At 37.3% G+C, this 144,179-nt stretch overlaps 1 protein-coding gene and 1 long non-coding RNA gene across 2 annotated transcripts; both read right to left on the reverse strand.

The window, feature by feature from the left end:
- Positions 1-18,166: 18,166 nt before the first annotated feature.
- LOC131973703 (uncharacterized) lies at positions 18,167-23,739 on the reverse strand. Its single transcript, XR_009394583.1, has 3 exons — positions 23,531-23,739; positions 20,424-20,713; positions 18,167-18,845 (listed from the first exon to the last, which is right to left on the reverse strand). It is a non-coding gene; the product is annotated as an uncharacterized LOC131973703 (long non-coding RNA).
- Positions 23,740-43,046: 19,307 nt separating this feature from the next.
- LOC131973824 (chemokine-like protein TAFA-5) lies at positions 43,047-112,708 on the reverse strand. Its single transcript, XM_059335917.1, has 4 exons — positions 112,097-112,708; positions 88,832-88,981; positions 69,499-69,626; positions 43,047-44,529 (listed from the first exon to the last, which is right to left on the reverse strand). The coding sequence occupies exons 1-4, from the start codon at positions 112,185-112,187 to the stop codon at positions 44,521-44,523; spliced, it is 378 nt and encodes a 125-aa protein (XP_059191900.1). The 5' UTR covers positions 112,188-112,708; the 3' UTR covers positions 43,047-44,520.
- Positions 112,709-144,179: the final 31,471 nt, after the last annotated feature.

Here is a 144,179-nt window from a genome sequence, read left to right on the forward strand (position 1 = left end):
CAGTTTTGGCAAGATAGGGCATATTTTGAAAGTAGGTCCAGTTTTGGGGGAATGTGGGGATAGTTTTGTCGAAATGGAAACATTTTTGGAAAGATGGGACACATTTTGGGAAAGTGAGACATTTTTTTGGAGAAATGGAAACATTTTTGGAAATATGGGATATTTGTCAAAAGTTGGTTAATTTTTGGAAAGTAGGGATTCTCCCCTCAATTTTATAGTTGATATACATCTATATCTGTCTATCTATTAGAGATATAGCCAAATCCATTATTAAGGAAAGTATGATAATGTGAAGGAGACAGATATCTAATTACTGAAAGGAAAAAAAGGGCATTATATTTATTGTAAATATGAGGTAAAGTAAAGCGCGAAAGACATGCAATAAAGAGTGAAAGTCAATAATTTTATATATAAATATATATTCACTTCAGAGGTCTGCACAAGCAGAAAATCGAGACCTCAAACTTCCTGATTTCTGCCAATTTTGAGACCTAAATTAAGACATTTTTGTTTTCTTCTTCAAAAGACCTGCCTTGTAATGTCTCTCTTTCACTAATGAATAAATACATGAATTCAAAATACCAACACAGAACAAATCACAGCAGCACAAAACATACACAGCTCCTGTCAGCCAATAAGCTTTAGCGGCAATTCAAAACTGCAGCCAACAATCAGCATGCATCTTAAATGAATAAATGATCTGCCTTACTGTTTAGTGGATCAGATGGAAACTCAAAGCAGAGGAGAGGAGGAGTTGTGTTGGGAATTGTCATCATAATGTTTCCCCAACGCAGTGTTCCTCCCAGATCATTGGGGATTTCAAAAACCTCCCCAGTTTCTATGTTTTTTGCTTTATTTTATCCTTGACAGACCGCCTACTCACCGCTCGCCAGCCTGTCAAAACCATGCCGATGGTAACAGGGTCAGGGAGACAAAAGAGATGCTAAAAATAAAATAAAAATCAAGTTATATTTGAAGATAATCAAGTCCAAAGCTTTACACCATAACAACATGTCAGGTTCTTCATCTACATTTAATGGTATATTGAAAAGTACAACAGTAAGATCACTTTAAATCATTTTTGAAAGCAAAATGTGAATTAAGTTCTGAGAGTGGACTAAAACAGTGATAAGATAAGATAATATATATATATATATATATATATATATATATATGCAATGCAATGCAATAAATATGCAGAGATATACAGAGTATAGTACAGAGTATAGTATAAGTGGTAAAAGACATAAATAATAATATAGAAAATATACTGAATATACTTTTCTGTGGTCGGATGTAAACATAGATAGTGCAGATAAACCAGTAAAGTGGTATGAACAGTGCTGCATTACGTGGTGCTGACAGTCTGATTTAAATTTGATTTAAAGTCCAAATTGAATTATAATTAATTTTTGCTGAGAAGTCAGTTTATACCTCCTTGTTTGTTTTGTACAGAGCATCCCTGGGGTCAACAGATTTAAATAAAAGAGAAAATAATTAAATCCTTGTTTAAATTTTTACAAATCCCCTTGTACAGGGGGAGACTGAAGGGGCACGACGGTCAAACTTAATGTTTTAAAGGCATCGCAAAGGTTTCAAAATAATTATAAGACATGTCAAACTCCCAAAAAGAGGAGCAGACTAGATGTTTTTAGTCCCCCTATGGTCCTGTCTTTACTCTGTTGTAAGTAAGAACTAAAAAAGAAAGAAGAAAACGTATTTAAAAATCAAAAAGAAAGACATTGTAAGACAAAAGCAGGGAAGAAAAGAAGGAAGGGAAGTAGTGAATCGGTGTTTATGGTCTGATGTGTCCGTCAGGCCGTAAACCATCACAGTCAGCACAGATGAGACATGTTTTTATTCAGCTGCTAATGATTTTTCCTCCTCCCTCTCTCTCTTTTTTCCCTGTATCCCGGTGATTAGAGCTCTGTGATGGCGCTGCTCATTAAATGCTGCTATGCTAATAAGGACGCGGCTGCATTCGTCTTAACAAACACTAATTACAGCTACTCGTTAAGCTCTCGGCTCTCGTGACATTAAAATTCACAAAGACCTTTTGAAGCTCAGACCCCAGAACTGAGGAGGAGGAGCCGAACGCTGTCGTCTTCACTAAGAGACAGTCGGAGGAGGTCGGAAAAATCTCTACAAACAACCCTGTAGGATAAACCGAGACTTCTTTTTTTATATTCTATTTTTTACAGTTTTATTTCTAGGTTTTTTGGCCTCAGTAAAGATCAGAGTCACTTCTGAAATGCTTCACATCAGCGACATGACATTCTCCACGAGAAGTCACATTTGATCAAAGTTTTACTTGTGACCAACATGTAGTCACAACCAAAACATCCTCAACAAAATGTCCTTTCAACTAAGATGTCTTGGCACCCAAAATGTCTTCACAAGCAACATGTCCTCATATTTACCTCCCATCGAAAAATGAGCGCTGGACTCATTGAAATACTTGCAAATTCCAAATTTCAACCCTAGAGAATATTGGAGGATATTACATACTGCCAGAATGTGTAAAAAAAACATATGGACCCGGGGGAGGGGGGTCATATTTTGAGATTTTTTTTTTTACGAGATTAAAGTGGCAAATCTACGAGAAAAAAATACACAGATTTATGAGATTTAAAGTGGTGAATCTGCGAGAAAAATATTGCCTTTTTCCCCACTTTTTTTCTCGTGAATCTGTGACTTTTTCCGTGCAGATTTGCCACATTAAATCTCTTAAATTTGCAACTTTTTTCTCGAAATATTACCTCCTCCCACTGAAGTTACCAAATATGGTTCTTCGCCCGATAAAGGGTTAATTCACAGTTTTCTTCTGTGTGTGGGACCCACTCCGACAGTAGGTTGGGCTTTGTCGCAATTGGTCAATTTTGGATGGTGACGCAGCAGCCAACCAATACTGGACACCTTGTGATATTTAATTTCAAACTAGACACCTTCCCTTTCTTAGTTCCCTTTTTTTAGGCCTGTGGTGTCTTGCATGTATGTTTTTAACTGAGATAGCTGAACCCTGATCTAGTTCTAACCGGTTTTCAGGAAAGGTTCAGTATGAGGGCACAATGTGGTCTCTTAATCTATAGCCAAATAGAAGACATGCTCCTTCTAATCTATAGCCAAATAGAAGAAATGCTCCTTCTAATCTATAGCCAAATAGAAGAAATGCTCTTTCTAATCTATAGCCAAATAGAAGAAATGCTCTTTCTAATCTATAGCCAAATAGAAGAAATGCTCTTTCTAATCTATAGCCAAATAGAAGTGAGCCTTGCTGAGGAGGAGGGCAGGACACCCTTCTGCAAAGTCACTGAATTAAAAAAAAAACAAATAATAGTTTTAACACTTCAGTTACAGCTAAGCTAAGCTAAATGTCCCTATCCTTCAACAAGCACTTGCATGGACCGTGTCCTCATAAACACCAAGTCCTAACAACCAAGAAGATCCATAAAACACAACATTGCATCAAAATCTCCTCATAATCAGTATGTTCTCAGAAGCATCACATCTTTGCAAACAAGATGTCTTCAGGCAGTTTCTACATGGCCGCTTCACCAAAATGTCCTTGCAATGCAACATGCAAACATCAAGTCCTCATAATCAACATGTCCTGGAAAACAACATCCTGGCAAACATGTCCTCACAACCAGCATTGGGGGTAAGTTTAAGTTGATATTTTTCAGTTGTCACAAGTAATGTAACGCATTAGTTCTGCAATTAAGTAATCAGCTATTTAGTTAAATTTACAGACTAAAGAGAGTATAAAAGGGATAAACGGTTCTGCACTGCAATGCATGGACACACTGCAGATGATGAATCTACACCAAACATAACAAGAGCTGAAATGATTCCTCAATAAACTGGAGTTACTGGATTACTAAAAAAATCATTGTTTCAACCATATGAGTGTGTCGAGGCAACGCCCAGAAAAATAGAATAAGTAGAATAATTAACACACTTTTCACCTTTTTTGATCAATGAAAGTCCAAATGATCTTTCCAATGAAACCATTGGTTGCATTTATTTCTTTCAATACTTCTTTGTTTCTCCAGACAAAATTGTGGCTTGTTCATGACTAGGAAATGGTGTGGTGTGTGTGTGTGTGCAAGTCAAAAACTGTATGTGCTTCTGGGTAGCACCAGAGGCACCAAAGATTTGTTCCTGTTTATGCCAAGAGTGCTAATTGGCTCTAACAGAGTGTATACACCACAGTGTGTTTATGCACAGACGTTTATGACTGTCACACAACAGACTTAGCTGTGGAAACACACCGTGAAGAAGACGTGGTATGATGGACAGAGAAAATAGTGAGAAGAGAAGAGACCGGACAGAAAAAGCATCAGAAAGTCTTCAAAATTTCAGGCTGAAACGAAACAAAAACACTGTAAAGCAGGAATGTGAAACTGATCTATGAAAGGGACCAGTTTTACAAAAGGGGGACCTGCAGAAAAGGTTTGGGAAGCATTGCATTAACAGCATGACCCTACAACCAAAATGTCCTTACAAACCAAAAAGTCCTCACAAATATCATTTTATACAAGCCAAATGTCCCCATAAACAACTTGTCCTCACAGCCAATAAGGCAAAAAAAAAAAAAAAAAAAAAAGATGACAACTGAAGTGTCCTCAAAACCAAAATATAATCCCAACCAACATGTCCCCTGGCAATCCATAAGCAGCTTTTCCAAACATGTCTTTTTACTAGGGATGGGAATAATACTTATACTTATACTTATATATAATACATACTTATATATATAATATAATATAATACTTATACTTATAATACTTTACTAGGGAGGGAATAATTAATCAATGATTGATTAATGGTTGTTAAGAATTTGGTCGATCACGTGGAATTTTTAATCGATCTGTGAATTTTTTTATTTTATCTATGACTGCGTATCATTACTCACTGAACTGAAACATGTGAATAAGCCAATGAGATGATAATTAAATTGGATAAAGCTACAGTTTGCAAACTGAAAGCTGCAATAACAATTATAAAACACACAGAAATACAAGAGGATTAGTTTGAGCAAAACTAGCTTACTGTATCAAACCTTGCTAGCATAATTTACTGAGTTTAATTTATCCAAAACTTATTTAAACACAAACACATTTATATATGCAACATTACTGTGAAAACTAACCTCATGCCTCTTCAGCATCTCCTCACAGACAAGTTATACCTGCATTTATTTCCTGTGGTGATAAAATGCCACTGATTCTGTAGGGTCCACTATGAGTTAAATGTGTTAACCTGATGAAATGATTTTCACACATCAGTTCACAGCTTCTGGTTGAGTCAAAAAACAAGAATAAAAAAATAAATAAGAGTGTAGAAAAAGCTGAAAAAATACTCAAACTAATATGTCCTAACAGAGATAAATGCAGCTGAAACCATCTCGTTGGCTTTAGTTTCACTCTGAATTAAAAAGAAAACAACTGCTTCGGTTGCACTTTCTCTCTCTCTCACACACACACACACACACACACAAAACACACAAAACACATTTTTCACAGAGTATAGTATACAAGAAATCTTTCTGTGAGCCTCATCGTGGTTCTTTAAGTGGTCTGGATTCTGGCTCCTGCTAGGAGAAAAACCCTGACGGAGTAAAAACAGCCTCCATTAGTCTCATCATTACCTTTTAAGTAACACTGAGAATCCATTTAATCTGCCTGATAACTGACGGAGCAGCACAGCGGGGTGTGAGTGAAGGAGAGAGGCGAAGAAGTACTCAGATCTTTTACTTTATAGAAATAAAGCTGAAATACTGTGTTAGAAGTTAAACTTCTGCATCCCAACCATTACTCAGTAGGTCGTCTATATTCTTGCATTTAATTTGCAGAGCTTGCGTCTGTGAATCAGCCAGGCTGTTCCCACGAATATTTGGTATAATTTCCCACAAAAAGTAATGCACTTGAATGCGTAGGCATCCTATGAGATTTTGTCTGCTGATGAGGCAAAGTAAAGTTAAAAGCCACACAGGTGGGTGGGTTCCAAAAGTGTTTTTTTAAAGCCTAACCCAGTTTTTTCACCTAACTTTAGGATAATAACTGTTTAACAGTATTAACAATAGGTTCAAAATTGCAAGCATGGCGTCAAAAACAGCAGTCGTGATGTACTGTAAAACTGCAGTAGTGAGATGACAGCAAGTTCTCCAATATAAACAACAGAATAGGTCGTTTTTCAATACCACCCATACGACACAATGAGTATTTTGCGGTACAGAGTGGAGAGGAGCGTTCTCACAATAGTGATGGAATTTTACCTACATGTTCGTTTCTGTTGTAAAAAACAGAAAAAAGGCTGCAGTTTCTGTGAATTTAGGCTACGAAAAACATCCTGGTAAGGTTCTATTAAAGACAGTTTTAACAGTAAATAAAAGTACAGTCATGGAAAAAATGATTAGATCACCCTTTTTCTTCAATTTGTTGTTCATTTTAATGCCTGGTACAACTAAAGGTACATTTGTTTGAACAAATATAATGATAACAACAAAAATAGATCATAAGAGTTTAATTGAAGAGCTGAAATCTATCCATTTTCCATGTTTTTTTTTATAATAACCAAAATAATTATCAAGAAAACCATGGAAAATGGTTAGATATCAGCTTTGAATCAAGTTGCAAAAAAATGTCAAAGCAAGTCACACACAGCTTTTCATGAGAATATGTTGCTTCTGCAGAATAATGTGCATCAAAATATACAGTATCTCTCTGACAGTCTGTAACAGGCTAACCAATAATGTCCTCCACACTGAGCACAACTCTGTCAGAACTACTGTTGTGTTAAACTTTAACCCTTTGGAGTTTGGGGCTCTTTTGTCGGTTTTTGACTCCTTTTCACTCAGCCTGTATAAACCACTTAAAAATCTTTACCATGACGTGTTGGTATCATTGTTTTCAGCACAACCTCACCTATATGACCTGATTATTATTGTTTTCATTTTGACTTACTGGATCAACATTTTGAACACAAAAAAACATGCATAAAAACACATAAAAAATTACAAAAAACACGCATGAAAACACACAAAACATTTTTTTAAAAACAAAAAACACATAAAACACACCAACAACAAACATAAAATTACAAAAAACACATGAAAACACACAAAAAATTACAAAAAAACTAAAAATTACAAAAATTACAAAAAACACATGAAAACACAAAAAAACACACAAACAAAAAACATAGATAAAAACATAAAGAATACCAAAAACACAAACAAAAAAACTGTAAACACAAAAGATTGCATTAAAAATGCTGAATGCATACAGCAAAAATCTCTGCAAAAAAAGTAAAATCGTGTTACTACACTTGGTCAAGGTGTTTTTTTGTGTTTATTTTTTTTTACCTTTGCTGAAAAAGGGTTGATGCATTAAATTGGACATGGAAACTTCTAGAAAAGCCAAAACTTTAGAGTTCAGCTGACAGCAGGGCTCCATGCTGCTTCGTTTTTACATTGTGACGTCATGAAGAAGTCGTGCTCCGGCGCTTTTGTGGACTCCAGAGGGTTAATCTTCTGTTATATCTGCAGTCAAACAGCAGCTGGACTCGTATGCATTTTTCATTTTATCAAACTGAAGTCTCTTGTAGTTTTTTCCACATCCTACTACATCACTGTCACATTAAATGACGATGTTAGATGCTGAAAGAACAGATACTGCAGCTGCAAACTCAGCATCCTCAGTCAGTGCAGCACGCATTGAGGAACTTATTGCTTCAAATCGACTACAGTTACGTGCATATCGTCATAAAATATGGCAAATTTCTATTTTAAGCAACAAGCTGCACCTGTTTGTGTTGGAAAGCAGTGACTTCATGTCTTATATATTTTAGAATAAACATATTCGGGCTCCAGGGGACTGGACGTCTGGCTTCCTGCAGGAACACTTGACCTTCTTCTTATTTATAAAGTTGTTTTATTTTCTGTTAGTCCGAGCTGTCTGGCTATGAACAGATTCATATTTTCCTGTCAGGACAAATCTTTACTTCATCATTTGTTCCTGTTAGCGGACTCACAGCTCTGCTTCCAGCCAGTCATTTACACTCTCATTTGTCTTTTTTTTTCGTGTGAATTATTATCAGAGATGGCTGCATTTATTATAAACAGGCGGATATGTTTCCTGGAAGCCGTTTCTAGGGGAGTGGTTAGTTCCCGTTGATGAATGTTGGCTAATCGCAGGTGTCAGACGCAGTGTTCTCGATCATTTATCACATCTTTAAAGGACGTCCCTCTGGGAATATTAACCAGCCCGATGCCGACCGATCCACTCTTTAAGAAAGTCTTTAGTGATATTACAGCAGCTCTGTGCTGACATCACATCACGTGAAGGAGGGAGAGGACTCCGGGTTAGAGGACGAGCCAGGCTCTCAAAATGATTTCAACTGAGTCAGAGTTTACACAAACTACAGCTGCCAGAGCACCAAACTCCTGTTTTAGCTTCCCTTCATTGGCTTCTAGTCAATTTTTACAATTGATTAAGATATAATGAGATCTTTTAATGCAATTTCTTTGTTTTGTGTCTAAAAAAGGGCAACAAATCCAAGTTTATATCCTCTTAAGTGATTCTACCAGTCCTGATTGTGCACAGGGGTGATGTGAAAATCTTGCTGTCACAAGCCGTGTTTCCAGCAGAGCCAAAGTGAATGTTGCAATGAAAGAAAATGTGCATTAGAAACAAGTGAAACAAAGCTCCAGCTTGCGCAATAAAGGGACCTTCCACACACAACACGATAAAGTGCCATTCATATAAAACTCACATTAAACTTTCATATCAAGGTAAGGGCCACAAAATATCGTCACAAGGGCCGCAATTGGCCCGCGGGACGCAAGTTTTAGACCCATGCTCTAATACCAACTACTTTCACACCTTGACACAGCTGGTTAATCTCTGTGTAAAGTAACTTGTTGGATTCTGAAAAGTTACTGATATTACTGCCATCTCAAAGATCTCATATGCTTGTAGATAACTCCAACAGGCACATTGCTTGATGCAGCAGCAGCTTTGCACAGATAAGAACATTATTACATTTCATCATACTGCAGTCCATTCATTCACCCGTACTTCCAATACCAACAGAACCCAGTTTGTGCAATTTCAAGACTGTTAAGGGAGCCCATTATCTTATATATTATTTTATTATTTTATTTATTTTATTATTTATTATCTTATCTTCAAAAATTTTACGAATGAAAAAAGCCAAAATGGAGCCTCACTTTGGAGCATTATTTAACCTCTTCCTGACAAGATATCATGACATGGTTTGTACCAATGAATGCCTTAGGTCGTCTGGTTTTATATCTTTTCGTGTTCTCTCTGTACCAGCTTTTCTTTTCTTTGTTGAGGCATTTTGACTCTCTGGAGTCTCCAAAAGCTCCAAAGCATGACTTCTTCATGACATCCAGACTAGAAAACAAAGCAGCGTGGAGCCCTACTGTAAATTTACCTCTAAAGTTCTGGCTGTAAACTCCATGAGGCCAGTTTCAGTTTGATGATGATATACCAAGTAAAACTGGAGACAAGCTCAAATATATTTAGTATAAAATGATAGAACTGGATGTCACCCTCTTATATGTTAGATTTGCAACATTTGTTCACATTTGCAACATTTAAAATTCTTTATTGAGCATGATAGTGTTTTGAAAGTAAAAAAAGATTCAAAATCACATTTTATGTTGGATTTATGGCAACATAAAAAAGACAAGACATGAAAATGATTAAAAAATTGACAAAATAGCCCAAGACTCCATAGAGTTAACTGGTCTGGTTGCAGTTTTTTTTAGATCTTTGCATCAGCAACCTGTGTGTATTCTGCATATTTAACAGCAGGAGGTGAAGAGATAGCTGATTATAAAGGGTGAAATTAGTTTTAATTATAACAATAAATGATCATGTAAATAAAAACAACTTTGTCAGTGATTTAAGTCAGTTGGTAAATAGTTGTTATGCATCCAGAGGGTCAAGCATAGATCTTAGCATGGGTCCACTGCATGCAAAATTTCATATTTTCCTGAAATAGTATTACAACGCTTAAAAAGGCCATACTGTAAAATTATTGTGTGTATTATTTTAAAAATAAAGTTCTGGTGTGCAGAGAAAAAAGATTTACAAGATGTGAAACCTCACAACAGGTGAGAACTGACTGTCAGGTTACCAGATTTATCTCTGTCATTAAGCAAACTATAGAGATTTAAAAAAAGAATAAAATAAAAAATAAACCAGTTATGTTAGGATGACTTTATTCTAATAAAATATACACTTTTTTCTCAGAACATGACAACCCAGGCACTCTTGCAGAAAAATAAGAGATAATTGGGAAATAAGTCATTCAAATGAAGAAAAGTGAAACAGAGATTGATCTGTTCTGGAATAAATCAGACATGCTGAACTCTGCAGCTGCAGCTTCATCAATCTCTGATCTCTGCGGAGAAACAAACCTTCCAGATTTTTGGATCTCTCTGTTCTCGTGCAAATCTCCAACCTGGTTACATCAGATCTGCAACATTGAACTCACGCTGCTTTTAAAACCGTTAAAGATTTTATCGTCCTTTCATTTCCCCGTGCAATCAAACACTTTTAGCAACATTTGAATTTTCCATCAGTGCATTAACTACCAGACAAAAATAAATAAAAGGAATTGGGTGATTAAGTGAAGCTTTCTTAATTAAACAAACTGCTATTAGCAAGCTGCTGAGGTCGTTCACAAAGCAGATTTCTGAATCAGACAGATCAGGAGAATCTCTCCTCTTTAAAACCTGAGAGCTCCCTGTCTTGGCCCGGCCCGGCCTGGCTCGGCTCTCCTTGTCAGCTCATGATTTGTGGGTCTCACAGGAGAGGAACGGGAGGAACTCCTCTAGGTTAAAATCTGCAAACAATGGGTCTTCTGTGGGTGTGATGGATGGTGCACATCCCGGCCCATTTGTCTGTGCTTTGCGCTCGCTGGTATCAATTGTTAAAGAAACTTTGCTTAACATGCAGTCCTGAATGTTGGCCGGTCACAGCAGAGCAGAGAGGGAGAAGAAGAAGAAGAAGACGAAGAAGGAGAAAAAGAGAGAGAAGATGGATGTTCGCTCGGGTCGGGGAGATGTTAAGAAGGCTAGTTTCTAGGATTTTTAATTCAAAGTCTCTTTGATCTGCACCAAAGCAGTTTTTTTTCTCCAAAGAAACTTCTAATCACACAAAAATTAGGTGATGTGATGTGACTACAGATCATAGCAGGAATCCATCCTGATTAGATAGAAATCAGGCAAGTTTGACAGCTGTAAGTGATATATTTACAATAATTAAGTATCAAATGACAGTATTTTAAAGGGTAAAAGCTGTTGTTTGGAGTGATGAAGCTGTCCTCGCTTAACACATACAATTTTGTCGACTAATCAAATGGTTTATTTAATCGGCAGATCTGTAAAACGTAGTTTTTTCGAGAGGAATCACACCACTTTAGCCTTTTAAAACCCACCTGTCCCACTAGGGTTAGAGCAAAACTTAATTATCAACGTCAACTGTTGGGCCAAAATGGAAGTACAATGCTTCATTTATAAGGTACGATCTTCTAGTTTTTGCAAATGTGGCTGATTAGCATGTGATCAGTTAAAAAAAAAAAAAAATTTTTCAAATGTTTAACCATACCTTTACTTGCTGGCCGGTGGATCTTAAGAGGTTAAATCGAATATGGTCTTGGAAATAAGTCATTCAGCATGAATAAAACAACTTAAGAATGACTAACTGACTAAATAAATCTTAGTGGACCACTCGATTAATCAATTAAGAAGGGGCAGCACTAGAATTATTACCTGAATCTGCAACTCCTCTCACTTGAGCTTCAGCTCATTGTTTATCTGCACTGGAAAAAATGCTGCTTCAAAAATGAACAATGAATGGCTAATTATTCACAACATCTCCGCTGATCATAAACAGTGATTGTGAATTAACCGGCATCGCTAACTGTGCACACAGTGTCCGGTGCTTGTTGTAAACAAACAGAGATCGCTAAGTGAACACCTCCTGCAGCAGCAGCACATACACACTGTACTGCTACAGAGCTAACTGTTAGCCTGTTAGCAATTTGCAGACTGGACGCTAAGGGGTTAACATCCCCTCTGGCTCTGCAGCTTGGATATACTGCTGTAGGAGGACTGCGCCGCTTTCATTCGTTCTTACTCTTCTTAACAAGAAAAATCGTCTAGTTTAATCTCGCGAGATCTCGTGCCACGAGATCTCGTCACTCCCCTAGTAATAAGAGTAAATGATGGACTCATCAGTGGCACCACTCCCAATGAGTAACGATGTTGCTTTGTGACTGCTGGACGAGTAAATGAATGGTTCACTACATCAACTATAAAGCTGATGATTTGTCAGTGTTTTTGCAAAATTACAATGCTAATCAACATTTTTTTGTTTGTTCAGATTTTACTTTTGTTCTGCTTTGTTTGACAGTGATAGGTGAGAAGTTAATGAATTAATTCGTCTAGAAGAACTAGACGGACACTCAGAAATTGGAAACCTTTGCCAAAGCAAGACAATATCTCGCAGTGTTAACAAAAGTGAAAAAACTATTAGTGTATCTGCTCAGTGATTCAGATCCACTCAAAAATGTAATGAGTTCGTCCTCGGACCATGCTACACCCTTCCACCAAGTTTAATAAAAACCAGCCCATTGGTTTTTTCTATAATCCTGCTGACAAACAGCCAACCAAAATTTAAAAAGGCTGAAAACATCACCTCCTTGGCAGAGGTAATCAATACCATATGGCACCACATATGGTCTTTGGGTATGCAAATCACTCCACTACGTTAAAGAGTAACTTATTAACAGGCTGAACAAACAGCGTGTCGCTGCCCTTCAATCTGTTTTACCCGCCAACAGTGATGTCACAGTGTCCACTTTTACATCACTGCAGCACAGTGAGAAGTTAAACCACTAGAGGTCAGCAAAGACAAGATTCTCAGCTGCTCTTAAGTTATTCTCTTGCTTTTCTTCTCTGTATTTCTATTTGATTTTCAGGCAAATATGAAGAGAATAATTTGAGCTTTACAGAAACAATAACATTGCATTTTAGTGCACATTGTACGCCGTTTACTTCAAAATGTTTTAGTGCCATTTGTTTTTTCTTTACCCCATTGTATTGAAGTCCGAATACTGAATATTCACACCTTACACTGTATTTTATCTCTGAAGCTCACCCAGTTTATGAAAGTATCATTTTAGTGCCATTTAGATCAACGTTTGCACCTTTTTTGGAAACTTTCGGTTAGCTTACATGTCCAACATGCGGTTGGACTCGTGCATTACATAACTTTATTAAACTGTATTAGGAATGATCTGCCATATGTTTGTTGTCCAGCCGTCTGTGTGAAATGACAGAACTGCATTCAGTCATTTAAAACAACACGCTGTGTTTTAGCATGTGGTCCCATTTTTTTTTTTTTGGTCCCTTCAAAGAATCGTCAAATCCGTTTGCCACCATTATTATTAAAAGTTAACCAAGAGAAAATAAAAACTTTTACTCTTGATTTAACCATACACTTGGCTCTGAATTTGCATTGAGGAATATAAAACAGTGTATTTTTAGCATCTTTTGTACCCAGTACAGACAGCCAATCCGCCGGCTCCTCGCTGAACCAGCGATGTGCTTCATGTCCAGCCACCGGCGGGCTAATTGGACCTCTAGAGGAATAATTAGGTGACTCGATGAAAGCGCCGGGGCTTTTTGGCTTCACCAACAAACGTCACTTTATTCCCTTTTGTACTGCAGATCATGGCACTTTGCCGTCGCCGCAGGAGAACCCGCCTGCACATGGGACGGCTGACGAAAGTCCACTCTTTGGTGACACCAAATTGGTCCAACCACTTTATGTTTTTAAACTTTTTTTTCATACAAAGTTGAGGCTGAACATTCGGCAGTGTTGCATTCACCACAAAAACAATTGTTAGCCAGTTGTCCAGTTTCAGGAGACATTTCTCACGTAACCTTAAAAATCAAAACTTTCCAAGTCAGTTTGCTTCAATAAACTTTGGAGAATTTTAAATCTTTTATGGACTTACCAGTTTTTCTGCCAAAATTTGCTTATCTCGCCCTTATTCCCATTCACCGACAAACTACTGTAACACTTCTCCAAGTTCAATCATTCATAAATTATAAAAAATTGTTTTATTTCGATGCATCCAGTTCTGAGATGAGTCAAAGTTGGCATAAACGCAAAAAAATACTACACATCTTACGCTTACAAATTCAAAGAACAATTCTCTTTAGCACCTAAAAAAAACAGTTTGGCGGTAAAATGAGGAAATAATTCAGTTTAACAGATATAGCTGTTCAGGTTACCAGCGGAATCATGTAGCCAACAGTTTGAAAATTCAGAAATTCAGTTTGATGCAATTTACAGTTCATTCAAGAGTCAAAAGAACACAAACGGCGAGGCTTTGAGCAATAAAATGATCATTAAATATAGCTCAAGGGTGTATTGTGTAACAATAGTTCGGCTGACAAGAATAAAACTGATGCTAACTGTCAAAGATGCAAAAGAAACAGTCAAGTACCCAATGTAGACCCCATCCCAACTCCGCTGGTGGAAATTTTGAAAGTTGGGTGTACTCTAACTAACATATAATTAACTGCATAGTAAAAAAACTGTATGGGATTAGCATAAAGTGGGCATATCCGCTAACGGGAGACTTGCGGGTACCAGAACCCATTTACATTCAGATATCTTTAAGTCAGATGTCAAGGGAGCCTTTTGAAAATTGCCATGTCAGTTTTTCTCTCGCTAAGATTTGGTTGTTATTTAGGCCCCTTTCCAATAAGACGTTAAAGTGCCAATGTATTCATGAGGTCTTCTTGTTTCATATGATACCAGTATGTTGACTGTAGCGGTAAAGCTGATCCTGTTAAAGTGGCTGAAAGACTGTCTAGTTCGGGGGTTCAGGTTTAATATTACTGGGGCACGATATGGAAGCACCAAAGCCTGCAGTTCCTTGAATGGCCACTTGAGGCTGGCTCTAAAAGGAAGTCAATCGCAAAGACACATGGCTTTACTTGTATTGAAGTATTATGTGATCGGGAGTATCTGTACTTTCACTCAAGTAATGGAGTTGTGTCACTGTGCAAAAGACAAAAATGTTTTCCCTTTAAAATAATAAAAAATTACTCAGGAACTGTAATACATTATAAACCAAAAGAATCAAACTCACAAGATGTAGAACTGAGAACAGATAGTCCAGTTTAAGTTGATCTCCAGTCTTTTGTTTAATAATTGAAGTCCTTAAATCCCACAGAAGTCTTTAATTCTTCACATGGACATGTAAGGCAGCTAAGATCCTTCAAAACTCCTGTCTCCGACTAAAAAACATGTTTCCTTTCTGTTCCCAAACAATCCTCTTCCCTTTGTCATGCAGGCCACGCCCCCTAACACCTGTGGCCCTGCAGCAGGCCACGCCCCCTAGCACCTGTGGTAGCAAATCATCTGATGCCAAAATCATGTCAGAGAAGAGATGAGAATTTTTGTTTTGAAACAAAATTTTGAACTGAGCCATGTTGGTTTTGAAAAAGCTGACTCTTCAGAATGAAACAGATCACTGCAGCAGGCCACGCCCCCTCACACCTGTGACCCTGCAGCACATGGTGAGCTGAACACGGGCATGTTCAATCCCAAAAAAAGTGTGCACCGTTCTGCTTTGGTTTCTTCTTGTTTGTTGGTTTTGTTAGAGGTGTTCCCAAATCAGCAGCAAACCTTAGTACTTTGCAAACTAAATGTATTTGCCAGCTTAATGTCTGATGCCTAAAATATAGAGCTGATAAAAAGAGAAAGATTCAATTTCTCCTAAGACTTTAAAACATATGGAGGTAACAAAACTGTGAAAATTCTTGAAAAAAGTAATTAAAATGAAAGAAAATGAACCCTTAATCAATTATTAAATATATATTTATGGGAATTAACGTAAAAGTGGCGCATTGGGTTGTGACAAGGTTTATTCCACTTAATTTCAGACACCTGCACTGTTTGATAACTTGTTTGCAGACATGTGTGTCCATGAAAGCAGATTTATTTTGTGCTGGAGACACAACTGCCTGTGGTGTTATTACAGTATATATATATATATATATATATATATATCTGTGTGTGTGTGTGTCGGCCCCCGCTGATGATCTACTAATGACAAATGGATGGAACGAGCCGGAGGAGCCCTCGATGGGGAGCCAGCCGTGTGAAGTCAAGTGCAAAATTGATATTTGAGGACAGCTGATGCATTGTGGGAGCCAGGTCTGCTCGGTGTCATTGGCTCAGTGTCACCGCGATGCTACACTGACTCTGTTTCTATCACGGCTTCATCCAGAGAGCGCTCTCACCCCCCGTCCTCGCCGCCACACGAAGGTGTCTTTAGAAAATACTCCCACAGCCGCAGGGAGGATGTTCACAGCATGGCGGGGAGTTTAGACCTGTGTAAAATTACTCTGAATTACTGAAGCGGCCCAAATTAATGTTAGCATATATAGACGACCTGGAAAGTACCGGAGTTATAGAAGCTTTTCATCCAGTGGATTAAATCTGAAGAAAGCCATCATAAGAGGAATTTACAGGTGACATATTATGCTCATTTTATGCATACTTAAACATATTTACATGCTTTAATGTTCAAAAACATATTATTTTGTCATACTGTCTGTATAAACATATATCTATGTTCACCCTCTGTCTGTTTTAGCGCCTGTCTCTTTAAATCCCCTGCCCCAAAAAACCCAGCCTTTTCTGATTAGTCAGTGTTTACTGTGCTTTTATTGTCTCTGCGCGGTCATTGCAGCTGGGGAATGACCGTAACAGCACTGTAGCTGCACTTTCTCTCTAAATATATAGTATAATTGGGAAATCACAACCTTGCAGAAGTCCTGACACCTTGTTTAACCCTTTATCAGGCGAAGAACTATATTTGGTAACTTCAGCGGATATCTAAAATCAGTAATAAATGAGTAATAAATAAAATCATATTTCGAGAAAAAAGTTGCAAATTTACTAGATTAAAGTGGCAAAAAGCAACTTTTTGCTCGCAGATTTACCACTTTAATCTCATAAACTTTTTTTCTCAAAATATTACCCTCCTCCCCCCGGGTCCGTATGTTTTTTTTTTTTTTTTTTACACATTCTGACAGTATGTAATATCCTCCAATATTCTCTAAGGTTGAAATTTGGAATTTGCAAGTATTTCAATGAGTGCCCTATTAAGGGTTAAAGGCTCAGTTTATTGAAAACAGGCTGTGTTCACTTTTTTATTTTAAGAGAAATACACTGAGGTCTCACTTTTCACCATATGACAGCTTTAAAACGGTAAAACTGAGAAAACAACGGCAGGATTTTAGTTAAATTGGACACCTTTGTTGCCCCAAGAGAAGAACAGAAGCATATTCCTGACTGCTTTAGTTTTTAGTCATCATTTGAAGATCATTTTCAGGTTGTTTTTGTGTTATTTGAAGATGCACTTTTTCAATAAAACAGAATATCCTTGATGTCTGCTGCATCACTTTACAGAAATATTCCCCCAAATATGGGACATGTTTTGACCAACATGAAGCAACATTATGCCACAATTTTGTGCCATTTATTTGGTTCCTAAAGTCTTCAACAATTATCTATTAAGTCATACTTAATGCCACCTATTTTTCTTTAATTTGGGCACATTGGAACATTATGTTAAGATGTAAGCCTGTGCAAGTTGTTAAAAAAATGTTTAATGCATATAAATAACTGGTTGTATACATACATTAGGTTTCCATCTATGTAAAAGAGAATCGAATGGGGAAAAAAAATGTAAATAAAATATATAATTCTTCCTTTTAGTTTCAGACTTTTTCACTCAGAGTAGAAAACATGAAGTGATTTACAGAACAGACCAAAACCCATTTAATTTAGTTTAATTTAGTTGGACTTAAATTTAATTAGCAGAAACTTGTTTATATTTTGTTACGCCCTGTAGATCCCTAAAAAAAATCACAAATTTCACAAATTAAATGAAAGATAATGACAAAAGCAGCTGCAGAGTTTTGGGTGCACTACAGTAAAATTCATGTTGGAAATAATTTTTAATGATAATACTAATCATAAAATAATGACATGATTCATAATTAGTAATCTTTTAAAAATATATATTTTTAAGTCTTTTTTCTTTTCCCAAATTTCAAGAATTACAGCAGCAAAGTGGATAGCAAAAAAATAAACAAAAAAAAACAACAAATAGTAAACAGCAGTATAAACTAGAAATATAAGAGGCAGTAACAAACAAACAAGTAAAAACATATAAAGTATTAACAATTGACAGTAGAAACAAGTAGAAATATAAAAAGTATTAACAATTAAGACAAAAATAAATTAAAAAATGTATGAACATTATATACAACATATTAAAGTCCGTAGTGGGAATGTTCTCCCATATATGGAAATATGTTTGCTTGAATAAACAAAAAACAAGTAAAAGTGAACTATTTCTCCTCTGAGATGATTGATGGCACTAAATTAAAGCTGGTTTTGGTGTTTCTCCGGCTGATAGAATAAGAACGTGTTCGCCGTCTGGATGCTTCGTGTTGCTGCGACACTGAACGATGAAACACAAAACGTTTTATTTATCGCAGGAGCTCATGTCCTTCTGCTCCGTGTGGATTTAAAACAGAAACCTGCAGCGCCGGAAGCTTTCCTCCCGGGACCCAACAACAACCTGCCGCCTCCCTCGGGCGGCCATGATGGATGAGGCAGGAGAGGAACGGGACACGTTTCCCAGGAGGCCGAGCGTCTCACTGCAGGTTAAACAGCACTCAATACAGAGCGGCTTCACAGGCGTCACTCCTGACAGATTAGAGCAAAGTTTGATACTGTTTGGACAACAACACAGCATGAAATATTACATATAATGATGAAAAAGTAAGGGTTTAAAAAGTATAAAAAGTTTTGTAGTGATTAAACTCTTTATTTCTGTTGAGAACATAATGCATAAAATGGCTGAAAACATTTTAAAAAGGTAAAATAATAATAATAAGTATGAAAAAAGTATGAAATAATAATAATAATAATACAGGCCCGGGGGAGGAGGGGGTAATATTTTGAGAAAAAAGCAGTTTCATCATATCTGCGGTACCCTGTGGTAGTGTCCATGAAAAATTGTGGCCCCCTCCAGCATTTAAGTTGCCCATCCCTGCACTAGATTATCACAGGGCTGAGACATAAAGACAGACAACCATTCACGCTCTCATTCACTCCTACGGGCAATTTAGAGTCACCAATTAAGCCTAAACTGCATGCCTGATTCAAACCCGTGACCCTCTTGCTGTGAGACAAAAAGTTCTTACCACTATACCACTGTGTTCCCCCTCTAAATGTCAATTAATATAAAGAAAGACAGTATTAATAAGTATTCTCTCTGGAAGGGTGAAGCATAGGCCGAAGAAGATCCCATTACATTTTGGTAGCGAGTCGAAATCACAGGGCGGTTAAACAAATGATTGCACATTTTCCTTTCCTTTTCTTTGGCAGAATAAATGTTATAAAGTCATGGAAAAAATGATTAGACCACCCTTGATTTCTCTAATTTCTTGTTCATTTTAATGCCTGGTACAACTAAAGGTACATTTGTTTGGACAAATATAATGATAACAACAAAAATAGGTTGTAAGAGTTTAATTTAATAGCTGATATCTAGACATTTTTCATGGTTTTCTTGATAATAACCAAAATCATTTAATAAAACAAAAACATGGAAAATGGCTGATTGTATAAGATGACTGATGTCCTGCAACCTCATGAAACTCAGATCAAACTGTCAAAGTAGGCAGCACTGATCAAATATGACTCAAGATTCTGTTATTTGGCTGCCTATTTCTCTTCTCAAATGTTTCAGAAACACATTTTAGTCACTTTTTTAGATGTAATTTAGAAAGTTTGTGACCTGGCCGCCATGTTTCTCCTTGAAAACAGCCCATGTACCAAACCATTTTTTTTTTTTGTTGATTGATTGGTTGTAGGTCGATTCATGGAAATCATTCAAGATGATGCCAGGCTGGGAGACTACACATGTAGCTGCTCAAGAACAGTCTTTTTCTGTCTAAAGTAAGAACTGGTATTATTTTAATACTGTCATATTTTTAACAATCCTTTTTTACCCTCAAACTAAAGTGTGGCTCTGAAAAGTTGTACCAGGCATTAAAATTAACAAGATATAGAAGAAAAAAAAGGGTGGTCTAATATATTTTCCATGACTGTATATTCCCATGAATAATTATTGTTAAACAAACAAGTTGTAAATAAAACATATATTTTCCCCTAGAGAAATAAAAAGTAGAAATGATGCAGAATAAACTGCAGTGAATGTAAACATCTGACAGAGCAGCTGTTTGAATACATATAATAAAAATAAATAAATGAACTCACCGTGTTCAGTTTTGTTTGACTTCATCATTCCCTGATTGTGATTGGACGACCAGCAGCTCACCCACTCTTTACTTATTGATGTGGATTATTTCCATATGTGATGTGACATCAGTTCACATTACCATATGGTCCGATGAAAAAAACATATTTTCCCTTTTAGCAGCCGACCGCTCGCCGTTCACGGCCGGACGCCGCCGAGCTCGGCTCCTCGCTGACCTCCCTCTGAAGACGGGAAAGTGAATCATTTATGTTTATTTCACGTCCATCTGCACATTTTCACCATGATGACCCTGAAAAGAGGGAGAGAGGGAGGAAGAAACCTGCTGTTAAAGGACAGAAACACCACAGAGTTAAATGTTATCGCTTAATTATTTTCTCTTTTACAGAAAATCTTCATTCTTCTAACTTTTCCTTTTTTCCTTCATCCCCCCTTTCCTTCCTTATCTTACAGTCCATCCTTCTTTCTTTTCTCTCTTCCATTCCTTGCATTATTTCTTCCCTTTTTCTTTGTTTGCATGCTTTTCTTCCTGCCTTTCCCTTTCTTTCATCTTTGGTTTTCCCCTCCTTCCCTCCTTTCTTTATCTGCATTTCTTCCTTTCTTACTTAGTAATTTCTTCCTGCCTTCATCTGCACTTGCTGATAACAATTTGATTTACTTCTTTCATTGGCTTTTAAAAGCAGCATGTATGCAATTCAATGGCCATTTTCAAAGATTTTGGCATTCCATAATTCCAAATTGGTTCAGTAAAGAGGCATGAATTTCATGTCATGAACACATGGGGCAGCCTGTCCTCCTGTCAAAACGTCAGTATAGATTGTGTGTACAGGCAGCAGAAAAAACGAGCTATATTTACGAATTTCATCTTGCTGACGTAATAGTGACTGACCAAGCAAAGTTTAACCCTCTGGAGTCTCCAAAAGCACCAAATCCAGACTTCTTCATGACATCCAGACTAGAAAACAAAGCAGCGTGGAGCCCTACTGTAAATTTACCTCTAAAGTTCTGGCTGTAAACTCCATGAGGCCAGTTTCAGTTTGATGATGATATACCAAGTAAAACTGGAGACAAGCTCAAATATATTTAGTTTAAAATTATAGAACTGGATGTAACCCTCTAATATGTTATATTTGCTTATATTTTATGTTGGACTAAAGGACTAAAAAAGTCACAAAATGACAAAAAAAGACACAAAATGACAAAAAAAAGGCACAAAATGACCAAAAAAGACACAAAATGACAAAAAAGACACAAAATGATTAAAAAAAGGCACAAAATGACCAAAGAAGACGCAAAATGACAAAAAAAAGATAAAAAGACATGAAAAATGAACAAAATAGCCCAAGACTCCATAGAGTTAAAAGGGTGGTTGTTGGGTCTTTCTCAGTTTTTGAATGAGCAGTTTCATTTCTTTCCTCCTCTTTTCTTTTTTTTCATCCTTCGCTTTTCTGTTTCTTTCTGCCTTCATTTCATTTCTTTCCTCCTTCTGCTTCCTTCCTTACCCTCTTCTATTTCTTCCTGCCTCCCTTATTTCCAGTCCGGATTTTTTTTTCCATTCCTTGCATTATTTTATGTCCTCCTTTTCCTTCATATCTTATTCACCTGTTCTCTTTCTTCTTTTCCTCACCCTCTTTCTTTTTTTAATGCATTTTGATTCTCTTTTCTTAACTTTCTTTTCTTTTTTTCTTTGTTGCATTCCTTTCCTCTATTCTTCTTTTCATTTATTCTCCCTTTTTCTCTTCCTTCCATTTCTTGCATTGTCTCCTTTCTTCCTTTCCTCCCTTACAGTCCCTTTCTTTTCTTCCTTCTTCCCCTGCTTTTTCTTCTCAGAAATAAAAACCTACAGAAGGACAAAACAGAAGAAAATCTCGCTGTGTTGTGATGAGACATGATTATAAAAAATGCATCCATTCATCACATATTTATAGCAGTTATAGAGAATATATGTTTTCCTGGAAACAGAATAAATTCTTGTTACAACAGTCTAAAAACGCTCTTTAGATTTCCTCTCCCCATGATATTTATTAAATATTTAGTCAGACTGTTCAGATCAGCAAGCAGCTTTGTTAAAGGTTAAAGACATTTTAGTGGAACGAGCTAAAGAGTTTCAGTTTCAACCACTTCAGGGAAAAAAGGAGACGGATTGATGTGACTCTCATAGTTAAACTGTCTATAAAACATAACAATACTATTTTTACACTTGAGTGATCATATATAACATATTTCAGCGAGTTTTTAAAGGTGTGACTTGGTGGAATTTGTTACTTTAAGACAGAGCGAGGCTTGTTTCCAGTCTTTATGCTAAGCTAGGCTAACTGTGTATGTAGTTACCTTGTAGAGATGACATCAGTATCAACTTTCTCATCAAACTGTACAAAAAGTAGGCCTATATAAGTGTATTTTCCAAAAATGCAAAACTGTTTGAGTTAAGGTAAGGAAAGAGCACATTTTTATTCTTAACCCTTTATCAGGCAAAGAACCATATTTGGTAACTTGAGCGGACATCTATAACAGGTCTCCTCGCTCTCTGTGAGCTCATAGAACCACATGGATTTCTACATCACTGACCAATCAGTAAATGATACAAGCTTTCCTTTATTGTCATTGTATTAAAATTGTATACAACTAAATTTATGTGTGCTTCTCATATATAAGGTGCTTTAAAAAGACATTCGGACATTACGCATATGTAATAAGTAGTCTAAAAAGATAATAAATAGTTTAAAGGTAAAAGATAAAGTGGTGATGGATGCAAATTATGTGTTATTGTCTATTTAAGGTTGCTATAGGAAAGAGACTATAATAAATTTTATAATAATGATGACTCAATTGACCTCGATTTGCAATATAAAATGAAACATTTTGCAAAAAGTCTTGTAATATCCTCTAATAACACTTCAGGGTTGACAATCACGTTTTCAATTTCCAGGAGTGCCCTATAAAGGGTTAAAGACTTTTAAGTTAATGTGTAAATATGAATTACAAATATGGAAAATCTGCAAAAAATATACATTTCTGCAAATTATGAAAAATCAGTGAGCAGATTGTAAAACTTAATGGCTGCACTGTTCTTCAGAAAACTTCTGCATCAATATAGTAAAAAATTTACCCCAAACTCTGCTGTTAGTTTGAGAAACTTGAAAGCATTGTCCACATGTATAGGGGCAGTGTTGGAAAGTGTGGGAATGGGGTCCGGGCTCCAGAGCTCTCGGTCTGATGGGTAGAACTGGGTCCAGGCTGAGGGTGAGACGGTCTGAGGTGAAAACAGGAAAAAAAAGAGTTAGACACAGGTATTCACTTAGGACTTAGATTCAAGATTTGGCTGGCGTGTCTCATAAGAGCCGACTTGACGATTCGGCGGGGACTGGAAGGTCGGTCTGGTCTTTATAGGTGAGTTGATTGTGGGATGAGGAACTGGAGTGCAGGAGTGGTGAGATGAGTTGCAGGTGTGTTGGCTGGAGTTGCAGTGACCACGCCCACCAGCGGTTTCTAGAGCATGTGAGACACACAGACGGACACCAAAACAAAAACACACCAAGCACACTAAAAAGAGCAACAGAACGCTAAAAACTGACTTCTCTTCCCTTCGTGCACACGAGGGCGAGATTTCCACGACCACAAGAGCAGCTAACTGATATTACTATTAGCAACAAGCAGCTATTAGGCTCAGTGAAGTCCGCTGCGTCATCCATCTCACCTTCTCTACCTCTGTGCTACAGTTATATCTCTTGTGCAATAATTAACATGTGCATTACCATGAACAAGCTAGTCTGTTACTTGGATTATCTTCTACACTGCACTTTAAGTGCTTACTGGATTTACACCGAAAATCCACCGGGCCCGTCCGCGGCGCATTGCGTGAGCGTTGCAAATCTGTCCATCCTCCATATGGCGCCAACACCCACTGGGAGCGTTTAAAAAGCGGCGTGTTTACCTTTCGTACGATGGTGTTTACCTTTTGTCAAAAGTGTTTACTTGCTGATTTGATCGTTTTAATCGATATTTGCTCTTCTACCATGGGTAAGTAGGCTTCGTAGTTCGGCCTTCTCCTTCGCTGTATTGTCCTTGTAAAAAGGATTGGTGATGTCATATAAGACATTATACTTTTCCACTTGCGTAATGAATCTCTCATTGTCCATCTCTCCTTGTGAACTGCCTCCAACTGACTTCTGGCCTGGTGCCACAGGTTGTGACGTAATGTTGATCTAGCGACTTGAAATACGACCCGGAGTCTGCTCACGGTGTTTTATTTTGAAGAACGACCGGATTCACTCCGGTCAATCCGCTCTCTGTCCAGCTCGATGCATGCTACTCGCGTTAAGCGTCAAAAATAGAACAGACGCGCAATTCACGCATCTGAAATGAAGCTGGTGGAGGTTGATACATTGACTATAATGGCCGCGTAATACTCGCGATGGCACAACACTCACGCGCCACCGACGGGCCCAATGGATTTTGGGGGTTACCCTTTTTCTTTGTTATGTTTATATTTTACGTCTTTTTATGTACATTTTATGAACCCACAATTTTGTTGTACTCTGTGCAATGACAATACAGGTTATTCTATTCTTGTAAAGATGCCTCTGTTCCGAACTAAAGTAGAAGAGTAGCCATCCATTTATGAGTGAAGGTGTAAAAGAAAATCTCACTTGACACACTGACATTATTAGCCTATTTTGTTGTTTACATGACAGTGAAATAGGAGTTTTACAAAATCTTCATCCTGGATAGTGTTTTCAAAAAATGCAAGTGACCTAAAATGCTGTTACCATGTGTACAAAAGGCCAAAACTGATCACAAAAGCGATGTTTTAAAATATTCTTGTGTATATGTGATTAAGGCCGAAGATCCTCTCTAGAATCCCCCTAAAAGTTCTGAAAGTTTGATAAAGTTTGGACAAACGACACAACTTTAAAGTGAAACTATCTGATTTTTTTCAGCCAGTTAAACAAGAAAAGTCTTGTCACTGCAGCAGCTCCACATTTCCCCTAATTTTTTTCCGCCTTTGTGATGTTCCCGAGTCCTCCAGGGGCAAAGAATCTGCTTGAAACCTTGAGCGATAACTGGAGCTCCATTAGCAGCAGCAGCCCGTTCACACAGTCTGAGAGGACAAAATCATTCCAGCTGTTTAACGATGTCATGTTAAAATCTGCAGGACACTGCGTTTTATAATAATCCAGTGATGTCAAAGAAGGTTTAATTAAGAAAACGAGACATTTTGTATTTTCAGATGATGAATGTTTCTGGGAGGAGAAACGGAGGCAGAGGGAGGCTCAGGGGAGGAGAGCGGAGCTTCATCTGCAGCCTGCTGGGAGTCCTCGCGGTGAATCGCCGCCGCGTACCTGTCCGTAGGTGTCATGGCGGCAAGCTGGGACCGCCGCCTCAGTCCTCACCTGCCTCGTCTAACCTTCAACAAACCGCTCTGACCCGGACATTAATCATCTGCAGGCAGCGGCGTCTCTCCGCTCCCCGACGTGTCTCAGAGGGACCGACATGTCGTACCCGTCTTACCTCTTGTGCCTGTCGTACTTCCCCCGCTCCTCCCGGGAGCTCGCCTCATTTGCCCGTTAACGCCGACCCTCCTCGTCCTTCAGGACTCCTTGATGTCTCACAGTCCTCGTGACCTCACCTGTCCGGACCCTTTAAGGTTGTCACATGACCAGTTTGCATCAACCTTGCGCTTATTAACGCGTGTGGTAAAGGATGCTTCTGTTTTGTTTTTGTTTTTAAGGTTTAATTAACTTTTTAAATTATAATATGTTGTCATGAAAGACCTGCAGCTGTGACACATCACAGGTGCATCTCAATAACTTAGAATAACATAGAAAAGTTGATTTATGTCAGTAATTCAATTCAAAAAGTGGAAATAACACATTATATAGATCCATTACACACAGAATGAAACATTTCATGTCTTACTTGAATCCTACTTGATTGTGGGTTACATTTAAGCTTAAATGTAATTTAATTGAATTGATTGTTTTTTTGAAGACCTAAAATTTAGTGTCTCAAAAAAATTTGAATCTTAAAAAAGACCATTTAAAAAAGTATGTTTAATATGGAAATGTTGGCCTCTGAAAAGTATGTCCATCTATATGACTCAATACTTGGTTGGGGCTATTTGACTTGAACTACTGGAAATTTACTTTTCCATCATATTCTAATGTATCGAGATGCACCTGTGAAGGCTGAATGATGTTGTTGCACTGCACCATCCCTGGAGGCAACTGACTCATTTTTAGGTTGACGTACATATATATATATATATATATATATATATATATATATACATAAGAAAATTCTCCAACTTCTTCAGCAAAAAACTCTCTGGGATCAGCTGCAAAATGCATCGTCACAAAGCTGAGAACAGCTGTTTCTATAACATTTTAGAGATATGTGGTTCTTACTGGACAGCGATGCTATAATCACGATGACCTTCTAGAATATGATGCATTGCTGTAGATTAAACTACCCAACAATATGTAAAGGAGTAAAAATGAACAGCAGTAAAATGCAGAACAAAGCTGTAATTTAATCCAAAAACACACCATATTGTCGTAAAACTGACAGGGAACTGCAGAATGAATACACACAAGAAGGAACAGAGTGTTTACACATATTCTGAAGCTAAATGAGAATCATGCATCAGGTGATTCATCTTGTTAATAAGAGATGAAGCTGCAGTCAGAACCTCCTGGTCAGCAGGAACACTGACACCGCTCTTTAATCCAAACGAGTTTTTTTCCTCTGGAAGTCTCCGTGACCTTCCATCCTGCATGTCGGATACTAACTCGCCCCCCCTCCGGGTGATGGAGGGACGGGAGCAGCGGAGGTGTAGTAACAGGATTACAGGAGGCAGGAAGCGGAGGTCTTATGTTGTGAACCAGCTGTTTGTTGCAGAGACCAAAACTGATTGATTCACAACCCGAGTGGAGACTCGCTCGCTGAATGTCACCTTCCTGTCCGCTTCACTGCTCAGCAGAGAGAAAGAGAAGAGATTTTACATTTAAAATGTCCAGAACTCAAACAAACACGACATTTAGTCCAGATTAAACAACCCACACAACCAGTGGTGAGGTTTAACTGAATACATTTACTCATGTGCTGTAGCTTAAGTACAAATTTAAGGTATTTCTGGGCCTCCTGTTTTCTTATCATGGGACTGTGTACTTCTACTGCACTGTAAAAAAAAACAAAAAAAAACATTAAAAAGTCTGGCATCAAAAGTTGCCAAACACAAACATCATTAGTCAAATAACATTAGACAATCGGAAACATTTAAAAATACAGGTAATTTACAGTAAATATCTGTATTCAAATATGTAGAATAACTTAAGTTTTTTTGTTTTAATTTTAATAAGATGATAATGCCAGACTTTTTAATGTTTAAAATGTTTTTATTTTCTAAAATAAATTGTACATTTAATGTCAAGTTTTAAAAACAGAAAGTTGGCGTAATTTTACATTCAGTAATATTTGTGTGTTGTTTTACATATAATTCACTGTGATTTTACATTGAAGACCGTGAACCAATTCAATTGAATAAGACTGTAAATAATATTATAATATAAATCAATTACAGATTTTCAAATTCCATTTTATGGTGAATATTTGTAATTAAAGTAATTTTTTTTAATGGAATTTGCACTTAATATAGAAAAAATAAGAAAAGACAGTGTGCAATCTCAGAGAGAAATATTGTACTTTTAACTACAATACACACTATTTATCTGCCAGCTTTAGTTATTAGTAACTTGACTAATTATATTCACTTGATATAATTTAATAAGGCAAAAATATAAAAAATACATTACCTCAAAAAATATTGTTTAATTCATAAGCAACACAAACAATGGCTCTGACAGAGGACATTTTTCTCAGTGCTTTTAGTACTTAAAGTACATTTTTTATGATTTAACTCACATATTTTTACTGAAGTAACATTTTACATGCAGGACTTTAACATGTCCTGAGAATCAGAATTTTTTAATAAACATCTGATAATTTTTTTAATTTTTTTTACTCTCTCTCAGTTTAACATTCAGGTTGCAGCTTCTCATTTTGACCGCCGCTCTCCCCAGTTAAACTGACGAACAGATTGTATCAGCTGCTGCTAATTAACACTGATTGTGTGAGTGAGTTGACTGCAGGGCGGCGTTGGAGGGAAGAGTTCACATCCTGTCACAGACCTGTAATCACAAGTTTGTACCTTTTTTATTAACTGTGCAGCAACCTTAACCTACTTTACTAACCATGCACAGTTATTGTGGAAAGAATTAGAAATGCTACAAACATGCCTTCGATTTGGATATACAGAAGCAAAATATAAACATAAATAGCTAAAAAATATCCATTAAATAATTTCAGGGTTGTATACAAATGAGTTTGATGGCTGGAAAAGTCATTAACATGAACATACACTCGCATGCATACAGTAAATATACATATATACTCTATATTATATATATCAACCTACCGTGTGTGTGTGTGGTTAAAAACATGAAAATGTCCGTGCATCATATACTGCAAGCTTCAATTATTCAAACTGATATCCTCCTCCAGCACACACACAATATATATGTGCTGTATGTCATATATAACATAATTCAAGTTGATGGAAAATGGCATTACTCTGCTGTGAGAAGCCTGCATGTGTTTGATAAAGTGTGTGTGTGTGTGTGTGTGTGTGTGTGTGTGTGTGTGTGTGTGTGTGTGTGTGTGTGTGTGTGTCCCATCATGCTAATGTTACATACAGGACCAGAGTTTTCGGGGGAAACTGCTGCATTTTTCATGCCTCCTGCATCCATTAACAGCTTCCTGCTCGGAGGTCAATAAGATGACCGTTTCTTATCAGCTCAACCTGCAGACTCGATGAGAACATGTGATGTGTTTAACATGGACGGTTATCAGGAGAGAAGCTAAAACTCATAAATAATAGTGAAATAGAGATAAAGAAAGGTAGAAATATAAGATATTGGAAAATGGAAGTAAAGTATGGTAGGAAACAAGACTTTTTTTTACAGAAACATATACATACAGTCGTGGGAAAAAATATTAGATCACAAATTTTCTTCAATTTCTTGTTCATTTTAATGCCTGGTACAACTAAAGGTACATTTGTTTGGACAAATATAATGATAACAACAGAAATAGCTCATCAAATTTTAATTTAAGAGCTGATATTTTGACATTTTTAATGGTTTTCTTGATAATAAGCAAAATCGTTATCAAAGAAACCATGGAAAATGGCCAAATATCAGCTCTGAAATTAAACTCTTATGAGCTATTTTTGTTGTTATCATTATATTTGTCCTAACAAATGTACCTTTAGCTGTACCAGGCATTAAAAATTAATATTAAATAAAGGAAAACAAGGGTGATCTAATAATTTTTTCCATGACCAGTTTTTTTCCACAGTTTTTAAAATCATTTAAAAAAAATAATTTAAAAACAAATGAGGAAATCCAGGTGGAAAAAGGATCAAAATCACTGTTCAGTTTACTCTTTTTTTTTGTTAATCTTCTCACCAGGTTCAGTCTATAAGATATTTTACTCTTTTACGATGTTCACTTTGATCATAGAGCCATAAATTCTTGCTGTGACTCAGCTGCGAGACATGAAAGGTTGTTTTATGACCTGTGACATCCAGAGGTGATGTATACGTTGTCAGGGAGCGAGCACTCTGTTTCACCTGAAAACAGCATCTCTGTCTTTCAGCCTGGGATTAAAATCCACAACTTAACCTGAGGTGGACGCTCAGACTAATATTTAAAACTCCAGTCCTAAATTTGGTCCTCAAACTCTCTTCCGTCACTCCTGTGTGGTGTTTTCAAGGTGTTCAAGGACACAAAGATGCTGTAAAAAGAAACGTGTTTGTTTGTGTTCATGCAGATGATATGTGCATTTATATGGATATAAATATGTATGAATTCCATCTTACAAGATCTGAAAAATGTCTGTTTTCTGAACACTTCACAGTAAAATCAGTCAGGACAGAACTCATCAGCTGCTGATTGATTCCAAAAACAGAAAGAGTCCCGAACTTCGATTTGAAAGTCACTCTGACCTCCAAGTTGTTCTCAGATTCTCTCTTTGGTTTGTCTTTTAGCTCATAAAGTTTGTCTTTTATGAACTTGCTGTTGCCTGAATAACACATACATATACCTATTTACTTGATTATAATAGTAATAAACTAACTTAGCCTTGTAGTTTCCCTCTGCTTCTGGTCTTTAGTCCCTTTTCAGGCAAGATTTCTGTTTCTCCAGAGACACATATCAGCATCTCTTCAGACCTATACAGAGAGATGCATCATGGGTAGTTTGCAGGGTCTCTTAGAGTCAGCATGCACACCTCACAAATTAATATCTGTGCGTAAAATAAGGAAAACACCCAAAGAAATGGCCTGGAGATGTTTGTCCCAGCTGCCTGTAGTCAAGTTTACAGTGGCATTTTGCAAGGACTGTAGAAGGAGGAAGGGATGTGTGGTCAAATTACAGCATATTCTTGAGGTACAACACATAAAATCTGTCCTGCACCTGCAGAAAGGCTCAACAGGAAGCGCACAAGCATAGAACATCTTGAACCCTCCAACATCGCAGCTCCTGTTAAACTGCATGTGTTGTACCCAGGCGGCAACCTCCGGGTCTGAGCAGTGAGGCAAACCAGCAAGTGCCTTAAGCGGCATTCTACTGAAAATGCCAGCAGGGGGCGCTGACGGAGGTTGCTGAAGCATTTCGGTCCATTCATTCCTATACAAAATGAGAAAACTTCTCACTTGATTTATTGCCTCAGAATTTTTTTGAAGACAACAATACATTCTCAATCGTTATTAAAAAATATTCAAGACAATTTGATGTTAATAGTTCTAATAATGGCCCCATTTAGAAGAAAATAGAAGATAAAGAATTGATTTGGAGCATGGCTACCTTTGATTGACAGGTCACTAACAAGGCGAGTCGTCATCAGGGGAGTAGAAAAGCAATGCGTATCCACAGCAACATGTCATATATATATATATATATATATAAATTATGTCTTGCTCAGCGTTTGGTTGATCTAATAGACACTCCAAGGACCCCTGTTCAGTTTTCAAGTAAGTAACATACAATTTATTTTAGTTTTTTGCTAGCCAAAACTAATATCCCAGTTAATGCTAACATAAATTAGCAGCGGCTTCGCTCAGTCAGGTTGCTGGAGTAGAGAGGCGTGTAGTCAGTGTCGTCAGATCCCTCTCACTCCTCCACAGTCCAAAGATGGTCTGGTCTCCATTCCCGAAAACAAGATGGCGACGAGTGTAACGCTGAACTCGATGCTTCAAATGGGTCACAAACCAACGGTGACGTTGAGGTGACTATGTCCATTATTTATACAGTCTATGGTTGTACCCTAAGAATATAACGTCATTTGACGCTGTGTCTTCTCCTCCTTCTACCTTGCTTGGGAGGAGACAAACAGTGCAACAATAGCACCTGTCGGAGCCTTCAGAAAGCTGTGGGTTACGTCACACAGACAAGTTTATGCTGTAAACACAGCAACTGACATATTATCGGCTTATATCGTAGTTGTGGTTTTGCAGTGTTAGCGGCTACTACATAATCTTGGAGTGGAGAGAGAGAAATATCTGGCTGGCAGCTAAATGCTCCACTTTGTTCAGCAGCTAACTGTCTAACTGTGTCTGTCTGCTGTCTGGTGCTGAGCTGGCAGTGTGCAGTGAGTTTATCAGAGCCTGATTGACGAAATCGCTAAACAAGACAGTAAAATTATCATTACACAGAAAGCACAGAACCCAAAAGCACTTATCTTAAGTGTCAGAACAAAATTTATTTAAAGCAGCAAAATAACTTAGGCAGCAAACTAAAGAAGCAATCTAAACTGAGGGAGAGAGGCCACAAAAAATCATCTAGCAGAAGAAACAGGCAAGTCACAGGCAACGTAAAAACTGGCAGGACGAGAGCAGGGCATGTGGCATGATGACCTGACAGAGGGTGAATGGGTAGTATTTGAATGGATGGCTGATGAGGATAATGAGGGCCAGGTGTGGAAATGGACAGGGAAGCGCAGGTGAGGGGAATGAGGTGATTGCAGGGCAGACAAGGGTGTTCAGACAGCAGGCGAATCTGATTTAAATCAGATTCCTACTCAAATCAGATTTTTAGGGCTGACTGTCCACACTGTTTTTAGCAAGTGTCCAAATCTGATATGGCTCTGTTCAGACTGGGCCACATTATTGACTGATCTGACAAGTTGCCATAGTAACGGCGTCACGGCGTCAGACGTCATTTACTTGCGACAGCGACAAGAACAACAACAACAAACATGAGGGAGGCAGGTCACCTCAGTATATTGCCCTTATCACTGTCCAGTAGAGGTGCAGAACATCTCAGACGCGCCAGGGCTTCATGACTCGGGCGCGGCTGCCGATGGACACCTTGTCTCTGCGATACGCGAGCCGCGTAGAGTGACATCACGGACAGTCAAAACCGTGTTTGGAGCGGTTCAGACTGAGACGCATCTGTCCAAATGCGATTTCAAAACTACCTCCCGAAGGTGGTTTCGATCCGGTCTGCAAAAATCGGATTTCATGTGATTTGTGACTGTTCAGACTTCAAAAAAGCCATCCAGTTCCAATCTGAATGGGCTAAAAATCTGATTTTGGCTGGCAGTCTGAACGAGGCCTTAGTGACAAGCAGATGAACCGTTTCAGAAACAAAAAACAGTCCCTAAGCAGGTGATCCTGTCACAAAAAACACCAAAAAAGTTGGAGCTAAATGAGGATAAAAAGCTCCAGAAAGCTGTACCCGTAAGATATGGCGCCATTTGACCCTGTGTCTTCTCCTCCTTCTACACTCCCTGGTGTTTCGAGCTACACGCTAACAATGACAAAACATGAATCGTTCGTGTGATTTCCTACGAAAACTTTTGTTATAGAGAAAAAGTCATAAGTCACCAAAATTGTTAGGATTCATCCTCTGGGGAACCAGAACCGCCCTCCATCGTCAAGTGCATCAGATTTTCAGAATAAAAGTCCTCTGACTGAGCTGAGGAGCTGTGAGGTTTACTAAACAACACTTTTCCAGATTCCCACACTGAGAAACACTGCTGGAATATCAAATGTGAGGACAAACACACACACACACAGCAGCCCTCTCACAACACGAGTCACATTTAAATGGCACCATGTCAGCGAGGCTGGCAGGGTTTAATAGAGCTCTGTGGAGCTTTGCCAGGTCTGGTTTAACATTCACAGAGTTTACATCAGGACTGTGAGGCTCCACATGAAAACAACTCCAATGTATGTGTGAAATCTTCTTTCTTCATTCTTTTACAAAGTAACAATACAGAATAATGTTTATCTATAACTGTGAGTAGTCAAAGAAAGGAGGATTGTGGGTTAATACAACTTGAATTTCAACCTATCAATAATAAAAAACTAAGTTAAAGGTTACACCAGCACTGAAAAAGGTAAAACTATTGTGGCAAAATGAATTTATTTTAATGGAATTTGGTGGCTAGGGTTACAAATAAATCTATGCAAATCTTTGGATCTTTTTGGTCTCGATAAATGAAGTACAAATACACAAAATTATAATATAATCAAATATAAAACTCTCTAAACAAATTAAATAAATAAAAAGACATATGAAAGCACAGAAGTGTTAGCTCAGTTTACTGTAACTTTAAACTGGCGGTGTTTAACTGCTAAAAACAACTTTTTAAGTGCTACACGGAGCTACACAAAGGAATATATGTTGCTTGTGTTGACATTTAGAAGAATATATATATATATAACCAGAATATATATATATATATATATATATATATATATATATACAGCAAATAATTAGAAATTGAGGTATTGTTTTAAATTTGACATTATATTATTTTCTATGTTATATTGCTGTAGTATTTTACATATTATATATATATATATATATATATATATATATATATATATATATACTGTATCTCCTTTATATATCCAGAAACATGCAGTGGTCATTCAACTGCTGAATTATAGGGTACTGGGACCTTTTTCAGTCAAATTCAGGCACTAAATGTTAGCAGGTCAGACAAGTGCCACAATTTATTTTTCAGTTAATCTGCAAAGCATTTACTCAATTAAACTCACGCACACAGATCCTTGTTCTTCTTCTATCTTTGTGGGGAGCCTTCATTGAGACAATGCATTCTCGAAGCTTAACCATCACAACTAAATACCTAACCCTAAACATAAACGAACCCTAATTACCTGAACCTTAAAAACAAGTCATAACCCTCAAACAGGCCAATAAAGAAGTGAAATGTTCTCAATTCCTATGAATGTCCTCACTCTGTTGGTTAAATACATGGTCCCCACTCTGTTGAAGGTACAAGAACACAGGAACACACACATACTCTTGTACTTTTACCATCTATGTGAGGACCCTCTTTGATATAATGCATCCTCTAGCCCCTTACCCTAACCTTAACCATCACTAAATGCCTAATCCCAACCCTGACTCTAAATTTAACTTGATGATAATTTAAATGCCCTCACTTTCCATGAATGTCCTCACTCTGTTGCTTAAAAACATGGTCCTCACTGCGCAGCAAGTACAAGAACTCACACACACACACATTTGTTTCCTTCACTTTCGAGGACTCACATTTTTATTCCAGACTTTCCCTCAGTGCTGCTTATCTAACCCTGACCTTTCCCTGACATTAAACCCAGTTTCAACCTTAAAATTTAATGATTTACATTATGGGGACTTGTATTTTGTCCCCATAATGTTAATCTTTTATGTCCCCACAACACGAGTAATTCACGGCCACACACACACACACACACACACACACACACATACACACACACACACACACACACACACAGAGCAGAGGTGTAATAGAAGGTGTTAATGTATTCAGGCTGTTAGTGATGTTAAATGGAGCCTGACGACTGGCTGACATCAGCTCAACTCCCTGCTGCCGTGGCGACAGAGGGGAAGGGAGGGAGGGAGGCTTCACAAAGTGTTACTGTTATACATTTCATCATTACATAAATCAAGATATCGTGATTAACACGGCATATTGACGCTAAATGACAGACTGTGATGTCTCATTTTTAGTGGAAACCCATAAAAAAGGTGTGACTTTTCCCACATGTCAGTTAGGAGCCTATTAGGGTGGCAACTGATGATTATTTTCATTATGGATTAACATCAGAAAGTATTGGGAAGAAAACCCCTTCATCTCATTTCTCCAGACTCCATGTTGCACTGTAAAAAATGTCTGTACATTTTACTGTGGAAAAACTGCTAAACCATGTTTCAGTAACAATGAAACACCGTAAATGTAGCTATATATCAGCCAAAACAGTATTTTTTTACATAAAAAAAAACAAAAACAAAATTACTCCACTAACAAAAATATACTGTAATATATATACAAGCAATCACTGTAAATTTTGCATTTATCCTTTGTAAAAAATAATTTTCCTCACTGTTAAATGTAATAAACACCAGATCTCTAACAAAAATATACTGTAATATTTAATGTTAAAATCTTTAATTTGTGCAGCATTTATTAAGTATTTTCTTGTCATTTATATGGCAGAACAGCGTTTCTTTTGATGGAAAAACTTTTTATTTATACGGTAAAATATTGAATAAAATGCCAATCTTAAACATGAAATCAACAATGCTAATATCCTTTTAAAAGTATATTATAAAAAGTTGTAAAAGTTTTGGCAACCACAGCTGCCGTTTATTTAGTGTAAAAACAACATTTTTTTTTTTTTTTTTACAGTGTGATGTCTAGTATTAACCTTTAATAGGACACTCATTTAAATACTTGCAAATTCCAAATTTCAACCCTAGAAATTAGGGGGAGGGGGGTCGTATTTTGAGAAATAAATTTACAAGATTAAAATCTACGAGAAAAAATGTGCAGATTTATGAGATTGAAAGTGGTGAATCTGCGAGAAAAAAGCTGCTTTTTTCCCACTTTTTTGTCGTAAATGTGCGACTTTTTTCACGCAGATTTGCCACTTTAAATCTCTTAAATCTGCGACTTTTTTTTTTTTTAGATTTGCCACTTTAATGTAGTAAATTTGCAACTTTTTTCTCGAAATATATATATTTTCTTTATTCTTCGCATGATAAAGGGTTAAAAAGGTAAAAGCCAGACAATCTGCACACTGTAGAAGCTGCAACCAGAAATTCATCCCTTGATAAATAACTGAAACAATGAATTAATTATGTGAATTGCGGATGATTAATTTCCGTGGCTCAACTTAATGATTCATCAATTAATTGTTTCTAATTGTCTCTCTGTGGTTTCTGAAAAGAGAAAGCTCAATTCAAATGTTAACAGTAGATCGGGTCCTCGTGGACTTCCTGCAGACGTACCATCAGCCAGATCTCCTAAAAATGATGTTCCCATACAACAAATCTGCATTATCAATCACAAATACAATGGTGGACTGCCTGCTCCGGGTCAGGAGCGAGTCGCTGCTTTTAGATGGCAGATTTTATTAGCAGCATGTTTGGATACAATGTTAATGAAAAGCTGGGATCAGGGGGCAGCACAAATCGATTTGAACTAGATGATCTGTGAGAGGTTGGAAATGTTTCAGCTTGAGTGAAGAATTCAAGATGAAAGGAAAAAAAAGGAGAGACACTGCACATAAAGGGGAGGAAAGAAGCAGAGCTGAGCTGAACACAAACAGTTTCATCACCTCAAAGCTTTTTTGGCTCCACCGGCTACTTACAGGTCACCAGCCACAGCAGAAGGATGCAGGTCTGACCTGAACCTGCAGCCGCTCTGCTCCTCTTCTTTTCACCAACCGTGCACAGAGCTTCATGTTATTTTCAACTCATTTAGGAAACATACTTATTCAGCATTCACCAAAAATCTTAACAAGAAAATAGTTCCCTGTTACCAGTGGTGGAAAAATTATTTCGATCTGTTACTTAAGTAAAAGTACTAATACAACACTACACTGTAATAAATTATATAGTAGTCATTTCATTTTACTTAATATATTTGATAAAATGTATTAAATATAAATGCGTCCTTGATTTTGAGGCAGTTGTTTAAGTAACTTTAACATAAAAATGTTTGAGATATAATTTACTTATTTCGATCACATTAAATATAATCTTTATGTCTATGTAATTCTAAATCAAGATAATTTTGAATGAATTTGAATGTTAAGTTATTAACTCAACTTGTAACATAGATAGATTTAATTAATAATATTGCGTGCAATCTGTTGCCTCAATTTTATTGAGTAGCTATTGTTTATCTTTTTTTTACAGTGTATGGAATTACTCCACAAGTAAAAATCCTGCATTCAAAACATATTTAGGCCATCACTGTGGCATAATTTTTCACTATTTTCTGACATTTTATAGCTGTGAATTTAAAACATAATCCACAGATTTTATTGATTATGACAATAATTAGTTGCAGGATTATCCTCTTTGTTCTGTGAGTATCAGGCAGTGATGGAAGAGGTATTCAGATCCTTTACTAAAGTAAAAGTACTGATTATCGTGTGAAAATTGGATATTGTGACGAAGCTTATCTTAATTGTTAAATTCAACCTGATACACTGTAAAAAATGTTTAAAAAATCTGTTAAATTTACAGTAAAATACCGGCAGCTGTGGTTGCCAGAACTTCAACCTAAAAAATACAGTGAGTGGGTTTTCTACTGCAAATTTAAATGTAAATATTATTAAAAACTGTAATTTTGACTGAACAGTCCCTTTATTTTTAGGGAAATTGTGTCCTTTTGACATTAAGGTTTTTCTCCTGTAATTTTACAAGAAAAAAAACGGTGTGTTTTCTACAGTTAAAACGTTTTGTACTTTTCTGTGATTTACGGTAATTAAAAGCGTCTTATACGGTGATATTCAATTTTAAAATTTACGCCCTATTTCTGACGCAATTTGACAGTGTTTTCCTGTAATTTCTACAAACTATTTTTTACAGTGATAGATTGATATTATGATTATAGTCCTGATTAATATGGTTTCTTTTATTGAGTCACATCCCTGTTGCTTTAAGTGAGAGTGAAGAGTGGAGCAGTCTGCAGAAACTGATCTTGATGCTCCTTGTGGACTTTGCTGGTGCAGGGAAGTCCGGACATCTGGGATCATACGAATCTTATAAAAGACATGACACAGTTCATTGACAGAGTTTCACTCGGCTGCTGCTCTAAATGAACTTTAAAAGCCACAGTTATGACTTCCTGTCAGCTCTCACTGATCCCGAGGAGTAGATTTCTGGTGATTTCCTGTTCTGTGTGTGTAAAAGTGGGCTAATAGTGTGGAGAAGTAGGCCAGAATATAAAGTTAATAAATAAAAAAGGATAATGTAAGAGCAGTGAAGCCTCAGAGAGCTCAGCCTACATTCTGCTCAGTATTTTTAGTTCATCTGAAGCCTGAAAACTGACACGTTCAGCCTGTGAATTCAGCAGGAAAACGTCTGAAAAACATCTGAAGGCTCGTGTTTGACAGGGAGACGACGGAGTTTGTAACACCTGTCAGTCTGAGGAACCAGCTGAGGATACAAATCCGCTGTTTACAGAGCGTGTTTATGTGAACAACCACAGTAAACAACTTTTATCCTGCATAAAAACATGATTAATAATTATTTTTTTGTGCTTATTTGAAGGTCAGGACTGCTACAAGGGTCAAACAATGATTATGAAGCAAATAATTACAAAATAAACCTGTGATTATTGCAAATGTAAAACCAATGATTCTGTTATTATTCAAATTATTACATAATATACAATATGAATATTATGTGAGCAAACTGAGATAATTCCTTGATTAATGCTGCTTTCAAATTGATACATTTTTAACCTAAAAAGTCAAGTTCTCGATGTTAAACGTATACATTGTGAGAATTTAGTTCGTATCCACCCTTGTTTTCTTCATTTTATTGTTCTTTTAAATGCCTACAATTAAAGGTACATTTAGTTGGACAAATATAATGATTACTACAAATATAGCTCATAAGAGTTTAATTTAAGAGCTGATATATAGACATTTTCCATGGTTTTCTTGATAATGATTTTGGTTATCGTCAAGAAAACCATGGAAATGTCAGCTCTTTAATTAAACTTTTATGAGATATTTTTGTTGTTATCATTATATTTGTCCAAACAAATGTACCTTTCATTGTACCAGGCATTAAAATGAACAAGAGATGAAAAGAAGAAAAAGGGTGGTCTGATAATTTTTTCCACTGTAATGACTGTACATCATTGTTTTCAACAGAACCTGAAGTTTTATTCTGGCTTATTTAAATTACCAATTTTGCATTTGCTTCGTCTGTTACTAGGTGAATACACAGGTCTTCTAAAAAAAAAAAAAACAACACATAAAAAAAACTTGAGATCCTCAGGAAGTTATTTCCCCTTTAGAAATGTGTATTTAGATGTTTTAGACTTAATTTTTTTATATAAATTTTTGTCTAGAACTAACATTTCCTTAGCAAGTTACAGCTATTTATGGTTTTATCCCAGATTTTTTTTCTCTAAAAAAGAGGTGCATTTGTATACTTACTAACCAGGTAGATATGTCCTAAAAAGACTGACAGAATAAACATTGCTTTGTTTCTTTTTCAAATAATAGTAAATCATTGTTGCGCATTCAGAGTTTCCGGGACAACTTCACATACTTAGAAAAATCAATTAAGCTGTAAGTGAACAGAGATGTCACTATCTCAATCTGTTTAACCAACAAAATTATCTGTCTCTGAATACCGGAAATCGGCGTGGTCATGCTTAATCTGGTAAATGTTTTATTTCTTTCAAACCTAAAATGTATTGTAAATGCAATTGTTATGCCTTTAAAGCATCAAATTGATTTTATAGATGTCCAAATCCTTATACTCTACTTTTTCGGAATTTAAAGAAACATACACTAGCGCTCAAAAGTTTGGGGTCACTTAGGAAATGTATATTTTTTGAAGAAAAGCACAATTTAAAAAAAAAAAAAAAATAGCATTAAATTGATCAGACATACAGACTAGACATTGTTAATGTGGTAAATGACTATTAAAGCTGAATTTTCTTATGGAATACCTATTATATATTGTAATAAATACCTGTTTCCTTCCCCATAATAACGTATTCAGGTACATCCCATCTGATATTTAAAAACATCTTACCTCTCTCTTTTTGTCTTCCACACAAAAATTCTTCAAATCTGAGAAGAAAATCTTCGAGATGAAACACAGATGAACTCGTGTTTTCTGTTTAATGTAAAATATGTTTCATACTGGCAGAGGAAACAGAAAACGGTGAGACTCAGATGAAGTAAGGCAATGACCTAAAGACACAATGCATTGTGGGAGTTGGTGTACATCACCGACGTAACTGAAGAAAAACCTCGACACCACTTCTTATAAATAAGATTTATAGGTTGTAACTAAAGACTTTTGGATTATTTATTAATAATGACCCCTCCTTCAACACTTGATGTGTCATTTTAGTTTCTGTTGTTATGTTTATTAATAACTTTGATTGATATATATAGTTGCAGGATTGATGGATTATTGTAATAAACCTTTATTACTAATACAGTGGAAACTTCTTTTAGTGATCAGGCAAATTGATCAATATTAACGGGTGATTATGATAGCTTTTTATGTTTTTCATTTTCTTTAGTTCTAATGTAGATAACCTCTCTCATGAATTGTTATGTTTAAAATAAATGGAAAAGTAATGTAATGTAATTTCTAATGTAATTACCTCTCTAATGAATAATTGTATATTTACAAGATGAAAACACGGCTTCACTATTGATTAAATACTCTACAGTTGATTCAAATGTTTGTCTATAAATTAAAGGACTGCACTGTACTATTAAAGTACACAATGCAGTACAATACTGTATATAAAGTATAGATTACTGTTTTTTAAAGGTATAATTAGAGTACAGACCAGACCTGGTTCACATCTGGCCCGCATGAGGTTACCCGGAAATTAGAAACGATAAATTAATACAACCGCAGTGCTTTTATTTTGAAGGCGATTTTCGTACGTGGATGTAACAATGAGTTTTTTCATCAAGGTTCACTGCAAAACACACATGCTGTATGTTGTCTTTGCAGTTGTTGTGTTTAACATAAATGGAAAAATTAGATAATGATTGGAGTTTTTACTATTTTTTACTGCTATATTTGAGTTGAAATGTGTTCTCCAAAAACACTGAGTTACCTTGTAGCTGAAATGGCATCTCGCGTTAAAAAAAGAAGTTAATACAGAATATTAACTTTTTAACAAGACAATCAAGCCCAAGAAGAACATCAAAAACAGTAATAAATTGCTGGTTTGCTGCATAACATACATGCTCTATATTGTTTTTGTGGTTTGAATCTATGTTGTTTTCAAATAAATCGAAAAGTGAGATAATGACTGGAGATTTTACTATTTTTACTGCTTTATTTGAGTTACTCAACATTAATATTCTAATAAAAACATGTATTCTTACCAGTAGCAGCTCAATACCAGATAATTTACTGCATTTTATAAAGCAAATAAATTAATATTGAGCAGAATTAAGTTCAGAGTTTTAGTCCGGCCCCTCGCAACCTTCGCAGCATCTCATGTGGCACCTTGTAAGAATTAATTGCCCACCCCTGTTATTGTGTATTACACAAAACAGTATTGAGCTGTTTACAAATACTGTAACATTGGTGATTGTTTCAATGCATTTCTGAATGAACTGGGTTGGAAATGTATATTTGAGATTAAATAATCAAAGTATTATTTTTGGTATTTCTGCAACAGGTAGAGTAAATTAAATAAAAAAAGCAATTACAATATAATTAGGTTGTTTTTTCCCCATATATTGCCATGCATGAATAAGCCGATTGATTGCTATATTAAAAGTTCTTTAAACAGCATTTACATGGGAATGATTCCGACCGAAGTTTATTTTGATCCATATAAGCAGCTGACTGTAACCGTGATCACTAAAGGTAGTTTCCACTGGATTTAAAACTGAACATATAAGCAGCCAAAGGTACTTTTAACGACCTACTAAACCAAAAGTTTAGGTTTAAATAATTAAAATGAATAAAACCATTAGTTACAACTTATAAATGCTTTATAAACTTATCAGAAGGTGGTATATATATATAACAGTTTTTGAAACTGAATGTGAGCTTTGAACAGCAGCAACATGTCAAATAAAGGTTTTCTACAAAGATACAACATATAAAACTGTTAAATATAGAACTTTAAGCTTGTTTGAAAATACATTTAATGCTTCTCTCCCGAACCCCCAAACAACAGACATGACAGCTCGGCTTCTAGTGTGAAATGGTTTGCTTGTTGTTTCATTAAAACCTACCATGCTGACTGCAGCTTGTCCACATGTGGCACTGAAGGATGTAAAATCTGACTGAATGCATCATGTAGTCTGGTGGAGAGGAGCCAGAAATCATTTGCAGCTTTTATGATGAGAACTTCATGTTTAAAATAACATTGAATTGAGCCCAAAGAGGCTTACAATATAATTTTTTTATGATTCTGTTTTTGTGTGTGATGTTCATTTAAGGCGTGTTTCCTTTTGTGAGCCACTATGGGTGTGGCTTGGGAGAGAGTATACGCCCAAGGATCTGCCTCGGGTAGCTACTTTCTGAGCCACTACTAACTAGTCGACGCTGACTGGATCACGTAGGAAGAAGTATTCTCTGGACTAACCTAATCTTTTGAATGTTTCATTTTATTCTTGTAGAAAACAGACGTTTCCTCACTAAATCACCATTACTGTCCATTTTTAAAACTCATCTTAAAACCTATTTTTATTCCTTGGCTTTCAACCATGCATGAGACTCTGCTCGTTTTAGTGTTTTATGGCTTGCTTTTATTTATTGTTTTTTCATTGTTTTTAAAAAGCAAGGCAACTATTTATTTTAGTGTGTAATCCTGTTTTATTTATTTTATTGTTTCTTGTTTGCTTGTTTATGTACAGCACTTTGTTGCGGCTGTGGTTGATTTTAAAGTGCTTTACAAATAAAGTTGAGAGAGTTGAGTTGGATAGGGTTGAGGCAGCTACTCTGCGCATGCGTGAGTCATTTGCAGACTGGACGCTGAGGGGTTAACATCTCCTGCTCTGACTGCAGCTGGGAGAGACTGCTGCCGGAGGACTGGGCCGCTTGTGTGTGCTTTGGGACGGTGCCTGTTACTCGTTAAGAAGAGGACATTTTTCATTAAAAAATAACTTAATAGTTTTTATTAAAAATAACTTAATAGTTCTGTCAACTGATCTTCAATTAAATGACTCATTGTTTGAGCTGCACTTGTACATTATTGTTTGCTTTGTGTGCAAAATCTTTATTTGTAGACTAACTAAAGCTCTAAGATATATGTAGTGCAGTAAGGAGGATGATATTTGTTTCTGTAGTGAAGTGGCATGAAAAATATCAGATTTGTAGAATAAATGTACTTAGTTGTACTCTGGTTGACTTTAAAATATACCGTATCTTCATGTTTCTGATTAAAGTGCACAAGGTTTTATGTTCTCATCATAAAAATGCATGAAGTGATTTGCAGCCTCTCCGCCCGACTGATGTTCAGCACAAGAACATCTGAAACATCGACAGCTCTCCTCACACAGATAAACGTTTAGGATATTAACTCATATACAATTTTACTTTGCTCAGTTAAGTCACTTACTGTATAATATCACAATGTGTTCGTTTCTTTACATAGATATGGTGGTGTGTCTAAAAACGTCTCATCGTCGGCTCTGTTCATCTTTGGTCTGTAAAAACGAAACAGAGTTTTGTGTCAAACAAAAAAGAAATCCATCCAGCAGCTCGTTACAATAATCCGCTTTTGTTTTTTTTTTTTCTCAAATCTCCTGGAAAATACACAATATGTTCCCAGAAAGAGGTGGAGCAGGTCGCAGGTCTCCAGAGCATGAGGCAGGAAGTGGCAACGCCCCGCCCCTCGGCTCTGATAGCGGCTGATGATTGGTTCGTCAGCAGCGTTAGTGGTGGCGGCGGCAGATTCTCCACTTGGCGATGATGAGCGATGGACGATGGGAACCAGTTTCTCTCTCAGGAGCGTCTGTCCTCATCGCCGCTGTCAGGAGACCTGAAACACAAAAAATAATCCGTCACAACCAATCAGATGCCTGCTCATCATTTAAATATTAATTTATTCAACATCCTTAACCGCTTATCATTCGGGTCATGGGGGGCTGGAGCCGATCCCAGCTGACATTGGGTGAGAGGCGGGGTACACATGGACAGGTCTCTAGACTATCACAGGGCTGACACATAGAGACAGACAATCACCCGTTTTTTGGACTGTTGGAGGAAGCCGGAGTACCCGGAGAGAACCCATGCTGCTTAGAACTACACCACCATGTAGTCCCCCTTAATTATTAAAATTGGTTATTTTATACAAAAATTTATATTGTATAGGGTTGCAAAATTATAGGAATTTTCAATGTTGGAAACTTTCTATGGGATTTACAGAAATAAACTGTGAATTTACAAAATTGAAGGTTGGCCCTTAACAGCGAACTTAAATATGGTTGGGAAATATATTTTAGCATATTCTTGACTAAAACAACCAGATTTCATGCACACTTGAATATCTGCTATTCCTCAATCACATGCACACAGCTGATTGCAGGGCTGCTGGGGCCACGCCCCCTCCATATTGGCCACGCCCCTCAATTGAGGCAACGCCCCCTACATGCACTGGCCATTCTTCCACATCACATGTTCTGTTCATTTACATGTTCAATGGGACTATTTGGGGATTTTTGGAGGGGGATGGGTGTCATTTTACTTGGTGAACTCAACATTCATGTTTTTGTTGTTCAATCACTAACATGACTCAAATCATTTAAAATTGTTGTCACCGTCAACCCTCCCGCCTCCTTTCACACACGCCCCCTCATAAGGTCATGTGAGTGAGAGGAGAAGAGGCCGTAAGAAGATGTGAGTCAGCTCGTCTGTAATAAAATTTGGTTACCTAAATCACAAAGAATTTCTGCGCACAACTACAAAAAAAGAAAACATAGCGCAACTTGTAAATTCTGCAAAGCAACGCTAACGGAGATGGCTGGGACTGGTCTTGGTCTTTATACGCCGTGGTCTTGGTATTGACTTGGTCTCGGTTTAGGTGGCATTGACTACAACACTGCTGGGTGCTTTTAAGAAAAGGCCTATTCTGTTGTTTTGGTTGGGCATCTTGTTGGAGAAACTGTTAACAGCTCAGCTTCAGTTATGCAGCAGAATTCTGTCAAATGGATCAAAATTAAATCCAATGAGACAGCGATGAATGTTGATGTACTTTTAGCACTATGCATCAGCTCCTTTTTGTAAATTGAAAGTGGTGCCATTATAAAATAAATATATAATGATAATACATCTTATAAAACAAAGTTATTGATTAGATTCAGACTGCTTTAAAAGCAGCAGCTCAGTTCGAGTCCTCAGCTTGGTGTTTCTCTTCCAGCTGGTGCCGACAAGCGCCTCGACTCCGCTGGGCTTCATTAGAGGAAACGAGCCTCACACAGACTGCAGAATTAAAAACCACACAGTCCTTCATCCAATTAAAAGCAGCCGAGCTGGAACTCGAACCAAACGTCGTTTTCAGCGGCAGGCAGCTGTTTTCACAGAGAAAGCTCTAAAACCCCGAGGTGTACAACCCTAATAAGGTGTTTTTGTTTCAGCAGCCTGACACTTGCTGTTTTTTCCAGGGTTTTCTCTCTCTGAGAAACAGGTGGGAAATTGGCCTGGAGTTGGTGTTTAGTTAAGAAAAGAAATTCTTCTTTAAAAACATTTTCTTCATTCAGGAAGTCAGAAAGTCAAAAATCAGGGATGGAGAGAGAGGGCTGTGATTGCAAAAAACATGGTGTGCATTTTAACTACTGGGCCACATGGAAATGTCAAAATTAGACTACAAAAGAAGAAAGAAAACAGCTGGTTGATTTTCCTGCATTTTTCTTATTGTCAACAAATCCCATTAGCAGACCAAAACCAACAATGTCTTGGTTTATCGCTCAATACTTTCCTGTCTGTTGCTCTCAGCTGTAAGTCCACTGATTTTTACTGAAGAATCTTTAAAAACACAATTATAGAGTTGTTTTCATGTTTCTTTTAATCAGTGTTGTTTTTACAACAAAATCTCCAACCTAAATGACAGAATTAATACATACTGTACGTTGTGGCTGGGGAGAGGGGCACCTGGAATGCCCTGCTTATCCTGCTGCCCCCGCAACCCGGCCTCGGATAAGCGGACGAGAATGGATGGATGGATGGACATATGAGCGTTTTGACTCGCGGTAAAAATACCAAACATCATTATAAATACATGCACAGTTCACTGTTGTAATAAAAAGTAGAGGTGTGAATCAGCAGAGGCCCCACGATACGATTTTTCCCAGATATTTGAGTCACAAAACGATATTATTGCGATTTTAAGCATTTTACGATATGGTGAGTATTGTGGTACAATATATTGCTATTTAACTGTTTAACTGCATTTTGTGTCCACAAAATTAAATTAAATCAAGAATTGTTTTGTCAAATAAGAAAAATTCTCAGTCTATTCATCTCACTTCAGTCTTTTTATTTCTTCACAATGACAGTCAAACCCACAGACTGACCAACAAAGTATTCAGTCAAACTGAACTGGACTGCAGCATTTTATCAAACTTTCTTCAACTTTAAGCTTCACTGCACTTAATTTTTTGAATGAAACATAAAAAAAGCCGAACTTTGCAGTGTTATTTCAACAACTTCCTGACACGATATCCTGTCATGGTGCCTATAGATTACTTAGATCTTCTAGTTTCATATGATACTAGTATCTCCAGTATATTCCCAAAAGTGAGCCCGCTACGGCCTCTGGAAAAGAAACGGTTAAAATACTGATGGCACGTCTGAACACTAAATATTGATACTTGGCGGCCATGTATTGATATTATATAGCCATGCAAAATATCGCAATACTATGCTGTATCCATTTTCCCCCCACCTCTAACAAAAATGGTGCAGTTTCTGTGAATTTAGGGTACAAAACCACTGACCTAGGTTAAGGGCAAAAGCCTTCCTGGTAAGGCGTTATAAAAGACAGTTTAAACAGTAAATAAATCTACGTAAATGCTGGAAGTGAAGTAGTTACGAGTGACTACCTTAAGTTACGTAAAAATGTAATTCACAAAACGTGATGTTTCAATCATGTCTTTAACTTTTGTTTTTACACAGGACATGAACCCCGCTCTCTTGGGTTTAAGTCAGATTTTGGTACGACCTGGATGTGAATTCCAACTCGCAGGACAGTCTTAAAAGTAAATATGAGTCATATTTTGCAGCCTATTCAAAAAAAGTCCTATATTGTCGTTTTTGAGGGGAGACCAGTCTCTCTTATACAGCAGGAAACAGTACATTTGTTGGGGACTATTCTCAGCAGTGGATTAACTCACATTTGGTGAGTATTTGGGGCAGCAGGACGGTGTGTGTGTGGGACTGAGTCAAACCAGTGTGTGTGTGTTGATGGTAAGGAAAGAACACAACAGTGTGGCTCATTGATGTGTTATTAATAATTTTTGCACCGCAAGAAGAATAAGATATCAGGCTTTGATATAAAAGTTAATTCATGGTGGAAAAAAAGAAGAACAGAAAATCACAGACGTCTGTTTGGCTGCAGGGTGTCCATCAGCTCCTGACAGTGAACAGCTACTTAGTCGTTGTGGTTAAACCGTCTATTCACCGCTCTAAATAAATGTGCTGGCTGCTAGTAACCATAGAGACAAGGATGCAGTCAAACAGTTCACTGTAATTATCTGCAGCACTGAATGTCCTCCTTCAGTGCTCTATCCTCTGCAGCAACGAGACTGAAACATGGAAGCTACAAGCGAGTGCACTGGCCCTCTGAACCTACTGATGCTCTGTATCATAGAAGTGATCAACTCCTTCACTCAGGTTCACACTCACACTCACTAGGCGTCTGCTACAGGGCCCTACGTCTCAAGCTGCACTCTCCTCTGAAGCTCCTTCTGATCTGCTGAGTCCCTCTCAATCTTTAAGAAGAGACTAAAGACCCAGCTCTTTACTGAATATCACCACACATAATAGAAAAAAACAACTTTTTCTGCACTATAGACCCCTTATCAGAACACGTCACTCTAGTGCAGACCTGGGCATTAGGCGGCCTGTGGGCCCGTGCTTTTATTTTGAAAGCGATTATACGTATGAGCCAAGCGGCAACCTCCGGGTCTGAGCAGTGAAACCAACCAGGAAGTGTCTTAAGCGGCATTATAGCGAAATTTCCAACAGGGGGGCGCTGACGGCGGCTGCAAAAGCATTTGGGTCCATTCAATTCAATACAAAATGAGAAAACTTCTCACTTGATTTATTACCTCAGAACTTTTTTAGGACAACACTATGATCTCAATCGCAAGTAAAAAATGTTCTTCAAGACAATTTGACGTTAATAGTGTAAATAATGGCCCCATTTAGAAGAAAATAGAATCGTATGATTTGGGGCTACCTTTGATTGACAGGTCACTAACAAGGCGAGCCGCCATCAGGAGAGAAGAAAAGAAATGCGTATCCACAGCAACATGTCAATATGGTCCTTTGGTCTGATATCTTTGACCTTTTCACACAGTATTTTCACTTAATTACATTTTTAATGAACGTTTTGTTCATTAAAAATGTCTTGTTCAGCGTTTGGTTGGACTAACAGACACTCCAAGGAGTCGTGTTCATTTTTCTTAGGTAAGTAACATTCATTTTGTTTTTGTTTTTTGTAAGCCAATATTAACATCAGTTAACATCCCAGTGACTTCAGATCCCTCTCTCTCCTCCACAGTTCAAATATGGTCTGCTCCCCGTTTCAGAAAACAAGATGGTGACGAGTGTAACGCTGAACTCAATGGCTCAAACGAGCCACAAACCAATGGGTGACGTTACGGTAACTATGTCCATTATTTATACAGTCTAAGGTATGTGCATGTGTGCATACCCACCTGCACAGAAATGTGTTCCGCGAAAGAGTTACCTCGTGGCTACATCAGAAACACTAATAAATTGCTGGTTTGCTGCAAAACATACATGCTCTATATTGTTTTTGTGGTTTGAATGTATGTTATGTTTAAAATAAATGGAAAAGTGAGATAATGATTGGAGTTTTTACTATTTTTTACTGCTATATTTGAGTTACTCCACATTACCATAGTCTTAAGATAACATGTATTCTCACCCGTAGCAGCTCAAAACCAGATAATTTGATGCATTTTATAAAGTGATGAAATTAATACTGAGCAGAATTGAGTTCAGAGTTTTGGTCCGGCCCTCTGCAACCTTCACAGTATCTCATGTGGCCCCTAGGGAAAATTAATTGTCAGCCCTGCTCTAGTGTCACACGCAATTTTGCACACACGTCGGCTGCAGAAGCAATTGGAAGTAGGATTAATTACACAAGAAAAACTTTCATCATAGGAAGCGTTGTAATCTGTTCTGAACATGTCGTGTTGTGCGGTGGGTTGCCAAAACCCCAAAGTTAAAAAAAAATATAGATATACATTACATTATTATTTAAACATTTACATATACTTATATTAGACTTGCTTATCCCAGAGTGACATGTTGTTATAATATTGAGAAGGCATTTCAACAGCAAAATAAAGAAAAAGTCCCCTGAGAAAGCACACTTTTTTGCCAGTTCGTTTTCTTCGTTATCACAATGTTTTTATTGGCTGTGTTTTTGGTCTGTTTGCACTGTCCTTACCTACAAGATCTCCAGCCTAAATGGCAGAATAGGTCATTTTTCAGTACCACCCATTACCACACGTATGGATGTTTCGGGGATCGCGGTTCAGCAGCGCGGTCTAAAAATAGCATACACGCCATTATACATATACGTATGATACGCGGTTGTAAAAAAGGCTGCAGTTTCTGTGGATTTAGGTTACAAAACCACTAGCCTAGGGTAGGGGTTATAAAAGGCAGTTTAAACAGGAAATAAATGTACATAAATGCCGGAAGTGAAGTAGTTATGAGGGTCACGTGACTACTGTAAGTTATGGAAAAAAGTAAGTTACGTTCAAAAACGTGAGTCACATAACTTACTTAAACTTTATCAGTTTATTTTTTTATCCCGCAGTGGGGAAATTTAGTTGTCACAGCAGCTCAAGATACAGACACATAGATATAGGAAACGGAATAAGAATTAAAAAAGAAATTAATATATAGTTTTTGTGTTCGTGTTTTGTCGTCAGATCCCTCTCGCTCCTCCACAGTCCAAATATGAGCTGTGTTCCGATATCCATACTTCCATGAGTACACCTAAACGCAGTACACTATCCGCACTTACTAAGTACGCAGATTTCAGCAGGTGAGTGTCGTTCCAAATGTAATTGTCCGTGGTGCACTCACCGGAAATTACGATCGCGATAGCGTCACCTGCCAAAAACATCCCGCTTTGAACGGCAAAAAAAATACCCTTTGTGTTGTCCCATCGTTGGTTTACTTCTACAATCCTGCAATATGGCTCCATTAACGCAGCAAACCATTTCGGCCGCCATTAAAAAACATTTTTTCTTCTCTGCCTGGCTCCCCCTCTTCCGTTACGTAGACAAGATGGCGGCCGTTGAGGGCGTAAAGTGTACATCGTTGCACACTCAGCGTTTTGACCGTTATGAAGGCAACATCCGGGTCCTTTAGGTACACTTCTTTTCGCCGCGATCCGAATTGGAACACCCTGCGTACTCAAACTAAGTATAGTAAGTACGGGAAGTATGGGCAGCTATGGTCTGCTCCCCGTTTCGGAAGCAAAATGGCGACGCAAGATGGCGACGAGCATAATGCTGAAATTGATGCTTCCAACAGGCCACAAACCAATGGGTGACGTCACGGTGACTACGTTCATTATGTACAGTCTCTGGTCTTATCGGACACAAACGGTGTCCATTATCAAGAATTAATGGAGTATGCAGAGACAACTGTCCTCCTGATGATGGACACCTCGTCGAATATTAATCCTTACATAATGGAGCTGTAACGGATTAGTCACAGTGTGTACAAACTGTGGATAAAGTTGATTAATTCCCTGAATAAATCATGAGCTTTGGTGTCTTTGATGCTGAACTACATCACCCTCTCATTCATACAGTAGCATGTAGAGTCTGCATCTCATAGAGCGGAGACGTGTCCTCTGAAGGCTCAGAGACTCTGATTAAAAACATGAAGCTCTGGGGACGAGCCGGGACACTTCATTTCTGTCCCCTCTGTGGAGGCTGAGCTCCAGCTGTAATTGCTTCCAGGTGAAGACTCACAAGAAAAAGAAGAAGAAGTGGAAGAAGAAGCTGCACCTCTGTGCCGCTCACCCCTGAATTATTCATGTCCATCCTGTTTGACTGCAGCTGGAATCCTAAAAGAGCCGGAGGAGTCAGACAAGGACGAGCTGGATTACACTGAACCATACATCACCCTGAGAAGAGCATCAACATTCAGACTGGACCTAAACGCTCGGCTCATCTGATTAAACATGGAGGTGAACGTCTGTTTGGAGAGTTCCTGCAGTCAGAGCACACAATGAACGGCCTCGGTTAAACGGCTGCTGTGATGCACTGAGCTCGGGTCATCCTCGGACCAAAGTAAACATGAAAAACATAAAAGCTGCTACCTGGTTTCAGGGTTAAGTCTTGTTGCGGAGGACAGGTAGACCCTCTCAGTCCTCCGTATCCCACAATCCTTCATGTCGGAGAGGATTTTCTCGATTTGTAATCAGGTAGGGCTGGGCGATATGGACCAAAAGTCATATCCTGGTATATTTTGGCTGAACATCGATATATACAGTATATATCCTGATATTTTTATTGCAAAGTGAGAACAAATGTTCAGTCAAAGTCAAAGCCAACTATGACATGTCACAAATAGTTTTATTGAAACCGTTAACATAAATACTGTATAACAACAGGAGTACCTTTTAAAAAAAAAAAAAATTAAAGCTCCATAAAGTTCACATTTAAATAAAAAAAATATCTCAAATAAAAATAGCCTATGAAATAAAATAGGCCAATCTTTTTCTGAAATAAATATATTTCTTTATTTATTTGTTTATTTAACAGGGACAGTGCATGGCTCTCAGCCGTACCAGAATTAGCTACTAGTTAAATTTTATCTGTAGTCCCTGGGCAGGAACAAATAACATAAATCTAACACAATGAGAAAAGAATAATGAACATTACAAAAGAACTATACATGACAAACCCTAGTAAAGACAGCATTTATATAGAAAGAAAGAAAATAAATTGAACTATATCGATATATGCGATACAGTCTAATTCCATATCACATTTAAAAATATATAGATATATTTTTTATATCAGTATATCGCCCAGCCCTACATTCAGGTGATGACATACAGAAAACATCCAACAAAATACGAGAATGTAACAATCCACTCTAACTCTAACACACCCATCTCAGATCACTGCCTTTATTTTCATCTTAACTAAACACCTGTATAGTTCAGTGACTGCATCTTGAATGGTTGTGATGCTGTTCACAGACAGAGAGACATATACACCTGGTAAAGTACAAAAAAACTATTCTGTGATAGTTTCCACTACAGTAGTTATCTCCAGGAACACGTTCTGCCATGTTGACAAACACACACACACACACATACACACACACACACACACATGCTTGTACTTCTATCTTTGTGAGGACCCTCATTGGAATAGTGAATTCCCTTGCAAGGTTATAATAGTTTTGGATTTTTCAGTAGTTTTAGTTTTAATTTCGTTGTCAATTTTTGTTTTAAATTCAGCTAGTTTTAATTAGTTTTTAGAGTGAGTTTGCTTCTTGTAGTTTAGTTTTTTTTAGTATTTTTTGAAATGCTTAGTTTCAGTTTAGTTTTTATTAGTTTTAGTTTTTTGTAATGGGGTATTTGTTGGGTGGGAGATTAAAAGAGGTCACAGTAAATTTTGCCTATATTTCCTTTGTCTTATCCATCTTCATTATGTATGAAAAAGATGACAAAGACGAAAACGAAGGACATTTTCACTATAATTTTAGTTAGTTTTGTAACCTCACAATACAGTTTCAGTTAATTATCATTTTTTTTAAATCTCATTTTTATTTCAGTTAACGAAAATGTTTTTTCAATTCTAGTTTCCGTTATTAAGTTTCGTTTTCGATAACTATAATAACCTTGTTCCCTAGCGCCTTACCCTAACCCTAACCCTAACCTCCACCATCACAACTAAATGCCCAACCCTAAACCTAACATTAACCTAATTGTAACCTTAACCCTAAAATAAAGTCTGAAATCTCAAAAAAAAAAAAAAAAAAAAAGCTTTTAACAAAGTGAGGACCGGCCGAAATGTCCTCACTTTGCAAAAATGTCCTCACTCAAAAATGTGTTCCGGTCCTCACTATGTAGGAAGTACGAGAACGCACACACACACACACACACACACACACACTCTTGTACTTCTATCTTTGTGAGGGCTCATTCGTCATTGTAATAGTGAATTTGCAAGGTTATAATATTTTTTTTCATTAGTTTTAGTTATAATTTCCTTGTGATTTTTTGTTTTCAAGCTCAGTTTTAATGAGTTTTTAGAGTGAGTTTGCTAGTTTTAATTAGTTTTTATTTTTTGGAAATAATTTAGTTTAGTTTTTGTTAGTGTTAGCTTTTTATAATGGGGTATTTGTTGGGTGGGAGATTAAAAGAGGTCACAGTAAATTTTGTCTTTATTTCCTTTGCCTTATCCATCTTCATTATGTATGAAAAAAAGTCAACAAAGATGAAAACGAAGGACATTTTCACAATAATGTTAGTTAGTTTTGTAACCACACAATACAGTTTCAGTGAATTATCATTATCATGTAACCTTTAACCCTTAAAACAAAGTCTGAAATCTCAAAAAAGCCTTTAAAGAAGTGAGGACTGGCCGAAATGTCCTCACTTTGCAAAAATGTCCTCACTCTGTTGGTTAAAAACGTGTTGTGGTCCTCACTATGTAGGAAGAACAAGAACACTCACTCTCTCACACACACACACACAGGGATTTTTATTAATGGCCAGCAGCAACATCCTCGTTGATTTCATTATGTTATTAGATCTTTGATTGGAGGCGAAAACGATACCAGCCACACCCTGTTACGACTGGTAATATAAACCGTCACACAACATTCTACGTTCTGTCAACATCAGCAAAAGCATGACGGAAAGAAAAGCAACAGGAGCAAGAAAATTAAATGAAATGGGGTTTTTTTTGCTAAACATTATCGACCTGTGAACACAGAGACTTAGAGGTTTTCAGCTTTGTGACGATGCATTTTCCAGCTGATCCAAGAGGGTTTTCAAAGAGATTACTGAGCTTTAGCAGTGGGAGGATTTTCTCGACACATAAAGGAACACGTCTTGCTTCAGTTTGTCACAAACATTTAAAATCAAACACATCTGGAGATCCGTGGTTTTCACTGGACAGGAAGGGGATGAAAATAAAAAGTACCCTGAATTTGTCTGTAAATTCAGCACTTAAATGATCAAATTCTTGGTTTGAAGCCCAAACTTACTATAACTGCACTATAATGTGCACAAAATGTTCAATATCAATGCCTTCAGTACTTCAATCAGGTATATCATCATTCCACTGTGCGATACAAATATTTTTCTCTGTCTAATGGTGCAATTTCAACTGTGTGTCTGTCTATATCAGGGATGGGCAACTTAAATGCTGGAGGGGGCCACCATTTTTCATGGACACTACCACAGGGCCACATATAGGACCATGCACCAGATATGATGAAACTGCAATTTTAAATATGTTTACAGTGCAGTAACTTATATTTCATGCTTAAATGCATGTATAACAGTATAAATACAAAATACAAAAGGTTTGAAGCAAATAAAAAATAACCACTGACTGTGATTTATTTATTTTTTCAGTGCAAGAACAGCAGACCAACATTAATTGCAAGAAGTCATTTTGTGCAATTTTACACTGCACCTTTAAGATTTCATGCTCAAATGCATGTAGTTGTACTGAGGGCCACTTCAAGTGAGGGTGCGGGCCGTATGCTGCCCCCGGGCCTCCAGTTGCCCATCCCTGTTCTATATTAATCTGTGTATCTTCCGTTCAATCCATATCTGTTTGGAAATCAAAACACGAATAACGAAAAGTAACCTGTTTTTTCAATAATCAACCTTTCATTTACATTATACATTCTACAAAAGTCCCACTTTTCTCTTTTTTTTTTTTTAAACACAATGCATGACCAGGATATCAAGTATGAGAATAAGGTTGATTTTGAAAATTTACATTTTGCAATTTAGTGGTCATGTGGTCAGGTTTCTATGACCCCGAGGTTCCTGCAGCCTCGACCTCTTTCATTAGATCCATGCAGTTCCATGCTACATGCAGCAGCACAGACACACTTTCTCATTTGAGTACATTTAAAACACGGACACATACACGCTTTTTAAAGGTGAAAGGAGGGTAAACTTAAGGTTGAAGGATATGTGGCAAAATGCACATTTTTTAACATTTTTTGTTTGTCTCATTTCCCATCTTCTTATGTTAAAGGAGACATGGAAAATAAAAATGAGAAATGACACTCAATTCATATTTTACAGGCATATTTTGAGTAAAACAATCCGTTTTTTTACTTGAAAAAAATAAAATAAAAAATACAACATGAAATCAAACTTGTTTTTTCGTTTTTTGTGTTTTGATTTTCAAACGGATAGGGATTGAAAAGAAGATAAACAGATTTATATTGTATATATTGTTCCTAAGTGTATATTTCTTATTGCTTAAAGTGTTAATACTTTTATATTTCTTGTTAATATTGCTTGTTTGTATTAATTGTTATTTTATAGATACTTATTTCTATTTTTTCTATACACTTTTTGCTGCTGTCACACTGGAAATTTCCCCCGTTGTGGGGAAAAAGGAATATCTTATCTTCAGTAGAAAATAAGAAAATAAAACACCTAATGTGACTAAACTACCTCTGACTGTTTCCAGATTGAGTCAAACTGAGTTTCTATTAGAGCAGAAAACAAGTAGCAGCAATCTTTCTTGTTCTTTTAAAAAAAGTCCCACATTTACAGGATATTCAGTCTGTGAATTTGCATCCCGCCGTGTTCACATTCAAAGTAAATAGTTGTCCTTCTCTCCAAGGAGAATTGGATTTCTGTCTGATTGAGCAGTCTGTGATTTGTTCCTCTGTCTTTTCTCTCCCGGTGTGACCGAGAATAAATTCAAAGTACCTCTGCAGGTTTCGAGCAGGCGAGGAGGTTTCGAGCAGGCGAGGAGGCTTCAGCACTCCGACACACTCCAACATACAGAAACATGCAGACAGGTAAAGTCACACACTTTCTTCAAGGACGGTTATGTTGTTGGAAGAAAAAAAGAAAAAGAAAAAACTGCAGGCGAGCTGATGCAGCGAGACACAAATGAGTTCTGCTTTCTGCTGCGACGCCTGATTACACCTTTGCAACGGCAAATTACACCATTGCTCCACAGACTGTAATGATCACGTACGAATGTTAGAAATGAAATGTTCGGCGCTCTCGGGTGAAAAAAGCTAAAAGAGAACAGCAGTGTGCGGCAGGTTTTAACCTCTTTAACTCCACCTGAGAGCACCTCCATCATTATTATTATTATGGTCCAAGCAATGACAGAACTTTATATTAAATTGAAGATCATGAAGCGTCCAAAACATACCAAATCTGTCAACATTTATATTACATTTAGTCATTTAGCAGACACTTTTATTCAAAGCGACTTACAGGAAAAAGGGAAACAATCAAGGTATCGTTCAGTAAGAGCCATTAGTGCAGCAATAAGTGCTAGTGACAATTCTTTAAGGCTGGGGTCTCAAACTCAAATTACCGCTGGAGGCAGTATCAAAATGACCAAAAAAAGACACAAAATGACAGAAAAAAAACCTAAATTACTTAAAAAAGACACAAAATGACTAAAAAAAGACACAAAATGACAGAAAAAAACAAAAAAAATACTTAAAAAAGACAAAATGACAGAAAAATACTAAATTACTTAAAAAGGACACAAAATGACCAAAAAAAGACAGAAAATGACCCAAAAAGACAGAAAATTACTAGAAAAAGACACAAAAATTCCCAAAAAAAAGACACAAAATTATTATTTTTTTAAAAACACTAAATTATATAACATTTCCACTTCTTCCGGTAACAACAACGCGGCAGATAATAAACGGTCCGGTAGCAGCTGCCTTTCTTTTTGTTAACGTCGTCATCGTCATAGAAACAAGTGAAACAAAGCTCCAGCTTGCGCAATAAAGGGACCTTGCACACACAGCACGGTAAAGTGCCATTCATATAAAACTCACATTAAACTTTCATATCAAGCTGAGGGCCACAAAATATCGTCTGGGTCCAAATGTCAACTATTCACTCTCTTTTATCTCTGCTTTTGGTCTCCACCAACTCCTGAAGGAATCATCTGGCTCTTCAGCTGCTAAATGCTCCACTATGTTCCCCAGCTAGTCTTTAAATGTATTTCAGTGATTCTTGAGAACTGGGACAAATCATGTCCGTGACATAAATCAGTTTTTTAGCTTAAAATATGTATTATATATTTGAAAAAAAAAATTTGTTTTGATGTTGTCTTACATTTTGTTTTTATTCTATATGATATGATATGTGACCAGTGCCTACAGAAACCCACATCCGGAAGCAGGTCTCATCACACTCCACTGCTTTAAAAAGTCCCAAAAGTTTGTCTGTTTGCTGCTGAGGTGGTGATTCGATTTTAAGCAGCTCTAGGTCGTTCGGTGGGTCGGTTAAGAGGCTGTGAAGAGGTTAAGTATTTTGTATGTGTGAGAATATGTGTGTCTGTTTTCATCCCAATTAGCTATTAGCAGTGTGGATATGGGAGTGGCCTATCAAAAAAAGTTGCAAAACGTCCAAATGGATTTGCACAATATTTTGTGGAAAGGTTGGGAAGGAGTCAATGTATACCAAATTGGATTCAGTATGATTGCCAAACGCATGATCCCTTTACTGTCGACTCTTTGAACTGAGAGTTTATCATTATTGTTTAGGAGATTGCTCCACCTACTATACTTAAGCCACGCCCTCTTCCATAACTCATGAACGGTCAAACAGCCGTAAAGGAGACGTTAACGGAGTGGGTTGCGAGTAATTGGTTGGTAAGTCGACAAAAACTTTCCTATCCTTTACCCCTTTAGCCCCAGTTTTCGACCCTTGGAGGCTAAAATTTGGCATAAAGTTCAAGTGTTTGTGAGGTTTGTGTGGATACATGTGCATAAGTGGTCCCAGCTATTGTAAATTTGCACTTGTTGCAGCTTTTTCTCTTAAAACAACAATATGAGTATACTGAAAGTGAACCAGAACAGTTAAGTAAAAACAAGACAAAACTCAAAGAGCTCTGAAAGGAGGAGCTGCAAATCCAGATTGTCACTTGATAATTTTTTATAAAAAGTTATATTGTACCTACTTTTCCTACACTAAAAAAACTATTAAAGTATTTTATTCTGAAGAAATTGTTCGCCAGTACAACCACATAAAACAGCAGCTTGATGTTTTTACACTTACACAGTTTTTGTCTGTCTTAAACCAAACCACCAAAATACAACCTGTTCATTCTCAAGCTTCAGAGATCTGCTGATATTGTTTGCTTAATGGCTGATGGAGACATTTAGAGAGCAGGTCATTGCAACAATTCAACTAAAATTAACTGTTTCATCGATGTACATCTTTGTTTCAGACACTATTCTCACCTCCAGATCAATAAAAACAACATAAATTGCTCACAGATGAGATATTTAAACCGACTGGGGGGCGTCAGGTGATCTCAGACAGTCCAACACTGTTGACTTCACAAAAGCAGCTGGGACGACACAGTTCAAAGCTAAGCTCTGATTGGCTCCCACTAAAGCCCCGATGGCCCAATGGGATCAATTACAGGAAGAGGATCAGAAGGCAGAACCTGTCATGCATCGCTTTCTTCTTTTGCCCCCAACGGGAGAGAGTTTTTAATTCACAGCCAGGTGTTTAGACAAACAGGAAATCACAAAACGACAGCAGAGCAGTTTCGTTAAAGCAAGCACAAACTGATGAAGGAACGCTGTTCAAATACTGCAGAATCCTTTTGTTCTGGGTCTGTTTGTTCTCGTTTTGGTCTCAGCCCCTTGATGCATCAGCCTGTGCATCCAGGTTTGCTCCAGTAAAAGTACTAATACCAAAATAATCTGTTACGAGTATGCATGCAAGTATTACAGAAAGTAAAAGTATTAACTGTGCAGAAAAATGTTCCATGTCAGTGGTTTATTATTATATATGATGTTTTTGAATTATTATTACTGCTGCATTTATGTTTTTTTGCATTTTCCTGCTGTAGATGTGTAAGGTTGTGCTCAATTTAACTTCTCTATATACTGTTGGGGCGTTTGACATGCAGCAATGCATCATATTAGTCAGGTGGCTTAGCTAAATAAAGGGGACACGCTGGACAAAGCAACAATTTTTTTCAACATGCTCTCTGTCACCATATGTTTCAATTTTTGGTAGGAGCCACTTCATCAAGATTGTGGATCGGAGATGGCAGCCATATAAAGTCTATGAGAACCAATTTACTTTCAAGCCACTTAGAAGGTCAATCTTAGTGTCAAAATCTACATTTTCTGAGTCAAGGAATCATTTAAAGCCGTTGAGAATATCACTAGATGATTATTTGATCAAATACATATGTTCATTTTCACTCTGGTAGGCAACTCGCTGAAAATGTTTTGAATCTATGTTCACGGAAGAGTGCGGATTAGCTGCCATACATTGCTCGAAAAAAATCAAGGGAATGCTTTCATCTCATGTCAGATCGTGTATGTACATTTTTCCCAACAGTATATTTTGACACCAAGATTGACGTTCTAAGTGTCTTTGAAGATATATTGGTTCTCATAGACTTTATATGGCTGCCATCTCCGATCCACAATCTTGATGAAGTGGCTCCTACCAAAAATTGAAACCTATAGAGCATGTGGAAAAAATGTGGTGCTTTTGTTTTTTTTAGCTGCACTGTCCTGTGAGAACCACGTTTCTCTAAAAAGTAAATAAAAACAGCTGTTTTTTTTTGTTTTGTGATGATGCATTTTCCGGCTAATCCTAAAGTGTTTTTAGAGAGTTTATTTAGCTGAAGAAGTAGGCGAATTTTCTCAACACATAAAGGAACACTTTACAAACATTCAACATCAGGACATTTGGAGATATGTGTTTTTTTACTGGACAGGAAAGGGATGAAAAACTGTAATTTGTTGAGTAACTAAAGCTGTCAAACAAATGTAGTGGAGCAAAAAGTACAACATTTACCTCTGAGATGTAGTCGAGTAGCAGTATTAAGTTGCATAAAAGAGAAAAACTCAATTAAAATACTGGTAAGACTGGCAGAATTTGTACTTAAATGAAATAGTGTCAGACTGATTGATAAAATTTTGTTCCCTATTTGATGATAATGAAGATTTTGATGAAGATGTAAACACAAGCTGTCATCATTTTGTTTTGTTTTTTCTAAATCAAAGTAACAAAGCACATTAAAAACCAACCAATCAGTAGCTAATATAATAAAGGTACATCAGTGTCTGCAGGAGGAAAAAAGGAAACAAAATCAGATACAACAGAAATGAGCTTCATCGTGCTTTTAGCTACAAATCATCTGAAATCACATTACTGCTCAACAACAAGTGTCTTCAGTTATCAGAGGGGTGCGTGTGTGTGTGTGTGTGTGTGTGTGTGTGTGTGTGTGTTATCTGCTGTTCCCATGATAAACACTGCAGCTGGAAGTAAACTGGAAAGCAGGCGGCCTTGTTTCCAACATAATTGCTTTATGATGAATTGTGGCTGGTGAAGAGAAACAATGAGCTGCGTTACTATTTATTTCACTTCCAAAGCCCAAAAAAACAAAACAAAAAAAACAAGCCAGAAATTGCCTCATTAATATTCCAAAGCTGAAGCTTCTTAAAATATTAAATCGAGCTATAAACCCATTTTTAATATTCTCGGAGCCGATAGATGTTTAAAAATCCTCCCGAGAAATTACTGTCTGGCTTTGAAACACACAGGTGAAAAGACGTCAGCTTCTTTTAGATTACACCAACATTAAACTACTTTATTTGTGTGTGCCTTTTTTTGGGTGAGAGCTGCTCCACCTCGAGGTTACAGCTCAGGGAGTTTGTGAAGCAGGTCCAAAAAAACAAACAAACAAAAACGTTAAAAAGACTGGCAGCAAAAGTTGCAAAGCATTCACCATCAAATAACAGTTACTTAACAGATACACAGTAAATCTTGAAAGATATAGATATATCTGTAGAATAACTAAAGTTTTTTTTTCATTTAGGATAACACTGAGTTTTTAAAGGTTACCCTTGAACCAGCTTTGCCAGTGCCTAAAAAATAACCAAAACAAACATTTTTCAACTTGCCAGAGACATGATGCAGTCTAAAATAAGTTGTAAATCCCGGACGAGCCCCCAGATATGTTACATCCCTGATTTGGTCTAGGGATGGGTAGTCACCATTGATGTTAAAAAACCAAGGGAAAAATTAAAAACCAGGTTAACTAAGTATAAGCAATAATGATGACTTATTAACAAATGAAAAAATAACTTACAGTAGACACTAATGCAACTCAAAACCACTTTCTATGTGAAGAAAAACACAAGAAAGCGATAATTGCGATATAGGAACAAATTCTCTAACTCTAAAGAAATATTTTATCACCTCCCTTCAGATATAAAACACCACCACTTGAGTTTCCTCTCTTTCTTGCAACCAACACACGCAAATGTTGCTGAATGGCCCAATGACCTCGTCTGCTTGGATCTCCTCGCTATTTAACTATCACATCCTTATTAATCAAAGCCAGAGGAGGTGGAAAAGGCTGTCTGTAGAAAGAGACCCCCCCCCCACACAACATAACACAAACCACTCCACTGTCACAATATAGATATGATTTCTTTTGACAACTTTGCTTGAAACACAGTAAACATTGTAGGACTTTGGTCTACATTTCAGACACTGTTTATTTCTATAGGATATTTCAGCAACAAGGGGATTCAAAGTGCTTCACACAATACATCAAAAGCATCACGATAAAGGGCATGAAAAGACATTAAAAGTGGACTTTTAAAGATAATTAAAACAAAACCTTAAAATCAAAGAGAGAAAAAAAATTGAAACAGCTAAAGCAGAAGATATATAAAAAGTTATGTAAAAAAATAAGAGTAAAAGTTACAGTGCAGAGTTTTATAGTTGAAAAACATAGTAAAATAAATGTATTGAAATCTATAAGGAAAAGGCAGCTGAAGTGAGTTTTCAACCTCGAGTTTCAACGGACCTGCAGTCTTCTGGGAGTTAGTTCCAGATATACGGAGCATAGAAACTGAACACTGCTTCTCCATGTTTTGTTCTGACTTTTGGGACAGAAACGGACCTGTCCCAGTCAACCAGAGTGATCTGGATGGTTCATAGTTGATCAAAAGGTCAAGTACAGGTCACTAATGTATAATCAAGCAGCAGTGTTTTAAACTTTATTCCCTGACGGACTGGGAACCAGTGCAAAGACGTTAGAACTTGAGTGATACGATCCACTTTCATGGTCTTAATGAGGACTCTAGCAGCAGCTTTCTGAACAAAATCATCATTTTTTAGGGGTTAGATGCAGGCTGTCAAACCTGTGGGACAAACCAGAATCACACCGTATAATGTGAAGAGATTTGGGACGTGAAAGTGATCTGACAGACATTAAAATGTGTCGTGGGAGCACCATGTTTCATCAGAACATAAAGGATCCATACAGATCACAGCTGCATCCATTACAGAGCCTCTCCAGTGTGAAGGAGAATCATCCAGACTCATTATATATCACTAATTAAACCCCCTACACTTTCTGTACGTTCCGTAAGCCTGTAAAAACCTCCTCAGGGCTAATTGAACGTCATTTGTTCCTCTGATCCTGCTTTCTGAGTTTTAATGAACGCTCGCTGCTCTCCTCGTGTAAACACAGTAAAGTTCCGCGTCGGTCCGCCCACTCAGCGCTGCGACTCGGTAATTTAATTTGCCTCACAGCGAGGCAATCAGATCTGCTGTCCTTCATTAGCAGAGGAGCTTGTTTGTGTGAAGCTCCTTCTTTTTAAAAAGAAGAAAAAAGAAGAAGAATTTCTCGAGCCGGAGGCGGCAGACGCAACAACGCGCCGCCATCTTCCAACCAAATGAAGACGAGATGAGAGAGTGTTGCTGCGTGTCGGAGACATTCATCAGCTGGAGCTCTGAGGATCAAACATCTTCTCCCAGCATCCTCTGCTTCATGTTGGAGTCGGGATCATGATCCAGAGAAAATCACCGTCCATTCACGATATCATGCTGTTTTTTAGCTAATTAGTTACTGATGAATGTTGTAAATATGGACATAAAAATAATGTATTTTTTAGTATTTAATAACTGTGATTTACTTGTCAGACACATCTATGATCCTCATCAATAACCTGTTTATATTTTTGGAATTGTGTTGTTTTAAAATTTGCATCTTATTGATGTTTTATTTGCACTCTTTTCTACATTGTACTGCAACTGCTGCACAAGATCTTTCTTATCTAAAATAAGGAATTGATGTTAGAATGTAATCACTTGGTGCATGCATGTTAATTGACCAATTAAATCTGTTAATTCGGCTTTTTTTCTCATGCCTTTTGTGTCAAGTTTGCAGAATTATCAAAATATGAAAATGCTAATTAGATTCATCCAAAGTTCATTATATAACCTCCAACTGATTGCTTATACAGGGGCATCTCAATACATTAGAATATGATGGAAAAGTCAATGTCCAGTAGTTCAAGTCAAACAGCCCCAACCAAGTATTGAGTCATATAGATGGACATACTTTTCAGAGGCCAAAATTTCCGTATTAAACATACTTTTTTTAAATTGGTCTTTTGTAATATTAGCATTTTTCTTCGACACTGAATTTTTGGTCTTCATTAAAGGTAACCCATAATCATTATAATTAGAAGAAATTAAATCAATTAAGACATTAAATGTTTCATTCTGTGTGTAATGCATCTATATATATATGTGTATGATATTCTAATTTATTGAGATGCACCTGTAATTGCTGCCATTAATGTAACTTTTTCTGGATATCGCTGAGTGAAAGGAAAGATTTAACTACAGAGTTGAGGTTTAAACATAGACTGTATATAAATAATGGACGTAGTGACCATGATGTCACCCATTTGTGGGCTGCCCGTTGGAAGCATCAAGTTCAGCGTTCCACTCATCTCCATCTTGTGTCGCCATCTTGTTTCTGATACGGGGAGCAGACCATATTTGGACTGTGGAGGAGCGAGAGGGATCTGATCACTGACTACAAGCCTCTCTACACCTCAACCTGACTGAGAGAAGTCACTGCTAATTCATGTTAGCATTAATTGGAGCATTAACTGGGATGTTAGTTTTGGCTAGCTTGGCTAGATATATCACTTACCTCAGAAAAATGAATAACGACTCCTTGGAGTGTCTGTTAGTCCAACCAAACACTGAACAAGACATTTTTACTGAACAAAACGTTCAAATAAACTGTCATTAAGTGAAAATACAGTGAAAGGGTCAAAGTTATGAGACCAAATTGGTAAATGTCCTCTTTTCTATCTATATGACGTTATATATAATTTTATTGACATGTTGTCGTGGATACGCATTGTTCTGCTTCTCTCCTGATGACGGCTCTCCTTGTCAGTGACCTGCCAATCAAAGGTAGCCACGCCCTAAATTATACGATTCTTTATCTTCTATTTTCTTCTAAATTGGGCCATAATTACAACTATTGACATAAAATTGTCTTGAAAAATATTTTTTTACTAGCGATTGAGACCATAGTGTTGTCCTGAAAAAAAATTCTGAGGTAATAAATCAAGTGAGAAGTTTTCAGATTTTGCACTGAAATGAATGGGCAGATTTTTTTTGCAGCCAAACTTAGCGCCCCCTGCTGGAATTTTTCAGTTGTATGCAGCTTAAGGCACTTCCTGGTTTGCCTCCCTGCTCAGACACGGAGATTGACGCCTGGTTTTAAAACGAAAAAGCTGGTGAATACGTGAAAGAGCTCCATTAAAAAACGGTACATTTTAAATCAAGTGATTTTACTATGCACCCAGGGGGCCAAAAAAAAATAAAAACCCCCAACATGTATCTGATTCTGATGTCCTGGAGTGTTGCAGCAGTGTGAGTTCCCTCAGGGGGCCAGGAGGCGACGCTCCAATGATCTGACTCTGAATTTCATGACAGCAAGCAGCTCCTCGCTCTGCTGTCCATCTTTAAAACAACAAGTTCCCAGCGGAGGAGAGGCTCTTTCAACAGGGCAGAGAGAGGACGGGGTTTGTGAAAGTCAGCGGCGGTTTGACAGACTTCATTATTCAGAGAGCGGGCCGACTCGTCTCGAACCGACCGACCAGAACGCAGGAAGGAAGCAGTGAGCGGTGTGTTGATGCAGTACGCTGCCCGTCAGCCTTCACAGGAAACTCAGCTCTGACATTTGAGTTACAGCCGTCCTTCTGCAGGAATCTGATTTTTTCTTATGCATAATGTAAACATAGACCTGCAATCAGAGTTGGGGGTTAAAGAAATGTAATTTCTTCTGAAGGAAGACATCTTCTTTACCATTATTACCGTACATAACTGAGGTTGTAATCAGATTTGTACATTTGAGCAGAACAGGAGATGGGGCTATTTTCATTCTATTTCAATAATAATTTAATTGTTTAGTCCAGCAGTTCCCAAACTTCTACTCCTTCTATGTCCCAACCGGGTTGACACACCCCAAATCCCCAATACCAACAAAAAAAAAAAATGCAATAAGCTTTTTTATTAAAGGCGGCATGTTTAATCATGCTCAAATGACCAAAACACACAGATAATAAAATAATCACCATCACAACAATGCGCTCTCGCATTTGAATTAATCTGAAACACAGTTTCAATATGATGCAACAAAGTTATGCGCAAGCTTCCACTTTTAAGAGCAATTGTAGCAAGTTTAAATGAGCGTGGAGCTAAACAACCCGTCATCATAACAGGTTGGAAAAATGGAAGACGTTAACTTCTTCTACGCTTCATTTAAAGATAAACTGCATTTTAAATAGCCTGCATTTATTAATTAATTCATATTACAGTTTTTGATTTAACATTTTACAAAGGAAATGTTTATTTATACATCTTTATTGTGTGTGTGGGGAAAAAATGTATTTGTGTAATTATCTGACCGCCATTAGATTTTTCATCTTGCGCACCCCCTAGCGGCAGCCTGTGCACCCCTGGGGGACCACGCACCACACTTTGGGAATCCCTGGTTTAGTCTATAAAGTGTTATCTTATATTATGAAGGGTTATCTTAAAATATATAGTTTTTGTTTAACCAACAGACTTATACTCAAATATTTTTAGTTTACTAGGATATAACACAGAGAAAAGCAACAAATCCACACAAAGGAGCCACAGTAGAGTTGAGGTTACCTCACATTAGCTGTGTTTCCATTAAAATCAAAGCGACTTTTGAAGAACATGTGCATTAGGGACGTTTCCATCAGCTGGTTTAGAGCAAATAAACAAAGCTGCAGTAACGTACTTTGGTCAGAAGATGGCAGTGTAATGTGTTGCTGTAGGCTAATCCGTCAGTAAACAGGAGGAGAAGAAGAAAGAAAACAACAACAAAAAGAGGTTGCTGATCAGAAATCTTTGGCCACAAATAAGAGAACTTCAGGAATTAGATTCAACTTGGTAACTTCTAATTGTTTCTTTCATGTCAGAGGAAACAGCTGATCATGAGAGTTAAATTACTACGTCAGAACTTGTTCAGAAAAAAAAGTGTTTCCATCTCCCGTTTAGAGCATTGACTATTTTGCAATAAAGACAAAAACATAAAACTTTTATGCACATTTTTGAAAGCTTTAACTTATTTTAGTGTTTCCTTCAAGCTTTTCTCATGAGAATCGTTGATTGAAACACAACTATTGTCACTTAAATAATAAATTGATCGATTAATCGATCATTTCAGCCTTTGTTTCAACCCTAAACTTAAGGTCCAATCACATGACAAAACTTCCCGAGGTGATTTTATCTGAAGCTCAGGAAAAGCTAATCAAAGGACCCTAAATCAAGATTATTCTGCAACATTTTTAATCATTGTTTTATTCATTTATTTACTTTACAATTGTTATTATATATATATTTATTTATTAATTGTACATACTGTTTGTATTTATTCATTATTATTAACTTTTTTCTCTGTGTGTGATTTTATTTGTTTGTGATACACTTACCAGAAAAAAGCTGCAAATTGGACATTTGGGAGGAAATGAGTTTTGTCACCTGTCAAACAAGAGCTTTGAAGTTTAGTTTAAAATGAAAACTGGAAAAAAAAGAAGGGATAAAAGCGCAGCACAGTTTACATGCTCAGAGTTCTGACTGCAGAAACTTAAGACCAGAAAGAAAGAAACCAGAAAGTTTCACAACCGAAGCAACCTGAAGGTTCTTCAAGAGACACTTCAGCCTGATCAGATAAGCAAACTGATGGAGACAAACAGTCTGCAGCTGAGAATAACAGAAGGGAAACAGAGGGCTGTGTTTAAAAAATCAACACATTTTGAATGAGGTTTGGTTGATGATCTCTGCTGCATGAAGAGGCTTTTGAAAATACTCCAGTTAATCAGCTGCTGTGAAGAGTGACAGACGGAGCGCTCATGGGTAGCAATTACTCAATCAACACACACACACACACGCATGCATGCATACACACACGCACAAACACACACACACAGACACACACACACACACAGACACACACACACACACACACACACACACACAGACACACAGACACACAGACACACACAGACAGACAGACAGACACACATACACACACACACACACACACACACACACACAAACAGTCTGGGATTTTATTAAGGGCCAGCAGCAACATCCTCATTACCCTGTTATTATGTTATTAGATCTTTGATTGGAATTAAACACACAAAAGGACGAAGGGCTCTGAAGAAAATTCCCTGTTTTGTTCTAACTTTGTAACATTTTCCTTTAAGTGACAGTTTTTTACTTTAAGACACACACACACACACAGACACACACAGACACAGAGACACACAGACACACAGACAGACAGACAGGCATGCACGCACGCACGCACTCTCTCTCTCTCTCTCACACACACACACACACACACACACACACACACACAAACAGTCTGGGATTTTATTAAGGACCAGCAGCAACATCCTCGTTATCCTGTTATTATGTTATTAGATCTTTGATTGGAATTAAACACACAAAAGGACGAAGGGCTCTGAAGATTTCCCAGTTTTGTTCTAATTTCGTAACATTTTCCTTTCAAGTTACAGTTTTTTTTACTTTAACCCTCTGGGGTCTGAGCCTATTTTGGCTGTTTTTGAATACTTTCGATTTTGACACAAAATTACAAAAAAGGGACACAAAATGACCCCAAAAATACACAAAATTACAAAAAAAAGACACAAAATTACTAAAAAAAGACACAAAATTACCAAGAAAAGACACAAAATTACCTAAAAATACACAAAATTACCCCAAAAAAAAGACGCAAAATTACATTACATAACATTTCCACTTCTTCCAGTAACAACAACACGGCAGATAATAAACGCTCCGGTAGCAGCTGCCTTTCTTTTTGTTAACGTCGTCATAGTAAGTTTTTCGTTGTATTTCTGTGCAATGACAAATAAAAATCTAATCTAATAGAAACAAGTGAAACAAAGCTCCAGCTTGAGCAATAAAGGGGCCTTCCACACACAACACGGTAAAGTGCCATTCATATAAAACTCACATTAAACTTTCATATCAAGGTGAGTGCCACAAAATATCGTCACAAGGGCCGCAATTGGCCCGCGGGCCGCAAGTTTGAGACCCCAGGTGTAAACCAACAGGATGTCAGTGTGAATGAAACTGGTTCAGACTGGTCCAGGTCTGTTCTGGGCTCACCGTGGTGGTCTTGACTCGGCCTCCTGGTTGCGTGCAGGTCCAGCCCGACTGATTGACCAGGAGATCACAACCTTCATCGTCCAAACACGGAAACATCTCGCACCACTGCCGAGCCCACACGATGCGAACTGAGAGAGGAAGAGGAAGAGGAGACAGGTGAGTGTTTTTATTTTTCAAATTTTACACTTTCTTTCCTCAATGACTCACTGCTGTTCACTGTGACCCAGTTCCTCCCGAGTTTCATCAAAGTTTCACTTTATTATGAATAAATTATGATTTTATTTTAATGTTACTGTGTTTAGACTGTAAATAATGTAGAACTGTTTTCGGATAAGTTCTCTCTCTTCGATGGCAGGGTAGTTTTATGCATTGTTTTTGAGATATTTAAAGAAGCCCAGGCTTATCGATCAGCTGATATGTTTCTTCTCTTCATTGATCTCTTCATTAAACTGGTCACATAGTAATTATCCAACACGCTCGAGTGATTGCTTAATGCTCAATGTTCCCCGGACCCTGAATACTGAATTTGGAAAAACTGCTTTCTGTTTTTGCATCTACCGGGAACATCTTACAACATTCACTCAAACTCAAAACAATTATGACTATGGGCCAGTTTAAAACTATGATAATCAATATGTAAATATAAATATGTATTTATGTTCACTTAAATAAAAAGTTTCAATAAAAGTACTTGTGACATGACATATTTGGCTTTGACTTTGACTGAACATTTGCTCTCACTTTGCGATAAAAATATCGGGATATATATCGTATATCGATATTCAGCCTAAATATATTTGGATATGACTTTTGGTTCATATCGCCCAGCCCTAATTTAAATTATTTTTTAAATCTCCAAAGGAAACGGAGAGGAGTGAAGACACAAATCAAAGAAGCAAACTAAACTCAGTCCCACATCAGAGGACTGACTCTGTTTACTGTACACACCTCCTCTTCATCACACTCAGCTATTTATAAAGAAATAGGACATTCTCACAACTACATTTGCATATTGTGGCTCCCTGATTGGCCCGCAGAGAGAGAGGAGGAGGCGATGACGAGCAGGAGAAATGTGTTGAGGAGTTTAATTGAGCAGGAAACAAGAAATAAACAGCTCAGGTCACAGAGATCCTCACTTTTAGTCCATTGTATGCTCTAAAAGCACTGGATCCTACATTTCCCAGAATGCAACCTGATACCATCTCTTCTTATTAGTATCAGTTACTCAAACACCATGATTCTAACATGTGATGCACAATAATTAAGGACATACTGTACATTTATTCTGCAGAATACGGAACAAACATCTGTCAGCAATTAGCAGAATGTGCATCTCATTAAAGATGGCCGCTGGTCCCAGAAGGGGAAAAAACACACGAGGGAGAGCAGAAAGTGATGCTCATCATTAGGGAGAAGAAAGAAACTAGCAAGAAGCTTCAAACATAAATCAAAGATTTCCTGCAACAAATGCATGTAAATAATGCAAGTCTTGTCATATGATCATCATGATTGATCCATCCATCCATTCTCGTCCGCTTATCCGGGGCCGGGTCGCGGGGGCAGCAGGTTAAGCATTCCAGGCGCCCCTCTCCCCAGCCACAACAAAAAAATGTATTGCAGCATTTGCTCTGAAACACCTATTATCATGTATTAATATATATATATATATATATATATATATATATATATATATATATTCATAAAAAAAACATAATAATGAGCCTACTTCATTGACCATTATGCAAAACAGTCTGTGTATTGTTTACACTGATTGAGAGATAATTGCATCCATTAAATTTTAATTTTAATCATTCAAAATGTAATCAGTTATCTGCAGGAAAAGTCATAAAGGCTAATTAAAATATTTCCACACATTTTGTTTGGAATTATTATAGAAGCTGCAGGAAGAGATTGCATGGTGAGTGATTTTAAGGAATCTTATTAAATATGGGAGCGTATGCATATTTTAACATTAACATCACATGACCAAACGTACAGTAAGGCAACAAGTGTAGCACATCTATCGATCTATCTATCTATCTATCTATCTATCTATCTATCTATCTATCTATCTATCTATCTATCTATCTATCTATCTATCTATCTATCTATCTATCTATCTGCTACATAGCATGGCATAAGTCAAGTAAAGTCAAGCTTTGTACACATACAGTACTGTGCAAAAGTCTTAGGCAGGTGTGAAAAAATGCCTGGAAGAAGTTATGCTGGTTTGAAGGCAAAGAGTGGTCACACAAATATTGACTTGATTTAGATGTTTCTTCTATTAACATTTCTTTTTTAATAAAGCATTCTTATTTTGCAGCAATTTTTCACACCTGCCTAAAACTTTTGCACAGTACTGTATATACAGAATATTTTATATGCAGGGCAGCACAGCACGTTCCACAATTACAATTAAGCACAATCACAACACAGAATAAATATGCATATCTACAGAAGCTGCAGTTAATCTCAAAATATCCAAAACAACTCCACAGCCACACAGGACCTAATCATAGACTGTATTTAAAACGGAACCTGCTTTTAAAAGTAGCTTTTACTCACAGCAGGTGAAGACACACACACACACACACACACACACACACACACACACACACGGACACACACAGACACAGACACACACACACACACACACACACACACACACACACACACACAGACAGACACACAGACACACACACACACACACACACACACACAGACACACACACATACACAGACACACACACAGACACACTCAGACACACACACACACACACACACACACACACACACACACTCTGTCTGTAGAGTCAGTCAGCCTGTCAGCATCTCCTGATCCTGTGTCTCGCCTCTCTCCTTCATTTGAAAATGAATTCTTCACTCTGAGGGATTTCCTGCTGTTTGGGCGACACGTTACTGACCCAATCATTCCCGCCGTTCCAGCCTCGCTCGCTCGCTTTCCACTGCACTAAATTACACACTCTGCAAGCCCGGGGAAAGATGAAGAAAATGAGAGTCTGTACCGGCCTGTAATACATAACCAGGTAATCAGTTCTCCCTTTGGAGCAGCAGAGCGCCGGTGTGATTGTGTTAGCCCGATAGCCCCCAATTATCAAACCAATTTCCTATTGAACAGCGGCAGCTCCTCTCAGCCATGATACTTAATTAAATCCTCACATTGCTCACACCTCGATCACAATGGAGGAAGTGAGAGAGATTCTCCAGGGGGAGGAAATACATCAACTGCTCCTTCTATGTAAAGGTTATTTTTAGAAATAAGGGTTTACATTTAAAATGACAGTTGACATAAAGGCTGTGTTGAAACATATTTGAACATTAAGGTAAATCTTTTTGTTTTCTTCAGAATAAGACGAGAAGATATATATAGTTTCATCAATGATTGCTCCAGGACATGTTTAGGATTTCTTAGCACAAAGAGGAGAAGAAGACGACTCTGCTGGTCCACCGAAACCTTCCAACAACTTCAAATCTGTCTGATCTTCAGGTGCATCTCAATAAATGACAATATTATGGAAAAGTCAATTTCCAGTAGCTTAGGTCAAACTGTTATTATATTTTTGGAATTGTGTCATTTTTAAATTTGCATCTTATTGATGTTTTATTTGCACTCTTTTCTACATTGTACTGCAACTGCTGCACAAGATCTTTCTTATCTAAAATAAGGAAGTGATATTAGGATATATCCAATGGTGCATGCATGTTAATTGATCAAATAAATCTGTTAGTTAGGCTTTTTTTCCTCACGCATTTTGTGTCAAGTTTGCAGAATTATCAAAACATGAAAATGCAAATTAGATTTATCCAAAGTTCATTATATAACCTCCAACTGATTGCTTATACAGGAGCATCTCAATACATTAGAATATGATGGAAAAGTCTGTCACACCGTGGTGAGGTCTTGGGTTTTTTATGTTTTGGTCTCGTCACTGCTTTTATTTTGAAAAGTAACTCTCCTCTCGTTTCAGATCACCTGCCCCTCCCTGTGTGTGTCACCTGCCTGAGTGTCTCCCCTAATTACCAATTGTGTTCACCTGGTGCTCCCTCCCTCATGTGTTAAATAGTCTGTGTCTCCCTTGTCCTGTGCCAGTGTGTCGTTTTTCGTCTCGCCAGCATTTCCACAGTTCTTGTCATCGCCACAGTCATCTGCCTTGCTTCGTTTTCAAGTTGTTCTCCTCGTAAGAGTGATTTTCTTTTGTAAATTTTCACAGCTTAGCTGCTCCCTTAGTTTGTTAGTTGTTTAGATTGCCTTTTGTTTTTTCCTCCTTAAGAGTGGTTTGTGTTATTTAGTTTTTGCCCTTAGATCGTTCCTCCATTTTACGGAGTGATTTTTAGTTTAGTCTTTTTCCCTGTTTAGGTTTTTTCCTCCCTTTTGGAGCGCCTTTTGTTTATTAGTATTTTAGTCTGTCCCTTTTTCCCCCTTTCCCTTGTCTAGTTATTTGTCCATTACCCCATAGGATAGTTTGCCCTGAGTTTCAGGATAGTCAGGTGTTTTTGTTTTTCCCTCTTTGTAGGGATTATTATTGTTAGGTCCTTCAGACTGTTAATGTTCATAGCCCTTTTGTTTCCTCTGTTCGGGGAGTTCCTCTTGCTGACTAAGTACCATAATAAAGTGCTTTTGACATACTCTATCTCTGCGTCTGAGTCCTGCTTCGAGCCCGGCCTGACAAAGTCAATTTCCAGTAGTTCAAGTCAAACAGCCCCAACCAAGTATTGAGTCATATAGATGGACATACTTTTCAGAGGCCAACATTTCCATATTAAACATACTTTTTAAAATTGGTCTTTTTGAAAGGTTTTTTTGAGACACTGAATTTCTCTCTTCATTAAATGTAAGCCATAAGCATTATAATTAGAAGAACTTAAATCAATTAAGTCATGAAATGTTTCATTCTGTGTGTAATGGATCTATATAATGTGTTATTTCCACTTTGTGAATTGAATTACTGACATAAATAAACTTTCCCATGATATTCTAATTTATTGAGATGCACCTGTATATGTTGCTCTGTGTTAATAAGCAGGATAGTCACCAATCATTCCTCTTAAAATATCAAGTAACTTTAAGCTAACTGGATATGGAAGCTAATTTTGAGGTAGCTGGACCAGAGACGGTTCACTGACCACTACAGTTGCAAAATTACAGAAATGTGGTTGGAAGTTGGAAACTTACAATGGGAATTAACAGGAATAAACCAGGAATTTACAAAATTGTTGGTTGGTCCCTAAGAGTGAAACTAAATATAGTTGGGGAAAATATAGCATGTATGTTATGCAGCAAACACAGTTTTTCCTCTAGGATTTTTTTTTTTCAGCAGCGGGGGTAAAGGGTTATTTGTCCCCTGGATGGTGTGCACATGCAAATATCAATTAGCAATTTAGAAAGTATAAAAAATGACACTCAACTGCAAAACAAGCGTTAGAACCAATGTTTCCCACAGGTTTTTCTGAGACGATGACCAAAGTAGGTAGGACCTGTTGCATGCTCCCCTGGAGAAAATTTTTGCCCTAAAAGCTTGAATTTGGTGGCCTCTTGCACATTCTAATGCCACTATTCCACCTTAATCATTGTATATTTTAATTATTATTGTAAAGGTAAATAACCCTGAGTAAACCAACAATTTATTAACTTTATTCAAAAAGCTTTCAAGGTAAGTAACAACAAGGTAACTCAGTGTTCTTTGTGGAACGCATTTTTATGCAGGTGCGTATGCATGCACACACATGCGTAAATCGCACTGCGGTTGTAATGATTTCTAATTTCAGGGTAACCTAATGCCCATATGGTTTTGAGGAAGGGCCAACGCGAACACTGCAAATTATTTGTTTCTTACCAAGATAAAAAGAAACTTCGATTTAAAAGTGTTAGATAATTTATCTTGTTTTAAGAGCGTTCAACATGCTTATTTCTAGATTTAACAATCTTAATTTAAGAAATCTTGTCAAGTGAAATTATCTGTCCATGCAGCAAGATCATTTTCTCTCAGATTTAGTGTTTTTATCTTGTTTTTAGACACCGCTTTTTTGCAGTGAAGCCATCATGAGGCTAACAGGACTTTCTAATTTTCCTTCTCTACCATCTTCCTCTTTCTCTATTTCAGGACGTGGCTCTATGTGTCCAGCAGAATAAATAAAAAAATGAAGCGTGACAACCAGCAGACATTAAATAATTACATTATTATCTAAACATTTCAGCTGACAGCCATCAGTTTGACTAGATTCCATAATTAAGGGAATTTAAAGCCAATGTTGCAAATTTGGCAACAAATACAGAATGAAGTGTGTTTCCATCAGCCGGGCAAATAAAGTGTGCAAGGGTTCCAATGCTTCCACCCGTCAGCTGTTAATGAGCTCATTATTGTCCCTCCTGCTCATCCTGCTCAGGTTCGACTTGTATGGAAACATTTCAGCAGCTCCCTCCCTGTGGCTCGGCGGTGCAGCACTGAGCGCGCTCAGATTCCCTCCGGTGACGAGATGAAAAGGTGCTGGAGCGCAGAGCGGCGGGAAACAGCAGCACCACGTTTGTTTCTGAGAGGGACGACGTGTAATCACAGCTCCTCCGACTTCCTGCTGAGGACGGAGGCCAGCGGTGGCCCCCCTTTACTGGCTGATTTGTGTCTTTTCTCCGGCCTCCCTGGACGTCTCCACTGAGAGAGCACGCCGCACGCTTCCCTCCATAACACCTCCATTACTTTTCATCAGACGTCTCACAGCGAGGCTGTAGCTGCTGCTGTGAGATCAGCTGGAAATATTCAGACTGAACACATCAAGACACACAGTGGGTCTGATAAAGAACTGATAAATCCAAGGTTACGGTCACACAACCACCGACTGTTCTCATAGAAATTGCAGCTACTGCTGCACTGCTGCTCCGAATGAAGGAATTTTCTCTCTCTGCAGGAAGTCCTCTTTACAAATAGATCTTATGTGATATGGAGGATTTGCTTGGAGAACAAAATGCTGTACAATGGTTCAACCACACTGTACAAAAAAAAACAACTTGTTTTTACGGTTAAAAAACGGCAGCTGTGGTTGCCAGGATTTTACCGTAATAATTACGGTGCAACTTTTTTTAACAATATTAAATCATTATTCCACCTTAATCATTGCATATTTTAATGAATTGTTGAAAAAGTATAAAACCCTGAGTAAGCCAACAATTTATTAACTTTATGCAAAAATCTTTCAAGGTAAGTAACAACACGGTAACTCAGTGTTCTTTGTGGAACGCATTTCTATATTATTAATATTCTAATATTATGGTAAAAGGATATTAACACTGTTGATTTCACGTTTAAGATTGACATTTAAGTCCATATTTTACAGTACAGATATAAAGTTTTTTCATCAAAAGAAATGCTGTTTTGCCATATAATTGACAAGAAAATACTTTATAAATGCTGCATAAATTAAAGATTTTACCATTAAATAACACAGTATATTTTTGTTATTTGGTGTTTAGCACATTTAACAGTTTTTTTTAAATAAATGCAAAAATTACAGTGATTGCTTGTATATATATTACAGTATATTTTTGTTTCAAACATGGTTCCAGTGTATTTTACAGTGGAGTAATGTTTTTTTTTTTTAAACTAAAAAAAAAACAAAACTGTTTTGTTTCATTGTTACTGAAACTGAATTAACCCATTTATCATTTTACGCTCTTTTACTGTCATGGTTTAGCAGTTTTTCACCGTAAAATCTAAAGACATTTTTTAAAGTGCAGACTGACAACTGAAAGAGCAGAAAGAGACAAAGATCCCTCAGAGCAACAGTTCAACAAGAACAGAAGAAATCTGTTGGAGATCTTGTTGGGCGAGGCCACAGCCAGCAGTGAAGCAAAGAAAACTGTTGCAAAAAAAAACCCCTAAAATAACCTGCCAGCCATGAACTCTCCATAGAATAAAAACCATCGTCACCTCCAACTCTTCAAGTGGATCAGTCCATAGGTGTGTTTCCACCGAGTACTTTTTGGAAAGCATCTGATTTTTTTGGCTCCGCCCACTAGTTAGTTCCCCTTTTATAGCGGCTAACCAACGGAGTTTGAATGTGACAACAGACCGACACGGCAAGCAGTGTTGGAAACTTAGCAACTGTCGCTATATTTAGTGACTTTTCAGACCCCTCTAGCAACTCTTTTTCAAAAAAGCGACTAGCAACAAATCTAGCGACTTTTTCTGGTGTTATTGGAGACTTTTGGAGACTTGTTCCTGTTCTTAACGAATAGCGCCATCCCAAAGCACTCACAAGCGGCCCAGTCCTCCCACAGCAGTCTCTCCAAGCTGCAGTCAGCAGAGCAGGAGATGTTAACCCCTCAGCGTCTAGTTTGCACCAGTCTGCAAATGAATCACGCATGCACGAAATTGCCGCTAACCAATGAAGTTGGGCGGATCCCCTCTCCCAAGCCACACCCATGTGATGTCAGAGGTCAAGCAGGAAAGGAAATCAAGACAGGAAGAGGATCTGAAGAAATATACAGATAAAATGGATCACAAAGGACTGAAAGTGATGGGAAAGGAGAAGGAAAGAGTAAAGCAACCCTGCACAGGCGTTGTTGATGGACCAGTTACACTGTTGTGGTTCCTGGTTTCACTTTTGCTCTTCTGGCACAGAAAACAAATTTAAAATCAAGCAGTATTCTCTTTTGTGGGGGCATCAACTACCTGGAAGTTTGAATCACGTATTTCTTCTTCTCTTGGGGCCAAAGCTTATTCAAATGTGAACAATATGTGTTATGCCAATTTTTAAAAATCTCTGGTAAAATAGAAGATAATGATGGAAAACAAACTGCTGATTCCAAACTTTTTAACAGTGGTGGAAATGTGATTTTATTAGAACTAAAATGTTTTTCCAGGCGGGATAACTTCACAAATCCAACCAACCAGGTGTTGAAAAGAGAAAAGAGTGAGAAAGTTCCACATGAACACAGAGTGCAGTGGAGACGCAGTGGATTAATCTCAGGTATCAGTGAACACCTGAACACCTGCGAGCGCTGCATCACCGTGCTGATTAATGAACGGCCGCGCCGCAGATCCATCCACTGCTGCCGCCGCCACCGCTCAGCACAGTTCATTTATCCGAAAAGAGAGGCGGCCATTTTGTAATCGCTTCATTCATCAAAGACGGCGTCCAGGAGGAGGGACGCTGCTCGGCTCCCCCGAGGACCAGAGGAACAAACGGAGAGGAAACGAGGCGAAGGACAAACAGATGGGGGAGAATAAAAACTGTGTTACAGACAGAAACTATTATTCCTCTTTTAAAGAATGGACAGATGAGAAAATATCCCTTTTTATTTTGTTTTTATGCTTACTTTCCTTTTCTTTTACCTTTTAATGTTTACTTTTATTTTGATGTTTTCGTCCTTTACTTGCCCTTGTTTTTCTTCTTTACATTTCCTTTCCTTCAAGTCTAGTTTAGCTTATTTTTCAGAAGTTCACTTCATTCAACAAAGAAAAAAATGTTTTCTCTTAATTATGAGATACAGACTTTCATAGGATCTCACTGACAATATTCAAATCGTAAAACTAGAACGAGAACGATCAGTTGGCCGATATTATCGTCCAATATTGGCCCATCACCAACAAATTGGTATCTATTGGTATCAGCTAGGGTTGGGAATAATTAATCGATGCTTGATTAATGGTCGTTATGAATTTGGTCGATTACATTTTTTAATTTAATCAATCTGTGTATTTTTTAATTTTTTCCACAGCATGAATTACTAGGTTTAATTTTATACAAAACACAAAACACATTTAAATATGAAGCTTACTGTGAATACTAACCTCATGTCTCTTCGGGGGCTAAAACATAAAACATTGAACTCCTTGACGTTATATGTATATGTACAGTTTAATCTCACTTGAGTTTGTTTTACGATAAACAGGATCAAGTCTCTTTTTGTCCTTTCAAAATAAAAGCATTGCTTATCAAAACAGGCACAGTACTCTATATGTATCTTTTATTTTGCCCATGTATGCATGTTTTTTATACATGGAGTATGTATAAAAACATAAAACATAAATAAAAAAATAACGATTCATCAATTAATGGTTTGTTAACTTTATAGATGCTCGAGTTGGCAGGTTTCTTCTAAACGCCCATCCCTAGTATCAGCATATATGTTCTTATAAGCACAGATGAGAAGAATATATAATGCAGAAAATTATGCTTAATTACAAATGGTGTCATTATCCTGTAATTTGTCCAGCAGAGCTCTGGTTCTTTCCTCTGTTACCTCCTCTACATAAGGACGGTACGGCTTATCCCGGGAGTGAGCAACCTTTACTGTCAAAAGAGACATTTTTGGCCAAGAAAAAAAAATTCTCTGGAGCTGCAAAACATATTTGAGCCTTAACATTATTATGATTATAAGGATCGTACAGCCTGTTAGGTATAAACTAGCCTATTAATGGAGGAAGGTACACCAAAAGGTCTAGATCAGCATTAAATATTGTGTTTTTATCAGAATGCAGTGAGGACCCTGGTGCAAATGAGAGGCAAGACACTGAAGAAACTTCTCAGGAGATTTGGAATCCACAGTGAACGTAGATAGCGTAATTTAAGAGTAGCCACAGCTTTTAAAGTTTGGTAAATTAAGAGGATGAGACGCCAGGCCCTCGAAGTAAAACACTGATTTAGATTTAGTCAGATTTTTATAAATTTGGTCCATACACTACACATTTTCACAACTGAAGCAAGTACAAATGACTTCGGAGCTACAACAATGGAAAATAAAAATAAAAATGTCATGTTAGAAAAGGTTATTTTCATTCATTAAATCCATTTTCAATCTGAAATCGGCCTGAAAAATCCCATATAGTTACAAATCTCAGAATTTGGAATTCTTTATGGGTTATTTTTTTTCTGCATTTACAAGATACCGTTTCATTATTACAAAATAAAAGCTTATGTGACACAAATGTCATGACCAGTGGTGGAAAGTAACTAAATACATTTACGCAAGTACTGTACTTAAGTACATTTTTGAGGTACTTGTACATTACTTGAGTTTTTCCATTTTATGTAACTTTATACTTCTACTCCACTACATTTAGAGGCAAATATTGTACTTTTTACTCCACTACATTTAGCTGACAGCTTTAATTGCTTTTCAGGTCGAGATTTAACCTAAAAAACATGATCAATTTTAATTCAATTAATTATAACAGTATATTAAGTAGTTCAATGAGCCCTGCTTACATAGAAGCATTCATACAAATAATCTAATAATATATTTGGAATATATAAAAAATCTCTCTTAGATCTGAGATCATATTTAAGTCTGTTTTTTTAAGTGTGTTTTTCTTTTGCTGCGTCTGTAAAATGTGTTATTCTCTTCTCTTTCCATTATATTTTCTTCTCTCGTGTCTCAGGTCAGAGCAGGAATTACCCCGAACATCTCAGAGACCCTGAACGCACCACTTTTCCTCTGCCCTTTTCAGATCGTCTCCACCTGATGAGAAACAAAAAGGTCTCGTCTCCCGTTTCTTTGTTTGTTTGTTTGTTTGTTTGTTGTTTCACCACATGGACTCGGAGCCTCGTGGTTGTTTCCTCACCGTCAGTCTGGGAGCATTAACGTCTGGAACAAAACAGCTGCAGGTAATATTCTGACATCTTTTCACTTCTCTGCTGAGGGGAGGTAGATAAAAAAAGCATCTGCAGACATTATTCAGGATTCAGCTCCAGTTTTAATGATTTATGTGAACAGCAGCTGCAAAACCAAACTTTTTAAAAGCAGAAATGTATTTTTTTTCTTCCTCCTGATGAAGTTTCTGTCTCTATAAACATGTGGGTTCACTCTTGATGATCATGCTCCTCAGTGTGACCTCCTCTGATTCACGCAGGTTTATCTCTCCACACAGGAACCAGAATTCACAAATCACCACATACTGACAACCATGAATCCAAACACGATGTGCAAAATGTAATGAAATAAATGAATTCAGTGATGCACGCGGGCCAATTGCGGCCCCTCATGACGATATTTTGTGGCCCTTACCTTGATATGAAAGTTTAATGTGAGTTTCATATGAATGGCACTTAACCGTATTGTGTGGGGAAGGTCCCTTTAATTACTTTTTGTTGGTAATTTTGTGTCTTTTTTTGATCATTTTGTGTCTTATCTTAATAATTTTGTGTCTTTTTTAATAATTTTGTGTCTTTTTTAATAATTTTGTGTCTTTTTAAAATAATTTTGTGTCTTTTTTGGTAATTTTGTGTCTTTTTTTAGTAATTTAGTGTCTTTTTGGGGTAATTTTGTGTGTTTTTTAAATAATTTTTTGTCTTTTTTGGTAATTCTGTCTTTTTAAAATAATTTTGTGTCTTTTTTGGTAATTCTGTCTTTTTTGGTCATTTTGTTTCTTTTTTAAGTAATTTAGTTTTTTTCTGTCATTTTGTGTCTTTTTTTGGTCATTTTGTTTCTATTTTAAATAATTTTGTGTCCTTTTTTGTAATATGTTAGTGTTTCATAAATGCATCAATATAAATAATATAATAATATATTTAGAATATATAAAACAATCTATGTGGGTCCATTCTTCATAATGAGTACTTTTCCTTTTTGATACTTTAAGTATATTTTGATGCTGATACTTTTGTACTTTTACTTCAGTAAGTTTTGAATGCAGGACTTTTACTTGTAGTGGAGTAATTTCATAGTGTGGTATTAGTACTTTTACTGAAGTAAGGGATGTGAATACGTCTTCCACCACTGCTGCAAATGTATTTCAATAACTAGAATTTATTTTTAAGCTCATATTACTGTTTACTGCTTGTATTTATGTCTAATATACAGTGCTGCTTAAGACATTTATTAAACCACCTGACATAAAAACGAGAAAACATAAAAAGCTTGTTTAAAACTAAAAATGTAATTGCTATGAAACACATAATTATTAAATTATTATATATTTACAATAGACATGTGCAATTTATTGCATAGTTTTGCATATTTACAGAAAACTGTGAGTGAAAAACAAGATTTTTGCAATTAAAAGCTTGTGAGTAAGTCTGATTTTTCTCCATAGGTGTTGCATCTCACTACTTACTGCAAACTGACAAAACCAAGATTACTTAACGTTACAAAAGTTCCTGTTTTGGTCGAAGAAAATCAAGTTTGACCTGAATCTTGCTGCTGTTTTTAAACTCTCCTGCATCACTCAGCTGTGAGTGTGACTCCACACAGAGCTACACTCAGAGTCTCAGAGGGTGAAAGGGCCCGACGCGGATTAAACCTCAGACTCGTGGGTTAAATCCAGCCGAGGTATTTGAGCCGGAGCTTTGAGATGTGAGAGGACAGACGAGAGCCGACTGCGGTCGTAGCTTTCTCCTTTTCTGGTGGATTTCAGCAGCATAACAACAAAAAGCAGCACAAACGGCTGCTTCAGATACAATCTGACATAAATACCAACATGCAGCTGAAAGGTCACGCAGATCCAAACACAGCCTCGTCTGCTGGGAGCTTTATTTAAGACCTTCTGAACTTTGAAAAACTGGTTTGTTTATTTTTTAAGTAAAGAGTAAAAAAAGAACTTTATTTATCACAGATATAAAAATACATATCGGGAAAATGCAGGTATGATAATGACGCACAGACCTACAGAGCAAAACTAGAATAGAATACAAGACAATAAATGTAAAAAAATAAAAATAAAGCAAATTTTGCATGAACAAGAGTATTGAACAAGATGATGAACAAGATGTATTTATGTAAATACTATAATACAATGTATTTTTAAAAATTAAAAATATACAAAAACAAGTGTACAAAAAGATGGTTGTTATGACTTTTAACATATTCAAGGGAATTATCTTAATTATTACTGCACTATTTACAACTATAATACTTTTTACTTTTTTTAAAATAAAAAATAACTTAATTTATAACAGAAATGCTAAAAATACATATTGTTTGTAAAATATAAATGTGTAATGTATATGTAAAAATAAAAATAAAGTGAGATGCAAAGTGCAAATAAAGTTGTATTGCATGAACAAGAGTATGTTTCAAAGATGTATTTATGTAAATGTATTACGATTTTTTTTTCAAAATTAAAAATATACAACAACAAGTGTACAAAAAGATGGTTGTTATGACTTTTAGCATACTCAAGGGAATTAACTATTTATAACAGAGATAAAAAAAAAATACATATTGGGAAAATGCAGATAATACTACACAGACCTACAGAGCAAAACTTAAAAAAGAATACAAGAAAATAAATGGAAAAATAAAAATAAAGTGAGATGCAAAGTGCAAATAAAGTTGTATCGCATGAACAAGAGTATGTTTCAAAGATGTATTTATGCAAATAAACATTGCGATTTTCTTTTTCAAAATTAAAAATATACAAAAACAAAAGATGTATTTTACGTTTGTAAGGAGGGAATTATTGTATTTTTTTTACTGCATTGCATATATTTACCAGCTATAATCCTTTCTGATTCAACATTTACGTACAAAAAAAAGACTGTGTATAAAATATGATTATTGAATAAACTTCCCAACTGCATAAAAAGTGGCTTACTTTACTTTTATAAATATATAGGCTATAATTCTGATATTTCTATACTTTTCCTTTAGTGCATAACTTTATAATGAAGTATTTATAATTTGCAGTATTGCTACTTTTACTAAATTAATTGTTCTGAATACTTTGTCCACCACAGTGCTTATGAGCCTCATAATCCTTAACCTTCTTAATATTTTTGTCATTGTATATATTTCAGATTTTGGCTTCTTTTTATTGATATTTTATATTTCACTCTTTAGTGTTTTTTGCTGCGCCTGCTGCAGAACTGTTTCCCCTTTGGATGAATAAAGTTATATTCCTATTATTTTCTTATTATTAAGTTTTTAATTTATCTGGACGAGAGCAGTTTTATCTCCCTGAAACATTGGAGAGATTTCAGCGTTCATGTTTTCTTAGACTGCAACAGAAAACACAAACTGACATAAATACCAGCGTGAACACGCAGCTCTGTAAAGGTCACAGAGAAGTTTCAACTGAAATAAAATACTCTTTCTGCTGGACAGTTCCAATGAAATAAAATCAATAAAACCACTCCTGTTTGTAAAGTACCCCGCAGTTATTAGCTTCTTTGAATAAATTAATGATTAAAGGCAGTGCTGTGAATGTAAAACATAATAACATTTTTCTTCCCTTTTCTGCTCTTTTCCTGATCAGTCAACCAGTTTATTTTGTGATGTCTCCTATCTACCAACAAGCTGCAGCTCCTGGTCATCCACTGCACCGAAGAGGTCACGGAGAGTTTAAAGCAGGTTTGGTTTGTGAGTTTTTTCAGAGAAAAAGAGGAAAGTAAAAAAACAGGAAGCTGCTGATGAGTCTCAGAGCTCAGAAAACAGGTTGCAGCGTTCAGCAGCATCGAGTCTGCTGCTGAAAATATCCTCCCAGAGCAGCAGAGCACGTTCAAGCTGCTCCCACCACTGACAGCACCAACCTTAACCTGTTCAACTCCAGAAAAACAAACCTTAACCTGTTCAGCTCCAGAAAAACAAACCTTAACCTGTTCAGCTCCAGAAAAACAAGCCTTAACCTGTTCAACTCCAACAACACCAACTTTAACCTGTTCAGCTCCAACAACACCAACCTTAACCTGTTCAGCTCCAACAACACCAACCTTAACCTGTTCAGCTCCAACAACACCAACCTTAACCTGTTCAGCTCCAGAAAAACAAACCTTAACCTGTTCAGCTCCAACAACACCAACCTTAACCTGTTCAACTCCAACAACACCAACTTTAACCTGTTCAGCTCCAACAACACCAACTTTAACCTGTTCAGCTCCAACAACACCAACCTTAACCTGTTCAACTCCAACAACACCAACCTTAACCTGTTCAACTCCACTTCAACACAACACAACTTCTGGTGTTTATCTTCAAACAGTTAAGACATTTTGGGAAATTATGCCGAAACATACACATATGCTCAGCTAGAGCTTCATCAAACTGGTTAGGTGTAATTGTTCTGAGTGGAAATAAACCCAAACAGAAGGAGTCAGCTTTCTACATTGCTCAGACTGCAGCTCACATTTGAGTTACGTTACAATTTTTATGGGAAATTCGTCTTCTGTCAAGCGTAGTGTTTGCATTCACGTAACTGCCCGGACCATATTTCTGTTCTAAAAGCCATCAGAAAAGAGAAAAATCCACCTTCCATCAACTTCAAAGCTTAGTTACATCTCATTGAAAGTGATCATTTTGGATAGTTTATCGTAATTGTAAAAGTCCTAGAGGAAATCAATGCTCATGTGAGGAAAAACAACATCTGAAGATAAAGTTGAACGAGAAAGCATCTGAATTTTTATTCAACTGGAGCTTTTCAGAGGCAGAGGCAGCAGAAGAGACTGCAGAGGTTCTTTAACACAGCTAAACAACTGTTCCCAGTCTCTGAAAATCACCAGGAGAGCCTGGAAAGTCCCTGCAGAGCAGAACGAGTCCCTCCAGCTGTTGTCGCCGTCTCCAGATGGCAGAAAGAGAAAGAGAAAGGAGGAGACAGCCGGTGATGAAATGCAATGCAATTCTGGGCTGTTCCCATCTGGGCTTTGACTTCCTGAACCATGCGGTCCAGATGAGAATGTGGAGTTTAGATTTAGATTTAGAGTTAGAGGGGAAGCTGCAGATATCTGTGCGTTTGTTTCCATAATAAATGGCAAGTTTAGCCATAAGCTGTGAACTGACCTCTTCAAGTCACATAAATCCCTTAAAATCGCAAACCAGGAAGTGCCTTAAGCTGCATTCTACCAAAAATTCCATGGGGGGGCGGCGACGAAGGTTGCAGAAGCATTTTGGTCCATTCATTTCAATGCAAAATGAGAAAATTTCTCACCTGATGTATTACCTCAGAATTTTTTTTTAGGACAACACTATGGTCTCAATCGCTACTAAAAACTCTTCTTCAAGACAATATGATGTGAATAGTTTATTGGTTTATTGGTTTAAATGGTTCAAATTATAAGAAAATAGAAGATAAAGAATTGTAAGATTTGGGGCGTGGCTACCTTTGATTGACAAGTGGCTGGCGAGCCGTCATCAAAAGTGAAGCAGAACAATGCGTATCCACGGCAACATGTCAGTAAAGTTGTTGTTTTTTAAAAAGTATGTTTACCGGTTTGGTCTCATATCTTTTACCCTTTTCACTTAATGACAGTTTATTTGAACATTTTGATCATTAAAAATGTCTTGTTCAGTGTTTGGTTGGACTAACAGACACTCCAAGGAGTCGCTGTTCATTTTTCTGAGGTCAGTAATGTACATTTTGTCCAAAAACAAGATGGTGGCACAAGATGGAGAAGAGTGTAACACTGAACTCGATGCCTCAAACGGGCCACAAACCAATGGGTGACGTCACTGTGACTACGTCCATGATGTATACAGTCTATGGGAAACTTTAGTTTTTTAAAAATATATACACTCCTTCTGAATTTCATGCATTCTGTTTCAAGCGTCAAAATCAGGGTTGTAAATCAAGAATCAGAGACTGCAGAAAACGTTGTGGACATTGTCGATGCTTCACTCAGAGACAATAAAAACTATGAGACTCAGATGATCTTACGTTGAATATTTTATGATTTAACTTGATCAAGTGAAAAGTCACCCTTCCATCAAACACAGTCTGTGATGTCAGTTCTGGAGACTCTCTGTTCTGGCATTGTATTTAATGCAAAAGCATATTTTCAGAGAGAGAGAGAGAGGAGCATCTGGTGCCATGTTTAGACTAAACAGCCTTGGTGGGCCAGAGTCAACGCTCTGTTTTTGGAAGAAGCTGGTACAATTTGAAAACTGGGACTTCCTCAATAAATTAAAAGTTGGTTATAATATGCAATATGATGTGCAAAATTCCACAGAAAAGATACCTAAAAATTGCAGGGAGGAGGTTGAGGTGGATCAACAAAAATATCAGATTTTTAACATGATAGGCTGCTGTTTGTTTCCTGTTTGCAACTGACAGTAACACAGTAGTAATTTGCTCCCAAACCACGCTGTTTTCTCATTGAAAATGACAGATCTAAGGGAAGGTCTGTGTAATATTAAGCTTGGACCCGTTTGGTCCCCCTAATTAGATCTCAGCCAACATAAAAGTAGAGTGAAAGTATTGGTCTCTGAAACTGCAAGTAGAATTGTTTTATTTTGGCCTATTCATATGAATATTTCTGCATACTGGAGTCTAAAAAAGTCTTGGAATTGCAAAAGATGGTCTTTGACACTGCGATACAAACATTATAGAAAAATATAAACAACAAGCATTTTCATGTTGTTCATGTGAAATATATTGCAGTATCGCCCAGCCCTAGGGCTTGTTAGTATTAAATTAGACAATGTAGCTTTGTATCACGATATCTCGATATTTGTTTTTATCACGATATGGTATTATTGCCCAGCCCTACTTGTGGATTCAGTGAGCCCAATTTTATATATGTGTGATGATGTAATTTGCCATAGTAGCCATTTCTCCAGTTCTCCAACATAAACGGCAAAAGAGGTCGTGTGTCAGTACCCAAAATTACAGCACGTAGGTTTAGGGCAAAAAACATCCTGGTCAGGCGTTATAAAAGACAGTTTAAACAGTAAATAAATGTACATAAATGCTGGAAATTAAGTAGTTACAAGGGTCACGTGAATGCCGCAATTTACATAAAAAACGTAAGTCATGTTCAAAAAGGTGATTCACGTAACTTTTCTTTTGTTTTCCGTGGGATGTGAACCCCGCTCTCCTGGGTCCTGGAAAGTCCATCCACCACCCCAACCTCCAATCAAACCAAGGAATCCGCCCTTTTAAACTTTACTTGCCTGTCAATCACTACTACATCAGCAAGGTGGCGGCAGTCACATTACAGTGGATGGTGAAATTCGTTAATATAGCTTGTTTTTTGCTGCCTGTACACACGTCCTACATTGACGTTTTTGACAGGTGAACAGGCTGAGAAATCTCCAGATGTCAAAAGTTTTTGATACTAAATAAATTGTGGAATTCAGCGAACTGGCTGCGTGCACATGAAATTATGTTTTTCTTCACTGTTGGTTAATGGTTGGCTGCTGTAACTAGAGGCTTCATGTTTTTATAACACACTTAGTCTCAGGTCAAGTCAATAAGCTGTTTTGTGATTTTAACGCTCAGCCCAGGCATCAGCATGAATTTTCAGCATTTTACATTTGTGCAAATCCCAGATACACTGAACTGAAATGATGTTTTTGTCCTGTGATGAAGCTCTCTGGGAGGGTTTATTTGGCCCTTAGAATCACACGTGGCCTGAGCCGACAGCAGTCACAGGACAGGGATCGTCTTACCGTCGACGCAGGCCGGTCTGGCTCGCGTCGTCCCGGCGATCTGACCCTTCCTGCAGGCGCAGCGAGCCGTCTGCCGGGCGATGGTCCTCCTCGGCTGGCTGCTGTCCCGGTCCAGAGTGACGATCTCACAGGTCCCCGCCGCCAGCTGACCTGAGGGACCAGCAGAAGCAAACCAGGTTAACAAACTGTTTCAAGTCAATTTACTTTTCTGTGCCTTTTCTGAGCCTGAAAATAAACAGTTACGTTCGGCTCCCCAAATGATTTTGAGTTTGAGGTAAAAATGTTCATAAACACGTCTTTTCTGTGTTTTGAAGCGTGACCATAATAAGGGCTGCAAGTCTCCTGGGATAAAAGTTTTAAAAGCTGCTGCTGTGATGCTGAACCAGCTTTAAAATAACACTTCAGTGTTTTGACTGACAGCTGCTGAACATCTGAACCGACTCACAGCTGACTGCTTCTTGTCAGTCTGTCAGTCAGCCGGCCACGTCCTCCCACACTCATCACACATTCTACAGAGATGACGGCACAGAAACCATAGAAACAGATAAAGTTATGTGAGTTCACCTCAAACATATTTATTTAAATCAGAGCTCAAGTTTTATTAAATGGCAGGTTATCATAGCAACATAACACTACGAGGACCTTTTGAACTTCCTCCATGACCTTCTTGGGGACCACCATAAGCATTTGAAGGACCACTGGAACATTTTCAAGACCTCTTAAACCTCCTGAAGGCCAGCCATAACCTGCTCAATGGCCTCTGAAACCTCTTTCAAACAACTATTTCAGCAACTCTACAAACACTTGTAGGGTGATTGAAGCCTCCTAAGGTAGACTGTGACCTTGTCAAGACATCTTAACCTACGTCTTCAAGGACCCCTGCAACCTCCTCCAAGACCGCTAACAGTTTCCAAGAACTCTAACCACCTTTAGGTGGTCTTAGGAAACTTCAAAATGATCTGTACAACTTTTTCATTATCTCTTAAACCTCTGTTGGGATCTTAAATCTAATCTAAAACATCCTCCAGAACACCTTGAACATCTACTATCTACTACTCCATCACCCTCTGGAACCTCTTTGTGGGCATTAAAACATCATAAAGGATCTAACAAACCTCCTCAAGGATCTTTGAAACCTTCGGAAGGAAGCTTGGAACCTTTACAAAGATAGCTTGACCAGATTCAATAAATGATAATACCTCCTCAAGGACCTTTCCAACTTGCTTGAGGGTCCATTGAACGTTTTATAGACTTCTTAAACCTTCTCAAGGACAGCTAGCCTCCTCAAGGACCTCTGAAACATATTTAATGACTCATAAAAGCTCTTTTCAGGCAGCTAAAATATGTTCAATGAATGATTATATCTCCTCAAGGCCCATTTTAATTTTCTTTAAGACCTTTGCAAACTTTTAAGGCTACTTAAAACTCATCAAGGACAGCCTAAGCCCGCTCAAGGACCTCTGAAACTTCTGTAAGGTCCCATTCAACCTCCTCAAGGACAGCTAAAACATTTTCAGTGAATTATAATAACATCTTAAGGAACTTTTTAACTGTCTTGAGGATCCGTACAGTGTTTTCCAAGACATCTTAAACCTTCTTAAGGAAAGCTAGCCTCCTCAATGATCTCTGAAACCTCTTCTCAGACAGCTTAAGCATTTTCAATGACTTATAATACCTCCTCAAGGACCTTACTCAATTTATACTTGCTTGAGAACCCATGCAACCCTTTCAAGACTTCTTAAACCTTCTCAAGGACCTCTGAAACCTCTTCAAGGAACCCTACAACCCTTTTAAAGAGAGCTAAAACATTTTCAGTGAATGATAATACCACCTCAAGGACCTTTCCAACTTCCTTGAGGATCCATGAAACCATTTCAGAACTTCTTAAACCTCCTCAGGGACATCTGAAGCCTTTTTCAAGGACCCCTGCAACCCCTTCAAAGACAGCTAAAACATTTTCAGTGAACTGAAACCTTATAAGGCTTCTAAAAACTCTTCAAGGACAACCAAAGCCCTCTCAAGGGCCTCTTATACATCTTCAAGGACTCATAAAAGTGCTTCTCAGACAGCTGAAACATTTTAAGTGAATTGTAATACCTCTTCAAGCACCTTTCCAACTTGCTTGAGGGTCCATGCAACTTTTTGAAGAATTCTTAAACCTTCTCAAGGACAGCTAGCCTCCTCAAGGAGCTCTGGAACATCTTCAGGGACTCATAAAAGCTCTTCTCAGGCAGTTAAACACTCTCAGTAAGGGACCTTTCTAACTGTCTTGAGGACCCAAGCAACCTTCTTAAAACACTTCAAGGACAGACAGTGTCTTCAAGGACCTCTGAAACCTCTTCAAGGACCCATAAAAGCTCTTCTCAGACATCCATCCAACCATTCTCGTCCGCTTATCCGGGGCCGGGTGCGGGGGGCAGCAGGGTATTCCAGGCGTCCCTCTGGAATGCCCTGCTTAGCCTGCTGTCTTCTCAGACAGCTAAAACATTTTTCAGTGAATTATAAAACCATCTTAAGGACCTTTCTAACTGCCTTGAGGAACCATGCAACTTTTGAGGCTTCCTAAAACTCCCCATGAGCTAAAACCTCCTCAGGGAGCTCTACAACATCTCCAAAAACACCTGGAAAATTTCACTTAAAACCACAAATGTGAATCTTATAACTATGTCAAATTAACCAGTTCACCCGTGGAGTGATTTAACCAAAGGCAGGCCAACCAACCATCCATAAAACCACGCTGCAGTTTAAATAATTACTTTGGACTCTGGGATCTAAACATAAAAATCTGGCTCTGTTTCTGACATTTTCATCAACTAAACGATGAATAAATGAATGGAAGGAATCCGTGAAGTCTGGAGGTATCAATAATAAACATCTCCACTGAGCTCGGCTGAGGCTGAGGCTGCAGGATGGAGGATGGAGGGATGAGTGCGGGGTGAATCAGAGGGGGACAGAAGCTGTATTTGGTGGCGGTGGTGCTGGCAGAGGTGGCCCCTGCATGCTGATGAACTGTTATCAATGGAGCCATGGACCGTCCCCCTCTTCAGAGAGGACCAGGACCTCAGAGTCAGGAGAACAGAGGGAGCAGTTCTTTAGAAAGACGGAGGGCAGTGAGGTCAGAGCGGAGAAAAACAGCAGCAGCAGCAGCAGCTCATTTAGTGTTTCTAAGAAGCACAAATTAGTGCTGAAGTGAAACGGTGACGTGGATAAAGACCGAAGGGACCAAAAACACCTGCAAGGTGAGGTTCACATAATCACGGAGGGTGTTCATAGTGTTGAAAATAATAGCAGTCCAATGTGACTAACCAGATTATTACAGGTTTTTTGTACATTTTTTATTGCTACATGGCAAACAAGGTACCAGTAGGTGCAGTAAATTCTCAGAAAACCAACAAGACCCAGCATTCATATGCAGCTCTTAAGGCTGTGCAATTGGGCAATTAGTTGAAAGGGGTGTGTTAAAAAAACTAGCAGTGTGGCAATCAGTGAGGTCATCAATTTTGTGAAAAAACAGGTGTGAATCAGGTGGCCCCTTTTTAAGGATGAAGCCAGCACTTGTTGAACATGCATTTTTCTTTGAAAGCCTGAGGAAAATGGGTCGTTCAAGACATTGTTCAGAAGGACAATGCTAAACTGCAAAATAGTTTTGAGTTTGTAAAGTAAATGGCAGACACTGCTATTTTTTTTAACACACCCATTTCAACTAATTGCCCAATTGCACAAAACAAAACCATTTTTGCCCAGGAAGCTCCTAACAGATTAATCCAGCTATGAAAAAAAATGTTTTTCTCTATCTTTAGTCAAAGCAAAATATAAGGAGAACTTCTTGCAAAAAATAAATAAAAAAGAACATGTTTTTTTTTTGTTAGCCCAGGAGCCTCTTAACAGGTGAATTCAGTCATGCAGCCAGCACAAAGGCACTTTGAGAGGTTATTTAAAAAACTTGCTGGAAAAAAAATCTTTACTCAAAAGAAAATATCAGAGGAGAACCTCTCCTGTCCAAGGTAAGAGGATTTCTTGTAGGCATCACCATTTTTCTGTTGAGTAGAAATCGTTATTTTACAGTTTTTAAAGGCCACTCCGTCCTTCAGCTGAAAAATCTATCCTGTCATTTGTGCAGCTGAGGCTGTTTGAAGTCCCGGCTGTCGGGGTGAAAAGCTTCAGCTGTCAGCCTGAAACATGACGAAGCGACAGCAGCACTCGGGAGCTGAGAGGTTTTGATGTGGCGAGCAGCGTTTTGCTGTCAGCAGCGTCTTTGTGAAACATGAGTGAAGACACGGTGTTGTTGTTGTTTCTATCGGCTCAGAGTCATCGCTGCTGTCTGTCAGGCCGGTTATCGTTTAGGAGGATTAATGTCTGTGTGGCGACAAGGATTTTGTTCTCCAAAATAAACAAGCTCCTCCACTTCTACAGGAAAGTTACACCATTAAAGTAATGTGTAAAAGCATCAAATGGCCCATTAAACTAGTTGGAGTCATAATGCTATATACAAGAACCCCTGAAATAAATAAATACAGAAAACATACATTAAATATCTGTATTCTAAAAAGCATATATATGTAGAATTATGAAATATATATATTTTTTACTTTAATGTGAATGTAAGTGTTTGGCAACCTTTGCTGCCAGATTTTTTTTTAATTTTTTTATGTAATTCTTTTTACATTTTTTCAACATTAAATTTAAAGTTTTACTGTAAAAAAAAAAAGTGGAGTTGCCTTTTTTTTACTTTATGCAATAAGATATATTTTTAAATATTTTATTATTATATTTATTAATTTTTCTTTATATAGAATTCACTGTAATTTCACATCCAATATAATTAGCAATTTGGATAATCCTGTTTAATAATGTTTTAAATCAATAATGTATCATTATATTAATTTACATATTTCAACTTACATATATGGTTATTATTTGCAAAAAAATAATTTACTTTTTGTTTGCACTTAATGTAGAAAGGAAACAAGAAAAACTTTGTAAAATAATTCATTTCTGTGAAAATACTTTTTTTTTTTTACAGTGTAATTCCGTTTTGTAAAATCCAGATTTCACAGATTTAAGTTTAACTTTATAATGTAACAGTACATTTCCAGTACTAGTAGTACTCTGAAGTACTTGTATTTCCATTTTATGCTACATTAAACTTTTACAATACATTCCAGAGGTACATTTTGTACTTTATCCTTTATCTCCAGAGCATTTTGAATGTTTGTAATACACTGAAGGATGAATTGTTTTGAGAAAATAACCCTACTTATAAAGCACAATAAACTCTTTTAGAAAAGCTTTAAAATGCATCATCACAAAACTGAAAACAGAGCTTCTTTTCTGCAGCAGTAAAATGCAACATGCACATTAATGCAGCAGCAATATTCATATAAATACAGCACGATGAATAATTTTACTCTGTGTGACTTTACTGAAAATACTTTAACTTACATAAGGTTTTGGATGAAGTATCTGCAGAGTGAGACTTTTACTTCAGTGCATGATCTGAAAACTTGCTCTTCAAAATGCTAACAGAGTTCAGATGTGTGTGTTGAGACTCTCTGCAGTTTTAATGAAGCTCATAATTACATCTGACAGCCCGCATTAACACGACTTCTGCTTTCTGTCTGATGTGCTCTGCCCCCCCTGTTAGCCTCGAGGCTACATGGAAGCTAATAAACTATCTCATCTCTGTCTGAGAGCTGCTGTGATGATGGCTATCACCTCCTCCTCCTCCTCCTCCTCCTCCTCCTCCTCCTCCTCCTCCTCCTCCTCCTGTCTGTGTAAATACAGACAGCCAGACATCTGAGAGCTCAGCACTTTCTCTATTTTCATGTTTAAAGGGCCAAAGGTCACAATGGAAAGTGTTGTGGCTCCATATCTGATGGCTGGCGACACGACACAGAGGAGAGGATGCTTTAACCTTCGTCCCTCTGAGTGAAATCATATCTGACACAAAGGTCAAAGCATGGACGCCAACATAGACACAGAACCAGAGAGGAGTGAGACCCTAACCCTAACCTCCACAGTGAGGAGACGAGAAGAGAAATCTACAACTCTCAACACTCAAATTTCCGTGAAACTGACACGGATTTCGCTACAATGCAAGTTAATGACACATGATATGTCATATCCAACATACAAAGTGATTATGTACATTCACTGAGTGAATATTTAGAAAATAAAACATATATTTCTCGCTAGAAATGTGATCAAAATCCATTTTTGGCTATTCCATGGATATTTTTTCCTATTGGTTTGTTCCAAGTCACGTGACTTTCAAGGTCCCGGCGATCAGAACAAAAAACATGGCGGACAGTTCTCTCATTTTTAGTGAAAAAAATCAATATTTTGACTTAGTTTCTGCATAAAAATGGATTTTGATCACATTTCTAGCGAGAAATATATGTTTTATTTTCTAAATATTCACTCAGTGAATGTACAAAATCACTTTGTATGTTGGAATAGCCACGGGATATGACATATCATGTGTCATTAACTTGCATTGTAGCGAAATCCGTGTCAGTTTCATGGAAATTTGAGTGATTCCGTGGCTATTCCACGGTTTTGAGTTAAGCAAATCCGTGGCTATTTCACGGATTCCTGTGAGACCATGTTGGTCTCTGAGAAATTACGATAATATTCTGCAACAGCAAATCCATCAGACTGTTCATTCCGTGAGCCAGGAGGCGGAGGTTTTGAAGAAATAATATTGACATTTGTTGTTAGACGACGATCTCTAGTGGCCGAAGTAATTATGACAGGAGCAAACACTGAAAAAGACATTTTTAATGAACAAAAGTTCAAATAAACTGTCATTAAGTGAAAATATGGTGAAAGGGTCAAAGTTATGAGACCAAATCGGTAAACTTCCTGTTTGTTTTTTTAACTTTATTGACATGTTGCCATGGATACGCATTGCTTTTCTTCTCTCTTAAAGACGGCTCGCCTTGTTAGTGACCTGTCAGTCAAAGGTAGCCACGCCCCAAATCATACAATTCTTTATCTTCTATTTTCTCCTAAATGGGGCCAATATTTATACAATTAAAATAATATTGTCTTGAACAAGATTTCTTTACTCGTGATTGTAGCATAGTGTTGTCCTAAAAATAAATTCTGAGCTAATAAATCAAGTGAGAAGTTTTCTCATTTTGTATTGAAATGAATGGACCAAAATGCTTCTGCAGCCGCCGTCAGCGCCCCCTTCTGGAATTTTTCGGTAGAATGCAGCTTAAGGCACTTCCTGGTTTGCCTCCCTGCTCAGACCCGCGTAGGAATAACTACGAAACTTTCATTGATGCAGTTTCACTGCATACGTCACATAAAAGATGAATTAAATGATGAAGACAGTGAGATGCAGCTGAAAGCTCAGACATAAATCTCGTCAGTGGAGGTTTCATGAGGACATGTTTTTCATCAACTTATGTGCAAAATGATATTTTTCGCCAATATATGCTCATTTGTATTAAAGCACGATGAAAGCTGTTGTGTTTTGATTCAGGAAAGTTTATGTTAAAAACAAGAGATGAAAGAATAGAGAACAGATGGTTGTTTGGGGAAAAATGCTGATTCACTCTGTTGCGAGGAGTCAGATGAGACGATCGATGCCACTCTCACACATCAATCAATCAGTTTCATTTGTCACATGAAATGATACAACTCCAGTGAAATGTAATCCCGTCAGCTTGTGCATTATTCATCATAAAGCAGAATGTGGCACCACAGACAGAGTGTCGCCGTTTGAACGGAGTCGTCGGGCACTTCAGGGTTCAGCCAAGTGGAACAAAAAGGACACCGCGACTCCCAACGGAAACCGGAGTGAGCACGAAGGCCGACCAGCTCAACCTGCAGAAAACAGCCAGAAATCGTAGCTGGTGCGGAACTCCTCCATGCTCGCCTCTTTCCATATGGTTGGATCATAGATTCTCCACTGTGGGAGCCAAGTTATACAGTCATGGACAAAATGATTACACCACCCTTGTTTTCTTCAATTTCTTGTTCATTTTAATGACTGGTACAACTAAAGGTACATTTGTCTGGACAAATATAATGATAACAACAAAAATAGCTCAAAAGAGATTAATTTAAGAGCTGATATCTAGACATTTTCCATTGTTTTCTTTATAATAACCAAAATTATGATCAATAAAACAGTGGAAAATGGATCTCTTATGAGCTACTTTTGTTGTTTTCATTATATTTGTCGGACATTAAAATGAACAAGAAATTGAAAAAAACGGTGGTCTAGTCATTTTTTCCATGACTGTATTTATTGAAGTACAAGTTCATAAATAGGAACAATTGTAGTGTTTTTTTAATGTTAAATTAAGATAATTCAGATAAACATCATTAGATGTAATTCATTATTAATAGTATTATTATTATTATTATTATTATTATTATTATTATTATTATTATTATTATTACCATCTGTCAATAATAAATCACATTGTTTCATGAAAAAATATTTTATTCCAACTTCATGGGGGCGACTGTGTAATTCATTTTGAAAGCACAGATTTGTGGATTTTTTGGATTGGAAACAAACAAGTCCCCCACATTACCAGGACAGAATTCATACTTCACAATAAGTACATCAAGTACTTATTATTATAGTAGTGGTCAAATTCAAGCATTTTTCAAGGACTTTCAAAATCCATTTTCAAGCTTTTCCAGTATCTTACACCTGTTGTAAATTGTTGTAAATACTAAAAGGGGGAGATTTCACTGAACCCACAGCGATGGTATTACACTTTTAGGAGGAACTGTCTTCATTTCAGATAGGCTACTCATTATTTTTTACATTGAACATGTGATTATCTACAGTCTATAGATGGATATAGTCAGATTGCAAGAGAAATACAGTAAGAATGTCAAGCATTTACAAGCACTTTATCCAAAATTCAAGTACTTTTTAAACCTTGAAAATACAACATTTAAATTCAAGCATTTTCAAGGATTTCAAGCACCCGTACGAACCCTGTGTTCAAATTAGATTCAAGAGAATGAATTTGCAAAAAGCTGACAGAGAGGCAACTGGATATGTCCACACCTTGAAGAACCACTGCCACTGTCATTACGTAACAAACATCTCGAACCACATATTCTGGTATTCTGGTGTGAGAGATAAAAGTTCAAATCAAAAGAAACAGAATCACAGGTCGTCCCTTTTCTATTTCAAAGCTCCTCAGCCCCTTGGAGATACTGAGGCCTGAGAAGCCCCGGAGCTTTCTGCAGTAATTGGGATTCAGTCTGCATGTAGATGATGTAAGAGCCGCTGCTCGCTAACAGGTATCCAGTGGTAACCAGAGACAGCAGCAGGCAGCGGTGGCCGTTTGCTTGTTAGCTGCAGCTCACCACCGGCCTTCTTTAATTCTCCATCTGCTGCAGCACACCAGGAGCGAAACGTTCTCGTGTCTGAGAAGACGCGTGAACGGCACATTTTCTTGAAAAGTGATCAAAGAGAGAAGCATTCAATATATAGAGAACTGCAGGCTGAGGCTTTATGCTAAGCATTAAAACTTTAAAGTCTTTAATAAAGAAAAAATATGCATCGGTTCAAAGGAAGCTGGAACATGAATGATTTCAGTTTAATGGAAGAGGCTGCTGGAGATTTATCACAAACAGTGGTGGCTCTACACAGGGGCCTCCAGGGGCCACTGCCCCTGTGAAGAAGCGCTTGGCCCCTGCTGTGGCCCCTGTGTCAAATTAATAATGAAACGATCAATTTAAAACGATGAATGACGGAACAATTCTTACCTATTTTTTCTTCAAACAATATTGCATTGTACACAAAAGGAACCCAAAATGTGTACATTGTGTAGTTAAATAAAAGCAATAAAAGCTTGTGTATATTAAAAAAAAAAGATCATTCTGACTGTACTGCACACACACACAAAAAAAGTAATTGTGCACAAAGATGAGAAATATCAATATCATATCAACATCATCAATATCAATTTATAACATGAACGACGGAAGAATTCTTACCTATTTTTTTGCTCAAACAATATCTCATTGTACACAAAAGAAACCCAGAATATGTACATTGTATGATAGTTTATTTGTGTGTATTTTATTTAAACTTGTGTAAATATTAGGGCTGCAACTAACGATTATTTTAAATATCGATTAATCTGTCAATTATTTAAACGATTTATCGATTAGTTGTTTGGTCAATAAAATGTTTAAAAATATCAATCAGTGTTTACCAAACCACAAGATGACATCCTTAAAATCTCTTGTTTTGTCCACAAATCAAAGACATATTCAGTTTATTGTCATAAAGGAACAAAGAAACCAGAAATATTCACATTGAAGGAGCTGAAATCTGAGAATTTGGACTTGTCTTTAAAAAAAAAAGTGATTGTGCACAAAAATGATAAAATGTCATTGTTGTAAAAAAATAAGTCTCATTGTTTCAATCAATGTATTTGTATCGTCCAAATATACTTAAATTAGATTTTTAAATAACCTAAAATAAAGGTTTTTAATGCTTAAATATCATCTTTGCCGTTTTTTAATGGGCCCCTCTGATTAAACATTGGCCCCTCCTTGGCCCCCACAGTAAAATTGGTCTAGAACCGCCACTGTTGGTAAGTCTCATTGTTTCAATCAATGTATTTGTATCTTCCAAATATACTTAAATGATATTTTTAAACAAGGTAAAATAAAAGTTTTGAATGCTTAAATGTCATCTTTGCAGTTTTTAAATATGCCCCTCTAATAAAACACTGGCCCCTCCTTGGCCCCCACAGTAAAATTGGTCTAGAACCGCCACTGATCACAAATGAACCAGATTTTCCCAATTAACTGCTTTAAAACATGTTTAATCTGCAGCAGATTTCAGAGGTGGAAGAAGTTCTCAGATCTCTCACTGAAGTAAAAGTACTAATACCACACTGTTCAATTACTACAAGTAAAAGTCCTGCTTTCAAAACTTACTGAAGTAAAAGTATCAGCATCAAAATGTACTTTAAGTATCAAAAGTAAAAGTATGCGTTACACAGAATGGACCCACTAAGATTGCTTAATACATTCTAAATATATTATTGGATTATTATTATTGATGCATTTATGTAAGCAACACTTTGCTGTTGTCCATATAGAGCTAATTTTAACTACTTAATATACTGTTATGAGGCTTTATTTATAAACATGTATAATTATTTGAATGGTTTTCATGTTAAATCTCGACCTGTAAATTCTAAAGCAGTCAGCTAAATGTAGTGGAGTAAAAAGTACAATATTTGCCTCTAAATATCGTGGAGTAGAAATATAAAGTTACATAAAATGGAAATACTCAAGTAAAGTACCTAAAAATTGCACCCTAAGTATAGTAAATGTACTTAGTTACATTCCACCACTGGTACAAATATGCATGACATTAATATTTAGCTTCACCATCAAAATATCCTTAAAAGAACAAAATGCAAAAGTAAAGTCATTCTGCAGAAAGGCCCATTTGAGATTAATATTGTTAAATTAAATTCTCAAATGAGGTTTTCTGGGAAGCTCATGTCTCTGTCAGGGTTAGAGGGTGATTTCAATATTTTAAAACCAATTCTCGACTGTTAAATAATAACTGTGACAATAATGTTATGAATAATGTTCAAGCTCGATGCGTTTTAACTTCTAACATTGGTCGGCACCTCGCTGTGTTCAGTTTACCGTTAATGTAATTTAAAACCGGTAGTTAGCTTTGAGCTAGTGTGCAGCCAAAGTCCCCGGACAGGATGTGCAGCACATTAAAAATAAAGTGGTGTAATAAAAAGTAATGTGATGTATTGAGCAGCAGTAAAAGTTTAACGATTGTATTGAAGGTTGTGAGGACATGAATGTGCGTCGTAAACTGGAACTTTTAACTTTTCTTAAAAATAACTTTTTCCAACTACTGAGGTGAAAACCCTCGAAACAGAGCTCATACAGCAAAACAATATTTTTCATCTACTTTAAAAACAAGCAAGATTTGAACACTTGACCATATTAAATCAAACTTTCTTGTGCATTACTAACTATATTAACTATATTTTTAATCCCATAAGGCTTACTGTTTGTCTTTTTCTTGTGAGCAACATTAGAGGAGTTTTATATATTTTTTTATAACTAAATTACCACTTAGGGTCCAAAAAAAGGTCCCAACTTCCACCCAAAATTCACCCGGTTTGCATGATTAAATGAGTATTTCAGTGGATAAAAGCATCATTCATATGGTTTAGAAGTAGCCTGCTCCCTTTCCAGCAAGTTGAGAAGGTTGTCCCTCTAGTGGCCATAGTGATTACTACAGGAGCGAAGGAGGAAGTGAAAGGACTTGTATGAGGAGAACTTGACTATGAAGGCATATTAAGTATGAATAAAAATAAAAATACAAACCCCAGTAGGGTTTTTTTTCGGGAAAAAAGTTGCAAATTTTCTAGATTAAAGTGGCAAATCTACAAGAAAAAAGGTCGCAGATTTAAGAGATTTAAAGTGGCAAATCTGCGTGAAAAAAGTCACAGATTTACGAGAAAAAAGTGAAATTTTTTTTTTATCAGATTCACTCTCTTAAATCTGCGCATTTTTTTCTTGTAGATTAGCCACTTTAATCTCGTACCGGGTCTGTATGTTGCTGTTTTTTTATACATTCTGGCAGTATGTAATATCCTTCAATATTCTCTAGGGTTGAAATTTGGAATTTGCAAGTATTTCAATGAGTGCCCTATTAAGGGTTAAAGTTGAGGAAAGTTTGAGAAAATGCTGCAGTTGTTGTCATCCATACATGTTTGATATCAGTTCAGTTCAATCTGACTGAAAATAAAATGCTTAAAATCGCAATAATATCGTAATCGGACTCAAATATCTGGATAAAATCTTATCATGGGTCCTCTGCTGATTCACATCTCTACTAACAACTTACTGTACATATAGTCGGTGGAGCAGGCACCCTCTTTGAATTGAAAATGGCCATTAAATGGGCTAATAACATTCGAAACAGGTGCCAAAATTCAGGCCCTAAGCTTGTTCACATCACGTACCAGAGTGAGTGCAGAGACAGAAATGTTGTTTACCTGAATGTTTGTTTACTCTGCCCGATTCAATCTGACTCAGGGTTTGTGCAGGTTATAATCTGTGGCCTCGACCATGGCTCTAAAATATCAGTCTCCTTACCGTGTATTGATAAATCCAGGGCGCTGTCCGTGGTGCTGAAGCAGCAGACAGATTTGTAATGGTGACTTTTTTTCTTTGAGTAGAAGAAAAAAATCTCCTACTGCAATCAATAAATACTCACAAATAGATTCATAATTGCTTGGAAAAACTTTTTCACTTTTGTACGACATCCACCACAATGTGTTACATGAAAATCACTGTTTTAAAAAGTTAAGCAGACCAGTTAGGCTTAAAAAACACCCATGTTATTACCTTTTTTACCACCACATTGATTCATTACCAGACAAGGTTTTGTGGAATACACTATAAAAAAAAATGCCGTTGCTTTTACAGAAAAAAAAAATGGCAGCTGTGGTTACCAGAATAATTCTGCAAAAAATACAGTAAATGTAAACAACTTTACAAAACAACTTGTAAAATTTTACTGGTATTCAGTGTACAATAAGTAATAACTGAATGTTAATTTATTGGTATTCAATGCACAATAACCAAAATCTGCATGTAAATTTTGCATTAATAATTAGTATAAAAGCAGCATCATCCTGTTAAATTCACAGTAAAGGATGGTATAATCTACAACTTAAAAAAAATATATTTTCTAATTACTACAGTTTTAGGATGTAAAATTTACAAGTTGTTCTGTAAAGATGTTGACATATGTATTGTATTTTTTTACAGAAATATTCTGGTAACCACAGCTGCCAGTTTTTTTCTGTAAAAACAACAGGACATTTTTACAGTGTAGCTTTGAATTCCAGTGCATTACTTTTTTTTGAAGGGAATAACTAAGAAACTTTACTGTATACGCCACATAAAAGATGAATACAATAAAGAAGACTGTGAGCTCTGACATAAATCTAGTAATTGGACTTGGAGGCAAGGAAGTTTGCAACATTTAACCTTTCAACGTTTCCTTACCGTATGATGGAAAACAACAATCTTCGTATTATTTATATGCATAAATCGTGTTTTTGTGCAATCCAGAGAATATCAGCCAAACTCGTTTTTAATTTTTTTTTTTGCAAATTTACTTTTGAAATGGTTTTCTGATTCTGAAAATGTTTCTATCCATCCCTTAAAACACATTAAACCCTCAAGAGCTTTTCTGTCAACAAGTGGATTGAGAAAAAAACGTGGAAAAATGTTTCATAATGTTTGATTAAAACAAAACAAAAAACAGATCTGATCTGCTTCACAAACTTTAGTTTAGAAAAAGCAGTTTTGTCACCTGCAGGAAAATCTTTATTACCTCCATAAAGCAAATCTAGCACACAGATAATGTCTTATTTAATTTTTTATACCTTGCATAACTTTATTATTATCATTAATATTTCTTTTTTACAGCAATGAACTTGCTGTGATGACTTCATGCCCGCAGTGATTGATCTCTGCAGTAAAACTCTTGTACATTATTCCACTCTATGATTCGGCTGAATGAATCACAGATGAAACATCTTGCTCACATTACAGCAGAATAATAAAATTACACTGCGTTGTTTTCTCGCCTCGGACTGCTGTTTTCTCAATCACAGCTGACGTGTAATCTCATCCTGAACGAGCGGAAGGAGGATAAACTGACATCTATCTGAGATTTGCTTTTATTACCCATCGTCTCTTTTTTCATAAATCCCCTGCAAATTGAAAATCAGAACAACAATCACAGAGCGGGAGCACTGGAGTCACCGTGTTCGTCCTGAGAGTGAAGACAGAGGAATAATGATGAGGCTGAAATTGGTTTTGACGCGACGCGGCGGCTGTTTGCTGATCCTCTGATGATGCTTAATGAGTCTCTGCAGCAGGACACAAACACAACACAAAGTCTCTGAAGCTGTTGGGAAACAGAAACCGCCGCCGCAGAGGGCTTAAACACCAGTCAAGGTCGCTGCTGTTGGCCATGTTTAACAATATGAGTGAGAGCGGCTTCAAGACAGGAAGTGACAGCAGTTCATTAACAGTCAAAGATCAGACTGCAGGAGAAGCTGCTAAGCCTTTTTCTTGTGAGCAACATTAGAGGAGTTTTATAGTTTTTTTATAGCTAAAGTACCACTTAGGGTCCACAAAAAGGTCCCAACTTCCACACACACGTCCAGTAGGAGATGTGAGGGTCGCTGCAAACCCTGTTGGTTGGCAAAATGACCAAATTCACCTGGTTTGCATGATTAAATGTGTATTTCAGTGGATAACGGCATCAATCATATGATTTAGAAGTAGCCTGCTCCACGTTCTAGCAGGTTGAGAAGGTTGTCCCTCTAGTGGCCGTAGTGATTATTACAGGAGCGAAGGAGGAAGTGAAAGGAGAAGCGACAGATCATCGACAGACCATGCAAGGATAGAATGTTGGGGTGGTGGATGGATCCTTAAATACAGGACTTCCACCCAGGAAACTAAGATTTGCATCCTGTGACAGACAAAACGTGATTAAAGTAACTTTAAAAGCATCTTTATATCACATTAGTGTCCCGGGAATCCAAACCGTAACCTTTTTCAGCATGGAAATGTCACAAAAACTTAAAGTGAAAGCAATATTTTGTGTGGCAATATAATTAATCCACTCATGGCCGCCAAGCATCAATATTTAGCATTCCGATGGCTGAAGCTGTTGGGAAACAGGACAGGAAGTGACAGCAGTTCATTAACAGTCAAAGATCAGACTTCAGGAGAAGCTGCTAAGCCTTAGTTTGCATACTTTTGTGCTTATACATGTTGAGTGCATGAAGTGCGTTCAAACGGACAGTACAGAAATATGAAGTGCACATCGAGAACCTGATGTTGCACTAATGATGCTCAGCAAGTTTAGTTTAGTTTAGTTCAGAACACTGAGTTATTCTTGCACTCAATGGCCGCCATCTCTGTTCTGTCAATGCATTCTTATTTCTTATCTTAGCTTCGGTTTTGGACGTGTCTTGTATTGTGCGTCACTTTACGCTAGTTGCATGCAGGGCCGGCTCTAGGCATAGGCGGCATAGGCGACATAGGCGACATAGGCGGTCGTCTAGAGCGCCATCTGCTGGAGGGGCGCCGCCAGTCACCCTCGAGGGGGGAAAAAAAACAACGATAATTTTTGATGCCCATTGTCGCTCTCCCTTCGTGTTCTGTCTTGAAAGTAATAAATATTAACAAAATAAATAAACAGATAAACAATGACATTTTCTCACTTGTGGTGCTGAGTCACATGACGTGTGGTCATTGCCTTGCCCCCCATTAGACGGTCAGATCGCTGTCACAGAGGTCAGGTCACGTCAAGTGACAGACACGTTATGTTTTGATATATCTTGCAAGATGAAACAGCTGTCAAAGCTCTCCGGTGCGCAGTATCGAAAAAGAAGGAAAGAGGAGGAGGAGAAGAAGTCCCAATCTTTTCTTAAATGCCGTTTTGTGTGAAGACGTTTCATTTGTATTAGCTTGCTAGCTAGGTTGAAATAAAGCAACACTAGCTTAACACAGTTAAGCACATTTTTTGCGTGGTTTGCACTTGAATTTCCAGAAAAACTTCAGGTTTTAGGGGGTTATTTTAAAATTTTACAGGTATTTTTACAGGCATTTTAGGCCTAAATGGGTTAATGTAATCCAAACCACGATCTTCTCCTAAACCTAACCAAGTTGTTTTTGTGCCTGAAGGAAACAACACTGTGACCTAAGAGCAGAACTAACTTAATGAACCATGAAACAACCTTGAAACAAAAAAAAGACAGTGACAGATGTGTGCAGTCTGGATTATAAAATACTGAATCATGCTTTTGAATGTTCACTCATTTAGAGGTTCCAAATATTTTATTTGTCCTCCATAACTGCAGTTATTCGCTTAAGTCTTAAAAGTAGTAACATAGTATAATTAGTTCATGGCTGTTTCATTACTCTGTTTCTGTTCTTTAATGAAACAATAAATATTTAAATGTCAGGCACATTTCATCATACTCTGACACCGAGGTAAATAAAGTATGTAATCAGTGTAATTGGAGCATCACTCATCCAACATTTAACTGCTGCTTAGTTATTTCTGCACATTATGTGACATTAAATGCATCATGAGTAAGTGTCGTCCCCTCAACATAATGCTGCTAGTGAGAGAGGAAAACAATTCTTCACTTTCTCATCGTTCCAGTAGCCTCAGAGTTGAATTCCTAAATGTTGCCCTGGTTAGTTTCTGACTTTTTCGAGGATAAAGTCAGCCGGATAGTTCAGTACTGTAGCTGCAGAGACTCTTATTCTGAAGTCTGTCAGCAGTTGATCATCCTGTCTTTGTCCCGTGGAGCCGAGGGGGTTAGAGAGTGTGATTTAAATTTTAAAAAGAGCTTCAGTTTCATGCTCACTGTTGAATTACTCGCTGACGTTGCTCCTCCAGATGAATTTATTCAAATCCAATTACACCCTCTGCAGCTTTTTGCTCCGTTAATTTCTGTTTGTGTTTTGTTTTTCCTTCTCAGCTGCTGATTTTCCCTTTCATAATGTGTGTTCATAATTCCCATGAATATATGCTCGACTTAATGGAGCATTGAGAATTAATTTGGACTCTGAAGGCTCCTTAGGTAAGCTTTTCTACACCGCAGGCACAACAGTGTATCTGCTGCATAATAGGCTTGTTTCCAGGATCTAAATGAGCTTTATGAGCAGGCAAAGAGAAAGAAAAGAGAAAGTCAGTAAACAGAGAGCGTGAGGGAATAAAATTCAGTCTGCAGTTTGTGCTCATTAAAGCTTTTCACACTGAGATGATCAATGAAGAAGAGACGACAGCAAACACAACCTCCTTAAACTGCTACTTTATGTTCTTTAAAGGGGACTTTTACTGTACGAATGTTAACATGGCAGCATGTATAACATTATTGTGATGAACCATTAATCCAGTTTAGAAAAGAGAGCTGACATACTGATCTGATATTCTGCCTGACAACCTCATCTCTCTTCAAAATAAGAGCCTCTGCAGCATGGACGGGGAAACCTGAACATGCTCAGCTGAGTCTGTTTGAGCTTTGAAACTTATGAATTTCAATGAGCAGCTGCTGGTTGTTATGATTTTCTGCCCTCTGCAGCAGCACAGATGATCTGAAACATCTGCACACGACGAGGAGACGCAGCAGAAGGAGCTGTTGAACAAGAACTGCTGAGTTTATTCTTGAGACTCTCACAGGGCAATCCCTGTTGAGGAATAAATCTATTTTATGATGCAATAGCACTGTGTTTGGGTACAAAACATGATTGTGGTTTGTGTTACATTATTCATACAACCCCACGTGTAATTTGTAAAGCAGATTTGAACACCCCATATGTACAATTGTAGATGGTGGCACCATCTAGTGGCTGTAATAATTATGAAGGACACGAAGGTGGAAGTGAGGATATGGAGTATAAAGAGCGACAAGGTCCGATTTGGTAGACAGGGAGAGATGGATGGGTCAAACAAACAAGACACTGTAACCAAGGTTACAAGTTACGTAACTCAACTTTGGTGCATCACTACATCAGGTCTACGTAAGCTTTACCTCGCCTATGACCATTAATTTTACGTTTTAACTTACCCCCAGCAATTTACTTTTTTTGACCTTACCTTGAGCAAGTTAGTTTTGTTTCCTAAACCTAAAAAAATGGTGACTGTTTCACAACCTTGTGTTTACAATCAGGGTTTGGAAGAAACCTGCCAACTCGAGCATATATAATGTTCAGTTATATGATATGTGATGTTCAATGATCAATTCATTGATTAATCGTTTTGAAACATACTCCTGCATGCTAAAAACATAGATACATGGGCAAAATAAAAGGTATTTATACATACACACACACACACACACACACACACACACACACATATATATAAATATATATGTGTATATATACATATATATACATATACATACATACATATATACACATATATATATACACATATATATATATATACATATATATACATATATATGTTTTGTCTCTTTATTTGATGCCAACATCAGATCGAAAAGATCGTTAAGATTCAAATTCTTAAGGACCATTAATTGATCATCGATTTATTATTCCCATCCCTATTGGAAAAACAGTGATCATCACATGTATGTATGTATGTGGATGTTTTGATCTGCCAGCAGTAAAGGTACTAATTTTGTTTTAAACGCTCCTGTGGGTTGTATTTGAGGGTAGGAACAAATGACATGTTTCCAAAAAGTTCAACGTTTTGTTGACGCATCCAACCATCCCTACACAAACTTTGTTGCTTTCTAGTAACAATTACTTCAGTCACTAGAAGGCTTTATGGCTTGAATGTAAACATGTTGTTTTGTGGTGTCTGATACTGTTGTTCTTGACTGGGAACCAGAAGAATTTTGTTTTATTTGCTCTGTTAGATGCATGTGGTCTCCCTCCACCTTGGACAGATTTCCAGAGATGTGTCAGGCCAGTAACAACAAATTATCTAGTACGGGACTGAGCTGGACGGTATTGTGCTCTGATTGGATACCTACACTGGGCAGACCTGGTCACTCAGGTGCGATACGTCACATGTTTCATTACTCTAATTGATTTAAGGTCAAAGAGCAAGGAAGGAGATTACTAAATACAATTCATTTTCTGTTTGGGTTAATTATTCCTTACAAATCTAGAGCATTCCTGTGACAAATTGCGTCCTGCATGGCGTGGACTGATTAAGTTTTGACATAAAAGACATAAATAAATAAAACACATTAGTAGAGTGCCTCTTTAATCCTGATGAATTTAACATCTGCATGCAAAACACTTCCTGCTTTAAAAAATAAACAGGACATAAGGGTCAAACTGGGATACAAACCAATAAAAATAATGATGGTTTGATGTGTTCCCAAGTTAAAACTGTGCGACTCTTTGACTCAGCATGTGTGTTTAATTCAGTGTTTGTTCTCCAAACTGTCCTCCGCATTTTACATTTCAGGTTTTTGAGGTTTATCAACGCTGCTGCTCTCCTGCAGAGTCTCACAGAGGGATAAATTCAACATTGCAGAAAAACTCAGATAACGAGCTGCACAGACCAGCTCTAACCAGCCAAAAACCATCACACAGCGTCATTACTGCTGCTGAGGAGGAAAGGTTCTTATTTTACTCCTTAGTTTCCACCTGGATCACAGAGCGGTTTTACATCGATTCTGTTAATGAGGCTCCAATACTTAACTGGACTCTCCTGAGCTTCAGGACAAAAACAAAGCTTCAGGTTGTGCAGGTGGACCGGTGCTGTTGATGCAGCAGAGGATTATAAAACTATAATCTTCTCAGTATAATCAAAAATATCTTCTTATCTGTACAACTACTTGACACACTACTTGTAGGTGAAGTAGACGGGGACATATCTACCTCCAGATGTTAATTCAGAGGCTGATTTTTATTATCAAACATGACATAAAGTAGGGCTGGGCGATATGGACCAAAAGTCATATCCCGATATATTTAGGCTGAATATCAATATACGATGTATATCCCGATATTTTTATCGCAAAGTGAGAACAAATGTCAAAGCCAAATATGACATGTCACAAGTAGTTTTATTGAAACCGTTTATTTAAGTGAACACAAATACTACATAACAACGGGAGTACCTTTTTTTTTTATCAAACCTACACAAAGTGCACATTTAAATGAAAAAAAATATCTTAAATAATAATAGCCTATGAAATAAAATAGGCCAATATTTTTCTGAAATAAATTTATAAGAGAAAAACTAACGAACATTACAAAAAAATAAATATGATAAACCATAGTAAGGGCAGCATTTATATATGATATGGTCTAATTCCATATCACGTTTAAAAATATATCGATATATTTTTTATATCGATATATTTTTTATATCGATATATCACCCAGCCCTAACATAAAGGTCTGTTTTTTTTTGTCCCACCCTCCTTAAATGGCCTTTTTTAATGTCTTTATGCGGCGTCACTTCCTTTCCTCCCAACCATCATAAGTACTGCGGCCACTAGAGGGTGCTACCAAACAACAAAACGTCAATATACAACACAAAGGTAATTTCCTATAAAAAAAACTTTTACAGCTTGATTCGTATGATATCCTACGAAATGTGCCACGTGACGAGCGCTGTTCAGCATCTTACTGCAGCACATTGTTGACACCATTGTTGTTCTGTATGTCACAGCATGGCGATTTTAAACATGCTGTGAATGGTTTAAAACCACTGTTCTAAGGTTACAGGACAAAAGAACAAGGTGAGACTTCAAAAATATATATAATTTTAATGGGACACAGACATCGGCCTCCCAGTTGAAACTGCAGTTTAATCCACAAACTGTTCATGAGGGCAGTCAGCATTATAGGCCGTTATAAGCTTCACGAGTTCAATACGAATAAGAGTACATTATACTTACACTTATACCTTATACTATTCTGGTTCATTTTAATGCCTGGTACAACTAAAGGTACATTTGTTTGGACAAATATAATGATAACAACAAAAATAGCTCATAAGAGTTTAATTTAAGAGCTGATATCTAGCCATTTTTCCATGGTTTTCTTAATAATAACCAAAATCACGATCAAGAAAACCATGTAAAATGTCTAGATATCAGCTCTTAAATTGAACTCTTAGGAGCTATTTTTGTTGTCTTAATTGTTATTGTTATTGTTATGTACCTTTTATTGTTAAAATGAACAAGAAATTGAAGAAACAAGGGTGGTCTAATCATTTTTTCCATGACTGTAGTCAAAACACTGGCAGGGAATATCTTACCAAAAGATGAATACTTGTACTTTTTATACTTGATGAATAATGCTGATAATACTTAAAAAGGTTTTGGTTGCAGGGCTTTTACTTGCAGTGTTTCCACAGTGCAGTGTCAGTTCTTTTACTCAAGTACAGGATCTGCATGCTTCAGCCACCACTGCCATGCAGGCAACATAAAAAAAAAAAACATATTCAGAAAAGGTTCAAGCTGAGGGTTAAAAAGTCTGGTGGGCGAGCAGAAAACGTCAAACAGGCAGAGCAGATGGCTGGAAAGCGAAGGCGGAAGCACAATAGACAATCTGGCAAAGAGTTGGATTGGAGCGGGCCGGTGTGTGTAGACTGCTGCAGGGCTGATGGTGAGAGTGGGAACAGGTGTACAGGTAGGCGTTGTCATCTGTTCACTCTGTTCATGCACCTTCTAACCCGAACCACCCAAGGTCAATGCCAAACCTCTTGTAGATCAGTTATTCCGGTACAGATCGTGAAGCGACAGGCGTGAGACGTTCAGGTGACCGTTCTTACATCACTACTCACATTTTGTACCATATTGTAAAGTGTCACGAAGACTTTTTTTGCCTTTTACCGTTCAAACAAGTTGTAATAAATGGACTAATTGGCTGACAAAAAAAATATTAACAGCTGATTTATTGTCGAGTCAGCGTTTTCATCATTTGCTGATTTTGTCTGTTTCGTACAATTGTAAGATAATATATTTAAAGACTGGGAGGGGTAGTTTATATGAGGCTACCATCTGACATTTTGTAGAATAAACAATAATCAATTAATTGAAATGGCATATCTGTTGGTTTAATCTAATTCAATGCAAGTTGTCATTAGTTGCAGCTCATTTCATTTGTAGTTTATCTGTTTTCCAACATCACAAACTCCTGATTCTGACAACAGAAATCACAACTTGTCAATTAAATTTCAGATCTATGCAATGCATCATAAAACATTTACATTGTGTGTGTGTGTGCAGCACAGAGAGAGAGAGAGAGAGAGAGTCAGGTAGAAAGAGGTAGAGTGCTACAGTGCCTTCTCTCTATTTATCGTCAATCTTTCTGGATTCTTCCAGTAAAAACCAGCGGACCTGTGCTGGAGCTCAGCCCGCCTCCTGAGTGCGTCAGCCCGGCCACACAGCCCGGTCCGGCCCGGTCCAAACCCGGAGCTGATCATACTGCTTCTTCTGTTGCTCTTAATAAACTCCCGCCTTTTATACCAGCTTGTCACCCACCGCTGCACACGCACACGGGACGACAGGTGCGCAAAACACGCACGAGTGGGCGCACATATGTAGATTTTAAGCGTGTCAGTGCACAGAGCAGCAAATAAAAATTCATCTGAACACCTTGTGAGTTGTTTTGTGCACTCGATTTCACCCCACACACAAACACACACACAAACACGAAGTCTGTGGCAGGACTACAGAGCCGTACCTTCTCTCAGGATCTGGTTGTGGAGGACCAGGAGCAGCAGGAAGCAGACCGCAGCGGCAGTCAGAGCCCAGGCCAGCCGGAGGAGCTGCATGAGGGAGAGCCGCTCCGCACGGGGAGCCAAAAAGTCCAAACTGTGATTATCCGCAGGCTGTTGCCTCCTCACTGCGCCACATCCATCCCGATCCGACCCACAGGAGGACGGAGACCAGAGACGGGTGGCATCTCCGGGATATAAAACCACACACGAGCCTGAAGTGACAAATCCACAGTGGAGGAGATTCTTTTCTCTTTTTTAAGCAGCGTTGAGATTTTTGTTTTACCCTCCCGGGACTCTCCGGGTGAAGCTCCCCGGCGCGTCACGGTGCGCAGCGGCAGCCGGCTGCAGATTCCCGGCGTGATCCCGTCCACCACAGCATGTCAATCAGAATAAAATGATCTGCTCCGGATGTGAAGTTTTCCCAGTTTTCCCAGTTTTCCGACCTCCAACTTACAGCTCTCTGCGCTTCGGATCCACCGGGAGTCTTCGTCCGCTCGTCCGCGTAAATCCCCCCAGAAGTGGAGAAACCGACACCGGGCCCGGCTGGAGCTGCTCAGCGGGCATGTTGCACGTTTCTCCCCCCCTTCCGGGTGTGTCGCCCCGCTGCCCGGTGGTCGAGAGTGGAGGAGGAGGAGAAGAGGAGGAGGAGGAGGAGATTCAGCTGCTGCCTCCGGGTCTGAAGATCCGCCGCGAACTGCAGCGTCCAAACTCTCTCTCTCTCTCTCTCTCTCTCTCTCTCTCTCTCTCTCTCTCTCTCTCTCTCTCTCTCTCTCTCTCTGTAATCACGGATTGACGTCACGCCGGTTACGGTAACGCGTGTCAAATCTATGTAAGACACCGGACTGATGCGGTACAGCAGGGCCGGGAAACAGGAATCTGAGGGTCACTTAAAGGGGAACCTCGGTGTGTTTGTGTGACTTTTTTGATGCATCTATGAGCAGTGATTTGTTTAATGATTAAATTATAAGCCATTAATTAAAACTTTTCTGTTTCCTGTGACCTGACACATAGGCTCGAATATATATTAGAATATTTATTATTGGATCATTTATGTTTTGAAAACATTATTACCAATTTAAAAGTTTAAACACGATGCAAATTGATTTTAAGAACCTGGCCCTTAAAATTATTCATCATTACTGATTAATTTGATGATTATTTTGGTCAGTAAAACATCAGAAAACACAGAGGACCTTAAATTTTGTTTTATGAATAATAAAAAAAAAATTGTCTGATTTCCTGAATTGTTTGATCCTGTTTCAAGCTCTTTTTATCTTCCTTTTGACAACTTCTGCAAATAAAGTTTATTACAATTATTATAATATATTTTATAGTAAAAAAAAAAAGAAAGTCTCAAATGAAGCCAATTCTCCTTCAGAAGCTGTGATGAATGTTTTTTAAATGTATTATGTATTATGTAATGTATTAATAATTGCAGCAGTTTTTACCGACAATTTACAATGAATGATTAATAAGTTCTTTATTAACATTAGTGGCGCAAGAAGTTATAACTTACTGCTGCACTTTTGGAGAGAAGTGCCAGTTCTTTCAGTTGGATTTATTTGCATTTGTGGATACTTTATATTACTCCTCAATGTGAAAAATTCAGAGCATAATGTAGTACTTTTTAGTCCAACATGTGTATTTTACAGTTTAATTACCACTTACTTTTTACAGATTCGGATTAATACAAAATATGACAAATATTCAACAATAATCAACTAATAAATCATTATATATCATCAAGATTAGCGGTAAATAAAGTAATTCAAATGAGCTCCACCTAAACCAGCTGCAGCATTACAATAATAAACACATTAATGCAATTATAATTATAGTCAGATAATATGAGATACATTATTCAGAAATATGCCATCGTGCAGACTGATTACTTTTACCTGTAACAGAGTATTTGAACTCTGTGGATTTTCTACTTTAGTTTAAGTCAAATAAAATAAGTCCACCATTGATGATTCTTCATATCTGCAAGGCACAAGTTTAAAAATCCTTTGTATGATTATATACAAATCAGCTTTATGTCACTTTAATCACCTTGTAATAATCCAGCTTCAGTCGCCCTGCGGCGTCTTCCATCATGAACATCTGGATTTAAGCCGGACGTGTTTTGTCAAATATAATCCTCCTTAACTTTTCTCTAAACAGTTTGTTATTATTGAAAGAAACTGTTGTTGGTGAGCAGCTGACAACAAGAATTATTACAGAAATTACCTGAAATGAAGATGTTTCTGTGATGCAGCTGTGCAATTTTGCTGCTCTTTACATTCTGCTCTAATTACTATGTGTGTATGTCTATATTATATTAGTCTCTATGATAAACAAGTACCTACACTAATACTTATATTGTATCTTGGAATATGTCAAATTATATATTTGCATTTTCAAAATGTTTTCATTCTCATAACATTTAATAATGATGAAATATATAATAATTAATTAAAACGAATAAAAAACAAATATAAAATACCAAATAAAACAATAATACATTTGATAATACATAATACACATTAATAATACATCAGTAATACATGTGGTGAAATAATAATACAAATTAAAGTTAATATATTTTCTTATTTTGTATTATTATTATTATCTTTATTATTATTATTATTATTATTGTTGTTGTTATTCTTCTTCTTCTTCTTCGTCTTATTATTATTATTATTATTATTATTATTAATAATAATAATAATAATAATATAACAGATTAAGGAAAAAGGCTGTTTTGTATGTGTCATTTTTAATTTAAAATGTTTTTGTTTTTTAATAAATGCATTCATTAACTGAACCGTTATTTAAATAATAATTTCTTATGAAAAATGATGTATCTATTAACTGAACACTGTAAAAGTTACATCCAAGCTCCACTTGCACATACAGTTTGTATCAGATTATATTTGGATTTGCAGACTTTATTTATTAATATAACTGTTTATTATTTATGTTTTGCCAACAAGTTGCTGCAATATGCAAATCAGCTGCTTGATTCGAGTTGAGCGATGTGGCATTCAGGGTCAAACTTCTCTCCATCGTGGTGTGTTTACTTGCACTCTGACTTCTCTCCACAAACACAGGTCGCCTGCCCGCCTCCTCACCTGTCAATCAACCTGCTGAGACGACACGTGTTCAGACTGGGACCATGTGGAGAGGATGATACTGCCCCAGCGTGTATGTGTGTGTGTGTGTATTCTTGTACTTCGTACATAGTGAGGACCTTTTAGGAAATGAGGACATTCTGGCTGGTCCTTACGTCTTCAAAGGCCTGTTTGAGGGTTAAGACTTGGTTTTAAGATTAAAGTCATAATTAGGTTGAGTTTAGGGTTACAAAGAAGTACGAGTGTGTGTGTGTGTGTGTGTGTGTGTGTTTTCTTGTACTTCGTACATAGTGAGGACCGGGAGTATTTTTTAAGAACACAGTGAGGACCTTTTAGGGAAATGATGACATTCTGGCTGCTCCTCACATCTTCAAAGGCCTGTTTGAGGGTTAAGACTTGGCTTTAAGATTCACGTCATAATTAGGTTGAGTTTAGGGTTACAAAGAAGTACAAGTGTGTGTGTGTGTGTGTGTGTGTGTGTGTGTGTGTGTGTGTGTGTGTGTGTATGTGTGTGTAAATTTGTTGTTAAATAGCACTATTAATGTCATAATTTTTATATTCTTGTCGAGATGCAGAGAAAAAGGCAAATTTGTGCTGCAGAAAATGTGTCTATTTTTTAAATTTTAAAATAAGAAATATTACGTCCATTGTAACGTATATGTCACATCACAGATCTTTGACATCATAAATGTGTTCTATGTGGTCCACTTGGTCTGTGGTATATCCCCCGTAATTTTCCTTCAAGGATAACTGGGTCTGGGTTCTCTTCTTATGGGTTAAATGACGGAAACATCTTATTTGTCGAGCACACAACCTTTTATTTTCTTGCTCAAACACCAACATGAAACACGTTGAGGCAGCAACAGCTTGTCCTCCGTGTTGGCTGTTTGTAGATGAACGATGGGAGATGAAACAGTCGGTTGTTGATGGAGACGTTTGATGATGACAGCGGCAGCAGAGAGCCTCTCCTCTCTCAATGAATCCATCCGGCCGATTGATCGTTCAGGTTGCGTTGAGACTCTTATCAAAGCTCTCAGCGGCTCTCGTCTGTCAGATAGACTCCATCAGCGCTGCCCTCCTGCTCCGACTGGGATCTGTCTCCGTCAGGTCGGGGCTCTCTGGGCCTCTGGCGGCGGTGATTATTGCTGATGTTTTCCCGACATCGATTAGCTTTCCACGGAGACGTCAATCAGCGGCCGGAGGCGTCGCATGAGACGAGTCTGTAGAGAGAGATCAACGAAAACGCTGTCAGGACTCGTCTGGAGCAGGAAATGAACTGTCGGCTGCACAGGATCTGAAGTGAACACCTGATACTGAGCATCTAAATCGGTCAAATGAAATAAAAATGTCTGTCAAATGTATTTCTCTACATTGGCTGTATTGTGCAACATGGTCTCACAGGAATCCGTGAAATAGCCACGGATTTGCTAAACTCAAAATCCGTGGAATAGCCACAGAATCACTCAAATTTCCGTGAAACTGACACGGATTTCGCTACAATGCAGGTTAATGACAGTCACATCCTGTGGCTATTCCAACATACAAAGTGATTATGTACATTCACTGAGTGAATATTTAGAAAATAAAACATATATTTCTCGCTAGAAATGTGATCAAAATCCATTTTTATGCAGAAACTAAGTCAAAATATTGATTTTTTCACTAAAAATTAGACTGTCCGCCATGTTTTTTGTTCTGACCGCCAGGACCTTGAAAGTCACGTGACTTGGAAGACGAAAAGCCAAATTCAGAGTGTTCAAAAGTAAGCTTTAGCATGTGGCATTTCATATAATAAAGACTGTTTATTTATTGAACTACCAGAAAACATGCTATCTCGTGATTTATATCATTATCAAGATATAAAATTATTTATGTCCACATCGAAGATTTTGGCCAAATTGCCCATCTCTAACCTAACATACAGTATACCCAGCAGTGGAAAATACATTAACTCAAGTAATGTACTCAAAGCCCATTTCTGTGTCCTAAATTCTATACTAACATGCTATTGTGAGATTTTTTTAGTGTGTCTAAAACTGTAGTATGGCACCAATAGTAGAGTTTACTGAAATGGCACTTCATACGTACTGCCACAGCAAACTGCAGGATGGACTTGTTGCAGAGGTCCACTGTTATAAATCAGAATCAGATCAGAATCAGAAAGCCTTTATTGTCATTGCACAGGGTAGAATAACGAAATTTGCCATCAACCCATCCAAAACGTATAAAACACACACAAACAATATGACAGAGGTGAACAGGACAGTGTGGTGTAAATTTACAACCTCTCTGAGTGAGAAAAGTGGATTAAAAACCAAGTCGAAGTTCCTTTTAGTTTTCTTTATTATCAATCAGAATACACTGCCCGGGTACAGCGGAGGAGAACTTTGTCAATTTTAAAGCAGCTGAAAAAGGTGTCCCGAGTCCAATGGAGCCCTCAGTTCTCTCTGAAATCTCTCTCTGTGTGTAAGGTTATTTAAGTCAAATGTTCCTGCCCATACACAACGCATGGGCGCGTCTTCCCGGGGACGAGCACGCTGCTAAATCTACTTTTTAACCTTAAAAGGATACAATCTATACTTGCTTATTTTCAAAAATTGCAATGCCTTTACTGTCTGACAACTCCCAGATATTAAAAGTTAAAAGTTCTGCTTTTAGTAAAGCAGAACTTTTTTATTAAAGTAATATAAATATGTAGCATAAAATATACTATGCAGTTGGGGAAAATTTTTGCGGTGCAACGTCCAGCAACATCGGCCGCTCTCGCCTCAAAAACAACTGACAGCGGCTTTTCATTAATTAATCTCATGCAAGAGACATAATGTGGATAACACTGAGGTACTTTGGCTTCATTGCAGGACTTTTAACATTTTTTAAGTGATGTAAAAATACTTCTTCCACAACTGTATGAAAATGATTTTATTCTAACACAATAAAGCATAAATAGCAATAAATAAGAGCTTGCAATGCCACACATGAATGTGAAAATAAATAAAAAACACACTAAACTAAGGGGAAGAAAACTATTTTTAAAAATAAGTAAAATAAAGACCCCCCGCTACTGCAGTAAATTAGGCGAGCTAAGTACTTTTACCTAAATAAGTTATTTTACTAACTAGAAAGAAAAGTTCACAAACAGATAAACAAAGCATTACTCATACACAAAGAGATATAACTGAGTCTATAATGCAAAAACATTAGTTACGTACAAGAAGGCTAAGAGGTTTGACAGTCATACATCCATTTCCGACTTATAACAACAACCTTCATTGATACACAATGTAAAAAATGTCGATTTTATGGTGAAAAACTGCTAAACCATGACAGTAAAACACCGTAAAATGATAATGGGTTAATTCAGTTAAAATACACTGGCACCGTGTTTGTAACAAAATTATACAGTAATAAATATACAAGCCATCACCGTAATTTTTGCAATTATATTCGAAAAATACTTTTTCTCACTGTTAAATGTACTAAACACCATATCTCTAACAAAAATATACTGTAATATTTCATGGTAAAATCTTAAATTTGTGCAGCATTTAAGTATTTTCTTGTCAATTATTAGCCTGGCTAACACCAGACTATTCTCAAATGAGGTCTAGTCTGGCAACGAGCAATGGATTTCTCCGTAGAGGAGGTGTGGTTTACGATCCTCCAGAGCCGTTTATTGGACGCTTAGAATGTCTATCAAAAGCGTCTGTAGGTAGCTCTTAGCCAATCAGATCAGTTATACCAGATGACGTAGTAGAGCAACAGAAATGGATGTTTGTTGTGTGTGTGTCTGTGAGAGAGTGTTGCTTGCTGCTTTGCTTCTCCAGTTCTCGCTTTCTGCAAGATTATTTATTTTCACGCTTTATTCCCCCTCATGTCATTCAGCCACACACATCCACTGATTTTATGGGCAATAAACAAGCTGCTGCGGGTCTCTCGGCGGCTCCGCTGTCCCCCGGCTCGGAGCGAGATCACCGGCGGTCACCGCCGGTCTCGGCGCTAATCACCGGCGAGACCGCCGGTGCGGCGTTAATCACCGGCGCTACCGGTGATCTCGCTCCGAGCCGGGGGACAGCGGAGCCGGCGAGAGACCTTTTGCCTTTCAACTTTCGCTCTAAATTATTTAAAACACCATCTACAGCTAAAGAGAGTTTTGCGTCTGCTGCAGCCATGTTGGATCCGTAAGAAAACTACAAGCTTCCAAGTGCCGAGTAGTACGCGTCATCGTCTTGCCGTCCCTCCCCGTTCTGTGATTGGATCCCTAAAACAGGGCTAAGAATGCTTCCTAGTTTCCAGACCCTTTCACAGTTCGAAATTAAATTTGAGCGCGCAAGGCAGAACAGCATTTCTTTTGATGGAAAAACTTTTATTCATAAAGTAAAAAATGGAATACAATGGCAATCTTAAATGTGAAATCAACAGTGCCAATATCTTTTTGCCGTAATATTAAAAAAAGTTCTACCGTATTTATTACGGTAAAGTTCTGGCAACCACAGCTGCCGTTTTTTTTACCGTAAAAACAACAGTTGTTTTTTTTTTTACAGTGCATTTAAAGCAAGAAAACAGCGTGGCTAATCTGCATTTTCAGACAGGACTCCCCCAAACACCCTAAAGTGGGACATTTAAGTTGAACTGTAACAAAGTTGGCACTATTAAGTGTTTTGTGGCTGTTTGCAGAGAGAGCACTGAGGAAGTTTTTATACAACAAGAATGCAAAAAAAATGTGTCGTCATGCCTTCATGAGGAATAAAGTGTAAGCCCCATTAAAAACCCTCGGGGCTGTTTGTTTATTTCATGGAGAACAGCTCCATGTGTGCTTCGCCTGGAAAACTCCTCCACAAGCAGAAGAAACACTTCAGTCAGCATGAAACAAATGCAAATTCCTCCCAAAAAAACAACCAACGAGCGCGACCAAGCCTGCTTTAAAAAGAGAAGCGATACTCCTGGTTCCCGTTAGATGGAGAATATTCTTCTCTAATTCAGAGCTGAGGATCAATTTCTCTGTTTGTTTCTTTAGTGTTTGAGTTTTATTTTGTTCCTCCAGGAGCCAAATTAACTCAGCAGCAGGGATAGATCCACTCTGTTTATTCGGAGATGAGCAGAAAGTGTGAGAGATCGTACCTGCCGCTAATGAGAATCTTCAATTCAACATTTTACTGCAAAGCACGAAGACACGCACACACATTTTTATTTCTATGCTGCTGAGACACCTCGTTTAAAACATCCACCGGGATTTCAAGGGAGAGATTGAAAGAGACACCTCAAGATTCCTTTCCATTGTTATTCAGATGAGTATGCAATTATAAAAACATTTTCATTCCATAGGCCTACATATTTTTGTCATTGTGTGCACTGCAAAAAAGCCAACTTGTATTTTGAAACAGTGATTTAAGTTGGTAAAACTTGGAAATATAAATTATTGACATTTAGGGCAATAATGTAAGTTAGCACAACAAAGGAAGCCAGTTGACTGCTCAAAAACAAGTTTGTGAGTTGTTGTTACTTATATCTTTAATTTGGGGTTCAAAACAAGGGACAATAGTTCTGGTAACTCTTGTTTCTTTGTTGTGAAATGCGGGAAAGCGGTGAAATTCATTAGCGAAAGCTAGCGGCTAACTGATGCTAGCGGCGCTGCTTGTTACAGCTACAAGAGTAGCCATTAGCGTATCAATGCTAACTCAACATTGTGGTCACAACATTAGCTGACATTTCATAGCGGCGTTACAATCGTGCCAATTCAGCACATTGCAGAAGTTAGCAGAAGTAAGGATTAAAAGTTATTACAATGTTAAATTATAAGTTAGTACAAGTTACAGTTGAGTTGACATAAATCTGAATTCAGAGTTGAGCAAACTCAAAAACAAAACCTAAAATATTTAGTTTAATTGTCCAACTTAAAATTTTATCGAAGTTTGTTGCCTTGAAATTTTGAGTTCACCCAACTTTTCTTTTTTTGCAGTGTGACGAATTACTGCTGAGTTAATTAAGTTTAATTAAGCTAACATAGTGTGGTTCTTGTCCAGATCTCGTTTCCCCTTTAACTAACTAACCAAGCAGCAACCTCTGAGCCGAACAGTGAAGCTAATGCAGAAGTACCTTAAACATGCATTCTTTCTAACGGCCAGCAGGGGGCGACTCCACTGGCTGCAAAAAGAAGTCAAATTCTATGCGTGTCCATAGGAGTATGACCCGACTTCTCACTTGATTTATGACCTCAGTAAACATTCTTATAATGAGTTTATGGCCTCGGTCGTATGATGTTTATTTTGTAAATTATGATCCAATATAGAGTAAAATAGACACTAATGCAGGTTATGGTTTAGGGCGGAGCTACCGTATGATCGACAAGTCGCTACCATAGTGCAATGTGTGTTTTCACTCAAGAGCTGGACTACAACATTTTTAAATGTTTCTTGACTTCATCCTTGCTTGTGTTGTATTTCTCTCATTTGTACATCGCTTTGGACAAAAGCATCTGCTAAATGACATTGTAGAATTGTAGAATTGTTTCATCCAGTTGGTTCAGCTGTGAGAAATGTACAGATGGGTCTTACAAAATAGTTTCATGCAATCATAAAATATTTTTTTCTAAATATGAATTTTTCTGCATTGAGATATAATCTTTATAACACATATATTTTTTACTGGATTACAATTATTGATGCATACATTTGTTCATTACGTTAATGGTGCAGCAGGAGGTAATTTAATTACTTTTTAAAAAATATATATATTTTATCAGCTCGCTTTCCATTTTGAAATTTTATATTTGAATGTAATTTTATATTTTTCCTTAATATTTCATCTGCTTGTTTTTAGTCTTACATTTTTATATTTGACTGTCATATTATATATGTCTCTTTTAAATGCTTTTAATGTTTTGTGTAAAGCACTTAGAATTGCCCTGTTGTTGAAAGGTGCTATACAAATAAACAGTAGTAAAACATCATACTTTATTAGTTGATTCATGTTTTGAATTGATAAAATAATATTGATAAGGAACTGAGGTTTTCAAAGACATGTAGTATCCTGTAACTGTATTTGTGTGTGTATGTGTGTGTGTGTGTGTGTGTGTGAAATACGATTCTCTGACAGCAGCAGCCTGATTACACACAGCAGCAGTAAAAACGTTAAGTATCAGTGATTAAACACGACACATTTTATCACAGTGCGAGTCAGTGAATCACTGCAGACAGAAAGTTGCAGAACACTGAGAGGAAACATAATCTGCCGAACAAATATTTAATAAATATCTGTAGAGACAAACAAGAAAATCACATCTGTAAACTGCAGCTCAGCCTCCTGTGGAGGGATTTTCACTATCAGAGAGACAGAGAGAGAGAGACAACTACAGAAAGAAAATAGTTCCTTCATGAAACTCATCACAGCAAAATCTGTGAGGGTCATGATGTCCTCAAAGAGAGTTTTTCTAATTCATTTTTTTTGGTGATTTTAGCACCACAAAACAAGTGCTTTGTAATCCTCCCGCCACAACAATACAGATTGATAAAAGCACTAAAGTTAAGATAAAAAATATGTAGTTCTGATTAGGGTTGTCACGATACTAAAATTTTCAACTCGATACCGATACTCAGGAAAATGTTCGATACTCGATACCATTTTCGATACCACCAGGATTAAAACAAAGACCCCAAAATTTAACAGAAATATTTTTATTAACAAGAAAAATGCAACATGTAAAAATGAACAGAACCACAGGTTTAATATTTATAATAAAAAACAGTTGTGCAAAAAGAAACTGCAACTATGATAACAAGCTTCAGGTCTGAGGTAGTGCAATAAATAAATAAATACAATAAACAATAACAATTAGAACAATATTTTGAGGTTGTATGCTGTGCACAATATTAGGAAAGCTTGATAAAAAAAGAGGTAGAGTCGGCTGTGTGTGTTGCTGTTTGGTTGCAGGTCGACTTTTCTCTGCTTCATTCTGGGACTTCAACAGAGAAAATAACACTTTTCAGTCACCAACATTTATGTAAACTTATTAACTCTATGCTTATGTATACTGACACTGTGTCAATAAACGTAATATGGGCATACTACATGCTACATCGATACTTTTGAAAATGAGTATCGTAGCCAGATCAGGCGGCAATATCCGTGTCTGAGCATGGAGGCCAACCAGGAAGTGCCTTAAGCCTGCAATCCACCGAAAATTCCAGCAGGGGGCGCTAAGTTTGGCTGCAAAAAAAATCTGCCCATTCATTTCAGTGCAAAATTTGAAAACTTCTCACTTGATTTTTTACCTCAGAAATTTTTTTCAGGACAACAATATGGTCTCAATCGCTAGTAAAAAATCTTCTTCAAGACAATTTGATGTCAATAGTTCTAATAATGGCCCCATTTAGAAGAAAATAGAAGATAAAGAATCATATGATTTGGGGCGTTTCTAGCTTTGATTGACAGGTCACTGACAAGGCGAGCCGTCATCAGGAGAGAAGCAGAACAATGCGTATCCACGGCAACAAGTCAATAAAGTTATATTTAACGTTATATAGATAGAAAAGAGGATGTTCACCGATTTGGTCTCATAACTTTGACCCTTTCACTGTATTTTCACTTAATGACAGTTTATTTGAACGTGTTTGGCTGGACTAACAGACACTCCAAGGAGTCGCTGCTCAGTTTTCTGAGGTAAGAAAGATACATTTTGTTTTTGTTTTTTGCTAGCCAAAACTAACATCCCAGTTAATGCTCCAATTAATGCTAACATGAATTAGCAGCGGCTTCTCTCAGTCAGGTTGAGGGCTGTAGTCAGTGATCAGATCCCTCTGGCTCCTCCACAGTCCAAATATGGTCTGCTCCGCGTATCGGAAACAAGATGGCGATGCAAGATGGCGACGAGTGTAACGCTGAACTCGAGGCTTCCAACGGGCAGTCCACAAACCAATGGGTGACGTCACGGTGACTACGTCCATTATTTATATACAGTCTATGATCCGGAAACAACGTTTTAGTATCGATACTTTTTTGAATATCGATACTTTTGACAACCCTAGTTCTGATTAAATTTGTTTCTTTAAATTAGATTTTTATGTTGTGGAAATGGCTGCTGACTCCAGAGGGTTCATTTTTCCAGCTGAAGTGAAAACTGAGACGATCAAACACCAACATGCAGAGAGATTTTTTCTTTATATATGTATCTTTTATCTCTTTGTTCTGTCATTCTGTGTATTGATTGAGGATGTAATAACCAACAAAGTTAAGACAAACAGTGTTTGAAATGAAACTGTTTATGCCCCTGACCTTTCTGTTTCCTGTACAGCTCCGTGTTTGCAGAGAAACGTAACAGTGCGTTAAACGATTCATCTCCAGTCCTTCCTGCAGTAAAGATGATCGATGATTTTTTTAACAAAGCGTCTTAAAAACAAGCAGGGACAATTCAAAGAGCCATCTCTCCTGCAGATATTGCAGCTGTAAAACAACTTAAACATGGTGTGAGAGCGAGGAAGGTGGAGAGGTAGAGGGAGAGAGCTGGAAATAAGTTTAATGTTCCCATAAAGAGAGGAGGAATGAAGTGAATGAAACTGGCCTCAGGTCAGCAGTGTGCACATTTCATCCAAATTCAATCTGAATTTTACATTCTGTTACAGGCCTTGCTATGCAGAGCACAGAGCTTCTGAATAAGAGAATATCTGGAGAGAACTAGGCTAACTCTCTCACTCTCTCAGTGAAATTCGAGTCATGTTTAAGTTTTTGTGTTGAGTTTATGGAAAGAAAAAGAATGAGGAAGAAAACAAACTAATAACAGTGGTTACTACAGCCTGATAGCTTTGTTGACATGCAACAGAACCTGTTCACATATTCAGGAGGGTAATGAAAACAGGTACAGAATGACACAGAGACTGGATAAAAAATGGATGATGCATCTTCTCTTCTTCCCACTGTACAAGACTGAGGACTAAATATCCACACTGTAAAACTCAACTTGTTGTTTCAACTTTAATATTTCAGTGTCCGTGCTGCGAAAGAATTTTATGTCTAAACATCAAAGACAATGGAGTTAACTCAATGAAACTTGCTATTTGACTCAATATTCTAAGTTAAAATTACTTTTTGCACAAATCGTTGTTGGATTGAAAAGGAATAAATAGTTATCATAACAAACAAGCAACATTGGGTTTTACAGTCCAGATACAGGAGCTGTTATCTTGGTGACGTCACACAAAGCTAACACTGTATAAGACACTTTTGGTACCAGTATTGTTATATATATATGGTCAATAAACAAGGGAGACAAAAAGACAGTTGATGTATTCCATAATAGGTGCCTACGAATAATATTGCGTATAAGATCATAGGCGTGTTTCCATCAGGTACTTTTCCCTCTAGTGAGCCGTTATGTGGGTGTGGCTTGGTTCTGCCCAAGATCCGCCCAACTTCACCGGTTAGCATCTCATGTAGCGGCTCAGAAAGTACCTGCCTCGGGTAGGTACTTTCTGAGCTGCTACTAACTAGTCGATGCTGATTGGATACGGTTGAGGCGGCGATTTTGCGCAAACTGGACACTGAGGGGTTAACATCTCCTGCTCTTACTGCAGCTGGGAGAGACTGCTGCAGGAGGACTGGGCCGCTTGTGAGTGCTTTGGGACGGCACCTGCTACTCGTTAAGAAGAGTAAGAACGAGTCTCCAAAAGTCTCCAATAACACCAGAAAAAGTCGCTAGATTTGTCGATAGTCGCTTTTTTTGAAAAGGGTCGCTAGAGAGTCAAAACAGGGGTAGATGTCTGTATATGTCTGAAAAATGTCTGTATATCCATAACTGTACATCGTCCATTGTTATGACAATAAAATATTGTCGAAAAAAAAAAGGATGTAGCAGCAAAAGCCCCAAGTGTATTGTAATGAGTTGTATTACTTATGAACCTAACTTTTTCTTGGTAAGAGTATGAATGTGTGATCATTTATTTGAAAAGTTTCATCATCTTGCTTTAATAAACATTCATTCTAAAACATTATTCTGCAAAAAAAAAAAAGAGTCGCTAGGAGGGGTGTGAATTGTGGCTAAATATAGCAACAGTTGCTAAGTTGGCAACACTGCTTCGCCAACTTAGCAACTATATATATATATATATATATATATATATATATATATATATATATTATAATATAATATAAATTGATACTAATAGATTATTATTGTTGATGCATGTGTATAAGTAGCATTTTAGCATTTTAAAGGTAGGGGCCCATTCAACTATTTGACATACTTATACTTATTTTATATGGTTTAATTTATAAAAATGTCTCAATCAACTTGAATTGATTGTGTTTTTTATGATAAATCTCGACCTGAAAAGTAACTAAAGCTGTCAGCTAAATGTAGTGGAGTAAAAAGTACAATAATTGCCTCCAAGAAGTATAGAGTACATTATAAGTAACAGAAATTCAGAGCCAATTTACCACACAACATTACATTATTTACGTTAAACCTATTTCAGATGTAATCAGATCATTTTGATCTTATTCTCTTTCTTTTTCTCTTTTATATAAACCCTTCTGTGAGTCTGAAATAAAGATTGAAGATGATGATATATACATAAACACACATTGTAGATTCAGATCATATAGAGATAGATAGAGGTAGACAGTGGTGGTTCTGAAGAAGCCTTTGGCCCCTGCTGTGGCCCCTGTGGCAAATTAATAATAAAATGATCAATTTATAACAATGAAGAATGGAACAATTCTAACTTTTTTTTGTTCAAACAATATCTCATTGTACACAAAAGAAACCCAGAATGTGTACATTGTACATAGTTTAACTCTGTGGAGTCTTATAGGGCTATTTTGTCCATTTTTGAATCCTTTTCATGTCTTTACATGTCTTTGTAAGTCATTTTGTGTCTTTTTTGGTCATTTGTGTCTTTTTGTGTCTTTTTTTGTTAATTTTGTGTCTCTTGTTGTGTCTTTTTTTATTTATTTTGTGTCTTTTTTTGTCATTTTGTGTCCTTTTTTTGGTCATTTTGTGTCTTTTTTTTTGTCATTTTTATGTCTTCTGTGGGTTTTTTTTTTTTGGTTATTCTGTCTTCGCATTTTGTGTCTTTTTTGGTCATTTTGTGTCTTTTTCAAGACATTCAAAGATTTTGAATGCTTAAATTTAATCTTTGTAGCCCCTCTGATTAAACACTGGCCCCTCCTTGGCCCCCACAGTAAAATTGGTCTAGAACCGCCACTGGAAGGAGAGAACATGCTGCCGTCTCTGTCAGTTCAGTGTTTGTTTGGAGGTGAAGGCCGTACGTCAGGTGAGTCTTTCTCTCACAGGTTAACCTCAGAGCCGAGAGGAAGCCTCTCCTCTCGCCTCCTCCTGACCCCGCCCCCTGCTGCGTCCCTCCTTATCATCTAATGGCCACATTATTCAGCCGGCGTCTCTAAAGGCTCTTCTGAATTTATGGTCCAGCTTTAAGTCAGAGGTAGAGCAGCACATTAGGCAGATCAGAGCGGCCTGTGTGGAATTATTACGCTCACTTTACTGCACAGGAGGAGGATTAATTAAAGGAAACACAGCGGTAATACATCACCGGGCCGTCAACGCAGACACACACACGCACACACACACACGGTTGTTAAAACAGTGTGAGGCTGCTGCACTCAGTATCAGTAGTACATAAAGTACTTCACTGCAGTGCAACGAGCTCTGCTAGTTCTGATATCTCACGTTGATAAAAAAACAGGTTTGTAACATAGAAATAGTGGGTTTGAGTCTTTGAAACTTAGAACCTTAAATGGAAATGTCTGTTTAAGAATAACAAACTTTATGAATATAACCCCTTTAAAAACAAAATGATACTTGTGAGTGGCAGAAATAATATTGTATATTGTCTGAAAGTAAGCACTGTATGATAATGCTCTCACAAAATAAAAATAAAAAATGTAAAAAAACAAAAAACAAAATGATACTTAAGTACAGTACTTGAGTAAATGTTCTTAGTTACTTTCCACCATTGATTAGCTTTTTGACCAAAACACACATGTGGCAACCGCTTTAACGTTGTGTTTGCCATTTATAACACTTGTTATTGCTGTAAAACACTTATTTTAGGCAACAAATGTACTTCCTTAAGGTTAGGCACCAAAACCACTTTCCTAAAGTGAGGAAGAAACAGGATTGGACTTAATAAAACACAAATTTCAACACACAAGTCGTGTTTTCAGCAAAAATACATATGTGCATTTTGAAGATTTGCATGAGAAAATTTGATGGAAACACCAAAATTCAATCAAACTTTAGAAAATGCACATAAAAGTTTTTACTTATCTCTAATGCGCTAAGCGGGAGATGGAAACACTTTTTCCTAATAAGTTCTAACATAGCGAACATTTGACTCTGACATGAAAGAACAATTATAAGTTGTCCAGTTGAATCTAATTCCTGAAGACTTCTCTCCATTTTCTCTCTTGGGGACAAAGTTGTCCGATCAGCAATCGCTTTTTTCTTGTTGTTTCTCTTCTTCTCCTGTTTGCTGACGGATTAGCCAACATCAACACATTACACTGCCATCTTCTGACCAAAGTACGTTACTGCAGCTTTGTTTATTCGCTCTAAACCAGCTGATGGAAACATCACTAATTCACATTTTCTTTAATGCCACATTTAACAAATTTGCTTCAAAATTTGCTTCAACTTTAATGGAAACAGGTCTACTGAGATTTTATGATATGTTTTTAGTTCTTCGTGTACACAATGATTTGATTTGATTTATTTGGCACAGTTTTCAAAGAAAGAAAATAACATAATAACAACAACAAGAATAACATTTATATATTCCATATACATATTGAAATAAAATAAAGACATGCCAGGAAAACCCAAAAATCCCTCATGGGGCTCGAATAGTGGGATTCCCTAATATAACATAAAAATAAAAAAGAACAAGGAAAATAGAATTATGCAGAGCAAGAAACTAGAAAAACAAAACAAAGGCACAACATAGCAATGAAACAAGAATTATAATAGTTTATTGAAATAATAAAAAATAAATAGTAAAATGAAAGATTGCTGTTCATCGTTTTTTCAGGTAAAGCTTGTAGTATATTTAATGCTACAAATTATGTTACATATAATATAAGAGTTTGGCTTTAATAAGAGAAGCCTCACCCTGACCTTTGTTCAAGAACAGTCCAATGCAGCCAGACTCCAGGCCGGTTTAAACCAGAAATCAGTGGTGGAAAGTAACTAAGTACATTTACTCAAGTACTGTACTTAAGTATAATTTTGAGGTACTTGTACTTTACTTGAGTATTTCCATTTTATGTAACTTTATACTTCTACTTCACTACATTTAGAGGCAAATATTGTACTTTTTACTCCACTTAATTTAGCTGACCGCTTTAGTTACTTTTTAGGTCGAGATTTAACATAAACAAACATGATTAATTAAAAGTGTTTTTTTTTAAAATTAAATCTTATAACAGTATATTAAGTAGTTAAAATGAGCCATGTCTTTAGAAAAAATAAAGCACTTACATAAATGCATCAATACAAATAGCCTAATGTAATAATATATTTGTAATAAATATTACAATCTGAGTGGGTCCATTCTGCATAACGAGTACTTTTACTTTTGATACTTCAAGTACATTTTGATGCTGATACTTTTGTACTTTTACTTCAGTAAGTTTTGAATGCAGGACTTTTACTTGTAGTGGAGTAATTTCACAGTGTGATATTAGTACTTTTACTTAAGTAAGAGATCTAAATACTTTTCCCACCACTGCCAGAAATAAGGGGCTTTAAGATCTGGGAGTTGTCACATAGAGGCGTTGGAATTTTGAATATATACAAGTATAGATTGTATCCTTAAAAAGTAGGTGTAACAGCGTGCACGTTCATGAGAGCGTGCTCTATAGGGGGTGCCATAAGATGAAACATTTTAATTAAATAACCTTATACACAGAGAGAAAATTCAGAGAGAACACGGGCTCAATTGGAGGGAACCTTTTTTCAGCAGCCTTGAAATTGACAAAGTTTTCTCACAGGCAGTGTATTCTGATTATTGATAATGAAGAAAACTAAAAGGAACTTTGACTTGGTCTTTAATCCACTTTTCTCACTCAGAGAGGTAGTAAATTTTTACTACTTTACCTGTGAAAAATGAAATTAGAACAATTCAGCACCACAGTTAAATGCAATCCAGAGATTTGAGTGTTTATTGCTGCTTTGCTGACCTGTGCTGCTCCACCAGCTGTTCCGGGGTTGGTGCCTTGCTCAGAGGCTGAGTGAAGATTAAACACCTCGACGGAGAAGAGAACATGGATAAACTGTGAACTTTGCCTTCTGTTTTGAACTGAGACGAGTTAATCCAAGCTGACATTTATCCTGATATCTTATTACAGCACAGTTCAGGCTGAAAGTTTGGAGGAAACTTTATTTTTAATATCGAGTTAATCCACTTCCCTCGGAGCGGAGCACGTTCCAGCAGCTCCCCCGAATCAGATTCACACAGAGCCAACCTCCAGGCGTTTACTGCCATGAAACGCCGTTAAAAACACACAGACTGCGTTTGTTTTGCAGACTGTGGCTGCATGCTGGTTTATCTCACTCTGAAGGAAAGAATAAAATTAAATCTGTTTCATTCAGAATAAACGATGAACAGAGATCTTTCATTGTGCACAGTACGAACTATAAACATATCGTAAAACTTCATTATTTGCTGCCTAACTTTATGGAAGTACATTTTTTGTCTTTTTTTTTTGGTAATTTTGTGTCTTTTTTTTTCTTAGTAATTTTGTGTCTTTTTTTGTAATTTTGTTACTTTTTTGGTAATTTTGAGTCCTTTTCTAAAAAAATTGTGTCTTTTTTTTAGTAATTTTGTGTATTTTGGGGTCACTTTGTCTCTTTTTATGGCCATTTTGTGTCTTTTTTAAAGTAATTTAGTGTTTTTTCAGTCATTTTGTGTCTTTTTTGGTAATTTGTGTCATTTTTTTGTAATTTTGTGTCTTTTTTAAAGTAATTTAGTTTTTTTCTATCATTTTGTGTCTTTTCTTTAGTAATTTTGTGTCTTTTTTTGGTCATTTTGATACTGCCTCCAGCGGCCCCCAGGTAATTTGAGTTTGAGACCCCTGTGGTAAATGAACAAGTGAGACATATCGTAAAACTTCAATAGCCAACGTCAGTAGCTGTGTTTCCATTTAAGTTGAAGCAAATTTTTAAGCAACATTTTGAAATGTGGCATTGAAGAAAACGTGAATTAGGGACGTTTCTATAAACTGTATAGAGCAAATAAACAAAGCTGCAGTAACGTACTTTGGTCAGAAGATGGCAGTGTAATGTGTTGCTGTAGGCTAATCCTCCAGTAAACAGAGGATGCTGATACTTTTGTACTTTTACTTCAGTAAGTTTTGAATGCAGGACTTTTACTTGTAGTGGAGTAATTTCACAGTGTGGTATTAGTACTTTTACTTCAGTAAGGGATCTGAATACTTTTTCCACCACTGGTTATAATAAGAATAATGCAGCAAAAGCTTTTTTTAGGAAATCAAACGAACCACTTCATGACAATCCACTGAATAAGATAAAGGGATATGAATTTTAACAAGAAATGATCTGTGTGTAAATCAAATAATTTTGTAATAATATATGAAATATTAAGACCATGAAAAATTAACTCCTATGATGTGGATAGGATGTAAAATGTGAAACGCTGTTGTCGCTTTAAATATAATGACCTGAAATAATTGCAGCTGATAAACTCTGATGGATACAAGTGATACTCAGATCCTCTATTATACTGCAAATGAAAATGAGTGTGACCGTTGGAGTGTGTTACGTGTGCAGAGAACTATATATAGATATATAGATAATAGAGTGAAGAGGGAGCAGTTCAGCTCTTAAAGTTGACTTCTTGCTTCTCAAGTGAGTATTGTGATGCAGTAATTAGTCAGCACTGACAGGTCAACAGGTTTGTTTTCCTCTGATGGAGATTATAAATCAGCTTCTATAAAAGGACAGTTGCTTGGTAGAACATAAAAAGGATTTAAATTTCTCCAATTATAAATCACTTCAGTGTTGTCATGGATTTTTTTGTACTTAACCTCAACATGTGTAATGAAACTCTTTTTTTCTCCGGATCTAGTTTCACAGCATTAATATGTTCAAAATCAGGGCTACAAACCCTCAGAACAAGGACAAAACCAGTACCAAAAATACGAGAAACTTATGGACAAAACTAGGGTTAAACAACAGAGAATATCAGACAAATCCAGGTCATAGACACCTGGGAATATTGGGCAAAAATAAGACAAAAACAATGTAGGGTATCAGATAAATATTGTGCTAAAATGCCAGAAACGATTAGACAAATCCAGGGCTTAGACATCAGATAATATTGGACAAAGCTAAGACTAAAACTACAAAGAATATTAGACAAAACTACACACCTGAATATCTGACAAAACTAAGGCTAAAACAACAACGAATATCAGAAAAAAAGTCAAGTGAAATAGCAAGAAAATGCTTGAGAAATCCAGGGGTAAAACCTAGAAGATATTGGACAAAACCAAAGGAGAATAGCAGTTAAATGTGGAGCTAAAATGCCAAGAAATATCTGAACAATCCAGGGCTATGCACCAGAGAGTATTGGGCAAAACCGCTGCTAAAACACTGGGGAATATCAGACAAAATAAGGGCAGCACACCTGAGAATATTGCACAAAACCACAGCTAAAGCAATAGAAAATATGAGATGAATATCGAGCCAAAATGCCAGAGAATACTTGACAAATCCAGGGCTATACACCAGAGAGTATGGGACAAATCCAGGGCTTAGACCTCAGATAATATTGGACAAAGCTAAGACTAAAACAACAAAGAATGTCAGACAAAACTAGCGCCAACACACCTGAGAATGTTGGGGAAAAAATGAAGGCTAAGACAACAAAGAATATCTGAGAAATACACAGCTAAAATGCCAGATGATTTACCAGAGAGTATGAGGCGAATGTCAGACAAATTAAGGCTTTCGACACTAGAGAATACTGGAAAAAAACTAACATTGAAACAATAGAGAATATCAGAGAAAACTAGCGCCTAGACACCTAAATATCAGACAAACCTGAGGCTAAAACAACAGAGAATATCAGACAAATATCAAGCGGAAAAAAGCAAAAAAATACTTGAGAAATCCAGAGGTAAAACCTAGAAAATACTGGTCACAACCAATAGAGTATATCAGATAAATGTGGAGCCAAAATGCCAGAAAATATCTGAACAATCCAGGGCTAAGGACCAGAGAATATTGCACAAAACCAAAGCTAAAACACCTGGGAATATCAGACAAATATCGAGCTAAAAGGCAAGAAAATACTTAAGAAACCCAGGGGTAAATCCTAGATTTATTGGACAAAACCATAGACTGTATAAGGACAAAACCAATAGAAAGTATAAGACAAATATGGAGATAAAATGCTATAAATAATTGAGAAATCCAGGAGTAAACCCCTAGAGATTATTGGACAAACCCATAGCTTTAACAACAGAGAATATTGGGCCAAGGCTAAAACAACAAAAAAATCTGAGAAATACAGAGCTAAAATGCCAGAGAATATTGACGAATCCAGGTCTCAGACACCTGAGAAAACTGCTAAAGCAACAGAGAATGTCAGGAACAATCCAGGGCTAAGCACCAGAGAGTATTGCACAAAACCAAAACTAAAACACCTGGGAATATCAGACAAATATCGAGCTAAAAGGCAAGAAAATACCTGAGAAATTTACGTGGAAAAATCTAGAAAATATTGGGAAAAAGCAATAGAAAGTATGAGACACACATTGAACGAAAATGCTAGCAAATACTTGAGAAACCCAGGGGTAAATCCTAGAAAATATTGGACAAAACCAATAGAAAGTATAAGACAAATATCGAGCAAAAATGCTATAAAATACTTGAGAAATCCAGGAGTAAACCCTTAGAGATTATTGGACGAACCCATAGCTTCAACAACAGAGAATATTGGGGAAAAAAACAGGGCTAAAACAACAACAAAATCTGAGAAATACAGAGCTAAAATGCCACAGAATATTGACGAATCCAGGTCTCAGACACCTGAGAAAACTGCTAAAATCTCAGACAGATGCAGAGCTGAAAATGCCAGACAGTATTGGACAAAACTGGAGCTAAAACATCAGAACAAACTAAACAAACTAAATGACTCTGAGGTGAAGAAGTTGTTCTAATAATGAGCACAAGAGAATAAATCGTGCCTGTGACGAAGCATTTCTCAAACTGCTCTGCATGAGACGACTTTAGAGTTAAACACCTGAATTTAAAGTGCTGAGTTTTTGTTTCAGAAGATATTTTTCGGGTCTCCTGAGAGTCCTCTGCCTCCCGCTGAGCATCTCCTCTCACATCTCTGCTTCTTCTCCTCTGACAGAAAACTAATCTTTAAGACATCAAAGAGTCTTCTTCTCCACTGCATATTCCCGCTGCGCTGAACTCAGGGTTTTCTTCTTCTTCTTTCTCTCCTTTACTGAAGTTTTGCACATATTACAGACGCAGGTGAAGTCGCTACTCCTTTCCCAACCACTCTTCTTGTTTGCATTTCTCTCTCGCTCCCCATTATCCAAACTTTTAGTGACTTATGGGTGATTCTCATGAAGCCAGGCTAAATTATGTCTGTGAAGATTATAAGGACATACTTTATTAACCCTCTGGAGTCCATGAAAACACCTTGTAGAACCTGATAATGTAATAAATTCACTATAATGTAATAACCCCGATAATGTAATAAAAATCTGCACTTGAGTCCATTGAAAATGTAATAAAACCTGATAATGTAATAACTTCCCGACAATGTAATAAAATGCATTTCCCAATAATGTAATACACTTTTTTTTTTTTTTTTTTTTTACCAATAATGTAATAAAGTATAACATTAATGGGAGGTTATTACATTATCAGGTTAGCGTTCATTTCACAAGTCCTGATAATGTAATAATTCCCCAATATTGTAATAATTTAACAGCAGACCACCCATTACTTGGGTTCAAGTGGTGATACTGTGTAGGCAACTCTAGCTCAAGAGCTCTAGCGCCACCAACAGGTCAAAGTTGAATGTTTATTGACTTTTGACCCGTTTATCCGTTTTTCACAAACGAGGTATGGGTGGTCTGCTGTTAAATTATTACAATATTGGAAAATAACACTGAAACAACAGAGAATATCAGAGAAAACTAGTGCCTAGACACCTGAATATCAGACAAATCTGAGGCTAAAACAACAGAGAATATCAGACAAATATCAAGTGAAAAAAAGCAAGAAAATATTTGAGAAATCCAGGGCTAAGCATCAGAGAGTATTGGGCAAAAACAAAGTTTAAGCAGTAGAAAATATGAGACAAATATTGGGCAAAAATGCTAGAAAATACTTGAGAAATCCAGGGATAAATCCCATAAAATAGTGGACAAAACTAATAGAGAATATCTGGCTTCACACCAGAGAATATTGCTCAAAACCAAATGCAACAAACTGAAATTATATCGGTGGAAAACGAATTGTTTTCTATTTATTAAAGTGGAAGTCTACATCATATTAACATAATGAAAAACAAAAGTAAATTGATTAGGAGCTGTTTAACTATTAAGTGAGAGAAAACTTTCAGCTCCTTTCAGATTTCTCAGGATGTCAAACTGAAAGAGAAACTTCTGCATGTCGTCTCTGCTCTTGTCGCCTGTCTCCCACCGACAGACAAGGTCAAAGGTCACAGCAGCTGGAGTGCTTTTAAAAGGATTACATGCACGTATCCAGTAGCAGGATGTCACTTCTGACCTCCACGTGAAACGAAACATGCGCATCTTTTTTTCTCTGACCTGAAAAACTGTCTCAGAGCTCTTCAACACCGTCTGACCTTGACGCCGGAAACGTTCCACCGTCCCCGCCACCGCCACCGCCGGGAGAAAAGGCCGCCACTCACACACACACTGGTGGTAATTGGATCGTGGTCTTCCTCAGCCCCCCTCTCCTCCCCGTCCCTCCTCTCTGTTCTCTCTGCTGGAGGTGTCATCATCAGCGCTCTAATAAGGCGAAGGCCACGAGCGCCTTCAGCGAGTCATTATTCACTGTAATGACTTCTCACTCGGCTCCGCGGTTGCAGGACAAGTTGTATGTGAACACACGGAGCTGCAGTTTAAACACTCAGGTCAGCAGATACTGACGGTGGAGGGAACTAAGGAAGTGCATCGATTAGGTGGTTTTATTTAATTTAGTAGTTCCATTTCATGCAACTTCTACTCCAGTAAATCTCTTTAAATTATGTACTTTTTACTCACAGTTTTAGTTGCTTTAACTTTGGAGCCTTGGGCTGTTTTTGCATACTTACAAAAAAATCCTTATTATGCCATGTTGGTATCATTTTTTCAGCAGAACCTCACCCTACAGTCATGGAAAAAAATATTAGACCACCCTTTTTCTTCTATTTCTTGTTTATTTTAATGCCTGGTACAACTAAAGGTACATTTGTTTGGACAAATGTACCTTTAATAATGATGTAATATAATGATAACAACAAAAATAGCTCATAAGAGTTTAATTTAAGAGCTGATATCTAGACATTTTCTATGGTTTCTTGATGATGATTTTGGTTATTATCAAGAAAAACAAAATGTCTAGATATCTGCTCTTAAATTAAACTCTTATGAGCTATTTTTGTTGTTATCATTATATTTGTCCAAACAAATGTACCAGGCATTAATATGAACAATAAATTGAAGAAAACAAGGGTGGTCTAATAAGATACTGTAGGTTAAGGGCCAAAAATGGTCCTGTTTAGACATTATAAAAGACAGTTTAAACAGTAAATAAATTAATGTTAATACCGAAAGTAAAATAGTTACATTAAAACATCTCAGAAAAATGTGAGACACTGAACACAAAACCTGTTCTCCAGTGTGAAGATCGGACGAGGAGAGTCCTTTATGACCTATGGGGCCATTTTGATGGGAGACCGGTCTGAGCAAAGACAAAAAGTGTGAAGCTGCAGATCAGTTTATACATTTCTCATCTAACCTGTGAAAGTGTCTTTACATCCTGTGGTGTTTTTGGAAGAAGAAGAAGAAGAAGAAGAAGAAGAAGAAGAAGAAGAAGAAGAAGAAGAAGAAGAAGAAGAAGAAGAAGTAGAGGGGTACGCAGTATTGATGAACTGGTGAGTCCGACACACTAAGGTCAATTAATTATGAGTGTGTGTGTGTGTGTGTGTGTGTGTGTGTGTGTGTGTGTGTGTCCAGAGCAGCAGGCCGTCTCTGAAAGTATAAATAATAAAACACAAACGAACACACACACACCACACTTTTGATCTATGGATTTTCATGTCCTCTCCTTGACTTAAAATGTCATAAATACATGCATCAAAGTGGTTAACAGTCAGTCCTCACACACACACACACACACACACACACAAACATACACACACACAGTCAGGAAGAAAACCATTCAAGTTAAAATCATGTGCTTCCATATTCGTTGATTTTAATCTGTTCACATATAATTCAATTTGATTATGATTGTTTTGAGACATTTCTTCCACTATTGCAGCTTTGCACCTGTTGTGGAAGTATCACATATATCATAAACACTAAACACCGTCATGTCTGTTCATAAAATCCTCCAGAGGTTTTACTCTGATTTAAATGCATAAAAACTGATCAAACGACGCCAAGAAATCCTACAGACCTACAGTGTGATGCAAAAGTAGAAAAGTGGTCTGCAAGATGTATTTCAGATCAATCAGACCTATGATATGGACGTGATACTTTCAAAACACAGCTGGTGCAAATACACGGAAGATGCAAATATCTCAAACTTGCGCCATTTGTTTTTGCGTCATTTGTAAATGTGAATCCAATGCTTTTGTGCCTTAAACCTGCATTCTTTCTAATGGGCAGCAGGGGGCGACTCCACTGGTAGAAAAAATAAGTCTGATTGTATAGACGTCTGTGAGAAAACGACCCTACTTCTCACTTGGTGTCTTGATGTAAACATTTTACTAATGAGTTTATGGTCTCAGTTGTTAGTTTCAGATCTTCTTTAATGCATCATGATTATTATAGACAATAGACAGAGTCAACTTTAAGGTGATAACTGCTCATGTCTTTGTATGTAACTATTAGGTGTGTTTCCAATGAATACTTTTTAGTACTTTTTGGAGAGCGGCTGAGTGTTTTATCTACGCCCACTAGTTAGTTCCCCTCTGCCTCTGTTCCCATACAGGTTCTTTTGTAGCGGCTAACCAACAGAGTTCAAATGTGACGTAAATAGTTTCTCATACTTACGTGATTATACAATTTTGACCGTGATGTTAGTGATGCAACGTTTTGTTCTGTTCCAGTTTGTTCTGTTGCAGCTGTTGGACGTCAGCGTTTCTATTTCTGCCCCTGAGAAATTCCTCTTCTTTTGGAATTAAAACTTACTTTAAAACACTCCCTCCTGGCTGCAACCAAAAGTTGTGGAAAACTTCTGTGCTCCAAATGTCAAATATTCAGTGAACTTGTTTGAGTTTATAACCATAAGTATTTTTATTTCATAAACCTCTGTATATATAAAATAAATTCATATTTATTTAAATGTCTATTTCGCTCAAGTTGTTATTTGTAACGTGCATTTTGCTAAAAAAAAAGTGACTTAAAAAAAAGAAAAGGGGAAAAAATCCTCTTTTGGCCGTGTTGTGTCCTTCGGTCTCGTAAACTCTTGGGGCGAGCCATCTGAATTGGGTATATATTAAGACGTGATATTAAAATGAGCTGCTCCTCCTCCACAGCTGCCACATTTATCAACAGCCGTTCATTCTAACCCCTAAATTCCACTGCATGGGTAACGGCTGCAGATCCGTCGGTGGAGCCGTTACGCACTCATTATAATCACTGTGTGAGATTCCATCGACTCCAGATCTGACACCGCTCTTTCTGTGTGTCTCCACTACAAGTTAGCCCCCAGAGGGATTTAGAGACTCCGGAGGTGTCAGCAGCGCAGCATGGCTAATAATAAACATTAAACATCAGTCTCCGCTGATCATAAACATAGTGATTGTGAATTAAGGACATCACTAACTGTGCACAGAGTGTCCGGTGCTTGTTGTAAACAAACAGAGATCACTAAGTGAACACCTCCTGCAGCAGCAGCACATACACACTGTACTGCTACAAAGCTAACTGTAGCTAACTGCCGCTAACGAGGTCAGCCAACTTGTTAGCGCTCGTTAAGACGGAGTCGCTGGATTTGTCTCCAGTCATTGATGAGGAGATGTTGGTTCTCTTCCAGTTGTATCACTTGATTACGCGTAAATTTGCGAGACCTCGTGTGTCCTCATGACTCCGCTGTCCACTGACGGACCCGTTTCGGAGTTGTAACGCATCCCGTGAAATTCCGGGGTTACGCTGTGATTGGACAAATACAAAAGTTTGATGAATCACACGTGAACCCTGTCATAAGACAAAATATATGCTCATATCTGCGCTTGTTTCTACGCTTGTTTGATAAATGAGGGCCTTTGTCTTTAAATTAGTTACGTAAAAATGTGGTGCACGGAAGTTAAATACGATACTTCACACAATCGTATCTTGTCATTTGTGTACAAAAACCTTAATTTGTAAAGTAAATAATGTTATAAAATAAAGTAGTCAAGTTAAACGTGTGATATTTTTTAGTACAGAACTTGATTAAATGCACACGGTTACATTCCATCACTGGCTGCAGAATAATTACTTTTTGACAGAAACTTATTGCTGCTGTGACTTTACATGACTGATAAAAGTGAACACAGTTGAAGTGTTTCTCCTCTGTAATAAAGCGTGCAGCCATCTCCATCCGTCTCCTGCCTGTTTGTGTAACCTGCAGCTTCTGATCTGAGCTGTCGGTTCCGTGATTGATTAACATTTATTAACTGAGAATAAATCCCCAAACAACCGCATGAATAAATCAGTCAGCGGTCCAGCTGCATAAATAAACTGCGTGTTGATCTATCGGCGTCGGAGCTGCGTCGTGTTAAATGTTTCCCTCGTTAATTTTGTAAAACAGAATCAGAATCATCGCTTCAGGTGTCGACTGCAGTGATTAAATCTTTATTCAAACATCAGCTGTTGACAGACGGGTTACAAATGATTCATAACAGCAGGAAGAAGAAAAGAATGTGAGAGGCTGTCAGTCAGCTGATTAACCAGCAGAGAAGTTAAAGATCCAACGTGAAGGATTACAGCAGTTCTGTGTGTACATTTTTAGGTACTTGTACCTTACTCAGTATTTCCATTTCATGTAACTTTATGCTTCTACTCCACTACATTTTGAGGCAAATATTGTAATTTTTACTCCACTACATTTAGCTGACAGCTTTAGTTACTTTTCAGGTTGAGATTTAAACCTCTGAAGTCCAGGAGATTTTGTTGAAATTTGTCAACTTCCTATGCATTAATTTCTGTCTCTGTTTAGCATCTTTCAGTCTGTCCTTACATCACATGCATGGCTCCTTTTTCTCCACACATACTTGGCTATCAGTCTGATTTTTCATTTTATTTTAATTAAAGTATAAAGCTGCCAGGAACCCAAAATACAAACAAAAGACACAGGTGTCTATGGAAATGTACCATTTTTTAAAAAACATTTATACACACAAAAACAGCAGAAAAAAATAATAAAACTGCAAAACAGTCTAAATGCATATAAATTAAAAATAGTAATAGTTTTCATTGTAGAAAGAAAATTCACATTTTAAAAATGGTCTAGAAACATAAATGGCACACTGTGAAAGCTCCTATGATTGAACTTTCAACTGGCTTTCTCAGCTTGTCTACATAAAGTTATTACTGTAAATAAAATGTGTATTTTCAATAAATAGATGGACTGCAGAGGGTTAACAAGAAAAACATGATCAATTTAAAGTGATTCAATATTTCTTTTAATTAAACCTCATAACAGTATGTTAAGTAGTTAAAATGAGCCCTATCTTTAGAACAATAAAACGCTGCTAACGTAAATGCATTAATAACAATAATCCAATAATACATTTAGAACAGGGGTCCCGAACTCAAATTATCTGGGGGCTGCTGGAGGCAGTATCAAAATGACCAAAAAAACACACAAAATGACCAAAAAAGACCAAAAAAAGATATCAAAATTACTAAAAAAAGACACAAAATGACCAAAAAAGACAAAAAATCACCAAAAAGACACAGAATTACCAAAAAAGGCACAAAATTATTTAAAAAAGACACAAAATGACCCAATGGACGGACATTATAAACAACAGGCTGAAACTATAAAGCTCCATAAAGTCCGAGGGAAGCTGCAGATTCAGCTGGTCATTCTCTGCATTCTCTGCTTTGATCAATCAAATCAAAATTACTCTCCAGAGGAGAAATTCAGTAAGTCTGCAGCTCTTCTGTAGATTATTGAAGAATTAGACCATGGGTCTCAAACTCGCGGCCCGCGGGCCAATTGCGGCCCTCGTGGCGATATTTTGTGGCCCCCACCTTGATATGAAAGTTTAATGTGAGTTTTATATGAATGACACTTTGTTGTGTTTTGTGTGGAAGGTCCCTTTAATTTTTTTTTTTTTGTAATTTTGTGTCTTTTTGGGTCATTTTGTGTTTTTATTAATTTTGTGTCTTTTTTGGTAATTCTGTGTCGTTTTCTTTTGTCATTTTGTGTCTTTTTTTTGTCATTTTGTGTCTTTTTTGGTCATTTTGTGTCTTTTTTTTGATCATTTTGATTCTGCCTCCAGCGGCCCCCAGGTAATTTGAGTTTGAAACCCCTGAATTAGACTGATGGCTGTAGGAGCAAAGGTGGGTCACCTTTAAAAATGTTTCCGAGTTATTATTTGATAAGTTAATTATCACAACTCTTCTTCAAAAACTTGCAGTTTCCCACTGATTTTTCACACGTCTTCACTGTAAAACTCTGAAGCTTTCAGTGGTCAGAAACCTGCCGTCATCCATGTCTAACTTCAAAGCTCTCTGGAAGGTTTTTCATCTCAGCTGCACAGATTCTTCAGTTTCCAGCATCTAAAAACTAAACCTGCAGGACGACAAGAAACCATTTCAGACACCGACGATTTGTTTATTCTCTTCAAACTTGGCAGCAATTGAAACCCATTTTTTTGCAGGAAAAACAACAAATAAATTGTTTTAAAAGTTTCTGGTATAAATAAAATTGTTTTTCTTACTTTATTTCTCAAAATGTCAATATATACAGTAATAATGTTACTATAGAAACTTTTTTCTTTACATTTTTCTATAAACTTGAACTTAAGAAGCCAGTATTTTGAAAAAGCATGTGAGAACTTTTTCTTTTACAGTGAATTTGCCTTGGTCATTTGGTGCACAATAGTCATAATAAACACAGATGAAGGAAGATGAATATGTCCCACAAAAGTCAAGGATCATAAAAGATATAATAGATATAAAATAGACTTTTAGAGAAAAAAAAAAGTACATTTCTATTATTTATCTGTATTATTCTTTTGTCTGTTTGTTGCTAAAACAACCGGACTTCCTCAGTGGGGATCAATAAAGGTTTATCTTATCTGAATGTCTGACTGATTAGCTGTAATCTTAGAATTAAAAAGTCATAATGTTGATTTTCTATAGTTTTCTTCTAACTTCTAATCTAATTACTTGTGAGATTAAACTCACATCTAAATATCTGTGACAAATAATGAAATTACAAACTTTTCTCTTCTTGTTACTTTAATTAAAAGTCAAAATGATTGTTTGTTTGTGGTCACGGAGCTTCACTTCTTCTGCCAAGGTTTAATTTTTCACCAAGAGGAGGAGGAGGAGGAGGAGAAGTAATAGAGGAGGAGTGGAGGAGGATGATAAGGACAAGAATAGAAGGAGGAGGGCAGGAGGAGGAGGAGGATGTAGAAGAGGAGGAGGAGGAAGAGGATGAGAAGGAGGAGGACAAGGACGAGGAGGAAGAGGAGGAGGAGGAATAGGAGCAGGGATAGAGGAGGAGGGGAGGTGAGGAGGAGAAAGAAAGGAGGAGGGGGAGAGGAGAAGGAGGAAGAGGAGGAAAGACCAGGAGGAGGACCAGGAGGAGAGGAGGGAGAGGAGGAGGAGTGGAGGAGGAGGAGGAAGAGAGGAGGAAGATGAAGAGGAGTGGAGGAGAAAAAGGAGTAAAGGAGGAGGTAAAAGAGGAGAACGAGGAGGAGGAGGAGGAAGAGGAGTGGAGGAGGAGGAGGAGCAGGAGGAAGATGAAGAGGAGTGGAGGAGGAGGAATAGGAGGAGAAAAAGGAGTAAAGGAGTGGAGGACGAGGAATAAGAGGAGAACAAGGAGGAGGAGGAGGAAGAGGAGTGGAGGAGGATGAATAGGAGGAGAAAAAGGAGTAAAGGAGGAAGTAAAGGAGTGGAGGAGGAGGAGGAGCAGGAGGAAGATGAAGAGGAGTGGAGGAGGAGGAATAGGAGGAGAAAAAGGAGTAAAGGAGGAGGTAAAGGACTGGAGGAGGAGGAATAAGAGGAGAACGAGGAGGAAGAGGAGTGGAGGAGGAGGAATAGGAGGAGAAAAGAGTAAAGGAGGAGGTACAGGACTGGAGGAGGAGGAGGAGGAGTGTTGTGGCAATGAGCGTGAAGAATCCCTCTCCCTGGCCTGCTGCAGCGGTGGCGGAGGTGCTGGTGGCAGCAGGAGGAGATTAGAGCTGATTTCTCCTCCTCCTGATAACAGCAGCAGGAGGAGATTAGAGCTGATATCTCCTCCTCCTGATAACAGCAGCAGGAGAACGGCTCCTCTGCTGCTGAGACGACGGCGGCTGTTATCTGACGGCTGGAAGCTGTTTAGAGCCGATCAGTCAGCATCACTGATGGATTCATGGAGCTCCTGCTGGTCCACATTAGTGTCGCTGCAGCTGCAGCCAGTCGGCAGCAACTGTCACTTTGTTAGAGTCGAGGAAACTCACAGACACGGTCACCTTTACATGATGTCACCTTTACATGATGTCAC

The sequence above is a fragment of the Centropristis striata genome, chromosome 6, assembly GCF_030273125.1.
Source record: "Centropristis striata isolate RG_2023a ecotype Rhode Island chromosome 6, C.striata_1.0, whole genome shotgun sequence".
Taxonomy (NCBI): domain Eukaryota; kingdom Metazoa; phylum Chordata; class Actinopteri; order Perciformes; family Serranidae; genus Centropristis; species Centropristis striata.

Excerpts from the sequence above, each read along its gene's own strand:
- LOC131973824 (XM_059335917.1), bottom strand. The coding sequence starts at position 112,187 with ATGCAGCTCCTCCGGCTGGCCTGGGCTCTGACTGCCGCTGCGGTCTGC. Across the intron at positions 88,982-112,096 it reads CAACCAGATCCTGAGAGAAG|GTCAGCTGGCGGCGGGGACC; the intron begins GTACGGCTCTGT and ends CTGGTCCCTCAG. Across the intron at positions 69,627-88,831 it reads CAGACCGGCCTGCGTCGACG|TTCGCATCGTGTGGGCTCGG; the intron begins GTAAGACGATCC and ends TTCCTCTCTCAG.